The sequence below is a fragment of the Heterocephalus glaber genome, unplaced genomic scaffold, assembly GCF_053883595.1.
Source record: "Heterocephalus glaber isolate CG9 unplaced genomic scaffold, H.glaber_assembly_v1.0 deba00001553, whole genome shotgun sequence".
Lineage (NCBI taxonomy): Eukaryota > Metazoa > Chordata > Mammalia > Rodentia > Bathyergidae > Heterocephalus > Heterocephalus glaber.
Genome location: NW_028258344.1, coordinates 18547734 through 18691912, shown reverse-complemented (window position 1 = coordinate 18691912; position 144179 = coordinate 18547734). Strand labels below are relative to the sequence as shown.

At 39.4% G+C, this 144179-nt stretch overlaps 2 protein-coding genes across 9 annotated transcripts in view; one reads left to right on the top strand and one right to left on the bottom strand.

Annotated features, from left to right (window-relative positions):
* Positions 1–3509, bottom strand: part of Gdap1 (ganglioside induced differentiation associated protein 1) — an 18739-nt gene extending 15230 nt beyond the window's left edge. For 2 of the 3 annotated variants that reach the window (XM_021256011.2, XM_004842041.3), the window contains exons 1-2: positions 3305–3509; positions 2402–2594 (exon numbers count right to left, since the gene is read on the bottom strand). In XM_021256011.2, the coding sequence (XP_021111670.2) occupies positions 2402–2594; positions 3305–3421 (310 nt within the window). In that variant the 5' untranslated portion in view covers positions 3422–3509. The remainder of the gene's footprint in view (positions 1–2401; positions 2595–3304) is intronic. The other variant, XM_087190499.1, reaches the window with a different exon arrangement.
* A 38180-nt stretch (positions 3510–41689) lies between these two features.
* Jph1 (junctophilin 1) lies at positions 41690–118410 on the top strand. Of its 6 annotated transcripts, none has more exons than XM_087190497.1 (7): positions 41690–42349; positions 47455–48214; positions 54055–54081; positions 99161–99279; positions 109235–109875; positions 115838–115933; positions 116382–118410. In XM_087190497.1, the coding sequence occupies exons 1-6, from the start codon at positions 41971–41973 to the stop codon at positions 115916–115918; spliced, it is 2007 nt and encodes a 668-aa protein (XP_087046623.1). In that variant the 5' UTR covers positions 41690–41970; the 3' UTR covers positions 115919–115933; positions 116382–118410. The 6 variants fall into 6 exon arrangements, with proteins under 6 accessions (XP_087046623.1, XP_087046624.1, XP_087046622.1 ...); XM_087190498.1 differs by having other exon boundaries at positions 116379–118410; XM_087190496.1 differs by having other exon boundaries at positions 116104–118410.
* The last annotated feature ends 25769 nt before the right edge of the window (positions 118411–144179 follow it).

Below are 144179 nucleotides of genomic sequence, written 5' to 3'. Positions count from 1 at the left end.
TAATTGGGATAACATCTGCCTATCTCTTGGCTGGCTCTTTTTCCATTTCTCACGAGTTGTTAAAGTTAAAAAATGAGTATCTTAATTACAATTGTGATAACACTTACAATTTTTTAAATTTCAATACTCTGAAGTGAACTTCATCTTGACCTGTAAACAGGACTAGCCTCGACTTATATAACTATTGTTCTCTTGCTGTCTTCATGGCTACCATAAATTACACGGCCCTTAGTCTTAATCTTTTTTAATCCTTTCCAATTGGATAACTACTCTCTAGGGAAAGAAGTGAACTAAAAGTTGGTTGGGCTTGTTTTATCTCTGTGACCGATAAAAGTGCATCACCTAGTCCAAAAGCAAACAGAAAAATTAAATCACCAAAGATATTCAACAAGTTAGCAGCAGCATCAGACTAAAAGCTAGGACTCCTGGTTGCTTTCTTATTATAATAGCTCAAAGCAGAATTGAAATCTGTAGTTTCCTATTTCCTTGATATCATTTAGTCCACTGTGCCTTTTCCTCTACTTCAATAAACAATCAGGCCGGGATGTAGCTCAGCGGCTCAGCACCTGCCTGGCAAGCTTGAGGCTCTGAGTTCAATTCCCAATACCAAAAAAGAAAAAAATAAACAATCATCAAAAAAAAAAACTTTAGTATTTCCCTTAGTTATTAAAATACATGTTAGCAGACTCAGAATATATTTCAATTTTGTTATTACTAATACTAAAAGCAAAAACAAGAAAAACTTGTAATAAAACCTAATAACGAGTAATATTATTATGTTGTAAAGGCTCATTTTATATTGCTGAATTTCAATGAAAGAAGAGGAGGAGGTGGTGATGGGAGAGGAGAGGTGGAATGATGATAGACGTAGTTCAAACAATGCTACTCAAAGATTGAAATATGACTTTTTTTTAAGTTTTTGATCATTTAAAATAGAATTCTTACACAATTATTTTGTCTTATTCGTGGTATTATAATGACTCCTCCCAAGAAATACAAACTATTAACAGTCTTATCCATTTCCAAAAAGCTCAAAGTTGAGAAAAATTGTCCTAAATCAATTAGTCACCATTTTCAGTACAGTCCTCAGCATATAAGCATGTAAAGGATAGCAAGTAATGGTGAAAAGTAGTTCATTAAATCATTCGATTAGGCCAAGGCCACTTTTAATTAAAACCTCCAGTCAGAATCTAGAATCCTAGGGAGCTGACAGATCAAGAATACTGGTATCTTTCCCATTCCCGGGGTGGGGTGGGGGGGAATAGAAGTTCCTAATCTAATAATCTAATTCCCTGGGCTTCCCTATTCCCCTCCCACTTAGGTCTCATACTCATTTTTCTTCTAGATACCTCAGATATGTTTTTAGCTGGTAATTTCTTCAGCTTCCTCTACTATGGGTTACACACTGTTTTCATACTGCCCAATTAACATCAGTTTAACTGGTGAGAGATGAAAAGTAACAGGATTCATGTGGCTTCTTTTTTTTAGAAGAGAATCAGCTGAAAGACAGGGCTGGGTGGTCTGTTCTCAGCTCTGCCAGTGAGCACTGTGTAAGCTTGGACAAATAACTGAAGCTACAGTTCAGCTGAATGGGTGGTCATCAGGGACAAATGAAGCAATGTGTGAGTGGCAAAGATAACAGAAACAACTGGTGTACTATGAAGGGAGTGGACACAAAAGACCATGCCACTAAATGGCTATATTATCTTGGGCAACTCTGTTTATCTTTCCTCATGTACAAAATGGGAATAGTGTGCCATACCTGTCTCAGATGTGTTCTTTTGACAACAGACTAAAATAAAAATTGTAAAATGCCTGACATAGGCTATCAATAAATGATTACTACTTAAAAACACTATACAAATTTAAACCCTAAAATTCTGTAGAAAAGTTTTTTTAAATGCAAACTACACAGAAGGAACTAAGGCAAAGAACCCAAAGTATAATAACATTCTATTTTCCCTTGTCTAAGATTTATTCTCCTTTTCCCTCTTCTCTTTTCTTGTTTCTAATATAAAACCATAGAAGAAACTCATTCTCAGTGTACATTTAGAATCAATACTATGAATTTGACTTTAAGGCTAATAAATTACTACTACAAATAACACACCTGCAGGGTTTTGTTTTGTTTTGTTTTTGCAAGTGAATTTTAAAAGTTTCAACATTAATGTTTGTACATTAATGAAATTTTTTTAAATGTAGTTACACTGGCTTGTGTGAAACTTATGTTATTAACCTGTATTTATGTGCTTATGGAAATGGAAAACGTTTTTATCACCAAACCACATCATGAAATCAGAGAAAGTGGGCAAGACAGAGAACAAGAGAGACAGAAAGGAAAAGAGAGAAGACATTTGTGTTGAGAGTAAATCTAAGAAATCACAAATAGCCTTAACATTACCATCCAGGAAAGTCTGTTCAAGATAATCAATGATCTGAGTGGCCTCACAAATTATGTTTTCCCCGTGGATAAGGACAGGCACTTCTCCAGTTGAGTTCAAACGCATAAACCAAGGCTCATTGTGCTCACTCAGGGGCAGACTTACATCATGTTCCTCGCACTTCAGTGCCTTTTCAGCAATTACCAAGCGCACCTGGAAAAGTTCACACAAGTTACTATAGCTCCAGTAAGTTTTCAGTTCAATGACTTCCCTGGATTAACATTTTTAACATTCTTTTTAAGGATTTATGTTCCTAGAATGAACAAGTGAAATATAGTCTAGTCTTTTTCTTAAAATTAGAAAAAAAAACAGGGCCAGGGATTTAGCTCAGTGGGCCGCCTGCTGCGCAAGCTCAAGGACCCGAGTTCGATTCCCGGTACAAAAAAAAAAAAATTAGAAAAAAAAAATAGGTAATGAAGATGATTCTAGCTATATTCATTACACATCACCCTCCCGCTACCACCACTTTCTTTGGGTCCTAAACCTAACTCCGCGTCTTTCCCAGATAAGAATGTTAGACCTTGCTCAGGAGAGTGAACACGAACAAGAAAGGGTAAATAAAAGAAGGAACGTAGGTTAAGCGGTTGCACGGCCTGACTTTGCAGGGCCCAGTGAGCCAGGAAGGAGGCCAAATACTGAAAGTGATGTTTTTTTGTCGCATTACATGAGTGGCAGTGCCTGGGCCAAATCCTTTCCAGCTGAGACGGATTCTCCCCGCTCCCCAGCTAGAAGTAATCTCTGTCTTGGAAGGGGCGCTCGCCCGCCCGCCCGCCCGCCACGTTGGCATCCTGGGTCTCGTCCCGCGGGAGCTGTCCGGGTGCTGAAACTCGCTGCTCGCTGCCCTCGGCAACCGAGGGCTTTACCTTTTGAGAACTGAAGGAATGCGTCCAGTGATACAGAATGAGCTTAACCTCCGCGTCGGCCTTGCCTTCCGCCCTCAAGGGCGCGCCCGCTCGCGGCTCTTCCTGCCTCCGAGCCATTTGGGACGAATTTGGGCCGAGAGATTTTGCCAGTCTGCCCTGCGCTTTTGGCACCCACCCGCGCAGCTCCGCAGAGCGTCTTCGGGTTTTCCCCGACGCCTCTTACGGCAGCGATGAGGACGAAGAGGCCTCTGGGAAGTGTAGTTTCACTGGTGAGAAAGCTGCGCGGGGAGGAAGAGTCTGCGCCCTGGAAATGCCCGGGCGCAGGAGTCAATTGGAAAATGCTACTGGATATTTTCTTTTTAGGGGAAAAAATTTCTAAAATATGAATTCCTGGTTATTTGGGTGAGACAGTTAGAAATGGTGACAGCAAATAACTCATCTGCTTTGGAGACTGAGTATAAAGGCCGCAATTTCCCAAGATACTTATGCCTCTTCCTTTAGTGGAAAAGAAGTTCCGGTGGGCAGACAAAGCAATAGGTTAGGGACCAATTAGTTTTCATTAGACGATACTACTATGGAGTCATGAAAGAAAAAAAAAACCTCATAAACAATGACAGTATAAAATAGCCCGGTTGTAAACAGAAATTTCAGAGCAGAATGGCTTCTGGTTATCTCTCAGCTTTTCCATTTTCTCCATTTTCGAAGTAGAGATCATTTTATTTGCCTAACAAAGTTTTAATGAGAATTGAATAAGTAAATAAAATATTAAACACTAAAAACATCCTGGCATGTTGTAGGCAAACAATATTATTCACGAGTTCAGCTACCTTATAAACATTCTCTTTATAACCATGGTCAACCATAATGTCATACCAGTGTATTCTTATTTTGTACTTCTTAAAATTTGCATCATAATAAGTTGATATAACTCCTCTTTCATCAATTACATATAAATATGACCATGAAATAAGTGTCTGCATAATTCATGCAGCAAAAAAAATTTGACCATGAAATAAGTGACTGCGTAATTCATCCAGCAAAAAATATTTGAGCACTTACTATGTTCCAGGCATTTTTCTAGATCGTGGAATTTAGAAAGGTGTGCAAGATCTGACACCTACCACCAAAGATATGTCTGGTGGCAGACATTAAATAGTAAATAGACAGCCACAATAAAATAAGAACTGTCTTATGGTAAACACATGAAAAATAATATACTTAGGGCAAATACTGTGAAAGACAAAGGGATGACAGCCAGCCCATGCAGGAAGCTCCTTGAAAAGACAAAAATCTCTAAGGTTCTTCCTCCCCTTTACAGTACTTCTTTTTTGTTGGTGTTCTGTATAAATATTTATAATGTTTAAGTATTTTATAATGTCTTCTTATAGCCTTGGGTTAATGTAAATGCTACAACAAAAGTGATCTCCTTGCCAAATTTGTTATCAGCTCATTTTTTAAAATGGAGACTGAAGGTCCGGGGATTTAGCTCAGTGGTTTCGCCGCCTGCTGCGCAAGCGCAAGGACCCAAGTTCAATCCCCGGTACCAAAATAATAATAATAATAATAATAATATAAAATGGGGACTGAATACCACTTCTGAACCAGGCCAAGCAAGAGCTCTACTACTGTGCTATGCCCCCAGCCCCGTCAGTTTGCTCTTAAAAGTAGAAGAGGAAAGAGCAACACTTTTAAATCCAACAGAGTGGGCTTCAATTCTACCTCCACCCCTAGCTTGACCTCACTTCAGCCTTTACTTCATCTTTTGTAAAATATGAATCTGCAAAAAATATATGCTCACCCAGACTGCTGTGGGAATTTAATGAGAGAAAGTGTATAAAGCACCTCGGACATCGCAGAAAATCATAGATAATGAACATATGTGTGTAAAAGCCATTCCACTGAAGTCCTCTGAGTAGAGGACATCATATGACACTTAATCTTTTCTCTTTATGCCTCAAAATGTGTACAACTATAGTACTATGACAATTAATCCTGATATGCCAAATTCACTGCATTAAGAAATTCCTGGAGTAGTAAAGCACACTCCTGCTATGTCTAGGTGGCTCACGGAGGCTTGAGCACTATATATGGTCCCTCTCTCCTTCCTCTCTGGCACTGTTCCCCTGCTCTGCTTCCTGGTCACCACGAACTAAGAAGCTTTGTTCCTCTATGCCCTTCTGCCATGTTGTTTCTGCCTTGGAGCTGGCCTACCATGGTCTGAATGCCCTGAAACCACAGACCTAGTTTAACTTCTCCTCCTTTAAATTGTGGATGTCAGGCATTGTGGCCAGTGACTAAAAAGTAACTGTACCTCAATAATCCTCCTCTCCCATTCCTCTTCAGAAGAACTATGTTTTTAATTATCCAACTCTGGATTCCAACAAATGCTATATAGTTCCTTTTTCCTTAATTCACTAAATATTTGAAAAAGCTCAGCACTCTTTTTAGGCTATCTTGCAGCTGAAAGCCTGACAATAAAGCTCTGGTCCATCACTCAGAACTTTCTCCATCACATATTCTCACCAGCAAAACCAGACAGTGAATGTGGAGTGAACTGATAGATTACTATGTAAGTAGTAATACATACTATTCATACATGCCATTGCCAATGTAAACATGTACAGAGTGTCTAAAGGGTAATATCAATATGCATCAAAAAAACCCTTTAAAATGGGCTTTTAAGGCCGAGGATTTAGCGCAGTGGCACCGCATCTGCCTCGCAAGTGCAAGTTCAATCCCCGGTACCAAAAAAAGGATGCTTTCTAACCTAGAAATTTCTGTTTAACTAAGGAAGTAACCGTATCAAACTTTGACACTTGGATCCTAAAAATCTATTTTCCCCTTCTTCTGTGGTTAACAGAAATCTTAGCTGAGCACTAGGATGCTGAGAATAAAGACTACATTTCCCAGACTCCATTGCAGGTATATTCTAACATATGGAGTGTCATGGATGTACAATGGAGCAAGTTCTGAGAATTTTCCTCACAGAGACAATCCTGTACCACTTCATCCCATCCTCTATCCTGCTCCCAGAAAAGCAGATGGTGAGTTGGAAGATGAGGAAGTGGGGTCCACATTCTAGAGATGGCTGAGTCATGAGCTGGGCGAGGATTTGGGCCTCTAAAGATGGTGGAGAGCAGAACTACTGTACCATCCTCAATCTGCAAACATTCACACTTTTACTTAAAAAAGAAATAAGGCATTTTGTATAAGGCAGTGTTATTTTGTGCTTTGCAGATGCTACTATCCTATCCTAATATGTCAGCTTTCTTAAACAGAGGTGGCTTTTATGTCTTTATGCTTCTGTAAACCCTGATTTTTTCTATAGTGTATACATGTTGCATCTGCCTCTTAAAGACATAAACATTAAAAGAATATCACTAAATAGATTAGATAAGGAACTGCTGTATCCACTCTCAATGATCTATAATCCCTTTTATTTTCCATCCTGGTAAAAGCCCTCTGTGAGTAATTAAAAAGATCTTATGGAGGGGTGAAGGGCGCACAGGTAATAGGGAAAAAATAAGAACCAGGATACATCATGTACAGGTACAAGCACCCAATGATAAATGTAAACGTACTGTATACCTAAAATGAACCAATAAAAGAATTTAAGCAAAAAAAAAAAAAAAAGATCTTATTACTTGTAGGAACTAGCCTATGAGCTCAAACCTGACCAAGGGGTGACAAGGATGAAAAATAAAGAGACAAAGAAACAGGTTAAAATCTGAGGAGCCAGAGGGCTCATGTCTCCCTTCAACATAGAGCCCCAAATGACTGGTACACTTGGCTTTCATCAGACACGGGCACTAACGATTAGAGTTACACAGGATTCACCACCCTCCATGGTACTTCTCCAGGTAAACAATTAAACCTCTGGTGTTTTTCCTTTCCCTGCAGCATGTTAGCATGCTTGCATGCTCTCTTTCTTCTCAGTGCTCACTGAGGAGGTGAATTGGGCCTCATTCTTTCCATCTGGTCTCCCATAATTATTAACTCACATGTTTATTCAGAATGTCCATAAAATCGTCTGTGTATTTGGTGCCTATGTGTCTTTGTACATCATCACATTGGTAATTAATGTTTTCAATATACATTTATTGTGCCTGTACTTCTAGGCACTGAGTAGATGCAGAAGACATGGAGTTACAAGTTATAGTCACTGACCCTAGGGAACTCAAGTGTAGAGGGAGAGAAATGAAATTTCAGCACACTGTGGTAATTGTTCTGATATCTAGAAGAATGTGATAGGAATATAAATAAAGGTTCCTAACATAGATATGCTTCCCAGAAGAGGTGATAATCTTTATCATAAATCTTCCATACTAATGCAATTACCAATATACCCAGTATTGTGCTGTCACTGGCACATGATACTTAAATTTTCAGGAATTTTGCAAGCTGCATATTCAGTCCAGCCATTATTAAAAATTAAATCAAATCAAATTCCCTTTAACTAGTTTTAAAATGAAGCTAAAAGTACTCAGAGCTCATCGCTTTGTAATTATTTTGTGTATTACTATCTATACTCTTTGGAGTGTGTCTATTATACCCATCTAATGGAAATAGTATAAGGGTGTGCTTTTGTGTACCTCTTCCTAACTCCTGTTCAGTATGTTGTTAGTTTGAATGGTCATAGTATTTTTACCAAATCAGTAAATAGTATCAGTAAATTATAATATGTTTGTTTTTTCTAGAGATTTGGTTGTTAAGCATTTATCAGCATATCTCTGAATGTATTGATCTTAGTATTTAAACAATTGTTTTGATGATGATAATAATCAGGAGAAATATAGGTAATATGGTAATTATGAGTAAATGTGCATATAAATCTGCTTTTAATACCTGTTTCTGTCCCAACAAGCTTTCATTCTACTTCTTTCTCCATTTCTCAAACACCTAATACCTTTAGTGCCTTCCACTTCTTTACTGTGTTTAGAAAGAAAATGGGTGTACACACATCTCTCTGTCCACTATCAAACACTTAGCACTTTCACTAGCACATCTTTCCAGTGGGAAAATCATGAGCTAGTAAACTGCATGTGCTACATCACTGCACTTGTGTTTAATATTAATGTATAAGCTAGAATATTTGCATCGGAAGGTAACAAATCACATCCTTACAGTCTCCTTTGGTTTTCATGACAGCCTGTGAGATAGCTATCATCCCCAATTGCTAGTTGAGAAAATGAGGTTTAGTAATTGAGAAACTAGTCCAAAATCCTAGAGCTGGTGATAGAGCAATAATTTAAATATGAGTGTTCTGACTACTAGTCAAGTATTATTTTCTACTACATTATTCTAGCTCTAAACCAAGGACAGAAAGCTGTGAGTTTTCAAGCTATAGACAACCCAGAGTGGACTTTAAGGAAAACATAGCCACATCCTTAGAATTAGTCCAGATAGGTACATAAATTTCTATTTGAACTTTTTTTTGTTTGTTTGTTTGTTACTGAGGATCAAACTTGGGACCTTGTGCTTGTAAGGCAGGTACCAGAACCACTGAGCTAAATCCCCAGCCCATCTATTTGAACTCTTGTCAAACTACAACATAAAACAACTGTATATATATCTTCCATACACATTATACTAAGCCTCTTAAGGGCAAGGACCAAATATTCATTTTAGCATCCCCAGGAACCCAGAATAGTATAACTGAATTGCTTATTAATTGGTGGAGAAAAAGAGAAGATAACCACCAACAACAAACAATAATAAATTGTAGTCTGTTAGTCTCCAGAAATTCTATGATTAAAGCTAATTTAATTTAATGAAATTTGATATTTACAAATCTGGATTGTAACTCATGTCTCTGTAAATTGATGGTCCATTATGTTAACAGTTATTGTAGTTCCTTGTCATTAAAATATTTTAGCGGAGAAAAATGTCCAAAGGGATTTCATTGTTATAAAACAACAAATCATATAACTTCTCTGAGCCTGAGTCACCTCACTTACAATACTATGATGCTAGCCTTGAACTCACTATATAGCCCAGGCTGGGCTCAAACTCACAGTGATCCTCCTGCCTCAGCCTCCCAAGTGCCAGGATTACCGGCATGCGCCATACACCTCTTTTTTTTTAATTTCTTTTATTGGTACATTGTAGGTATACAACACAAATACATTTCTCACTGGGAATTGTACCTTTACATAATGCATCTTCGTTCTTATTTTTTCCCCATTCCTAGCCCTCCCTTCACCCCCTCCACCCTTCCCTATTTACAAAGACTTTATTTCCATTTTTTCCATTTCTCAGCATTTTTCCTTTCCCTTCTTTCCTTTCCCCTGCCCCTCCCACTACCCCTACCACTTTGGACCTTTTCTTCCAATTTGGCATTATCGATTATTCATTCTAATCAATGGTACATTTTAGGTACACAATATAATGACATTCATCATTGGAAATTTGCACCTTTACATACTCTGTCTGGGTTCTTATTTTTCACCCTTGCCCAGCCCTCCCTTCAACCTCTCCAGTCCTCCCTATTTACAAACATTTTGTTCCTACTTTTCCATTTTCTCATATTAATCCCATTCCCTTCTATCTTTTCCCCTAGCCCTCCCACTTCCTTCCCCTTTGCCCCTTTTCTTCCTATTTCACATTACCTATTATACATTTAGTCCTTATTTACACTTTCAGTTTCTCACACCAGAGAAACTATTCAGTATTTATTCATGTGTGTCCTATTTATTTCACTTAAGAGTATCGCCTCAATGTGCATCCACTTAGCTATAAATGTCTCTAATTTCTCATTTTTGATGGCTGAGTAGTACTCCATTTTATTTAAAAAACCACATTTTCTTGATCCAGTCTCCAGTTGATGGGCATTTGGGCTGTTTCCAAGTTTTAGCTATTACAAACTATGCTGCTATGAACATGGGTGCACATATATCACTGTGGTATGATTCTTTTAATTCTTTGGGGAAGATCCCCAGCAGTGGAATAGCAGGGTCAAATGGGACTTCCAGTCCTAGTTCTTTGAGGTATCTCCATACTGATTTCCACAGTGCTTGCACCAGTCTACACTCCCACCAGCAGTGGAGCAGGGTTCCTCTTTCCCCACAGCCCCACCAGCATTTCTTATTGGTTGATTTTATGATAGCAGCCATTCTTTCTGGAGTGAAGTGGAATCTCAGTATTGTTTTCATTTGCATCTCTCGAATGACCAGTGATGTTGAACATTTTTTCATGTATTTATTTGCTATTTCTACTTCTTTGTCTGAGAAATGTCTGTTCATTTCAGATGCCCATTTTTGCATTGGGTCTTTAAATTTGGGAGGTCTGATCTTTTTAACTTCTTTATAGATTTGAGATAGTAGACCTTTGTCTGAGGAAGAGCAGGTGAAGATTTTTTCCCACATTGTGGGTTGTCTCTTCACACTGCTGGTGGTTTCTCTTGCTGTGCAGAAGCCTTTTAATAGGAAGAGATCCCACTTGTTGATTGTTTGTGCTAGTTCATGGGCAACTGAGGTTTTGTTCATAAAATCTTTTCCTACACCGATGTCTTCAAGGGTTCTACCTAACCTCTGTTCCAACTGGTTCAGAGTTTCTATTTTAATATTTAGATCTTTAATCCATTTTGATTTCAGTTTAGTGCATGGTGAGAGATATAGGTCTAGTTTTAATCTTTGGCAAGTTGAAGACCAATTTTTCCAGCACCATTTATTAAAGAGGCTATCTTTCCTCCAGTGAGGATGTTTGCCTCCTTTATCGAAGATGAGATGGCTGAGTGTGTCTGGTGTTGTTTCTGCATTTTCTCATCTGTTCCATTGGTCCTCAAGTCTGTTTCCTTGCCAGTACCATGCTGTTTTAATCACAGTAGGTTTGTAGTAGAGTTGCAGGTTGGGGATTGTGATACCCCCTGCCATGTCTCTGTTACCTAGCAAAGCAATTGCTTTTGCTATTCTGGGTCTCTTCTTGTTCCAAATGAATTTTTGGATTGTTTTCTCAAGGTCCATGAAGTATGCTGCTGGGATCTCAATTGGAATTGCATTAAATCTATATAGCAGTTTTGGAAGTATGGCCATTTTCACTATATTAATCCTTCCTACCCAGGAGCAGGGGATGTCTGTCCATTTTCTGATATCATCTGCAATCTCTCTTTTCAGAGTGCCATAGTTTTCAGAGAAGAGGTCTTTGATTTCTTTTGTTAGGATGATTCCTAGGTATTTCAGTTTTTTGGATGCTATTGTGAATGGAATTATTTGCCCTATTTCTCTCTCAGTGAGTCTGTCATTGGTGTAGAGGAAAGCTATTGACTTTTGTGTGTTGACCTTGTAACCAGCTACTTGACTGAATTTGGTTATTAAGTCTAGAAGACTTTTGGTGGAATTCTTGGGGTCTTCTATAGAGAGTATCATGTCATATGCAAATAATGACAATTTGACTTCTTCATTTCCTATCCTTATTCGTTTTATTTCTTTTCTTAGTTGATAAGATTTTAATTACATTTTCAATTTCATTGGCTGATACTGGGTTGTTCAGAACTTTTAGGTCTTTTTCGTTCAACTTTGGTAATTCATATGTATCTAGGAATCTGTCCATTTCTTCTGTGTTGTCCATTTTATTGGTGTATAGGTTCTGGAAGTAGGTATTGATGATCCTCTGGGTTTCGGCTGGATCTGTTGGAATTTCACCCTTTTCCTTCCTTTTTCTGACAAGGTTGGCTAAAGGTTTGTCAATTTTGTTGATTCTTTCGAGGAACCAACTCTTGGCTTCATTGATTTTTTTGTATCGTTCTCTTAGTCTCCATTGCATTGATTTCTCCTCTGATCTTTATAATTTCCTCCCTTGTATGAGCTTTGGGGTTGTCCTGCTCTTCTTTTTCTAGAAGCTTGAGGTTCAGCATCAGGTTGTTTAATTGGGCTCACTCTGTTTTCCTAATATGCGTATTCACTGCTATGAATTTCCCTCCTAAGACTGCTTTCATTGTGTCCCATAGATTCCGATATGTTGTATTGTCATTGTCATTTAATTGAAGGAACAGTCTGATTTCTTCTTTAATTTCCTCTGTGACCCATTGGTTTTTCAGAAGTGTGTTGTTCAATTTCCACATGTTTATGAAATTTTTTGAGTTTCTTTTGCTATGGATCTCCAATTTCATCGCACTATGGTCTGATAATATACAGGGGATAACTTCAGTTCCTTTGCACTTACTTAAACATGTTCTATGTGTGAGTATGTGGTCTATTTTGGAGAATGACCCATGTGCAGCTGAGAAGAATGTGTATTCTGATTTTGTGGGGTGGAAGACTCTGTAAATATCTGTTAAGTTCATTTGTTCAAGAGTTTGATTGAGTTCCAGTATTTCATTACTTATTTTTTGTCTAGTTGATCTATCTATTTGTGACAGTGGGGTGTTGAGGTCCCCCACTACTACTGTATTAGTGCATATATGACTTTTCATGTCCATTAGTATTTGTTTTATATAGTTGGGTGCACTAGTGTTTGGTGCATAGATATGCATGATTGTCATCTCTTCCTCTTGTATCCTTCCCTTTACAAGGATGTAGTGTCCTTTTTCATCTCTCTTAATCAGTGTTGGTTTGAAATCTACTTGCTCTTCCAAGAGGATAGCTACTCCTGCTTTTTTTCGGGTTCCTGTCGCATGCAGTATTGTTTCCCACCCCTTAAGTTTCAGTCTGTGAGTTTCCTTTTGAGTTAAGTGTATTTCTTGTATGCAACATATTGTTGGATTTTGCTTCTTGACCCATTCTGCCAGTCTATTTCTTTTGATTGGTGAATTGAAACCATTAACATTGATGGTTATAACTGAAACGTATTGACTTGTCATTGCCATGACTTTTTCTTTTTGTTGGGTTCTCCCCCTTTCCATTTAATTTCTTGTCATGCCAGATGGGTTCATTCTGCTTTGCTTCCTGGGGTTGTGATCCTCAATGTCTGTTCCTCGGATATTGTGTAAAATTCTTTGGAGTGCTGGTTTGGTATTCACAAAGTCCCTAAGGTGCTCTTTGTCATGAAAGTATCTTATTTCTCCATCCATTTTGAAAGATAGTTTTGCAGGGTACATCAATCTGGGTTGGAGGCTGTTTTCTTTTAGGGTTTGGAATATGTCACTCCAAGCTCTTCTTGCCTTGATGGTTTGTGTTGAGAAGTCTGCTGTGATTCTGATGGGCTTTCCTTTGTATGTGATTTGTTTCTTTTCTCTGACTGCTTGGAGAACTTTGTTCTTCTGTTGTGTTTCTGGAATCTTAACAATTATATGCCTATGTGTAGATTTCTTTTGATCAAGGCTATTTGCAGTCCTATATTCCTCACTTATCTGTATGTCAAGCTCTTTTCCCCTGCTTGGGAAGTTTTCTGCCATTATTTCTGTGAAGAGATTTTTTATGTCATCTGCACTCTCTCCTGTTTCCTCATTGAGCCCAATCAGTCTTATGTTATTCTTCTTTGCATCACCTAGCAGCTGCTGGATTGATTTCTCATGTTCCTTTAGAATTCTGAAGCAATTTTTCTTTTCTTGGTCACTAATTGCAATCTTATCTTCTATATCTGAAATTCTGTCCTCACATTGGCTCATTCTGCTGTGTAGACTTTCAATGGAGTTTTTCATGTCCTGGAAATCTATTTGCATCTGTTTTATGGATTCCATTTGTTTCTTACGTTGGGATTCCATCATGTTCCTCAGCTCCTCTCTAGATTTATTAATCATGTCTTGCACTAGGGGCACAATTTCTGCTGTTATCTGAGATATTATTTCTAATTTCATTTTTTCCAAATCCCCTTTTGTTGCTAGTTCAGTGGGTCCAGGTGGTTGAGTATCAGAGTGTTCCATCTCATTTCCCTTTGGGGTTGCTGTAGGTGATCTGGAAGTCTGGTTTTGAGACTTATTTATGTGTTTTCTCATTTCGACTGGGGCGGGGGTCTGTTAGCACCTGCACGGATTACCTCCTCTGAGCTGGGAGAGGTGGGACGGGCCGGGAGCAGCGGTAGGGATGGTGACCCAAAAGCCCTTTCCTGTGGGCTGTGAGCAGCAGGAGGGATGGTGGCCGGGAAGCCCCTTCCTCTGGACCAGGAGCAGTGGGATGGCAGCTCAGAAGCCCCTACCTCTGGGCTGGGAGCAGCAGGACTCAGTACCTTGGTCTGGTGTTCTCTGCGTCTTTGTAGTGTGGAACCAAGTGGCTGCCTGTCTGCAGTGGGGTGATTCGGCGTGTTCCGCCTGACTCAGGACCTCGGTAGGGCGTGCACAGACCTGCCTGTCTGCAGCGGGCTGATTCGGCATGTTCTGCGCTACTGGGGACCTCGGTAGGGCGTGGGCAGACCTCCGCCATACACCTCTTAGCACTTGGCTGGATCATGAGTTTGACAGCTTCATAGCACAACACTGTCTCAAAAAAACTATCAGATATTCTAGTCACACATATACTCAGTTTGGGAAAGTTCCTTGTGCTAGACAGTCATGATTTGTGCACTTCCCCTCTAAACTCTATGCTTCAATAAAGTTTTAATGTATCATATAATATTGTTATAGTTGAATTATATATATGCAAGGTCCACCAAAAAAATGTATAGACATTTCAGTAGTGCACCATACTAATAAATGTCTGAAGGTAATGACCACTACTTTGAGCACCTCTTGTAACTGTAGACGCCAAAGGTAATTTGTACTAATCTCATGATGTCTCAATAAATTCAGTATTAAAATATTTATGTTTTTCTTTTCCTGATGTATACCTTACCATTATGTAAAGTCCTACTACTGATATTATATATTTTGGCAGGTATTAGGTAATTCTTGTATTTTTTAAATGAATGTCAACTAAGCCAGAGATCTTGAAACCGGACAAATTAGATAACATTTTTTAAAGCACTATTATGAATGACCACAAGAGGTCTCTATTTATTAAGAAAAACCTGTCTCCAGCTATTTTTTTTCCTTCTCGAAAAAGCAGAAATCAAAACTGGCGATATTCTCTTGAGAACATATTTAATTAAGAAAGTTCAAATGCAGATTTTCCAAAATTTAAAAAAAAAACTTTTATACATGTAGTAAAATAGAATTGTCTCCACTTTCTCTTGACGGAACCAACATTAATAACAACTAAGCACCCAACAACTAGTTTACTCTCCCTTGACTCATGCTGGTAATCTAATGAATTATATAGGGTTTATAAGTAAGATATACACTAGAAAAAAGCGGGGAGCATTCACCCATACAGACAGAGGCCTGAGGAAGCAAGCACACTGTCACAAAGACGTACCATAACCAAGAGTATGCTGTGGACAAGGTCCTCAGTGACCACGGCTTAGTGTCATGACAAAGCTATACTGTGTGCCAGGAACTCTGTAGCCAATGTGTGAGACCAAATCATGGGGACCAAAGAGCGCTGACCCCTCCCCAGAGAAAAGGGAGTTCCTTCTTTGTAAATTATTCTTTAAAATTGTTATCTTAGATGTGAACATAATTCCTATTAACTGATATTCTCAGGCATCCTTCAAAATTCTTAAGTATGATCTAATTAAATGAGAAAAAAGATGGTTCACTGACCAGAGATGGTGGCACATATGATAACCCCAGCACACTGGCAGGCAGGAGGATGACAGGTTCAAGCCCAGCCCGAGTAGCTTTAGGGACTTACAAGACCTTATCTCAAAATTAAAAAAAAATTAAAGGCTGGGGGTTATAGTTCAGTGTGAAGGTCCTGGGTTGAACCCCCAATATTGCAAAATTAAATTAATTTTTTTAATTGAGTACATTGATTTGGTAAAAGAACTGTGTTGGTTTTGACTATATGACTTCCATATTTGATTTATCACAGTGGTTCTCAAAGTGTGATCCCCTACTAAGCAGATCATCATCCGCTAAGAACATATTAGACATGCATATTCTACTGAATTATTATGCAATCTGTTTTAACAAGTCCGCCAGGTGTCTCTGATGCACATAAAGTTGAGACCCACCAACTTAGTGTCTAACTGATTAACAGTTCTTAGCTTCTTGTTTCTCCCGTAGCATTTATACAACACAACAGTATGTGAAAGTCACAAGCCTGACTTAATAGTGCTTAGAAGTTAAACAATCTGGAACAATCTCTACAAAACAGAGAGTAAAATCCCCACAGTGCCAAGCCATGAGCTAGAATTCCCAGGCTCAAGGTGCTAAGATTCCACTTTATTCTCAAAAGTGTAGATCACTCCCCTCTTAGCTTTTGAACAAAAGCCAAAGTGTCCCACGAATAGCCCATGCTTGATTTTGAGACTCTAAATTGTTTCCTCTGTTCTATCTTGCATCCCAGGGCAAATTATTATATGTAATATCAAGTACAACTTATTAATTCAAGAAGCTATAGCTGTGGTTACAATAATTTATAGTAATTTAACTTCCTAGTTTCCAAAACATGACTATTAATTCTTTACTGTTTAGTAGACAATTTCTTTTGAGTCACATTTCTGGTAGAAAAGATTTGACAAATCTACCTAGCTTCTTTCATCCATCTATATAGTCTTTATTACCTACACTGTCAGAATAAATACATGAACATGGGTCATATGCAATTCAAACAAAGGTGCATTTGCACTATTTGGTCGCTAATTTTTTGGAGTGTTTACTATGAATAAGGAACTGTTTTGAGGGCTTTTCTGTATAATGAATGTACACTGTATTTAATACTTGAAAAATCCCTTAAGGTGGGAAGTTATCATCTTCGCTTTATAGATTAAGATACAGAAAAAGAGAAGTCAAGTAAATTCCTCAAACTGATACAATTAGTAAATGTTAAAACAAGTTTAAACTCATAAGTCTGGTCTAGAGATTATATTCTTGCCACTACAAGATCTGGCCTTACTATATGATCACAACTATAGTCATCAGCTGTGATTTTCCTGGTCTCATAGATATTACCTATTACTTCTTAAGTCATTAATTGCTTTACTTTAGGAATTCCTTGTTCAAGATTATTTAGTATACACAGAAAATAAAAACTGAGGAGAGAATACACTCCTACTCATAAAACAACACACACTACAAATTTATAGGTTGCCCACCACTTGCCTCAGCCTAACTACAGCCAACTCTACAGCCCTTTCTTTATTTATATATTGGCATCACATTCTGACCTCAGTCCAGTCTCTTGTTTTCACAATGAATTTAGACATGTTGATGGGGTGCCATAGGGTCTTCCCATTGTATGAGTGCAATGGCCAAGGGTATATTTCACTATGTAACTTCTCCATTTCAACTTAGCATTACTCTCCATGCCAGAACACAGAGTAGAAGAGCTCCAACTCCAGTTAGAACTGGATTAAAATCCTCACTTCACCACTCACCAGCTATGTGGTCATGGGTGTAGCTTCCTTATCTATAGTCCAGGTAATTACAATGATACTTACCAGAGACCTCTGCAGTAGGTTCCAGTTTCCTGCCCAGTGTACAATGCAGGGTTGAAGAAAAACTGAACAACAGAATTAAAGAAAAAAGTGGGGAACCAGGATGGCCAATGCTGAGCAACCAGTCCAAGCCACTGATTTTTATTGGTAATCATATCAGGGTAAAAGGGAATGTGTGAGGACATGCAGTTGTGCAGTTGATATCTTTAACTCATGCAGGTAAAGCTTGTAAAGGAAAGGACAAAGCATTCTCAAATTAGGAACAGAACAGACAAATATAGGTTTGTAATTAGAACCTTGTCCTTTTAGTTAAGAAGGTTTTAGTCCTGGGAATGGAATTTGGGTGTGAGTTACTCTGACCTTGGCTACTACATTATCTCATATTGAGCCCCACAGCTTCCAGGCCATTTCTCTCTGCCGGGGCTGTTAGCAGGAAGGTCATGCTAACAAGCTTAGTATGTTAATGCATACCTGTAATCCGGCCCCAGGAAGCTGAAGCAGAAAGATCACAAGTTTGAGCTCCGCCTAGACAACTTAGTGATTTAGCAAGATTGTGTCTCAAAATAAAATTTAAAAAAGGTAAGGCTGGGGATGTAACTTTGTGTAAAGGCCCTGAATTCAATCCTCAATTTAATCCCCAGTAACTGAATAAATAAACAACAAATGATAAAATCATTAAAAACCATAGTTCCACACAATTTTTTTCTTTATTTTATTTCTTTACATTCTGTGCCTGTGAAGTAAATCATTAAAAGAATCCACTGATGTTAATATTCTGCAAATATCACTTATAACATGAAGATAAGAGAAATGTAGGGTTAAAAAATGAAGTCACTTCACACTATATTTTGTTATTAGAATAAACCTTATAATATCACTAACATTTCCTTCATTAGTGCAACAACAGTAAAGAAGTATATTTTTTTCCCATTAAGTTTATTGGTACATTTTAGGTATAAAATACAGTTACATCCATCATCGGGATCTTGTACCTTTACATGAGTATCTTGGTTCTTATTTTTTTCCCCTTCCCTTGCCCTCCCTTCACCCCCTCCACCCTTCCCTATTTGCAAAGACCTTGTTTCCATTTTTTTTCCTCTTCTCATATTTTTTCCTTTCCCTTTTTTCCCTTCCCTACCCCTCACAATTCCCCTACTCCTTTAGACCTTTTCTTCCTGTTACACAATATCAGTTATACATTTTTTTAATTATAATATTAAGATCTAGGAGACATTACCACAGATTTTACAAAATTTAAAAGGATATACAAAGCATATTACAAAAATCTGTTTTGAAATAAATTTGACAACTTCTAAGAAGTACCTTGGAAGACAAATTAATGAAACTAACTCTGGAGGAAATATAAAATTTGAATAGCACCTATTAAAGAAAGTATATTCCTAGCTTGAAAACCTACCTATATGACAACAGCAGGCTCATAAACATTTTAACTGATAAATTATATCAAACGATTAAAGCAGAAAAAAGAAGGAACACTTCTCCCGTCATTTTAGGAACTCAACCTTGTGCTAATTGTAAAATTGGATAAAGATAATAGAAGAAAAAAGTATGAACATAGATAGAAATTTGCTTGACAAAACAAACTATTGGAAGTCAGATCTGGCAGGATGTAGAAAGTGTTTTTGTTATAGGGATGGCAGTGTTGGTTCAGCATTGGAAGATCCACCCCCAAAAGTCATCATTTTAACAGAGGAAAGGAAAAAGCCATATGATCCTGTCACTAGTTGGAGAAAAAGTATTGCAGTAAATTCTACAGCTGTTCATGCTAAACGCTATCAGGAGACTAGAAGTAGAACAGAAACTTCTCAACAGATTAAAGACATGTACTCCATACTTCCAGTGAGAATGCCTTATATAAATGGAGAAGATACAATGCTTTCTCCTTAAGATGGGGAACAAGTGCAGATATGCTTACTCTTTATTTGTCCATTAAACTTTGAAACCTAGGCCCCACCAAAATAGTCTGGCAATGAAATGACACAACTAGGATAGGATTGGCATGGCAGAAGCAAAATCTTTATATGTAGATGAAATGATCATCTACAGAGAAAATACTAAGAAATCTCTAGGAGCCCTTAGAACTTGTACTTGAATTTAGCAGGATTAAAAAACACAAAGTATATATAAAAATTCATGTCTGTGTATACTTGCTATAAATGAAGAATTGGATATTGAAATTTAAAAGTTATGTAGGAGTACAAAGGACCTAGAAAAGTTAAAAACAAAAACAAAAACAGTGTTGGAAGACATTTAGTACCTAATTTTAAGACTAAAGAAGTATATTTATAAATGCTTACAACTATGAAAAGTCTCTTGGAAATATGTTATACACATCTTGGAAAAAAGCATGTCACAGAAAATATCTGATGTTTAGGTTTGAAACTACAGTTTTGTTTTGTTTTTTAATTCTTTTATTGGTACATTTTAGGTATACAATTCATTTACATTTATCATTGGGTGCTTGTACCTGTACATGGTGTATCTTAGTTCTTATTTTTTTACCCATTTTCTGTCCTCCCTTCACCCCCTCTACTCTTCCCTGTTTATATAAATTTCATTTCATTTTTTTTCCTTTTCTCATAATTTTTCCTTTCCCTTCTTCCCTTTCCCCTTCCCCTCCCACCACCTCTACACCTTTGGACCTTTTCCTATTTCAAATTATGAATTACTCACTTTAATCCTTATTTACACTTTCAGTTTCTCACACTACAGAAACTATTCGGTATTTACACGTGTCCTATTTATTTCACTTAAGAGTATGGCCTTAATGTGTATCCATTTAGCTATAAATGTCTCTAGTTTCTCATTCTTTATGGCTGAGTAGTACTCCATTTTATAAAAAAAAACACTTCTTTATCCAGTTTTCAGTTGATGGGCACTTGAGCTGTGAAACTAGTTTTAATTAATTGTATTTCTACAGTTAAGTGATTTCTTAAAATGTGCTTTGTCCACTCTTACTGTCCTTTTATCATAATTGCAGCATATCTTCCTCCCTGAGGAGGGTGCCTATTTCTTACTATTTCAATAAATGATTCAAGGAGTCTTCCAGGACACTTATTATTCTTTTCCTTATGATTAAAGGAACCTTTCCAGGGACTTAAGATCCTTTGATGTATATTTTTACAATTAAAATTAGAATATTTAATAATATATTGGAATTTGTTTTTCAAATGTCCTTGCTTTTGTGTTCACTTAGTAAGTAATAAGTGGAGAAGTTAATTTATATCTGTATTGTCTCTGGACACACGAGAAAAATGGCCCCAAAACTCAGACACAAGCTTTAAAGAAAGAAACTGGTAATGTTACAAGGATTGCTCTAAGTAAGATTTTGCTTTGTGAATGTAAAAATAGGACAAGATAAGATTCTGGGCAGTAACAGATTCTGGGCACCAAAAAACCATCTATGTTCCTCTGGCACCAACTTCAACACATCAGCATGATTTTTTTCTTAACTACCAAACGTCACCAGGACTGTTGAGGGAACAAACACAAGAGCTAGTGCTATAAAAACCTACTTCACTAATCTTGTTGGTCCTAATAAGACCCTAAAGAAACTAAGATAACAGTGACAATTGACTACAGTGCTGAATTTTATGTTGAGTCTACTTCTAAAGCACAATGGCTTTACTTTTTGAAAACTATGCTACTTTTTCAAATAAATGCAATAATGCGATCCATAAGGGTAAGATGAGTTTAATTCCTCAGCATGCAACTGAGACAAATGAAAGCATGGAGTTCAGACTGTACCTATTAAAGCCACCTGAGAGAAATGGGTGGCATGTGGCAAAAATGGACTTGCTTCCAGTGATTCCCAGTGGCAACAGGTTGGAGACACAAATGAACCACAAAGATCACAGAGACAAGGAGCTTGGCTTTATAAGAAGCTATTATTTCAGAGCAAACATTTAACAGAAAGGAAAAAAGGTCAGATGCAAGTAATGCTTTTTTTGGTTTCCAAAGCCCCCGGAAAGAATCAGAGACATAGGTTAGCTTAAAAACTATGCAGTCTGAGACATTCCTGCTGTGTGTAGGTTATGAAAACCTAAAAGATTGGTCCTGGCAATTCCAATGGCAAAAGAATGTAAAGATGGTAAAATTGCAACTACCTAGAGATGTAGCCCTACAGTGTATGAACCTAAAATGTGTGTGAAAATGACAGACGAAGTGAAGGGCCTGGAGAAGTGGCTAGAACCCAGGGGCTTTGTCTGGAAAGAAAGGCATGAGGAGTTTTGAAGGGAAAATGCCCCTTCCTCTTAGATCTCCCAGAGCAAAGGTGCTGATTCTGTGCAATGAAGTGGGTGAAATCTGAGGGGCCCTCTTTAAATAACTGATGACCAACAAGAGCCTTCTTTTTTACCTTCCTCATTACTCATGTGCCTTGATGGCCAGGGCAGCTGCAGAGAACAGCAATTTCTCAGGCATACACACAGGGAAGGTCTAGGCTCAGCTCTTAAGAGCCCTGAGCCAGCTGTCCTGAAAGCTGATTTAGAATGCCCTCCCCTGGGGCCAGAAGGGTGCTGAACCCCCTCTAGCTCTGAAGTTTGCTCTGTGCCCTGTACCCTCTCTCTGTGTTAAGTCACAGCTCTGGAGTCAAGCCTTTCAAGTCAGCTTCAACTTACGTGCATAATTCCTCCGAACCCCTGACCACCCCCTGTAGCCAGTGGACCTGTTGGGTGCTTTAATGTGATCCTATCTGTCGTTTCATCCTCAGCAGAAGAGCGACATGACCATATTTATTGCTGTTGCTATTCTAGGGCCTTAATGACGTTGTTCTCCCCTTGTGGCTGAGCACTGCCCGTTCATCTTTCACCACTCCCTCCAAGTCTACAAGGCTAAAACCAGTGATACAAATAGATTCCATCAGGAGGAAAGTTAAAATGAGAAGTTCTTAGGCATTTCCAAATCGATCTATGACATGTCACCAAAAGCTTTAAATTCTGCATCCTGTATTTTAAACATGTACTGTTAACATTCCTCTATTCTCATAGACAGCTGTAGGTAAGTTTGCTAAGGAATGGAAATGAATGGGGGGAGCAACCTGACAGATAAACACGGCTTAGTAATTTGGCAAATGTTGACTCTTTGTTGCTGAGGGTTGGGAGTATCCAAATGTTACCAGAACCCTTGAAGATTTTCCACTTGCTTGCACGCAACCTCAGTCCCTCCACTCTTTCTTACCAAGACAGTCCTCTTTTGTAACGTGAAAGGGAATAAATGTCAAGCCACAGACACTCCAATTAAGGATACACTCGTACAGGGCACAGGTGATGACTCCTGGGAAGTAACTATATACAGGTTTTCTAAATGAAGAACATGGACACAGAAAGAACTAATTATAACATGTATCGCACTATGCACTGAATGAGGGTGATTCTGACTTAACCACTAACCCCTCTTCATTACCAGCAGGAAAAATCTGCTAACATAGCTCTTATCCCTCCATGTTGGTACTCAAGTGGATGATCATCACAGCAAAGCTCAAACTGCCCCTTCAGATTTCTTGTGCCCATCCACAGATCTGATCTGAAATGTATATGGAAACAAAAATAGTAAAAGAGTTGCAGAGATGACATGCACAGGTTGGACTTGAGCCCGGTTCTACCACAGTCCAGCTGTGGAACCACATGGAGCTTTTCTTCTGTAAAAGTACAGTGATAATAACTATCTGACGGACTTATCAGGAGAATTAAATGAGAAAAATTTGTGTGAAAGCAATTAAAGAAATTAAGAGACAGGAAGCTTGTTTTCCCTTTTCAGCAGAAAGGTTTCACTCCAGCAAGTTTCCTTTGGGTCACTTGTAGCACAGCCTCCGCTGTCTGTTCACTCTTAAAACAAATAGTACACACTTGTACCCCAGATTCAATGTTTCTGGCTGCCTACTAAGGAAATACCTTTTCAATATCCAGGCTATTATATAAAGTGTGCTATCAGCTGGCAGCTTGACTAAGTTTTATCTGAAAAGTCCATATACTATATATTCAAAAGTACTTAGAACAGGGTTTGTCCTTAGCAGGAAAGTGACATATATATCATAAATATAGCTTACTTGCCCTGATGTCTTTCTGTCCTCTTTTCAGTTGCATATTTCTGCATAATCATACCTCATATGTGTAAAATTGGAATGTTTTATGTGTCTAGGACCAAAACTAATAGCTCTAGAGAACCATTTCCACCAATGGTAGAAAAATTCAACTCTATCCCTTTCTGGGTAACTCAATCACCCCTAGTATAGTACAAATCTCTTCTGGTAAATATTCACTCACACTTGAATGCCACACTCTGGTATGGGGCTAGGGGTTAATTTTCTGGTGGTCTTTTAGTATTTAGTAATTTTAGTATTCTCCTAGCTTCAAGGGGAGGCACCTGGCTTGAGAACCATCCTCTGGTCCTCTCCAGCCTCCCTTAAACTGCCTTGTCCAGCTAGATCTTTGGGACTTGACCTCTGGCCTTGCTGCAGCTGCTGAATGATTCATATGTAAGGTCACCCATGGTCAGTCCTCTCAACACAGTCAGGCACGGTCAGCATGTGGCCATCCACCTCTCCCTATCAAAGCTGACTCAATCTTGGCTCTAACTGATCCTCTGAAATACAACCACATCTTCCATCCAGTCTTTGCCTTTGTACTGTTCACCTACAGTTGTTACTCCCAGCATCACTGTCCACTGGCTGCCTACCAGCCAATAATTCTTACCCACATTAAATCAGGAGAACTAAGCTCCAATCTCCTGCACACTTCAGCCCCAGACCCCAAGGGGCCTAGGAGGTGTAGTTAATGCTCCCCAGGAAACAGATTTTGAGATTTGCTCATGAAAGTTTTATTGACAAGTGTTCCCCAGGACACCCATAAGGAAGCAAGGGAAGGTGGGCTGCACAGACAGAAAAGGTAGGCCTGGGAACAGATGCAAGAAGCTGACTGTAAAGTCAACTCCAGAGCTAGGTCAGCCTTGGTGAGTTGTTCCAATTGCAGCAGGGAGCCAGACTCTTGTGCCCTGCAATCACCCCATCATTGCATGTGGGCTGCCCCTACCAAGCTCAGGCACTGGCTGCCAGCACTCACTGCACCTGTGGACACCAGTGCTGGATCCAGAAGGGGCTCTGGACAGCACTTCAAGGTCCACTACAGCGCCGCCTCAGGCTGTCTGCCAATGCCCCCACGCCAGCCCCTCTCTCTTGAGGTGTCTGTCCTAGGCTGGTGCTGTTTACTTAATGAGGTTGCAGCCACCCCTCACCAAATGTCCAGGAGGGAAGTGTTGTCCAAGGCACTTCAGCCCTAAGATCCAAAATATATTTGGAAATATATCTGGAAATTTCCATCCCCCTTCAACCTGTCCCAAACCTCTCCAAACTGCTCTGATAACATATGTTTCACAGTAAAAAGCCTGCGTGCAACAGTTCAATAGATGACCTTTAGGAATTCTACCAGTTTTTTCCTCAGTAAATTGTCAATCTTACCAATATTAGCCTCCTCCATCTCTTGCATATCATTTCCTCTCAAGTTAAAATGTTTTTAAGTTGGAAGTTTCAAATTTACTCATTTTGTACATTGCCCATCTCTCTCCCTGAAGAAATGAGCACTGTTGGTGGACAGAAAGACTTCTGGTAATCTGGAACACTGAAAATCAGATTTAGTTGACACTTCAAATATATTAACCTGATCATTTCACAAATGTAGACTATATCATTTTTAGCCTTGTCACAAAGTTAACATTTCTTTTATCAGCTGCTCTTTGCATCTGATAAATTAGGCATACTTTTTTTCTTAAATTCTTTTATTGGTACATTTTAGGTATAATTTATATTTATCACTGGGAACTTGTAGCTTTACATGATGTATCTTGGTTATTTTTTTCCCCATTCCCCTGCCCTCCCCTCACCCCTCCACCCTTCCCTACTTACAAAGACTTTGTTTCCATTTTTTCCTTTTCTCATATTTTTTCCTTTCCCTTCTTTCCTTTCCCCTGCCCCTTCCACTTCCCCTACCCCTTTGGACCTTTGCTTCCTATTTCACATTATTAATTATTCATTTTAGTCCTTATTTACACTTTCAGTTTCTCACACCAGAGAAACTATTCCATATTTACACGTGTGTCCTATTTATTTCACTTAAGAGTATGGCCTCAATATGCATCCATTTAGCTATAAATGTCTCCAGTTTCTCGTTCTTTATGGCTGAGTAGTACTCCATTATGTAAAAAAAAACTACATCTTCTTTATCCAGTCTCCAGTTGAAGGGCAGCTGGGCTCTTTCCAAGTTTTAGCTATTACAAACTGTGCCACTATAAACATGGGTGTGCATATATATTGCTGTGGTATGACTCTTTTAATTCTTTTGGGAAGATACCCAGCAGAGGAATAGCTGGGTCATATTGGACTTCTAATCCTAGTTTTTTCGAGGTATCTCCATACTCATTTCCACAGTGGTTGCACCAGTTTGCACCCCCACCAACAATGGAGAAGGGTTCCTTTCTCCCCACAACCCCACCAGCATTCGTTATTGGTTGATTTCTTGATAGCAGCCATTCTTTCTGGGGTGAGGGGGAATCTCAGTATTGTTTTCATCTGCGTCTCTCAAATGACCAGTGATGTTGAACGTTTTTTCATGTTTATTTGCTGCTTTTACTTCTTTGTCTGAGAAATGTCTGTTCATTTCAGATGCCCGTTTTTGTGTTGGGTCTTTAAATTTTGGGTGGTCTGATTTTTTAAAGTTCTTCATATATTCTAGATACTAGTCCTTTGTCTGAGGTGCAGCCTCTAAAAATTTTTTCCCACATTTTAGGTTGTCTCTTAGCTCTGTTGGTGGTTTCTCTTGCAGTGCAGGAGCTTTTTAATAATAAGATGAGATCTCAGTTGTTGATTCTTTGTGTTAGTTCCTGTGCTACTGAAGTTTTGTTCATAAAGTCTTTTCCTATGCCATAAATTAGACATACTCTTGAGAGCTCTGTTTTACCTCTATGAGAGCGGCTCTTTATGTGTCTGAAGACAGAGCTCTAGTTTCCAAGGGCTCTTAATACTTTCTTTCCACTGGCCAAGGAATGGGTTTGTGTACCTGCCTTCGTGTACCTGGCCAGGGAGACAAAGATTACTTAGTCACTTCTTTCTAATCTTATCTTTCCTGGATATCATAACAAGGAACCACAGGAACTTGTGACCTCATTCAAATTGATCTCTCCTCACGCTCAGATCTTAAGGATCCCTCTTGATCCTAACAAATTGAGTTCTAATGATCCCTTTTTAGAACATTAGAAGGAAAAATGTATCCTGTCTCCATGGCTCTATGTGAAATCGTTTTTCTTTTTACCTCTAAAAGTCTTTGAAAATAATCTACTATGTAGGATTGTTTTCCAAACATAAGTCCACAAATCCAATGGAGTTGACCCATGTATTCTAAAGGGTCTGGTAAATCTCCCTGGATTTTTTCATCTCTGATTGACTATTATACTTGGTTTTGTGTTTAAGTTTAGGTTGACTTTAGCACTGAGTTCTCCCACTTCAACTGTTTCTAAGTAATGAGAACAGAAGCAGGACTAACATGTGCATCTCCACCAAGAAATAGCAAAAAGGAGTGCCACCACACTGTACAAAGACCTTCTAATACAGAGTCCTCCACGGCATCAGTCAGGATGCATATGCCCAATTCAGAAGCTGTGCCTCTGTGGGCAGCACCCTAACATTTTAAAATGCAAAACATCATCTGTCGTGTTAAAATCAGTCTGTTAATTTCAATGTTATTGTTTCAATTTAAGTTGGCTTTATGTTGTAAATAAGCATATAAAAGTATATCTTTTTATATATTGAAGTATATATAATGGCAAATTTAAATAAAAATAAGAAAATTATTTAAGCCATCATGGACGATAGGTCTAGATATATTTTTATTTTCCTTTCAAAGCTATTTGTGGATTTCTTAAGTTTGAAAGTCCATAGAAGAGGCGGACCATACCTTGCTTCAGGGTATGCATTAGAATCAATAGGGAGAGGCTGACATTTAACACTGTTTTCATATTATCTTTCTTTTTTTTTTTTGTATTAAATTCTTTTATTGGTACATTGTAGGTATACAACACAATTACATTTCTCATTGGGAATTGTACCTTTACATAATGCATCTTGGTTCTTATTTTTTCCCCATTCCTAGCCCTCCCTTCACGCCCTCCACCCTTCCCTATTTACAAAGACTTTATTTCCATTATTTCCATTTCTCATCATTTTTCCTTTCCCTTCTTTCCTTTCCCCTGCCCCTCCCACTACCCCTACCCCTTTTTATTCCTATTTTACATTATCGATTATTCATTCTAATCATTGGTACATTTTAGGTATACAATATAATGACATTCATCATTGGAAATTTGCACCTTTACATAGTCTCTCTTGGTTCTTATTTTTCACCCTTGCCCAGCCCTCCCTTCAACCCCTCCAGTCCTCCCTATTTACAAAGATTTCGTTCCTATTTTTCCATTTTCTCATATTAATCCCATTCCCTTCTATCCTTTCCCCTAGCCCTCCCACTTCCTTCCCCTTTGCCCCTTTTCTTCCTATTTCACATGACCTATTATACATTTAGTCCTTATTTACACTTTCAGTTTCTCACACCACAGAAACTATTCGGTATTTACACATGTGTGTCCTATTTATTTCACTTAAGAGTATGGCCTCAATATGCATCCACTTAGCTATAAATGTCTCTAATTTCTCATTTTTTATGGCTGAGTAGTACTCCATTTTATTAAAAAATCACATTTTCTTTATCCAGTCCCCAGTTGATGGGCATTTGGGCTGTTTCCAACTTTTAGCTATTACAAACTGCACTGTTACGAACATGGGTGCACATATATCACTGTGGTATGATTCTTTTAATTATTTGGGGAAGATCCCCAGCAGTGGAATAGCGGGATCAAATGGGATTTCCAGTCCTAGTTCTTTGAGGTATCTCCATACTGATTTCCACAGTGCTTGCACCAGTCTACACTCCCACCAGCAGTGGAGCAGGGTTCGTCTTTCCCCACAGCCCCGCCAGCATATTATCTTTCTAATATTACTTCTTCTTCCTCTTTTGTTTTCTCTGCTCCAGCTATGGGGGAGGTGAATAAGCAATCTTGTTTATTGCTGAGATCTTAGAACAAGATCACAAACAAACCTTGGTCCTTCCTTGCCTTCCTCCACAACATGTCTCACCAAGACTCTCTCCCTTCCTCAGTAAGTTGTAACAAGGGTCCTTTTCTTATTCCCTCCAAGGTGTCAAGCTCTTTTGGTTTTTGTTTTTATTTGTTTGTTTGTGGTACGGGGATCGAACTCAAGTCCTTGAGCTTGCGCAGCAAGCGGCGAAACCACTGAGCTAAATCCCCAGCCTTGTCAAGCTCTTTTTTACATCAGAGTTGTTTCCTCTCCTCCAGCTGTTCTACTTAGTTTACTACCTACTCCTACTCATCCTTCAGAGCTTAGCTTAAATACATTTCCCTGGAGAAGTATCTGAGCAATATCTATAGAAAGAAAGGGAGGGAGAGAGAGAGGGAGGGAGGGATTTCCCTGCCTTTGCAATTTCAATTAAAAAATCTTTTGCTATTCTTTTTTATAGCACTATTTTCCTTCTGTAATACACCAATTTACAATAATATTGATTTAGTGTTCATCCTTTAACTGGACTATAAGTTTCAGGAGGGCAGGGAGTTAATGACATTATACCTGCTATAGGGCATTCCACGTAGAAGTCAGTTGCTATGTACATACAGTGTCTGAACAAAGGAAAATCTGAGGATTTTATATCATATCACTGAAATAACTGCAAAGAAGGGGAAAGACTTCTAACATGTTAGAATCTTTTAATTAATGGATTACATTAATATGGAACAATCTAAAAGGATGAGTTTCTTGAAAAAGTAATATGGTCTTTGAGATAAAAGTAAATCACAAACCAAAACATCACTCGTAGACAGCCTCCTTAGACACTAATCATTGACAAAATATCCACTATAACCAGTATGAAAACAACTTCAAAGACTATAGGTTTATCAAAATTCAGCTACTTCTTGGTCAGATTAGGTCTTCAGATACACATGATAATGGTGGAAAAGATTTTTTTCCTTTAATTTTAGAAAGCACCTTGATAAAAATCTAGAAGAGATGGTCCCAAGGTCATTTGGACACATTCTCTTCCCATGTGTTCAGCCTTCAACTTTTCCTGTCTCAACAGTGCTCTAAACTTCCAGGAAGTGATGAAAGAAAACCAGCTCCTCCAGAAGCTGACACACAGGAGCAACGGCAGGTCAATGTGCTCAGCAACACAATGCCCAGCCAGAGCAGGGCCATGTGAAACTTGCCAGTCAGATCAAAGCTACAATTGTAAAGTGGCTGGAAAACCACAAGAGCTGGGTGAGGGACACTTTGTTGTGTGTTAGCTCAAGGGCAGATCTCCTCCAGGCTTAGCCCAGGTCATGGGTCCCAGCCCTTTTAATTTTGTTTTAAAATGACGAGGAAGATACTGTTTATAATTCACAAAACTCTTTGAGAGTAAACTCATGCTAAATAGATGAAGTCATATTAGGATCACTAGTACCAAGCAACTTTGAATGTATATGGTCAGTTTATAGAATCTATGGTAGTTCACACTAGGTAATGGTTCCCTGAAAAGTGGGGCTCAGTATGTATTAAAAACAGATTCTGAGCTCCAATCCAAACCAGGGAATCAGAATTCATCAAATCCCCACTGGTGATTGTCACCAAGGGAGTTTTAGAAGTTGTTCTTTAGGAATGACTTCATCAGAGAAATGTTAGGTATGATTTAAAAAAAATACGGTGAATGGCAAAAAACTTTTTTTTTTTTTTTTGGTACCAGGGATTGAACTCGGGTCCTTGCGCTTGCAGGGCAGGCGGCAGAACCACTGAGCTAAATCCCCGGCGCCCAAAAAAGCTTTTTAAATTTATTACAGTAAGACGCATTGCCATTACTCCTCCTTAAAATAATTCCCCCTCACTTCAAACACATTTATGCCATCATTCTTGCCACTTTCTGCAGCAGTTCTAGAAGTCTTCCTTTGTGAGTTAGTTAATCTACTAGGGCTGCCTTAATGTCTTAAACTTATTTAAAACCTTTACCTTTCACGGTCATTTTAACTATCAGGAAGAGCCACAAATTGCAGGATGGTAGATCCAGTAAATAAGGTAGATGAGGGCAGAGCATAATGTTTTTGACAGGAAATTGCCACAATGGAAGCAGTGTGTGACACAGAGCATTGTCATGATGAGGACAAAACTGCCCGTATCTCAGGCCATTTTCTACACATGTCTTTTCTTAAACACTGTAAAAAGCCCTTATAATATTCAGAGTTTACCACAGTGTTCCTGGGTACAAACTCAGCTCATACATTTCCATCAAGTTCAAAAAACACAACATCACCTTGGTGTTGAATTTTTTTTTTTTTTTAGTACCGGGGATCAAACTTAGGACCTTGTGCTTTGCAAGGCAGATGCCTGAACCACTTGGTGTTGAATTTTGATTAATAGTTTTTTCCCTATGGGAAATGGGTGATTTCCATTGAGAACTCTGAACCTTGGCCTCAGTATCATAACCATAGACCCAAGTTTTATCACCCATGATGGCATTTCTTTAAAAAGCTAGAATCTGAAGCACTGCAGCCACAGAACTCAAATGAAATGTGTTGTTTGTAATCCATGATTTATGGCCCATTTTAAAACACACCTTCTCTCAGCGGTAGCTCACAATCAACTAACTACACCAAACAAGTTGAAACTTGTCACACATTGTTACTAAGGTTCAATGTGCCACTTCTCTCATATTGAAGATCCCTGCCTTTTGGATGGATGGCACTCGGCAGCTACACTGACTGTGTTTTCCAACCATACTTCCCTAGAGGAAGTTCTCAGAATACTGTATGTGCGATGGGACTATACTCAGAGATTTTGCTGGGGGAGTGCTACACAACCATCTTTTTAAAATGCTCACCAAGAGATTCTTACCTTTGCCTTGATGAAGTTATCAGTCCTGAAGGAATGAATATTCAATATAGGTATGAGGTGTGAAAATCAGGTATAATTTACTGTAAGCTGTTACATGAGTGGGAATGGTAGTGAACACTCTCTTCTAGAAAGAGAACTTTTGGACCAGCAAATACAGCTGACTGTGAACACCAGCATACAGCTGGAAGTTTCTAAATGTCCATTTCTGTCACAGTCAGGCAACCACACTATGAATTATTTAATCGGCTGAGTCAGAAATCATTCATACCATCTGGATTATCCAGGCAGTCTTTTTCCATCTGGGACAGTAAGTTTTAGAGGGTCCTAAAATTCACTGGGTCCACACATTGCTTTACACATGTTACTGCATCATCTGCCAACTGACAGTTCTATTCAATTACACATACAGCATTGATTTTTAAATAACAAAAATAATAAAAATGCTAAGATACTAAAGACCATTTCAATATAATGAGCAATAAACAGTATAATTTCAAGATTCAAAATAAGAACAAATCCATTTGCTCTTCAGTGGAGCTTTCCTCTCCCACTCTTTTTCTTTGTATCTTCATGTTTTTACATACATTGCTGTATAACTTGTTTTTCCACCCACTAGATCTTGGGAATTTTTCCCCATCGGTATTTAGAAAGCTTCCTCATTCTTCTTCTCCTGTTAGGGATACTGCTATAGAGCAGTCTGCTTTAGTGTATGTACTGCATCCCAAAAGACAACACTCCATTTTTGCAGATTGGCATCAGCAACTGAACTTTATCTGTGCCTTCGGGAGATCATTCCATCATTCCATGAAGTCAGCTCCTCATAGATAATACAGGTGTGTAGCAATGTAATATGTGAAATCTGAATTTCAATTCAGTCTTAGGAAGCTCTAGATTTGACTTTCCATCTCTCTTTGATCAAGACCCATCTGTGTGTGTGTGTGTTTTAAAGTTCACAAGATCACTGCGTGTATTGGTTCAGGCTTCCAGGAAGCAGAAGCTAGGACAGAAGTAGACATACCAGAGATTTAACAGAGGGAACACATGTGAAGGATAAAGGCTACAGGAAGCAGGAGTATGTTGGGCAAAGTCTTTGGATTTTGATGCTGGTTGAAACTGATCAAAGGAAAGAGAGAAGGAAAAACAGCCCTGAGGATGTTTCAGCCCAGTCAAAAGCAGCACAGAAAATATTACCTATCAGAAATGAACCACTGGCTCTTCTGGTCTATAAGGAGCCTGACACAATCAACTTGCCACAAAGAAGGTGATTGGTATTCTTAAAAATAATCTGTTGCTGACAGATTGGACAGTCAGAGGCAGGAGTGGCTAAACAAACAGGCCTTGATAGGTGGAAGTCTTTGCTACTGGGCCCATGATAACCTCCATTTCTTCCACTGAGGCTGCTGAATTCTTGTGCACACATTCAGAACTGCAATGGCTGATAAGGCTAACATCAACTGGCCCAGTTTACTTGGGTTTCCAATGCCTCTTCCATGGAGGGCATTAGCATATAGCATAAAACTCTTCACACTGTGCCCACTCCCATACATTCATCCACATGTCTCCTCCCTAGAATTCCATGTTTCCAGCCTCCAATTCTTTTCCTTCTAGGCCCTTGACCAGATGGCCAGGCTGTTGACCACTGTTCGGAAATATACATACATTCAGATGTTAGGACATTTTTCTTTTCACATAAAATAAATGACCCATTCACTGTTTATAGCTCTGCCTACTGGCTACAGAGTCCAAGTTCTTAACCACTGTGCCACACACATGCTCTGCACCTCTGCCCACTGGAAAGATATTCTGTCTACAAATTTTCAAGGGTAATTCTGAGTGTGGCGGTAATGCAGCCTCCATTCATTTTCCATCTTCCAAGCAGGTCTATCCATAAACCAAATGCAGTCTTTCTTCCTTCCTTTCTCAGCTGGTTGTATAGAGCCCCAATCTGCCCACAGGTGACAACTTGGGAAGGGATATTAGTGCAACCCTGGTGGGGGACAGGAGAGATCAGACAACATGTTCTTTCAGATTCATGTGCCCTTTTGTCCTATTCAGCTTGGACCTGGATATACCATGTCCAACTTATAATAGGCTGCTGCATGTCTACCTGATTTGTCGCGGTTGATTCAAGTGAACCCAGCTCATACTGGGAAATTCAGGATGAATGACACTTGGTCCCATGGTCAAATGTTCCTTCTCAGCAAAGGTAAAGTAACTTACAAAGAATTGTTTCTCAAAAGATTCATAATTTTCTGTTGCAGATGATAGGGCCTTGCTTAAAATCCCCATAGACTGACATTATGGTTCTTCCACTCTTGATTGCCACAATCTTCACATATCTTTTCTTACCACTGACGCTTCCAATACCATAGGATCTGCCTGATCACACTCAGGGCTGCTTGCATTACAGCTTGCACCTCTGGCAAAAACCCTGTCCTGCCCTCAGCCCTCTCAAAGCTGGCAGCCTTCCTTCCACATTTCCCAGCATAAAGGCTAGAGAGGTTTCTAAGTGTAGTATGTGTTGCTTTCAGAACCCAAGAGGTTTACTATGTGCTCTGATTCCTTTTTTGCATTAAGGGACACAAGATACAATAATCTGCCTTTTACTTTGGAGGATGCATCCTGGGCAGAGCCTGGTGTTGATGTGAACACTACAGCAGATTTGAAATCACGGTAGCTGGAAGCTGGAAGCTGGTGCCCTCCTTGCTGCAAGTACTCTTGGAAGGAGATCTGAGAATCTCCATGGCCACCCCACAGAGTTGTATGTCTCAGTAAGCTTCAAAAAAGTGCTTGTCATGTGAAAGTAATAAGTGAAATGCATGAGATGACAAAAATGCTAGAGCATGATAAAAGAAACAAGAGGGCTTCAGGCTTTGGAATGCAACCAGTATCTGAAGAATCCTATAAGGGCTTTGAAGAGTGCGTGCTGAGGCAATATGCAGATAGGGGGAGGGGGTTGCAACACTTGGCAAAAATAAAACATCCCCTTGTCATTCAGTTAAAAGAAAGCCTGCGCTTTTAGTCGCTATTGTTTCAAATCCCATTTCCAAGCTCTTGGAACCAGTCATTCCTCAATTATAATTTACATTTCTTTTACTGCCTAATAATTGATTTTTTTCTTTCCTTCAGCTATGAGTCAGTTAGCTGACTTACGCCTTAGTTGTGCTTTCAACAATATTGAGTGCCTCCTTTTTTTTTATTCAAACACTTTATGAAAAGGTTATCACTCGGTGTTCACAACTTTTAATATCTGAATATTGACACTATCAAATATTCTTTTCTATTCCCTTGGCATGCCCCTATTTGAGCTATTTCAAATACCGAGTTGTCTTTCAGTTATATCTTCAGAACAAAGCATTGCAATTTTAAATGCAGCTATACAGAGATGAATCCCTTGTCTCATCTCCTCATATTCAGGTTCTCCTCTTCTAGCAGGTCTCTTCTGTTCTCACAATCAGACATGGATTCCCCTTGTTCCTTCTCCCTATAGAGTATCTCAGCTCAAAAGTATTCCATCATGCCTGGAAGGTCACTATATCCAACAGCTAAACAAGATGCCTATGATTCCCAAGAAGATTTTCAACCACAGAAGTCTATAAAATCACTCTATCCTCTGAACTCTTAGGAACTTTGGCTGTTATTGGCTACTTGTAGTTGTTTTCTTTGTATTTCTATCATTTTTCTTTTTCATCTCAAGTCTCTAGAGTTATTTTAGAGACCCTAAAAGCAAGGTCTGAGTCTTGTCTCAAAACCTGACAGTTATATATACATATATTTATGCATGTACACATACTTACATAAACATTTTATGTTTTGACTCAAGTACTTCAATATGGACCTACAAATCACTCTGCATCTTCAGATTTACTACTCTTTTATCAAATCTCCCTCTAATCTGTCATTACCTTTTTCACTGTTAGAACTTTACTGAAACCCTCTAAACACTTTGTCTAGATCTATGTGGAGCTTTCCCCAGTAGGAAAACCAGGAAGAGACCTGAAAAATGACAAGTCATGACATAAACCAAAGTATTGCCCTTGAGATTTAAATAAGGCTCAGCTGGTGTTTTTATATAGGAATTAGTCCATTTCTGAATTAGATTCTTAGCCTCTGGGGCAGGTTCGCCTAATTGTCCAGCCAACAAGTACCTAGCAGTTATACAAAATTCTGGTATCTTGAAGCTAATGGTTGTAACACAATAGCTACCCTAAAACTAAGGAAATAAGAGGATGAAAATGCTGAAGTGGTGGGTGAGAAAGATGGAAAGGAGAAGCAAAAGATATAGGTTCCACAGATGCACAAAAGAGGGGTGCTCATATGTATCAAATTTGCAGCTGCCACTAGCAGGATGGGAACTGAAGAGAAGCCATTCCATCTGTCAAATAGGAAGTCTCCAGTGGTCAGGGGAGCTTCACTAGACTAGTGAGAACCAAATCCAAATCAAATGGTATGAGAATCAGATGTGGCTAAAGACTGAACTATAATAGGTTCTGTTAAAAAAAGTCCGCAGCTTTAAGAACACACATCAAGGACTTGAGAAAGGAGGACTGTTATGGTTTATATCTAGATGTCCCCCCAAAGCCTCGTGTGCTCAAAGGTGGGGCTTTGAGGAAGTAACTATATCACAGCTATGTGATACTCATCACTGGTTTAGTCCACTGATGGGTTTACTGCAGGGTGTGATGTTGGGAAGTGAAGCTTCTAAGGAAGAAGTGGGTCACTGTGGGCATGGCCTGGAATGGTATATATCCCTCCTCCCTCCTTGATCCCTTGCTGCTTCCTGCCTACCAAGCCATGAGCTCTTTCTTCTCTGCCATTCCCCTCTGAAATGCCTGCCTGCCTTAGAGCCAGCCAAATATGGACTGAAACCTCTACAAAATGTGAGCCAAAATAACCTTTCCTCCCTTAACTTGTAGGTGTCAGGTATTTTTTTGTCCAAGCAATGAGAAAATAACTAAGACAAGGACCTAGACATTAGGCCTGTTTTAATATGGAGGACACCAGGGCATATATGTCACCTAGAAGGAAAAAAATTTAAGCAGATTTAAAAGAGAAAAAAAAATCAAACCCGACTTTGGAGAAGAAAAAGACTATTTTTTCCTGGGGGGGGGGGGGGCGGGGTTGTGAGGAGAATAAGGAATAGAATAAGACAACAAGAACAATGTTGTTATGGTTTGGATCTTAAATGTCCCCCAATGGCCCATATGCTAAACTTGGTTCCCTGCCTATGGCACTTTTAGGAGATGATGGAACCTTCAGTAGATTGGGCCTACAGAAAGGAAGTTAGGTTGATGAGAATAATGGAACCCTTGCCCATTTCTCTCTCTTTACACCAGTCCACCCGAAGGCAAGTAATTTTTCCACCACACACTCCTCACCATGATGTTCTGCAGGCCCAAGAGCAACAGGGACAAATAACCATGGACTGAAATTTCTGAAACCAAAAGGCAAAATAAATCTTTTCTCCTTATAAGTTGATTTTCTCAGCCATTTGTTACACAATGACAGAAAGCTGACACAAAACTAAGTTTTTAAGAATAAAAAGAAGGTGTTCCCATATGTTGCTTCTTTCCTCTGTGAGGGAGAAGTCAAGGTACTCTGCAGTAGCAACTGGTAAATAATGTGAATGTCTCCAAAAAGGAGTTCATAGGGCCAAGAATGAGAAGTGATGGTTTAGGATTAGAGACTGGCAGACAGATGCACCATCAGGCCACTATGAAAAGGAGATTGAGTACCACAGACAGTGTAATGGAAATGACTCACAAAGGCCTCCAAACAGGGTAGGAAAGAGCCAAAAGAATAGAGACGGCAACAAAAGAGTGCTGACTTTGATAAGAGTACATGGTTTGTTCAGGGATAATAGGAAAGATGAGAAAATGCTGTTGATGTGTGGAATTGTAAAGTTCCAGTTTTCAGAAGTTACCTACACCTGGTTCAAAGCAAGCTCCAGACTGTGTTTGAGGAAGTGAATTTTAAGATCATGAAGTAGGGAAAGGCAAGATGAAGCTTTCTAGGACAATGTGCAGGGGACACTGTACAAAGGAGTAGATGAGCCACCAGTCTGGGAACAAGGTGGAATAGGGACCTAGAGAAGATGCCAATGAAAGCAGGCCACCAATGGCACAATTGAGGAGTTCAGGTCTCCAAGAGTCATTATTAAGAAGAGAAAAATGAGTTATTTTCTTATTGGCTTACTTATGTTTCATTTTTTGCTTCTATTACCTAACTGCCTACTGATTGTCTCTGCTTCTGGCTATTTCTGGGGTTTATGTTTATGTTGTTGCTTTTGTTATGTGGTACTGGGGACTGAACCAAGGGCCTCACACGTGCTAGGCAAATGCCTAGCAACATCCCAGCCCTGGTATACATTTCAGGATCATCCTCTTCTAATTGAATATATCTTCCCCAACCCTGTAATTTACTCTTCTTCCCCTCATTTTGTTTTTAAAATTGTAGGCAGTAGCATTACTATTCACCAAGGCAGCTATTCTAAAAGCATAAGAAACAAAATCATCTTTACCACCTCTTATTGCCCTCTCCTGGACTGCTTTTTACTCCTGTTTGCAAGTGCTCAAGATGCTCTCATCCTCAATTCAAAAAAGAACAGTAATTAGGGTCATGCAAACATGGGTTTGAATGGGTTCAACCATTTCTACTTTGAGTGATCCTGGGCACAAATACATCCTGATCCTTATTTTCTTCTTCTTTAATGGTTATAATGCTAGTACTAATCACAGATAGTTCTTATGAAATTTATATGAACACATACAAAGAATTTAGCACCCTGTAGTTGCCTTGAAAGATAGAAAGAACATTAATTCTAGAACTTCCTTCTGATTTCATGTGGTGAAGCATAAAATCACATTTCTTAGTTTCTGTATTTTTATGGGCAAATTTCTTAAATTTTTATAAATGCCTGAATTATTACAAATACTCAAATTATTTTGATCATTTGATTTTATAAGCCAAGTAGTAATCATTTTGAATTATAAACAAGTGGCTTTAATTATATGTGTCTTTAAATTCAAATAATAAACACATAATTAGCATTTTGGTCATTTGTAAGTTTTTCACTATAAATTCTCAACAATTAATTCTAATACATAAATAAAATGAAGTCACCAATAAGTTTTTAAATGCACCTTAATTTAGAAAATATAGTATCATTAAGTCTAAGTAAAACATTCTTATAAACACATTGTTAATGACTTTACATTGAAAGTGGCTTACTGTTTGCTTCAGAATGGAAACATATAATAACTGGTTTTGAGCATGGAAGAAAACAAACTGCTAGAGTGGTGCCGGCCCCTGGGCTCCTCTTACCTCCCCCATTCCACCTGTCAAACCAACATTCACATTCTCTTCTTACTAATCTCTTCTTAAAGCTAAATTCAACTCCCCCTTATCCAGGCCAAAGGTTCAGAGTAAGAGGGAAAATAAGGACATTACTAACCCTGACTATTAAACTGCAACATTATTCCACTGCCTACTAACTGCTATGCCATCATTGTCAACACCTCTACCTCATCCTAGTTCTCCTCCCTGGTCCGGCCATGGCCACTGCAACTGAACACATATATTAAGGAATACAGCTATGTGACAGGGGAACACTCCATCAAGATGGCAGCTGGTAAAAGGAAGCATGGCTTGTATGGTTACTTAGACAAAAATTTCTCAGTAAGACACCAAAACTTCAGTACTTTCTCCCATGAAAAGTCAATAGCAGAGTCAGGTTCGGATTAAATTTTGTTAAAATTTAGAGCACATACCTGATTGAAGGTTCTCCCTTTTAATTATGGTTCTTTCTAAAGAAGAAATCTATTAGGGCTAGCCAGAGGAAAAGATTAGGAAATAAATGGCCATGTCTGTTATCCCACCCAACTCTCCACACTCTACCAAATGCGTGTGCAATACTACTCTTCACCTTTCCACCACAAATGGACTAGACACCCAACACCAAAGCCAGAAACATGCTCAGTGCTGCACCAGAAAAACCCTCATTTGCATGAAAATTAATTAGGAAAAATAAATAGATTCTTCAAGACCTTAGTTCTCACAGAAACTCGGTCCCATATGAGTCCTATGTTTTGGATGGGCCCAAAACCAAGAAAACAAAGAGATAAACACTACTCTGTGACAAAAGCCATTTTTAAAAGAGGGGAAAAAGAAATGTTAGTTTGAGCAACTACACTGTTTCTCCTATTACACAGAACCTCAGAATAGAGGGAAGGTAACTATCTGCACAGCTCCTGATTCTGATGTATCCCATAAAAGAGAAAAGGCATTATGGCTCAGCTGCAAAGCCCTAGGCTCTGCTTTTCCCAGTGGCCTAAATCAATCCCCAGCCCAGGACAAGATGCTGAGATGCCTAATTATTTCAGGCCACTAGGGTAAGCACTATTCCTGGCAACTCTGCGGGCAGTGCCATGGATGAGGGTTTCTAATTCTCTTTGGTGATTTGGCTCAGTGTAAACTGAGATTTTTCTTTCAGTCTTTCAGACAGATAAGTAGGAAAGACAAGCTCCAGTCCTGAGAGAGACACAATCGAGGTTAATTTCAGTTCCTTTTCTGTACAGTAAAATCCATTTTTCCTCTGCTGCCTTTCTGACACCTGTCCTTACATTTTTATCTGCTTATTAAATACCTAGTGAGACATTTTTGGCTGTCTCTGATGTTCACCCAGTCAATCAAGGCCTCTCAGTCTAAGAAATAACAGTACTGCCCTGCAAGGCAGTTTCCTTCAGTGGCTATGAACCTGGGAGAAGGTTCATGGGTATTTTGAGGGTGTGGCTGGGACCAAATCTTCCTCTCCAGAGAGGCAAAACTGAGTGATTCAACTTGTCTATTACCAAGTCTCTATCTGTTGGCTGAGCACTGCACTCATAACATCCCCAGTTATTACTTAACAAACAAAGGGAAAGGCAAAGCTAGTTATTTCCATCCAAAAATGGTGAAATCAAAGTTTAAAATTTTAGGGGCTAAAGGGATCTCTCACTAGAAGAGTGGCAAGCATCTCATACATATTAGGCCCTGTTCAATCCCCAGCTCAGGGATCAGGGGAGGAAAAAAGTTTAGACGATGTGTTTAAAGTGAATTCAACAAAGCCGTGCTGTCTCTGGAAAGTGGATCAGCTGACACCTGTCCGTGGTTTTATAGGTCACAGCCTCTTTGTAAGTTTAGCGCCATGTTTTATTTACCATATTCCCCTTTGAAAAGTTCTATTTACTTCCTTATACCATGGATACCAGTGAAGAAGCACCAGGTGTACATTCCAGGCACTTCTACGACATACACAGGCTGAGCCTGTTGGGTACACAGCGTCAGGCTGGAGAATTTCTAAGGTTGTGAAGACAACAAATGAAGCATTAGGGGGAGCAAGCTCTAATGAAATATTCTATCCCTCCAAAGACAGACTTAACACCTCTTCCATATCACAAATAAAACACTAGCCAATTTATCCTGAGCTTTTCCAAACTGCACTGCTCTCCCTCAGTATCTTTAAAGAAACGCAAACACATGTGCTTTGAGATGGGTAGGTGTAAAAGAACATTCTGCACAATTATATCTAGGCTGCCACAGATTTATATCACACGCATACATATATTTGGAGGACATTATGGTGACAGCTGAGCATGACAAATGCAACAGGACACAAGTTGGAAACGCGGGGCGGAGGGGTGGGGGGATGCAACTACAAACCCCATGCAAACACATACAACGAGTTTTCCCTCATCACACACGTGGCCGCACTTACAGGAGCTTAACCACAACTGAAAAACCCCAAACACAGGAGGCTCCGGCGCCCGCAAGCTGCCCCCGCACACAGGAGCCGCGCCTTCATCTACAGGCGTGCCGGTCGCGCGTCCCCGGGTACACTCGCTCTCCCACCCGCACCCTGCTGCGCGAACACACGCGCGCCCTCCGGGGACGCAGCGGCGCCCGGGGCTGGGGGCAGGGCCGGCGGGCTGGGAGCGCCGCCCGGGGAGGGGACGAGGGGACTAGGGGCGGGCGCGGGGCGGCGCCCGGCTCACGTGGGCGGACCAGAGCAGCTGAAGGTCCGCTCGGGAGCCCGGGCTGTCCTCTCGCGCGCGGCGCTGGCCGGGGCGGCGGCGGCGAAGGAGGAGGAGAAAGGCGGCGGTGGCGGCGGCGAAAGAGGAGGGGAGGACGGGGGCGGCGTCGGACTGGAGCCGAGCGGCGGCGCGAGCTGCCCGAGGCGCAGTCGTGAGCTCGCCCGCCGGACCCCGACCCCCGAGCTACACCCTGCCGTGCCCAGCTCTGCCCGCGTCCGTGCCCCCGCGGGGAGCGCGCCGGGGCTGCCCCCCGAATGACGGGCGGAAGGTTCGACTTCGACGATGGCGGCACCTACTGCGGCGGCTGGGAGGAGGGCAAGGCGCACGGGCATGGCATCTGCACGGGGCCCAAGGGCCAGGGCGAGTACTCTGGCTCCTGGTCGCACGGCTTCGAGGTGGTCGGAGGCTACACCTGGCCCAGCGGCAACACCTACCAGGGCTACTGGGCGCAGGGCAAGAGGCACGGGCTGGGGGTGGAGACGAAGGGCAAGTGGATGTACCGGGGGGAGTGGTCCCATGGTTTTAAGGGGCGCTACGGGGTCCGGCAGAGCCTGTGCACCCCCGCCCGCTACGAGGGTACCTGGAGTAACGGGCTGCAGGACGGGTACGGCGTGGAGACCTACGGGGACGGAGGTGAGCGGCGTCGCGGGCGGCTCCGCCAGCGGTGCCCTGGGCTCTGCCGGGGCTGCGGGGAAGCGGGAGGACGCGAGGCGCACGTGTCCGGAAACCCGCCAAAACACCTGGGGGCCTCCCGCGCCCTCCCGCCAGCGGAGGGGGCTGTGGGACGAGACTGGTGCGCAAGGGTTTGCTCTGACCCGGCTCTCGGAGCGGGCAGTGTCCACGCCCGGGGAGGGGGAGCGAGGCATGAATACACCTGGCCAGCGCTGCGCTGCCACCCGGAGGGAGCACCGCCAGGGAGGGTTGGGCTAGAGAGAGGACGCTGTCACTTGAGCCCGTCACATTACGTTCCTGATCCCTCCCTCTCCCGGCCGGGTTTGAAATCGCCACTCCTGTGGAGTTAGAGCGAGCGATCTGGGCTTGTGAGGCTGCGGGTCTGTGCTGACCGTTCCCCGGGTTAGTTTCACGTGGAGTCTCGGATTTCGCTTCTGGTCCTCTAGTAGCCTAAAGATAGAAGCAAGAACCCCATAACTAGGATGTTGGGGAACTGAACCTTATTTAGTGTGCATTTGGAAACATCCTAGTTAGTTTTGGGCACGGAGGGACCACCTGATGCAGGTGGAATTCAGGGAATTGGCTTTTACTTCCCAGTTTGCAACCGGTTCCTTAAAGTACTGGTTTTCGATTAAAAGAACAGCAGTCTTAACTGATCTGGAATCTTTGGACAAATTACTGGGAAAACATTTTAGAAATGGGCAACTATTTTTAAAAATACAGTTGAAAAGTATGTTGTTTCTGTAGCTGCTAAGTTAGCAGCTTCAGTACTTTGCTGCTGAGAATAGTAGTACTAAATCACTGATTTGCATTGAGGTGTATGTCCCAAACAGTAAGCCTGGCTATGAACAAAAATCGCCTTATTTTAATAGTTAACAAAATTTGTAAAAAGAAATTGTGTTTATAATAGTTCCTTTTTCTAGTTAGGAAAATATACATTATTGAAACAGGTGTCAAAACTTGATGAATTTTTGTTGTATACAAAGCTGAGAAATGAAAGGCTTATGCTTTGGCAAGTTACATTTTCTGATCATCATATTTAATTGAAAATGATTGTAGGAGGCGATGTCACCTTTTGGAATTAAGCTGTTCAGAGTTGGAGGGTATTAAAGGGATCCAATTAAGAGTTTCTCCAGCCCACTGCAACCTCAGTTATTCTATTGCTTATAGAAAAGCTTATACAATTTGTACACTTCACTTAGAACACTTGAGCTGTGTTTCAAATGCAAAACAGCAGAATGGTAGGATTTTCTAAAAAGGACTTTTCATCCTACAATATAAATAAAGGATATGGTTCTCGTGGATTAAAAAGAAAAAAACTTTAATACTTTTCTATAGGCTGTTTTGAGTCCTGAGTTCAATATTAGTTAGACAGGGCCCTTAAATGTTCTGAATGGGCCTAAAGTGCTTTCATTGACAGCACTATAAATGTTTGTTTGTGATTTTATTGGGAGCCTCAGCTTCTAAAAAATTCCATGCTCAAGAGAGGAATGCAAAAAATTTTTTTAATGCAGGCATTTTACAATATTTTAAGAACATGGATAGTTCAGTTTTGGAAGGTTAAAAGTACTCTTTTAAAAGTAAAGTTAAAAGTAACTTTTTAAAAGTTATTACTCATTAAATAAAATCTCTTGGTTCAGAGTACTCATTATACCTGGTAATCCAAATATATATAGCATAGTAAAAGCTGGCTATGTGTACAAGTAAATCCTCAGAATGACTTTATGAATAATCTGTCTTCTGTTTTCAAGTTTTTCTTAAAAATCTTAAATTTGGCAATGCCATGGTACTGTGGTTTTCTTTTTCTACCCAAAAAAACCCCTACTAGTGTGCTATAATGAGGAAGAAAAATTTAAAATCACTTTTGAATGTCCACTCTCTGCTAGTCAACTTTTTTTTTCTCATGTCACTTCATTAGAATCTCCTTACTCATTAAATGGAAGTACATTGCTATGACTTATTTCATAACAAGATTTTTGGCCCTATTCTTACTAAAGAGCGAGCTTGTTTTTGCTTGCATTTTCCACACCACTACATGTCCATTCCTGTACAATCAGATTTAGGGACAGTCTCATTCCATGTCTTTTGTGGTGACAGGCTAAAGGAAGAGGAAGGAAAAGTATCACAGTTCATTTTATTAGTGGTTTGTGAGTGAAGTGTTGCTGAAATAGAACCCCCCTGAATATTAAGAATAAATTAGTACTATGCTCATGAAATACAAGCGTAGGTGCCCAAAATTTTGGTGCAAACTCTGATCTGCTGCACTTTGTTTTTTCAGTTGTCATAAAACGATTGAAATAGACCTACTGTTTTGTTAACCTTATATTTGCACATAGCAGATTTATAGCATATAAATTTAAATTTGACACAGAGTAGTCCCAAATTTGAAACTCCTTCTAAATTGGATCCCTTCCACCACAGGATTGTGCAGTTAAGAGGGCTAGATATAAAAAATAAGCTTCCAGATGAACACAATTTAAAACAAAACCTCCAAAAATAATTTTTACACCTGTGAAATATGGATCTCTATTTTAGGAATCAAGAAGAACTAATTACAACTTTATCTGAGCAGCAGAAAGAAGTTGGAACCCACCTGCTTCATAAAGAAATACAACTTTTTTCCTTATGTTCATTGACTGAATGAAACCTATTTTAAATTTCAGATGAACTACTTACAATTTGACTATAAATTAATTTCTAGAAATATCATAAAAGAATTATTTTATCCACTATAATTTAACAAAATAGGAAGAGAATGTCGCCAGTGTTGCTGCTCTCCATCCGCCTCCCTATCTGAAAGTTAAGCAGAGACTTCAACTTTCTAATTATTGCTGTTACTTTAAACAGCCTGGATTTTCAAACAGTACTTTGAAAATTCTAAATACTGCCCTTACTTCTGGAGATAGCAGTTTAAGGAAACTAGCTATGAATTTTCCATCAGTGATAAACACTTATAAGGAAGATGGTATGATCATGTTTAAAAAGCGTAAATACTTTTATCTAGCAGCATCTTTACAAATTGTTCTAACAAAATAAACTTGTTACGTAGAAAAGTTTTAAGGATGATTATAGCACTTTTAAACTAAGCAAAGTATTAAAAATAAGGTTGTTTTACTATGTGTAAGTTGGGCTGTATATCTTTTACTCTAGCATTTAGATTTTATATAGGCAAAAGAAATTTCACAGTTGAAATTTCCTAATAATTCACCTTCCTTTCCTGTTGAGGTGACAGTGTTTAGAGATAGCTAATATTCAGTAGACAGCTTCTTACCCTGAAATGTTTTATATAACTATCTTAGCCTTTTAGTTTTATCCTCTTGAGAAAGCTGTGGCTCACCTAACCCTTCAGAAGTTCATAGACATCAAGTTAAGACTTCACATCTACTCAGTATGACATTCATAGTACCAGACCCAGATTGTGACAATTTCATTCACTGTCACTCTAGTTTTGGCTGTTTATAATGGCATAAATATTTCAGAATGAACAGAAAGAGTTGTCTTCGAATTTCTCAAAACATGATTTGAGAGCCATTAAATTTTATCTTTAAGTGCAGGTGAAATAAATCAGCCTTTGTTTACACAATGCCATAAACTAGCACTATTCAGTATATTTAAAATGATATATTCTGTGCCCTGGAAATCTGTGTATAATTGCACAATGTATTGAATGTAATGCATTCCATGCATTGGAGATGTGCTTGTGGTCATATAAAATGGAAAGTGCAAAGTAAACCTAGATAATCAGAAAGGAACAAGGTTAAGATAGACCATAATCAAAAAAAGATCATAATCATAATTTATTTTCAATGACATTGTTGAGTTATGAATAACACCCAAATTATTACATTTTAAAGTTTCTAGATAGTTGCTTTTGGGGAATACTACAATGTAAAATTTGCCTTTAGTTAAAAAAATGGCCTCAACTTTGAAAATTCTAAAATCCCTATTTAACCTTCATTTCTTCTGAAGATTATTTAAAAATCTGTACCACGTTATTTTTGAAACATCTTTGGTTGCTTATTTAGTAGAACTTACTGAAAATAAAAATAAAATCAAAGATACCCTATTCCTGAAACTGTCAAATACCTCTTTGCTCAGACCTAAAGTCCATATAGAAACAGGAAAGATTTCCTCTGGCTCTGTTTTTTCAAGGCTGAGAGCTTGAGAATTTTGTGTTTGTTTATAAAGTAATTCCAGGCCTGGGATTTAGCTCAGTGGTTCCACCACCTTCCTGGAAAGGGCAACGTCCTGAGTTTGATTCCCGGTACCAAAAAATAATAATAATAATAAAATAAAGTAATTCCTGCCTTCAGGGTGCTTCCAGTCAGTAATATGATTCTTAATGCAGTAGTAGATGCTGAGTAATTCCATAAAGAGAGTGGCCCGGAGAAAGAAACTTAGCAAGTAATATATAAAACTTGACCTTTTCCTTTGGAAGCACAGCAATGTTAAATTGCCCTTTTTTTTTTCCATTATGGTTTACTAGAGTCAGGATAGATATTGTATTTATCAGGTCACTCTTATCATTCAAATCCAAATGTTAATCCTTTAAATGTTTTTTCCTACCCTAAAAAGCACATAGTGAACTATTCAGATCTGTCAATATTTTTAAGCCTTTGTGCTTGTTGGAATGTTATACTGACGTGGCCCCCTAAAAGACATTTTTACAGGTTTTTAAAAAAGCTAAATTAATAAAATTAGAATGAAATAGAATTCATTTCATCTTTTTTGCACTGCCTTCTTTAGAAGCAATTTCGATGGGCTCATTTCAGGGGGAAAGCTGTTTCCTAATGATGACTCCTTTTGTATTGGGAATGTGTGATTGCCATCCGAAAATATGCATGAAGTTTTAAATGAAAAGCAAAAATTAGACTACTGGGAAATCCTACATAATTACAGTATAGCCACAAGGCCATAATCACCAGATGGGGATTCACAAGTGGGTAAAAAGTAAGCCTTGCGGATGATGTGGAAGTGGGCCTGCGCCTTCCCAGCGCACCCAGGTTGCAGGCCTCTGTGTCTCTCGCGCCTCCGCTCACGCTGTGCTTTCTCGTGGTCTCCCGAAGGTACCTACCAGGGCCAGTGGGCCGGAGGCATGCGGCACGGCTACGGCGTGCGCCAGAGCGTGCCCTACGGCATGGCCACCGTGATCCGCTCGCCCCTGCGCACTTCCCTGGCTTCGCTGCGCAGTGAGCAGAGCAACGGCAGCGTCCTGCACGACGCCGCGGCCGCCGCCGACAGCCCGGCCGGCACCCGCGGAGGCTTCGTGCTCAATTTCCACGCAGACGCCGAGCTCTCGGGCAAGAAGAAGGGCGGCCTCTTCCGCAGGGGCTCCCTCCTGGGAAGCATGAAACTCCGCAAGTCCGAATCCAAGTCTTCCATCTCCAGCAAGCGCAGCTCGGTCCGCAGCGACGCGGCCATGAGTAGAATTAGCTCCAGCGATGCCAACTCCACCATCAGCTTCGGCGACGTCGACTGTGATTTTTGCCCCGTGGAAGACCACGTGGACGCCACCACCACGGAGACCTACATGGGCGAGTGGAAGAACGACAAACGCAATGGTTTCGGCATCAGCGAGCGCTCCAACGGCATGAAGTACGAAGGCGAGTGGGCAAATAACAAGAGGCACGGATATGGCTGCACTGTGTTTCCTGATGGCTCCAAAGAAGAAGGAAAATACAAAAATAATGTTCTGGTCCGTGGAATAAGGAAGCAGCTTATACCAATAAGAAATACAAAAACTAGGGAGAAGGTGGACAGAGCAATTGAAGGCGCGCAAAGGGCAGCCGCCATGGCGAGAACCAAAGTGGAAATAGCCAACTCAAGGTATGTAAATGCAGGGTGGGTGGTTTTGCCAGGTCGGGTCCTACAAAAGATTGGAATGCTATGTCTGTTGTTCTGGTGACATCACCAAGTAGATTTTTACATTTGCCCCCCCAACCCCCCCCAAAAAAAATCAAAGGTGGAAAATGAGCGATCCCAGCAGAAAGTCAGAAGTGTGCCTGCATTGTTCTGAAATTTTCTTGACAAAAAATATTGAAGGTGCGATGAACCCCCCTTATTATTCTAAATGACTTTACTAATATTTAACAATGTGACGGACGTCATTCAGACCCTATGGCCCGGCTTTCTGAGTCTAGAAAGTTAAGTTTTTCAAAGAAAGACCTTTGAAATACTATCACAGAAAACTCTGTGTTTTGGGTGGCAAAAAGAAAATATCCCTCCACACAGAAATATATCTAGTATTGATATGTATTTTTATTTGTAGAGTTGGGCATATGTAGAACTCTTCCCATAAAATAATCCCCATTTATAAAATTCGGCATCTGTTTATTGAAGCCTCACAGGTGAAAGTGGTTTTGAGAAAGCCACCAAGATCTGGCTGTGGCAAGAGTAGAAAGTTATGTTACAAAATGTATCATGTATTGTTTAATACAACAGAGCCGCTCTCACTGGGAAAGCAGAGGCTAAGGCTCGTAAAAGTAGCTGCATTCTGCTTAGGAAAGATTAGATCACTGGAGTATTAAAAGGAAAGGGGTTGGGGGAACCTGACATGGACAGATGAAACTCTCACCGTGCCAAGACTGGAAGAAAGTAGAGCAATAGAGAGGACTATGAATATTAGAATGACAAGGGGGTGCACGTCGGCATGGAAGGACTTTGTGCTTGAAGTTTTACCTCTAATAGCGGGGTTCAGGGACCCAGCAAAAGAGATGGTAAAATCTGTTGGGAATAGAATTTTATCAGGGATTATGTCCTGTGTTAGACAAAAAAGAAAATGAATAGTTATACGTGGAAATTTTAATTTTAGGCTTATTTAAGTGGATACTGACTGTAGTTTTGTGTGACTTGAGGCCCAAGTTCGGCATAGACTATTAAAAGCCTTTTTCCTGCTTCGGTAATGCTCTTCTGACATATTGGCCTCTCTTTGAAACCGTAAAATATTAAAATGTCTTGAGATTTTTATTCTTAGCATTGAATGAACAAGCAGCTCCTTTTTTGGTTGAACCATATGAAATCTCTGCTATTTGAACTTTCTGACATACCGATAAATGGCAGTTTTATGTAGTTCAGCTTAACGCTTGCAGACTTCTGGAGTTCCTTTGTTTTTTTCAGTGCTCCTATTTTAGAGCTACTACTGTATTTACTTCTGAGTGTCTCCAACACTGATTTTAAAGTAGAAAAGGCCATAGTTTACATTATTTTTAGATATTATGTTAAAAGTCCTCAGCTTTTCTTCTTCATCCCAAACGAATCCTATTTTAAAATGAAAGTTTCTTAGTAATCAGTATAAATTTCATGAAGAATTTCTCCTGTCTTCTCTGCTGTGCATCTTTTATTTGAGATCATAGGTTTCTGTGTTCACTAAGCATTTGATCTATTTGCTTTTCGGTTTGCTTATTATGTAGGCCACTTGGCCTATCTAATCTTGCTGGTTTCCCTAGCCCTTAGCAAACTTAGAGAGCTAACACTCGACCTTTTGCTAGTCTCTAGCCTCTATTTTAAATGCATTCCTGGATTCTTCCATTTTATTTTCACCTTACAACTCAGTGATATATTAGAGGCAAGTTCAATCTTGAAAGTTTAGCAGATGGAAAATAAATCTGTGAAGGACTCTCTAGCAATGACTTATTTTAATTACTGACTTTCATGACTAGTTTTAGTTGAAAGAAACTAGATAACAAGAGGAGACTGCTTGTGATGAAAAGATGATCCCGATTATACTAGTATCATAAAATTCTTAGCCACATTCTCTCTGTTGAAGGACTTTTAGGGGTAATGTCATGTGGTTGGGGAGTACTGTGTTGTATAGTTGTAATCAGGAAATCTTTAGCCTAAGATCTGTACTGTCAGCCAGCTAACTGCTTCATAAAGATTTCACTTTGCTATTTAACAAACAATTTACTATGCTCAATACAATAAACCAGTCATAGAAGGACAAATACTGCATGATCCCATTTACATGAAATATCAAAAATGGTCAAACTCATACAGAGTAAAATGGTAGTTAAGAGCTGAAGGGTCAGGGAATAGGGAGTTGATGTCAAGGGGTGTAAAGTTACAGTTACATAAGATGAGTAAGTTCTAGAGATCTTCTGTACAGCACCATGCATGTGGTTAATAACATCGGATTGTGCATTTAAAATTTTGTTAAGAGGACAGGTCACATTAAATGTTCTTACCAAAATAAAAAACTATTCAGACAATAATAGACAAAAAGATTAAAAATAAAAACATTTGATCAAACGTTTATATTTTACTAATTTTCATCTTTTTAGTCCTCTTTCCCTTTTCCTTGCCATTAGCATACCATAGGTATAATTTTGCAATTGTTTGTGGAGAACGTAGCTAGAGTACTGATATCTCCTGTATAATAGCTGTAAGTTTAGATTTCCACAGTCTTTCAAAAAAAAATTTTTAAATAAATTCTTCTAAGGTTTTAAAGATCGCTGCCTGGGAAGAATGACTTCTAGCTATGTTGCTGTAATAAACCATGGCTCTTTATAATGCTAGAGCATTTACACAGTCTTTCTGGACCCCTCTACAGTTGCTGCTGTTTTTACAGTATTTTTGCAATGTTAGGAGTAGAACCTTGGACCTTGTGCATCCTAGGCAAGAGTTCTACACTGAGCTACACCCCTAGACCAATATTTTTTATTTTAAATACAGTATAATGAAAAATTAAGATCATAAAGTGCTACTCCCTCAAATCCCCAGCCTGGCCCAATAATGGCAGAGTGAGATCTAGAGACTGAGGCTCCTGGTACTTGCTGCTATGGAAATCAGTAGTTCATCAACAGTAAAGGGAGATGATCAGTTAATAGTTATCACCATTCAGTTTATCCACCCAGAAAGTATTAATCACTACACTACTGTCTTGTGCTTCAGAGACTTGTTTCTTACATTCCAGAGAAATGAGTCTGCCCTTGTACCTAGGCCCAAATGGGTGTACCTTCGCCCTATTTTGTCTTAAAGGCTCAAGTTGACTCTGGAGGATAATAATTGTATCCATCAAAAATGTCTCCTCAGGGAAATCAGGAGACACAGAACTAGCCAAGTTTGGTGCAAAGATTCAAGAAAACATGATGGATTTGTAGACCTTTGCTGTGCCTCTTTGAAAAGAGAGTAAGAGGTGTGTTTCCACAGTCACTATATGAGAGGCTTGTTTCTGCAGGCTTATGATGCACCCCTGCTTAATTCTTACAGGTCACGGAGTATGGATAGATAGTAGACACTACATGGTAGAAGTAGAATATGTATATAGTTTACTATCAGGTTAGCACTTGAAGAGTCAAAACTATAGAAGACGCTAATAATTTGGTAACTCCTAGAATTTTACTTTGGGTTTCTACTCTGATCTGCAAAGTACAATAAGATTTAACAAAACTTCACCCTCTTATCTTGGTTGAGGGTAAGGATCATCACCTGTAACTGAGAAAGTGTCTAACCTTGTTTTTTAATAAATGTTCAAGAGGTAGAGCAGCTCTAAATATTTTAAGAAATAAGCATGCCAGGTCATTACTGAGGCCGCCCTAGCCAGCAGCTGAAATATGGACACTTCTTCTGTGATTCCAGCAGCCCTGGGGGACTTTGGGGACTTCAGAGAAATAAGCCAGCTCCCAAGGCCAGGCCCTTTAGTCAGCCTTTCATTCATCCACATTACCTTTTGGTATAACCTAGCCAGTCAGGTTCTTTTGGGTCACAGAATGCTGTTTAAAGCATTACAACTAAAAAATGGGTCCCAAATATGCTAAACTTACTTTCTAGAAAGATACAACAGGCAGCGTCTATTTTGGTAGAGAATAATGAAGGCCTCCACTCTCAGATCTTGAGGGACTGTGGAGTTTTGTGTGGGCTGAGCACCTCACATTCAGAGGGCCAAGGTCACCCCACTATCCCTGTGGTTTTCCCTTCCTTCTCAGGTCCTCAGGCTCTTCCCCCCTGTGATTCCTTCAGTCATCCCTGTGGCTTCAATTCTGTTTCTCATTTGCTCACTGTTGATTCTATCAACTCTTATCTCTAGGGATTCTTTAAGTGAGATGTTCGAAAAAGTTACTGCTTCCTGAGAATGATACTGTAAGGAAAAATCTTAAAGGGAGGCATTTAGTTGAGAGAGCAAATGAGAAGAGACCTTCAGGGAATCACACTTATGTGGAAATGAGTAGATAATTCAGGAAGGGGTGGAGTCAAATGCAGAACAGTGTGCCAGGTTGGTTCAATACAGCTTCTCAGGAAGCTGAGGCAGGAGGATTGCAAGTTCAAGTCCAGCCTGGCAGTTTAGTGTGATAAAAAGGCCTGTGAATGTACCTCAGTGGTAGGGTACTTGCATGTGCAAAGGCCTGGGCTTTCTTCTCCCTAACTTTAAAAAAACAAACAAAACACTTAAACCAGAGTTCTTTAGAGCTGATCTTTAGAGGAAATAGTTATCGCGTTAGAGGATGGCACCTGTGGTGAGAGCAGTGAGACTGGCCTAAAGCAACTGAGGACCACAAGTGTTTACTAGACTCATGTCATCCTGTCAGACCTGTGAGAAGACAGACTAGAAAGTGGGAGAGGTAGTCATCACTTTTCTGTTGTGCATACCTTGCCTGGTTCTGCCAGCCTCACTAGTGAAGCTCACTGATGTGGGGCTGACCCAGCTTCTTCTTAGAACTACCCTGAGGTGCCACTGACCAGACAGGCCAGCCAGTCCCATGGGGCTGTGCTGCTGCCAGTAGCCTCCCCCGACTGACCGTCAGTGCCACTCGTGGTGACAACAGCAGCACCAAGACAGGTAGAGTCAGGAGGGAGCCCTCTTCTGCCCCTGTCTATCCCCAGCACCAGCTTTAGACTATTTATCACAGCCAGAGTGTAGAAGAGTGCTCCAGTGGGCACAGGTGTGCTTACTGCATCTCTCTCTCTAACTAGAAGTCAGATTCCACATTTACCAACTTTAGACGTGAGTATAAAAATGGTGCAGACTTTTCCTACAGGACTCTGAAAAACTGCTCATACTTTTCTTTAGAAACCGTATATTTCATACCACTCTCCTCAGAATGACTCAGCAGAGCCAGCTTTCTTTCAGTGGCTACCCACAGCCTTTCCCTCTACCTGCCAGTCTTCCTTGGCTCCCCCTGGCCAGTTCTTCAGTCTTGACGCAGGTTTAGGTATAAGGTCTCTTCGTGGACATTTTCCCTGGTCCTGCTTCCTCCCACCTCACTTCATCCTCCTCAGTCTAGACTGAGTCCCTCCATTAATCCAAATTGCCATCCTGTGTCAGTGTATTTTGTTGAATATATCTCACTGTGGCTGAATAGGGAAAGACAGGCCAGCCCTGAAGACTTTGTTCCTTTTTATGTCCCCAGCATCTTAGATCAGGGGACATTGGTAAGGCCTCTAGTAAATATTTGATGAATGCTGAATTACATTCTCACCACTGAGGGTAAGAACTCCTCCAGAGCTTCTAATTTGGTTTTGCTGGGCATTTATAAACTACAGTTTGAAGGAAAGAAATTTAGTTGTCATAATTAAGCGTACTTCAGTCTGATAATAGTCAAGGAAGTGCAGAAAATGCACAAGCACATGTAACAGGTAGTCTTCTCCTTCATTAAGTTGACATTATGACAAGGTATGGCTAGGCAGTAGAGCTCCAAGTTAAGTCAAACTGTTACCTCTGTTTTTCCTAGGTATGGAGCTGGTCCAGTGATAAACATGTGAGTGATTCCCTTGCACCTAAGGCCACTCCTGAAAGTCAACTATTCTATGATAATATTGGCTCATCCTAAACACTTGACATCACCAAAGTTTATAACAAATCAACATAACACCTTACTGTTTTCTAAAAAGAAAAAAATTAGTTTGCTGAATATTTAGGTATCTTTATTTCCTTTTGAAAGGTTTTTTTGTCCTGCCACTTTTCGGAGATCATTTTTCTTAAGCTCAAATGTGATTCAGTTTAACACATAAAGTTGCCTGAGAGAGAGAGGACAGACCTTTCCAAGATTGCTTGTCTTGATTCACACTTCACTTGTTAGTAATTACAAAGTTAATCATGAGCCTGTGCACATTATGGATCCAAAGTAAACTCACTATTCCTGATTTTAGGAAAAAAAACTTATTCTCTGCCAAGTTTTCCAAAAAGTCAAGATTTTGAAATTCTTAAATTATGTTACATAAAAGGGTACCTTTCTCTTTTGCAAATCAAACTTAATAGTTTATATAGTATATCTCTTTTCTATAATGTTAGTGATCAATCTTTTTAATAAACATGTATAGGTTGCCTTTTCTATGATTTTTTTATTCGACTGGGGCTGGTTCATTTTCAATTACTAGCTCAATGATTTTTGCAGGAAAATAAATTTCTTCTAATGCTTGGTAGGTTAATTTAATGAGAAAGCTGTTACATAGGCAAAGAGGGGAGAATTTACAGCTATGAAGATCATTAATTGTTTTCTATAGTTATGCCATCTCTGTTCTTCATGCCTGTCCCTTGGCTGTTGGTCCTTCTTCCCACATGTTTTAACCAGCCTGACTGAATACATTCCAGAGGCATGGCTGAAACACTGAGTCTGAGGCTCAGGAAAGTTACTGAGAACAGAGGCTAACATTCGCCTCAGCCTTCATGGCACAGTGGATAGTACCATTTCCTAAGTGAAAGTTGATAGAAGACCAAGAAGCCAGACCAAAATGGAGGTAAAGATGGAATGAAGGAGAAGGGAAGAGAGGGAAGGTTTGAGAATCAAAAATAGGGATAAGCGAAAGAAGAGAGTGAGATCCACCAACCTGGGCCACCTGTGCCCAGACATTTGTATCAAGAGTCACCCCATTTCCAGCCTCAGAGCTGTGTGAAGCCGATGTACTATCAACTGGCAATTATATTTTTAAGATTAAAAAGAAAATGAGTAGAGAAATTGGATATGTATTTGTATCAAACTATGCTGGAATATTCTGAAGAAAATATAGGATGATAAAAGTTTTACCTTCATATTGTTTAGGTACCTTAGTGTAGAATACCATCTCTTATGCCTCCTGTCATTTTTTATTGCACATAAAAATTTTAAATACATTTTTTTTTCCTCAAGACCAAAGAGTGCCTTTTTCCCATGGAAAAAATTAAGGCACTTGGACTTCCTTGTATTTGTTTCTGGGATGTTTACAGAAAGACATGCTTCTGCATGTCCAGAACCCCCAGAACAGTTCCTGAGGATTCTATGTGGGTATTCAAAGGGAGCAGCTGGCACCAGAAAGATGACCTCCCAAGGGGCAGCTCCGTCTTACCCGCAGGGGAAGGGTTACTAGGAGGTGTGACTGGGAAACAGAGAAACTCTGACGGCAGGCACCTCTTGTCCTTCAGCTCTGATGTTACATCACTCCTCCTATAACAGGTTATTACACACAGCATGGGAATATGTAGTGTTAATTAAGAACCTTGTAAAACCTTCTTAGGATATCTAATTTCTAAAGAGCTTTCGTTCCAAACTTTTTCCCCTAGTCCTCCCAAGTCCAGGCCCATCCAGAAACTCTTGAGGCTTTAAAGTGGGCATGTGTTTTGATGACTAACAAATAGGTTCAAGCAAATAAAAACTTAATGCAAATTAGTCTTAAGCCATAATGAATGAGAGGGCCACACAGTTACCCAGACTTTTAATCTGTAAAAAGCATACTTTTTAAAATTTGAGTCACACAGGTATGGCTGACCACTTTGATTAAACAAGGAGGGCAAGAAGATTCTCTGTGCTACAAGAATGGGATAGGAAACAATACTTAAAGCGGCAGAGATCTACTTAGTTAAAACTGGCTCTGAAGGCTGGAGAAAGTAAGTCAGAAAACCCAGAATGATAAGCATTAACTGTAAAAGTTGGAGTTTGCTTAGATAGTACAAACTTCAACAGATTCTATTCCCTTTAGCTCTGACATGTAACACTTTCCCAAAAGTATAAATATGAAGAATTAAAGCAGCAGTTTCTTTTTAGTATAGCTTCACTTGTAATGAAAACCACCATATTATCATGTTTCCTGGAAATCCCCCCAAAGTGTGATTGTGTTTATATTCTATGCCCTATGCTCTGTGTGAATGTCAGCATTGATCTGGGGGGAACGGTTCTGGGGGAAAGCAGCGTCCCGTGTACAAGCTTGCTTAGCCAGTAGACTCCCCCTAGCAGCAGCTGCCAGGTAGCCAAAGCAGCCCAATCACAACTTTCCATTATGGATTAAGCTGACTCTGCCAGTCTCACTTTACTCAAGACACCAAGCTGGACGCTTGCAAGACTAGTGCCTTGCAAATCTTTGAGATGCTTTTCTTATTATAGATGAAATATGAACATTGTGTTTAGGAACAGGATCCAACACATGCCAACGGTATTTATGTAAGTCATTCAGCTTTAGTACAACAGTCTCTTGAGAATAAAGTCAAATCAGCTTTTCGTAATTTTGCCTTTCTGTTTCAGTTGTTTCACATTTATTTGTTTAATATGCTAAGTTCAAAATAAGCTTCTTTGTCAAAAATTTAATTAATATTTAAGGACTCAAGATTGCCTTCAAAATAGTGTAACACTTTGAAGTCAATCTTCTTAGGATTTCTGTGTGAGCCAAAGAAACTTATTTAAGCCAACTAAAATATATTTATTCACTTTCAAGCACTTTTAAAACCATAGATCATGCTAAAGAGTAACAATTTTTGTTTCATTTTTGCTAATTTTTTAATCTTTTAAATAAAGTAAAAACTTCGGCAAATTTTACTACATCAAGTCAACCACATTTTGATCTCCGTTGCTTGGCCTAGAGTTCTCCCTGTCCAAGGTTTTATTGTTTTTGTTTTTTTTAGCTTGATATTTTTGAGTTTGATTTTGAATTTCAAAATTTCATACATTTTCTTCTGGCAATAGGGGGAGAATTTAAGAGATATGTGGGGAGCTTGCTAGTTAGAAACATTGTGAGGAGGTAACCATAGAAGCCAGCAGTTTAGGGCTTAAGGGTAGAAATGAAGACACATCAACCTGATCACTTGCTCCCTACTCTAGCCTTTCTCGGCCAGTGATGTGAAAATCAGTTGCAATGCATAGATGACCTTGTAAAGACACAAATGTCCCCAAAGATTGATACTTTTCTTGTCTGGCGTCAGTACATTTGTTAACACTTTGGCATGGATTCACAGAAAAGATCCATGGTAGGTAACCCATTTTCTAAGGTTTGATTCTTAGTGAAGTAATCATTTTAATCACTTTGTTATATTAGTCAATTATTATCCAATATAAGACCCAGTCCTTTCCTTTCCATATGTGGTTGGGCCTATGAAAAATAGCAGTCACCTATCATATTGTCAGCACGTTATTGTGAGCTTAGGTGGCACACAGGAAGGCCTTAATCATAGTGTGCAGCTAAAGGCAACATTCTGCAAGTGCATCCAGCCCAAGAACCACAGGATGGGTAGATATTTTCAGAAGATAGCAGAGGATCCAAAGGGCAATGGCCCGTGTGTATGTGAAGGTTAACATAATGTTGAATGTGGCTGGAAAAGAGATTTCTATGTGGGAGGTGTTGAGAAATGAGAAGTGACATATCCCAAGCATGAGAGAGAACTTTGATGGGCGTTTGGCAGAAGAATTCATATTTAGAAACACACCTCTGGCTGCAGGTGGTATAGGAATTGTGGAAAGTAAAGAGCAATAAAACTGGAGACAGATTGTCATCTGCGAGCTTGTAACCTAGGTAAGGGCCCATGGGTTGAGCTAAGTAGAGCAACGTGGATGGAAAGAAGCAAATGTATGGGTGAGAAGGCCTCATGCAGACCCACTGAGGCTTACCCATGGTTAAACAGGTGTAGGAAGAGTCAGTGACTCAAGTTCCTAGCTTGGCCAGCTTGATGGATGGTGACGCGCTTTAGCCGGGGCACCTTTCGTGTAGGGAGGAAGGTGAATTTGGAATTTCAACTTCTTGAATTTCAGGATGTTGGCCCCAAAGATAATGAGGAAGATGGGCTTTGAATTCAGAGAAATTTGCACTGTACTTAGAAAGCTTAGATCCCAAACCAAAGGAACAAAGACATTTATAGGGCATGCAGAGAAAATGGAATCCTGTGCGTGTGATACTAGACATAGCTCTTCTAAAGACACAGAGTCAAGCAATTCTCATGTTAAATGACTGGGCATCTGTTGCCTATGACAATGCAATTCAGATATCAGAATTTCTATTCTTGAATTTGTGAAAATATGCTTTCTAAGATTTGTGCTCATGTTCCCTAGTCAGTGCACAAAGATCTGTTGGACTATTTATTTTTTCGGCAACATCCTGGAACAAAATATCACTCTCACAAATTATGCTAAAGAAACGTCATTCAGCAAACATTTATTTAGTGCCAGCTCTGTCCAAACATGGCACTAGGCCCTGGGAATACAGAAACGAATGAGAAACAAAACCTGTTGTTAAAAGCAAATACTTAGCCCAGTACCCAGCACTCTAGTGTAGCTGGCAGGTACTATAGGCCTATAGGATGATGGGACCCCACCCCTGAGCGGCAGTTTTCCCGGGGCTCCTTGCCCAACCAGCTCTCTGTCTGCCAAGCCCTCGCTCCAAATCCTCTTTTTTTTTTTTTTTTTGAAAAACAAACTGCAGTATTTATTGCCACCAGACCTGTCTTACAAGAAACGCTAGAGGAAGTTCTTCAAGCTGAAAGAAAAGGATGCTAATTAGTAGCACATAAAGTATAAAACTCACTAGTATAAGTATGTCCACAGTCTAATTCAGAATATTCAAATACTGAAATGGTGGCGTTTAAATCACTTCTATCTTTAGTAAGAAAGTTTATAGACATAAGAATTAAAATAATAGATGCCATTTTTAAGGGTATGCAAAGATTAAATTGTGACACTGAACACATACAGGTTAGAGTAAAAATTTTACTGTTATTTTATACATACAACTTTAAGATGTCACCCTAGAATAGCCTGTTATAACAATAAGATGTTTTGGGTTTTTTAAATTAATTTTATTGGTACATTTTAGGTATACATTATCATGACGTTCATCATTGGGAATTTGCACCTTTACATAATCTCTCTTGGTTCTTATTTTTACCCCTTCCCCTGCCCTCCCATCAATCCCTCCATTCCTCCCTGTTTACAAAGACTTTGTTTCCATTTTTTCATTTTCTCGTATTAATTACATTCCCTTCTTTCCTTTCCCCTACCCCCCCCACTTCCCCTTCCCCTTTGTCCCTTTTCTTCCTATTTCACATTATCTATTATACCTGTTCGTCCTTATTTACACTTTCAGTTTCTCACACTACAGAAACTTCGGTATTTACACGTGTGTGCTATTTATTTCACTTAAAAGTATGGCCTCAATGTGCATCCTTTTAGCTATAAATGTCTCTAATTTCTCATTTTATATGTCTGAGTAGTACTCTACTTTATAAAAAAAAAACAAAAAAACCCCAAAAAACCCCCACATTTTCCTTATCCAGTCTCCAGTTGATGGGCAATTGGGCTGCTTCTAAGTTTTAGCTATTACAGATTGTGCTACTATGAACATGGGTGCACATATATCACTGTGGTATGATTCTTTCAAATCATCTTTCTTTGCCTAACCTCTCTTAGTTGTTTGTGATGGTCCACAAAATGCTAAATGTAGAGACTTAACAAAAATACAGCTCTAAGTATCTTATCCCTGATAATAGGAATGCTTTCAACAAAACTACATAAAATGTGTAAGAATTGTATAATGCAAAAGGGAAAATGACTAAAGGTTTCTATAAGAGTTTAGGGAATTAAATTATTTCTAGATAGAATCCATAAGATACAATATTAGATGGTAACGGGATCTTTTGAACAGTATTTGGGTACTGTTCAAACAACAAAGTTAGCTATTTTGCAGTAACTTAATTTTTTGGCAGTGTTTCCAGATAAAGAAGCAGTGTAAACAGTGCTAAACATTTCCCTCAAGTGCATTTGCATTTTACACCAGTTCAAATGCCTTTCCCCTGATAGGGAAAAGGTAGTAACTTGGGTGATACCTTTTGGCCACATGATAACCTTGTGAGTTGGTAGGAAATAGAGGCATAGAAAAATCACCAAGTGACTATGTGACAGATCTAGGCTGGGTCCCAGGCAGAATAACATCAGAACCCAAACTCTTTACCTATTCTGGGTTTTAAGAATTGGGGTAGGAATTTTTTTCTTGAACCCATGTACCATTTTTAGGTTCATAAGAGTCAACTTGTCTTTAGCAATATCGTTTTGTCGTAGACTTTGTTGTAGCACAGAACAAACATTATTTCAACAACCACAAATCTAACAAACTAAACATAAACAGATACTGTCAGTATAATCTGATTCATTCTTTTAAAAAAAAAAACCCTGAACATGCAAAAGAGGAAGGGGCACTGAGGGCACGTGGGCCCTAAGGGAATGGGGCTGAGCCTGAGCTTTCAAGAATGAGGGAAGACTGGGCAGTAAACCAGTGGTGGCAAGGATGTTGCAGCCAAATGGAAGGAAGATCCCAAGCAAAGATAAAGTGGAACTTGCTACGGCCTAGGATCCTGCAAGCAGTTAAGTACTAGAACAGAGTGCTCCCACATAAATCACAAGGCCTGCTCACAAATACATGCTGTTCTACCCAGTACTGAATTAACGTTTCTTTGAATGAAGCCCAGAAACTTGGACTTTACAAGCTTCCCAAGTTATCTTAGGCACACTAAAGTTTGGTAATCAGAGGTTGGTGTATGACAGGAAACAAGCTCTAGAAGGTTTGGAAGTTGCATTTTCTATTATTGGCTTTGGGAAGTCTTCAAAAGATTTGAACAGGGAACCGTCTGCCTTTGAGGTGAATAGTCTGACCACTTAGTGGAGGAGGGATTCAAGTGGGGCCAAGATTGGTCTGTAGAGGAGATTTTGAAAGACTCTAGTCAAGGGCAGTGGTGGTAGAGGCATGGGATAAAATTAGAAGGACTTGGTGGACTGGATGTGGATGAGGAACAGAAGCGAGTCTAAGATGTTGTGTGTCCAACATTCTGATAGCCCTATTAGGGTAGCAAAAAGGTTAATTCATTCCTAGAATATGGGTGATTTATTTCAGACACAATGAAACAAGTGATGGGGGTAAGAAGTAAGAAACTTATCAGATTGTTACCAACAGTAACAATCATTTAGTAAATGAGATGTACTTTTCCAGTTTAAGATTTGTGTGCAGTCAGAAGGTGGTAGATTGAAAAGGAAAAAGCCCTACTGTGTATTGTTAGGAGCAAGATTATAGTTAGGGACATGAAAATTAAAAACGGTTTTGAAGTACCAAGGAGCATGACTTGAATATTGATCATTCTTGCTCACCTCAGAAGTACTATTAAAGACTTAACATACTTCGAACTGCCCAAGACCTGAAGGAGTAAGGGAAGCTTAGAGTGGTGGAGATGGCGCATACAAATAAGAAAGAGGTTAAAAAAATAATAGGGCAAAGCAGTTCAGCCAGCCTGGTGCCTGCCTTATTCCATAATGTTTCAAGACAATTTATGTAATATCAAATGGCTGGTCTTATAGGAATTAAAAATGAATCGATAGGCTTGTTCATAAAGCAGCTCCAACAACTCCTATTTAGTTGGTCACACATCCTAGCAATATTTTTTGGCTTTTCAAAGTACAGTGTGAAGTTGACAGTAAAAACATTTTTAAAAGTTACTCTTCTTATCCTTCAGTAGATCAGAATAACTTCCCAGCCCATTGTTGGAATTACTGAAATCTGATTGTAGACTAAGCAATCGCTAATGTTTAATTCCACAAATGAAAACAAGGATAAGACAAGGGAGGGAAGGAAGGGAAAAGGAAAAAAATGGAAACAAAGCTTATATAAATAAGGAAGGAAAGAAAGGTTGAAGGGAGCGGAGGGAAACGGGAAAAAAGAATCAAGGGTAAGAAAAGCATGTTTAAGGTTTTTCTCCTTTCTGCTTCAAAATCATCAGTAATACATTAATTTTGTAGTTAAAGTACAGTTATTAAACTTTATTCTTCAAAAGTTTTCTTTAAAGTGCAGTTGCTATATTTGTCAGAGTTACAGAGCCTGCACTGCATCCAATAATAAGATCTTAAGGAGATTTCAAGGGAAAAAGAAGGCAAAAGCCAACCAAGGAAGTACAACAATCATCCTCCTCCCCCAGAACAGTGTCTGTGTAAGAGTGAGTAAGTATGTGTTGTGTGTGTGTGTGTATTGGCCCTTAAGAAATGATGAGTAATGGCAAAAAGGAAAATTAGAGAAATGACATAAACACAGGGGCCCTGGTGTAGCTGGTGCATCTTTGCCAGGTGTAGTTGGTCTGGAATGACTTCATAAGGAATTTGATCAGTGAGCCACATTTTGAAGGGAAGCTGAGGGATGATTTGCCAGAGAGGGGGGTAGAGGTGTTGCCAGGTGGGGGAGGAACAGCATATCTGATAACTCACAGCCTGAAGAGAGGGAAATATACAGAAAGGCAGTGAAGATCCCCCCCCTGCTCCGTGTCTGTGGGTGATACTGTCCCGTGATCTGCTTGAGCCTCATAGTCAGATTAATCTCTTGATGTCCTGAATGACTCTTGTGGCCATTAGAACCAGAAAACATGAATCTCTCCCATGCAAACATCTCCCTCTTGCTTTCTTCCTACCACCAGCAAAAACATGATCCAGAAGGTTTATAAATGCATAGAGAGCAGTAGTGGTATTATTCCCAAAATATCTAAAAATTAATGCTGTGGTGTGTAGCAAAAAAAAAAAAATTGCAAAGGAAGTGGGAGGCTAAAGACATTAGATACAGCCTTATTGTCAGATTTAGACTCTGGAGCTTCATCTTCGTTTGAAAAGCCTCAGTCAAATATGTGTGTAAAAATGTACTCACAACCCTTCTGGATTTCATGTGCTACCCTGCCAGTGTGTATGATCCAAGACTCTCAGTGTTTTGCTTTGTCATGGTGGAGAGCACAGCTGAGACATGGCAAGAAAAGAGGACAGATACAAGGTGCCTAGCTACTAAAGGATCTCTTAAAAGCACTAATCAGGTGTTAATACAACACACAAGTGGAAACCATTTCAGAGTTCCGGGGAAGTTAGTAACATGGGCAAAACAACATAGGAGGAGAATGGTTTTATCTTCCATGTGCAAGGTGGATTGCAAGCAGCAGAACCTGGGAACAGGAAGAGGGCATCAAGGATAGGAATAAATCAATGCAGGCAGAGACTTATACCCTTGAAATTTATAAAGGAAAACCTCATCTTATACACCTGGTTGTATGCAAAAGAGTTGAAGCTCTAAGGATAGATATACGGTTAGCCAAGAGTACCTGTGGTATTGTGAATAATGATGGGACCTTTTGGGGAGGAAAATAATGAATCTTGAAATGCTTGGACGTTTAAGGTGGAACAAGACAGATAACATGAGATTCCTATAATAATGGAGCTGTGAAGCCTTGAGCATTTAAGAGCTTCCTAAGGAAATAAAAAAAAATCAGATTCACATTGACATTTATAATAAACAGTTATGAGGAAAGTGAGTAGAGGGGCGGGGAAGAGGAATCACTAAGGAAGAAGCAAAGATAATGAAGCAGGAAATTATTTTATACGAAAATGAGATGCCCGAAAAGGTTTGATTGTGGTTTAAGTGTAATTCAGTTAATAATTCCACCTAAAGTTAATCAAATTAGCAAATCTGTTTTATTTAAGGTGTAGTGAATAGAATAGCCGTCACTATCCAGTCTGCTCTATAGCAGTCAGTTTTAATTAACTCTTCATGCTGCCTGTTCTCTTTGACTTAAGTATATAAAAAAAAGAAACACGTGTGACTTTGCCTTGCAAAGAGCATTTTTTCATTTTTTATTCTTCCTTTGCAAAGTGGAACAAAACAGTGAGCACATGGCCTACATGAAGACACTCATCTTGCCAGTTCAAGAGTGAAAACTTTGCAGTCACTAATTCAGATGCCAAACACTTTCAGGGCTGTGCGTGAGGGTATTTTAGCTACATGACACTGGTAGGATGAACAGTGAGTGAGTGAGGAGTTCTGCCAAAAGCACTTTAGTTTAGCAATAAAACTAAGGGGAGCTGAGGATCTCATTGTGTTTATGTTCTGCAGCGCCATCTACACCTTTTCTTCCCCTGGTCCCTAGGATTTCCTAATGGGTTTGCTCTGTTTGACCTTCTGTGGCTTGTAATAGAGAATTCAAGTAGCCACCCAGAGCTGTCCTGGAGCGCTGTTAGCCTTCCTGCAGCTCCTTGTTGGTTCCAGGTCCCTGCTTGAGGGGACTCCAGACTTTCCAGATCTGATCAGCCACCCACCCCTCTGTTAGGAAACAGGTCGATGTGGGTGCTTGCTGAGGTGCAGGGGTTTCTGTTGTGCAGACTAATTTTTCAATTGAGAAGATACTAGTTGTGTCATATTATGCTCAGGTTCACCAACCATGCTACTTAAGACTCCTAAAACAGCTATCTAAGAAAAGAAGAACAGATATTTTTCACTAAATCATGAAAAAAGGATTGAAATTATAATTGTTTATATCATACCAGTAGCCTGTTCAGATATGAGTTGCTCTTGAAAAATTATGGATTACATTGAGTCATACTTTATACTTTTGAACTATATGAGGACTTTCAATTAGCTAGAGATAAAAAGTTTGTTTTCAATCTATGGAAGTTAGTTAAGGGATTTCTTGGCTACATTCATTAGCTTGATTTAATCATTCCACAAGTTATACATACATGAAAACACATTGTACACCATAAGTATATATAGCTTTTATTTGCTCATTATTCTTTAATAAGCTGGTAAAGGTGGGGAAGAAAAGGCAATTCTTGGTAGGAAAAATGAAATTTTTAGGCAAGTTGTTATACTTTTAGGCCATGCACCAGACAGATAATAAAGAACTTTAGAAACTTAAAACAAGCTTTGTTTTCCTAAATCATCTCATGACATTTTCAAGACTTTTTCCTTTACCCCGTCCATTATGAAATTCTGCTCACTTAAATTCTAAATAATTTTCTGAATACTAAAGTAATGAGCTATAAAGTAGTTACTAAAAGATTTTTTTAAAAATTAAGCACAGGAGCCAGGGATTTAGCTCAGTGGTTTTGCTGCCTGCTGCACAAGCGCAAGGACCCAAGTTTGATCCCAGGTACCAAAAAAAAATTAAGCACAAATCTAAAGCAAGTTAGAGTCATTTTTTGAAAGAACTTACTCTTGACGGCCAGGGATTTAGCTCAGTGGTTTCGCCACCTGCTATGAAAGTGCAAAGACCCTAGTTTGATCCCCGGTACAAAAAAAAAAAGAACTAACTCTGAGGATTCCACCCAGAATAAAATGTTTACTTCTACAATAGTAGGAAAGTGATTATCATGAATAGATCATTTTTAGACTTCCAGTGGCCTACTTTATGCTTATTAATGCATACTATGTAGCTAATAAAAAAGATCAGTGTTTTATACTTTGCATGGAATCTTGCACAGAAGTCAAGACCTTGTAGGCCGTTTGTAAATACCTGGCTTTGACTGATTTAGCTTCTTTGAGCTAGTGTTCTTCCTTAGAGATTTAGAATATGCAGTGTAAGACTAAGATTTAATCAGGTTCTTGACAGTTCATCAATTCAGTGCTACGTGTATATATATATATATATATGTTTTAATTTCCTTAAAAATAACTCTGTTTGGTGTGATTGTTCATTACTGAAAGTCCTTTACGGTGAGCAGTACTGATTTCCTTGGGCCACCTCAAGTTCCTGTGGCGCCTGAGTGGGGTGAGATGAGAAGATGAGAGAGGGCACTTTTAGTTGACCTGCTGTCCCGTGACCTAAAACTGTACCTACTCCCTTCACAGGTCTCAGGCTGGGCCCAGATCAAGAAGAACCCCAGAGACCCACCAAGGGCAAACCGCAGGAGAGTCCATATCCTACTCGGGCCCAGGTCATTGGACCTGCCCTGTGTTTGGGAACAGGGATGCTAGAAAGACTGGGATCTTTACTAGACTGAGCTGAGGCAAGAAATTGTATTCACATGTAGTCTGAGACCTTCTAAGACTTCATTTCTCATCCAAAAAATAAGGCGGTTGGCACCTATCTTGTAGGAGATTGGGAGAATTAAAATCAAGTTCATGTACATACCCCTAACACAATAGGAGCACTTAATAAAGGCGTAATAAACTGTTATTACCAACAATGGTTAAATACTTCCACACCGCATACTGTGAAGAGAAGAAACAGCTCTTGCCCTTAGGGACTCGTATTCTGGAGCAAGAGATTGAGGACGAAACCAGCAGGTAATACATGGAAAGAGGTGTGATACAGCCGAAGGCTCCATACAGTATACAGGAGCCCAAAAGAGGCTCCTTAACCACCTGGAGGAACTAAGAGACACTTTCAGGAGAACACGTGAAGCAGAGCCTGGAGGGGACAAGGAGTTTCCAGAAGTAGAGAGAATTTCCAGTTAGAGGGACCCATATGGTGAAAATGTAGAGAATTAAGAGATTCATGTCTTCCCTGTAAAAATGGAGATGCTGTCCCCATTCCTCCTCATGTAGTGTCAGGGCGTAGAGAAGCAGTGTGTCCAGTTGCTGGTGAAGCACATACGCCACATAGCCAGATAGTCAGCACAACTGCCACATGGCTTGACCTTTGCATTTGTCATACTCCATCTGCGAAACAGGGCAAGGACTGAGATAGCTTCTCAGCAGACCACTGTGAGGGTCAAAAAAAGTTAGTAAAAATGAAGTAGAAATAAGTGTTAAATTTTGTAACCATTTCAACCGGCATTTCCCAAATGCCTGCTCCATGTAAGTCAAGCTCAATAGCTGCCCTAGGAGAAACCAAAATGAGAAAGATACAGCCCCTATCCTCCAGTAAATGTGTGACCAAGTGATAGAGATGAATATGGAAACAAGTAGGAATGCTGCTTAAGGTTAAGAACTACATGGAAGTCAGGCAACACATGAAACAGATTTATTTAGGAAGTTCCTGGGGGAAGAAAGTTGGGTGTAGAGCTTTTGTCCAGTGCTCACTTTGGCTTCCTGGAGTGTGAATCAGGGCAGGTGCATCCAGGCTCACCGTTTTGGCCCTGTTCCATTTGCTGTGGCCGACTTTGCCTTGGCTCCTCTCCCGTCCACCTGGACAGGGTTCGGATACCTCCTCCTATTAGAACTGAGGCTGGAGGGGTGGCTAAGGTAGGTTTGTGTGATCTGTTTAATCATTCAGCAGCCCAAGAGGTACAGAGGGAGCAGGAGCTGGGGAGCTTTATCTTCACTGGGGAGAAGTCAGGTTACAGAGACGTCCCCAGGCCCTGAGCTTGGGAGCTCACTCACAGGATTCCCCTTCCAGCCACTTGTGCTGCTTCTGTGTAGTTGCTGTGGGTTCCAGAGGCTGCATCAACGCCTACCTTCAAATGTACTCCTTCAGTTTTTCAGGGTTGTCGCCCCCCCGCAATCCCCAGGACAGACCAGAGTGAGCCTTGTGCTATGTTTTGGTAGCCAGGTGTGAGTTCCCTGAGATGGAGGGGTGCCCTGGTATGTGTGTCACAAGGGTGTCCCCACTTCTCCAGGGGCTGCTTCCAGTGAGAGAAAGGTGGGTGTCCCCAGAATTTTCTAATGATGGGTTCCAGACAATTATATCTAGCAGAAATATCTCACAGGTGGTGGCACTTGCCTGGCACTGTTCCATAGTCTCACCTCTGATACAGTGCCCTGTCTTATGGTCAGTCTGGTCCTGGGAGGAGAGATGAAGAGCCAACTGTAATTCAATTGTGGTTGCCAAAATTAGGGAAGAATGAAAGCGAGCTATATCACCAAGAAATTCAGAAGGAAGAAAGGAGAAGCCATTCATTTTTAACATAACAGCCAGATTTTTGCCCAGAAAGATTTAGGAAATTATTTTGAAATCTTTCTGCCATATGGGCTGGTGGTGAAGTGCACAGACTTGAGAGCCAGAGCAGCTTCAAATTGTGCCTTTGTCACTTTTTAGCTGAGTGGCTTCAAGCAATTGACTTTACCTCTCAAAGTCTTAGCTTCCTCAGGGTGTGTTAAAAATGTACAATGCAGGTGATAGACCCTCACGAGGTTAGAAAGTTTGCTGGATGTATTGATGTGTCTTATGTGTTTGGACCGGTGCTGGACACTTAGGAGCTCCTGTTCCTGTTATGGGGCACATTAAGAGATTTGTGGTGAAGTTGTTGTGTTGCTGCACTAGGTACATATAAGGACAGGAAGATGCCTCTGAGGCATTATCAAAGGCTTGTGTGTTTCAGCTAGTATGTGTGTCCAGGTAGGGAGCTATGAAACTAGGCTGGCACACATACGTTCTCAGAAGTAGAGATTCCCAGCCAAATTGTGATACAGTGTGATTTTCTCCTAATACATTGCATACAAAAAAATTTATTATTTTTTTTTTTTTTGGTACCGGGGATCGAACTCGGGTCCTTGCGCTTGCAAGGCAAACTGCAGAACCACTGAGCTAAATCCCCGGCCCTGCATATAAATTTTTAAAACAATCCCAGCCTGCAATTTATGTGACCACACCTCTATTTGAAGTTTCTGAAGGCTGCTCCAGGGTGTGTGCAGACTATGGCTATATAGATTTTTATAATGGAGGTTTCCTTTTTAAAACTCAGGCCAGTCTGGTTCACCTCTGCATGCCATCTGCTATGGATGTTTAAACAGCTTTGAGCTGTGCACCAGTGCCTTTGCCTTCGGTTTGCCTTCCTCAACAGGATTTGATTGGACTTCCCTTCTCCACATGGTTGCCTACTTACACATCTGCATTTCTTCCTGTATTGTTGCAATCAACCTGTTCAGAAGAAATAGCCAGATTTTAAAGTATGAGGAAATTTTCTTATACTTTTTCTCTATTTGAGCTTTAAAAAGCAAACAGTGAAATGTCTGCCTTAGGATTATTAAAACATCTTTAGTTTTATCCTTTCTTAAGTGTGTCCATTTATGCCTCAGGGTAATGACTGAACCAGATTCTTCCTCCCTGTGCAGTTGGGTAAATTTGTAATCTGCACAATGACACCAGAAGAATTAATTTAAAAATGAGGACCTGGATGTTAATAGGCACAGCCCCCTTCTGGGTAGTATGGCAAGTCATGGGAGACCAAGGCCATTTCCCTTTATTAATGCACACTGAAAGCTTCTGAGAGTAAACACTCCTGGGTGGTCAGAGGGTTCCCAAATGAGCAAAAGATACTCCCAGCTGGGAAATTACCATGACTGTGAAACAAGGTGAGGAGTAAGTGACAGGATAGAATCCATTGTGTTTTTCAGGATCTTTTAAGCACTGGAAGGCCCGGGGATTTAGCTCAGTGGTTCCTGCACCTGCCTAGCAAGTGCAAGGACCCTAGTTCCATCCCCGGTACTAAAAAAAAATCTCAAAGTAAGTACTGGATAAAGTTTAAAATGGGAAAGGGATTTATCCATGTGGGAGCATCAGAAAAGGCTTCATCTGGGAAGAGGATTAGACTCATGAGAAGGATTTGGGCAGGCAGAAATGGAGGACAGCTTATTCTAAGCAAAGCAGAGAGTATGAGGAAATAGCAGCACATTGAGGGACTTGGAACTGTCTTGGAATATACCCTGGTGTACCAGAGAAGGTTTGTGGTTATTATGCATTTTTAAAATAAATATCTTTGGTGTCATCTCCTTTTTTAAATTATAGTTTTAATTACTATTACTAATCTGTTAGACTATCCTGCCATTCTTGCTAGGCAGCTTTGCATTATCACTTCCCTCTGAAGAGGACCGGATTGCAGCCAGTGGTGTGTCTGTGATGGATACAGTCATTGCTGTGACTGCAGACAGGTTGAGCCACCATAGTTGATTCCTTTTAATCCTGTGCAGAAATTAAAATAGGGCTTCACTGAATAGTCGCTCCATTTGCTCAGACATTCTTTCCCTGACCCAAGAGACGTTGAATTGCTTGTGTGAGCCCTGAGGTCTTAGTGTGGCTGTCTCTCTTTGGACTAGTCAGCTGACATTGCCCAGAGTTGATACAGCAGGTCCCTCACCTCACCCACGCCTGTGCTGCCGCTCATCCAGTCCCTTCACATCATAGGTGAGTGCGTCCATGCTTGCCCAGCAGTAAACTTCAGTAAAATCTTGTTTCCATCCACAAAAGAAGTACACGGTTTGAGAGTTACTTTTATACCATGTCAGCTCTACACATTAAAATATGTATTAGCTAAGATGGCTAAACAAAGATATTCATGTCATTATCACTAAAATTAGGATTTTAGTGATTAAAATCATTAGGCTTATCATTAAAATTGTGAAAGTCTGGCTTCATGCCCTCTCTTTAGTATTTACTAAGGAGGATGCACATGTTCTGCAGAGATTGTCCAAGGGCTTAACTTGGTTTTTGTTTCACCTTGTAAATAAAGCATTTTCTTAGCTGTTAGTTCCTCTGTGCCTGTCTTCTTGCTTTTTCTTGGCCTCTACACCCATTTGCCTCCCTCTCTTAGCTGCCTTTTCGTAGCTTTCTCACTTCCTCCCCTTCCAGACCACCCATCTCTATCCTTCGCCATGTGGTTGTCCCACTCTACAGTGACCATTTTTACCTTAAAGTCATTTATTGACTGGGCTCATATAATGGATGTTGAGAGCCTCCATGTGTGTGTTCAAGAAACGGGTTTTTTAAGTCAGCCCTTGAGTGAGGCATTTATATGTAAACAGCCAACTGCAGGGCGTAAGTACTTGTACAGCTGAAATTCTGCTGGAGAGGGCAGCTAGAGGCTTAACGACCCACGGAGGGGGAGGGGGGATGAAACCTGACCCTGCCGAGCTCCTCCTGGGGCTGCCTCCTCCACCTACCCCCATCCCCCTCTTCTCTAGACTTTGGCACAGACCTTGGCTTGGGTACTTATTAGGTGATACTGCTTTGTTTTATAAGTTCATCCAGTTATTTTTAATAATTGTTCACCTCACCGAAAGAACACATACAATAAACTGTGACTTTCCTGTTCTTAGTTTGCTCATCTGAGAAGTGAGAACAGCAATTTAAAATTTTTGCCAACGTTTTACTGGTTTAAAAAATAATCTATATGATTATCAGCAACAATAAGAACATATCTATATTGAAAACTATGCAGATGTTTGTCTTTAGTTTGTGTAAATATAGGCATCATTTAAAAGTGTACGTCTTTCGTAAGGTTAATTTCCAAGAGAAAATGTACTTTGTTTTTGTTAAGATTGCGATGATTTTAAATACAAAGGTGGTTGCTCAGAAGATCATGGGTTTAAGCCCAGCCTAGGCAATTTAGCAAGATCCTGTTCCAAAATAAATAAGAAATGGAAGGAAAGTACTGGGGGTGTAGCTCAGTAGCTACCCCCCCTTTTAATTTTCACTACCTCACAAAAAGACTGAAAAATTTGTTATTGTATATGTTCACTAATGCAAAAATTAGTAACTGATTGTTAAGTTGCTTATGCATACCAATCCAGTTAAATTAACTAATCGCTAAATTGCATATGGATACTAATAGAATTTAATCACCTATTTAAAAATCATTTTGAAGTGATTTCAGAGATTTTAAGATAAGGATTTGTGTTACTTCTAAATTTAGAAGCCCATAATTTTTAAAGATTTTTGACTCAGTTTATGTTCATTAGGACTTCTGAACAATTAATAGATAATATTTTTGTTAACATTACAGGAAACAAACACAGTTTTTAACTCAGAGTAACTCTTCTTGGGCTATTTTATATTCATGCAAGAGCTCCAGAATCTAACTGGGTTTTCTTCACCATAAATACACATAGGAGTGCTTGGGAATTGTAAATTGAAAGCAGCTTCCTGTCAGCTCAGGGCTTTCTTTTGTACATACCCACCTGTCAGTACAGGTGATATTTGAGTCTTCAGAAGCCTGGCTTGATTTTTTTTATTATAAAGCCTTTGTAGGAAATGATTATATTTTATAAGCTTAATTCAGTTTAGCAAATATCACTTACTATTTGGCCAGGCCCTGGAAGGCTCATTAAGAAGACCAAATACACACACGTTATAATTGGCCATCAATGTAAGAAAAACTGTGCCAAGTAAAAATTTTAAAGGCAGATCATTTTATCCTTCCATGAATTTCTAGTGTAATGAAGATAGGACAAGAACATTACACAAGTATCTGGCAGTGAATTATGTGTGTTTTATAGAGTTATAGAAGTAGCTGACCTAACAGTAGGTAAGGTTAGGGAGAAGAAAGCCTTTCTTTTAAGAAATGGACTGTATAGAGTATTTTAAGGGAAGGGAGGGCTGCCTTGAAAAAACTTGAGTATGCTTAAAATGAGAGTGGAAAGAAATGGATTTATGGTGACTAGGAAGGACTGGTCAAAGGTATCCACTGACTTGTTAGAGTACATTTCTTACTGAAAATGGTTAAATGGATGTATTTTAAATAGATCATGCTCTTGCCACATGTTTACAAGTGGTGATTTTTTAAAATGTTTAGATTTTGTTTAAGATGATTCATGTTCATGGTTCAAAATCTGATGGTTACAAGATGGTGTAGGCTGAGCATACATCTCCCTCACATTCGAGCTTACCAGCTGCCCTCCTTGAAGATAGCAAATGTTATTAGTATTTTCATATATGTATGCACACAGCTACACATTTTATCCTCTTTGATGTAGGTGGTCAAATTCCACAAGTCCACAATCACTAGCCAAAATCTTTGGGTCCAGTTATGTTTTAAAATTCAGAACTTACTAAGCCGGGGATGTAGCTCAGTGGCGCTGCGCCTGCCTTGCAAGCACAAGGTCCTGAGTTAGAGCTCCAGTACTAGAAAAAAAAAGTGAATCTTAGGAAAACGATATGGTACACATAGTATAAATTACATAACATCTCCAGGGGGTCTGAGCAGCACCAAGTAATCAAACACATTAATTCTCCAGGGAAACTGAATATTTATACTGAGTGGGATTTTTTAAAACTATAAATAGCCCCATTTCAGTTGCATTCAGGTGTTACTATCAAGATTTACCATTAAATTTATAAAAAGGAAATTTTGGTTTTTAAAAAGCTGTTCAGATCTTGCAATCACAGATAAAGGATTGTAACTTGGAATACATACTTCCTACATCCCTTTTTTTTTGTTGTTATTAAGAATGTATATTAGAAGTTAATTCCTATTGGTACATAATGTCTGCATTCTATAAGCAATTAATACTGGCTCACACGCTGGACTTTTAGAGAGTAAGTTAAGTACAATGGGGTTTATATATCTCTACCTGTGAGTGTGTTTGTGAGAAAGTCATGTATTAGTGGTGTTAATAGTATAATCAGATCTAAATCAAGTCACTAGTTTCTAAGATATATTTTAAAAATACAGTTACAAATAGTCATCATAGTAGTCAGTGGAGAAAATGTGCATTTTACCTGAGCCAATAGGGTAATAATAATTTATTATTATAATTTGTTCAGTATTGGTTCTTAAGAACTAGAACTTAATTTGTTATTCCTTATGAGAATTCCTTTGCCAAGGAAACCTTGTGTTTGATTTGAAATAGCATTATTTATAAGAAAATTGCTAGTAGGAAGGGCAACTGGTTGTTTCAATAGTGGAGACAATTTTTTTAATTGGTGTGTCAGCAGATGACTGAAAGGAGAAAGACTTGTAATAGCATGCGCAGTTGTCACCATTCACCGGTGCTAGGGCAGAGAAGCCTGACTAAATAAGGCAATGCCCAAGTGAGCCTTATCAGCGTTTAACCGGAATCTGGGCTTGCAGCTGATATACAGTGCCTGTCCACTCGCTCTGCAGTTCCTTTACTTCTTGGCAGATGTGCATTTATCACATCAAAAGTTACTACCAGCAGGGCTCAGAGTTGTTGCACCTGTGTTTTATTTTATATAAAGTTGAGTAAGAAATGACACATAAGTCTCTAGAGAGGATAAAGGAGAGAGTTCGGTTTACTGTTCCAAAAATGTGTTATGCATGTAAGCATACTTATTTTTAGTGATGTGTCAGTGGAGAGTTTGTTTAGGAGTTCATTCACCAGCCCTGGCTCCTGAAGGCTTTTTCCCCAACCACCACAGTGCCTCCCTAACTGGTCTGACTGAGGTTAAGGGACAGGAGAATTCTTGAGGTGGGTTCTAAAGGAAGGAAGTTTGCAATAATTCCCAACCCTTGAATTCAGTGGGTGGGAGGGCAGAGAGGGGGAGAGGAAGAGTCACATTATAAATGCCTTCCCGCTACTAGCTCTACACTCTTCTTTTCATTTCCTTCATTTCTGCATTGTTTATATTTTGCCGGTCTATATATTTGTGAAAAGAAAATGGAGTATTTTTGATAGGACTAAATTCAAGGCTTCAGTTCTACTGCCAACAAGCACTATTTTCAGTGCATGTTTTCAGAATACAACCTGGGCTTCTAATCAAGGCACACTGTTAAAGAAGTTTCTGAAACTGGTGATTATATGATGCCTCTATGAAGTAAAAATAGAACTAAGATAAAAATGAATGTGTGGAGTCAAAGCTCTAAGCTGGATTCCTAACTTGCCTTCATCCTTTGTTGATCTGCTTATCTATTCATCTTTCCTCCCTCTCCTCCCTTGCCCCTTCCTCTCCTTTTTCTTAACCCTTCAATATAGGTTAAAGTAGTCACAACCCTCATTTCCTGGCCTTTTGTATACAACCACCAAATGTAAAACTTCCCTTGTTTTCTCTTCTTCCCGGGCCCATTCCCTTCCTCTCTGTAAGCAATCAGTAATTAATGTTCGTTATATGTCACTGATGATATATACATTGAAAAAAATGTAGTGATGTTCTCTGTATTTTCAATTTGCATAAATGGTACCATGCTACACACCTCATTTGCTTTTATCTATATGTCTTAAATATTTTAATAACATTTTATATTTTCTAATTTAATATATATCATGTATATTTTTTCTACCATGTGTTTTAAGATTTACCCATATGCCGTGTGTACATCTGATTCATTGATCCAGCCTATCACGTAGTATTATTCTAACATCTGGATGCACATTTTGCTTACCCCTCCCCTTGTCATGGACACTAAGGTTGCCCCTAACACCCGCTATCACAAGTAGTACTATAATAATCAGTTCATTTGACTATCTTTTAAAAACCAAGATGCTGTTCCTTAAATGCCTCTACTAAAATACTGTGGTACCTGTTTAAATTCAAATACATACTTTCTAAAGTTCTTAATTTAAAATATATCCCTATAGTACACTGTTAGTACCTGCCATAGCATGCATATTCTTAACATCTCTGTCCTAATAGCACTGAAGATTTAAACTTTCTGGTAGAATATGGAATGCATTCTGTGGTTAGGCAGATCACTCCTGGGTGTTCTGTTTTAGAATAAAATATTCACATGTCTTTCCTCATAATAATTTGGTTCTTTGACCCAGAAAACATGGTGGAAGCTTCTAGGCTAGTAGACCTGCAAGGGGGACTGATTTGATTTACACCCTGAGGATTTAAGGTAATGGAATGTGGGCAGAACACGTCCTTTGAAGTCAGGCATAGTCTTGACTCCACCTTAGGTGAGTTACTTTTCAAGACCCTTGGTGTCTTCATCAATAACATCAGGATACTGGCAGAGTCCTCCTCAGAGGGAAATCAAGATTGAGGTTTTGGATGAGGTAGATCTTGTGTAATGCCTGATAGGCAATGCATCTTCAGTAACAGGTAACTGTGGAACATCAGGAAAGCCTCCTAACCTCAGGTTGGATTAGACAGCCTCACAAGTATGTTTCACAGAGCCAGCTTGGTCACTCCATGTAGCATCTCTCTGTCCTCCCATTTGTTAAATGTCAAAGGTAGCTGCTCTTCAGCTCTCCTGGGAAGGAGGAGGCTGGCAGTGGGTGGTACCAATGGTTATAAGAAAAGGACAGGATGTAGGAGGGGGAAATCCAGGAAGATTTAGCCCATGACCTAAGATCATACAAGCACAGTTGTGAGGGGGTGAGCGTGGAATGAGTTGGGTCAGGGTTGGAGTACCTCCCACTAACCACAGTGCCAAAGAGAATGAATCTGAACATATTGCTGTGATCCCAGGGCTTGGTATCTGGATTCCCAGCAGTCAGAACTTTCAGCATTTTTACAGACTCTCAAAAACAGGGTGTTCTTATCATACTTCAGAACATTGTCCATAGACACTTGCTTCTAAAGAAGTATGGGTTATTTTAGTGTGTTGGATACTAAGGCTGGGTCTGTTTGACTGAAATAATTGGGTAAACGCATCAGCCCACTTAGTATTTTCAGCTCTCTTAACCAAACTGGCGCACTGAGGGATCAGTAGGATTCTTGTTCCTACTATATTAAGGCAAGTTTTACATGCCCAAGTGACCACTAGTGACATTCTGATCCAGGGATGATCGTGGTAGGCAGAGTTGGTTTAGTAATGCTAGTTAATTTCCGGCTGGTGATTAATTTTATCTGTAGCTTGCAGAATTGATACAAATCATTTTTGTCTGAATGATCAACCTATGAAACTCCATTTATAAGGATTAAATATGCAACTTTAGGATGTTTAAGACTTAAATACCAAAACCAGTGCAATAACAAATGAGTATCCCCAGTTGGCAGATTTCTTCCATTACATTTTAATTCTTCCTGGCTGATAGGCAAAATAATGGAGAAGAAAGAGCCCAGGCTGTATCATTAAACGTGCCTGAGCTCAGTCCTGGTTCTGCTGTATCCTGATGTGTAGTTTACATATATTACTACTTACTAGAACATGTTTCCTTCTGTATGAAATAGGATGATAACTTTGCAGGGTTATTGTATCCAACACAATAATTTTGTTCATAAAGTGTTTAGCCAAGATTTGGAATTACAAAGGCTCAGTGATTGTGGGGCAGCATTATATTTTATAATTATTAGAGAAGATGTGTTTATATGCATGTTGTATTATATAAATATTAAATTCTTAATTTTTACATTTCTCTCTGGGTCTGGTAATTTTTCAGTGTTATATTTAATTCTAGAATGCTTACTGGTTAAGTACCCTTGGCCATGTTGAGCCCCCAGGAGACAGTGTTGTTCTCTCCTGGATTTCCCTGTCATCAACCTTCTCCTAAGCTGATCTTTCCTTCTTTTCCTCCCTCTTATCTCCATACATTTCATCACTAATAAGAAAAGTATCCGTATAATTAAAAATATAGATATTTGAGGAACACCTATCTGCTTTGCTGAAGAATAGCCTATTTCTGAGATTTACAGTGACATCCCTATATAAGAGCTCACCATCCAGGGAGATGGCGAGTTCTCCCAGGTTTTCACCACTGTTAGTGAGGAGGTGATCCCTTTTGCCTAGCCCATTAGCAGTCTTTGTATTTTGCATCCTGGGTGACTGTGTTATGATGCCTCCTAGCCTGCTGTCACTGTGGAGTCTAGAACTAAGCAGTCTGTGTGCCTTGCAAACACTTGTGAACACTTGCGCATGGGAGTGTAGAGGGGGACCTGTTAGCCTTAAGTATTCTAAACCTCAGCTTCCTGGTCTGCATAAGTGAATTGAAACTAAAGCATCTCTGAGGACTTTTCTCGGTTTCCAGACTTTGTAAATACATTTATGTAATGGTTAATAATTTGGGGTTGAATTAGGTTACAAGATAAAGACTTTGGCCTCCATCAGATATTCACTTACAAAAATAAACAGCTATGAATCTTCAAGTATTATGTTCATATATGTAAATAATCATTGATTGCTGGACTTTTTGATCTATAGTTTAAAATACATATAACTTTATTTTTTACTTACTGTTATTTGATTGTTGTGTACAGACCCATTATTTAGTATTCTTTATCATTCACATAATAGAAAGTTTTTGTCAGAAGATATATTTGCCTCTCCCTGGCTAAATCTAATACCTATAACTTTGTTTATGAAAGCAAAATAATTCATCTGATTTAAAAGGACGACTGTCATTTGTTTTCTTTTAAAAAAGAGGTCTAGTTTTTATTTATATATAATACATTTTCCTAGAAATCAAAGTGTAGCCTCTTGAATGTTCAAGTTGAAAAGAATTTTAGAGCTCTTTAGTTTTCTAATAGTTTTCAAAGTGTTCTTGGAGTTCTCAGGTTATTAAAAGACTGTCGATAGCAGACAGGAAAGTTGAGAAGGTAGAGGTACCTGTAAGCTACAACATACAACTTTAATCTGCTTTTTGTTGGGGAGGAGAGAATGTATGAAAGTTCTTAGAAGAAAACAATTCAAATTTTGAAAATTTCTAACAGTTTAACTATTTGTATGAAAAAACTAATACATTACAGGTAGATAAGAGGTCTCTGGTCACAAGTAGGACACCCTGAGCAATAGAAAGAACCCAAATCTAAATCTCTTGAGCACCGGGCAGAACTTCCCCTTGATGGGTTCCAGTCTTCTAACAAAGCTCTCAGCCAAGCCAGCATCCAGCACCTGGAGGGGAGCCTGCCAGCCATGTAGCCACACAACTGGACTCATTTGGTTGCTTCTGAGGGAATGAAAGCCTTTGCTACAACTTTTTGCTCTCCTTCTAGTTTATCTCTAGCTTATTTTCAAGCCTTACACCTAATATCAGGTAAAAATTATTGACACAATTTTTGTACACAACAAAGAAACTAAATCTACATTAAAACATTGAATGGAGTCAACCTAAGCCAAATAACACACCTTGTACCAGGTCTTTGTTGCTTAAAGAAAAATAAAGCCTGTGACCCTAGGCAAGGAGTGTCCTCTGACTGGCCAGTTCCTGAATCAGAAAAGGGACTGTGTGTTCTCTAAATCAGCTAGAGTTTTCAGTGTGGGAAGAGTTGTTTTGCAGGTGGTAGCAACTTCAGACTAGTAATATTGCAGGGTAGGGGTGTGTGTGCATGTGTATGTGTGCATATGTGCATCTGTGTATCTTGCTTCACAATTTGCAAAATTCTTCAACACACAGCACTTCATTATACCCCACAGCAAACATGTTAACAATAGCAATTCCTCACCTCCAGGACTTGAGTAATCCACCCTCTGTCACACAGCTTGCAAAAGGTAGGACAGGACCCAAATCCAGATTTGCTATCCAGCACCCCGTCACCTCTCTATTGCCCTGCTTGACCCAGGTAGTTACATTCACTGTTCTCCCTCACAGAGGGAAATGGATAGATTAGTGTGGCGTGTTGTATTGCCTTACACTTTGCTTAGTCACTATTTACTGGTTAAATTTTAGAAAGATACACAAGTGCTGTATGTATTGCTTTCTTTTATTGAGAAAAGGTAGAATCAAGCTGGACATAGTACCACACCTGAAATTCAAGCTACTTGGTAAGTTGAGGCTGGAGAATCACAAGTTTAAAATGACTCCTGGCAATTTAGTGAGACCAAAATGTCTCAAAATAAAGGATAAAAACGGCTGGGACGGTAGCCTTGGTTTCAATCCCAAGTACCACCCCAAAAAAGTGAGGTGGGGTAGAATCTTATATTCGTATCTTCTTGTGTACATTCAAACTCTGGGAAAATCCATTTTTAAGAAACTGCAGCACTGGTTAGCTGTGGCTGGCTTAGTATCAGGGTGAACGGCAGACTCATCTCCCTCTTTTTTGCAGTACAGGGGATTGAACCTAGGGTCTTTGCACTGAGGTGGTGTACTCCTCAGCTCAGACACACGCACACACACTTATTTTTTATTTTGAGGCAAGATCACACTAATTCATCTAGGCTGGGCTCAAATTTGCCCTCCTCCTGCTTCCACCTCTCATAGTGCTGGAGTTACAGGCGTGTGCCACCTTGCCTGGCATCATCCCTTATTTTTTAATATATTCTTGAAGCATGTGAATGCATTACTTACCTAGAAACTTACTTTACTTTTAAGTTGTTTAGTTACTTAAACATTCAGTATATGCCTTTGAGTGCTGGATTCTGTACCCAGCTGTGTGCAGGATCTGTGCTAGGGTTTACATATTAGCCATCTATGAGCCTCGAACACTGAAAGTTGGGTTCACCTGTGCACATTGCCAGATGGAGACTGAGGCATAGTGATGCTGGATGGATGATCCTGTGTTACAGGGCTGTGAGTGGTGAGAACTCACATCTAGGCAGAATGATTCGAGAACTCCTGCTCTTAACCCCTGTAGTAATGGATTAGACAAACAGCAAGAAACTCGACTTTGAGTATGTTCCAATAGGATGCAAGAGGTATTTTTAGTTTGCCACCTTTGAAGGCTGTGAAACCTAAATAATATGTTTATGTCTGTAGAGCAAATCTAGGGAGACTTTGAGATTTCCATTATGCTCAGCTGATCCAAGGATTACATTTATGTTTTGACTGTAACAATATGCTGTAAACTGAGGTATAGCCTGGTTCTCAGTGCCACATATTTCAAATGCAAAGATGCCTGAGGACATGCCCAGGGCAGGAGGTGGGGAGGGGACAGTCAGAGCCTCCAGATGGCAGGAGCACAGCAGGGACCAGGATGGGATGCAAGTGTGGCCTCGGGGTAGCCTGGCAGGCAGAAGGCTTCATATGTCACCCCAAGGGCGTGAAATGCGCCCTGTAGAGGGCTTGACAGGTGTCACCTGCTGAATGTCAGGGAGAGATCCACATGTAGCACTTCAGCATCTGACAGGGTTAAAAGGAGATGTTACAGCTTAGTAAATTTCTTATCCTGGGGTAAAATCATTTGAAGAGTTAAGTGCAACTAACATCACTGGTTTGATATAGCCTATTATACTTTTATGCAGACTATAAATTGTTTTATCTCTGAAAGGTTAGTTCATACAGTAAAGAGAAAGGGATATGTGAATTTAAGAAAAATTTTAAAAATTATACCCAGAACAGAATGTTCATCTTGTTGTAATTCAGATGATGAGGAAACCAAGTTCAGTACTGATGGGTGAAAGAAAGACCACCCTAAGAGAAACCCACAGCTTGACTAGGGTAGTGCAAATGGGGCTGTTGGGGGATGTTTCCTGTCTTCAGCTGAAACCAGCTCCCATACCCACTAGCTGGAAATCCAAGGTGGATGGCAGGAGATAGTACACATAGATTTTTAGAAAATGCAAGTTAAATCTGGCATGAAATAATCACTCAGTGAATATTAAGCATAATTATCATCATTGGTACCTACTTAGTTGCTTCACTTAGTGCAACCGTAATACCATGTGTTTATATCTTTCCAGTGGTGACACTGCATAGAGTCCAAGTCATTGACCAAGAAGAGTCTCTCCCATTACTGCCTAGTCATGACCAGCGGCAGGTTCTGATGTCCTTGTCAGAGGGCAGAGTTCCCAGGCCCTCTCCCTGCCCTTGCAGCTGTGGATTGGCCTGTTAATTTAGGGAGTATGCAGCAAGGTCCCATAGCTAGTTTAGACACGGGGAACCTGTCTCATTCATTCACCATTCTTTTCCCTAAAAATGCAAAAATTTGGCCTGGCCTCCTGTTTTCCTCTTACCATTTGCAGCTTTGTCTGTTTAATGGTAGTTCCTTTCCTGGCCACCTCAAGAAATGCGGTAAAGGGCCAGGGATATAACTCAGTGGTTCCAGCACCTGCCTCGCAAGCACAGGGTCCAGGGCTTGAGCCTCAGTAACATAAATAAATACATGAAAATTTAAAAAAAGAAATGTGGTATAATTTCTCCTTTAGCCTGTCATTCCTACAAATAATAACCCATAAAACCTTTGCATATGTGTAATCTGTATATGTGTGTTAGTTGATATTACAGGGAATCACATAAGATAGTAAAAGTTGAATAATTAGAAGTTATTAGGGCTATATCTTTAGAATTTCTAATTGTTCCGGTTTTGGTAGGATTTTTTGGTGGTTTGGGTTGGTTTGGCTTTGACCAGAATTGGCCGGTTTCCTGCCTTGGTTCTGTCATAAGAAAGAAAACTCACAGTGATCTTTCTTTCCTCGAAATGGGATGGGAAAGAGCCCTTGCTTTTTGAGGAAAGCCTGATGTTAGTGAGAGCAGTTACATTAAAGGATTGGAAGTGACTGGGAATATGATGCTCCCACCGTCGGTGGAGATGTGGCCATCATTATTCTCCAGCGGAAAGCATCTCCAATGGCACGTTCTTAATACAGGTGATAACCCCATGACTTACTGCTGCGCATAGTTACGTGGAAGAGTCTCACATTTTTCATTACGCCTTTAAGAACAAGCCTGGGGCTGGGAATGTAGCCTTGTTAGGCACAAGGCCCTGGATTCAATCTTCGGCACTGGAGAGAAAAAAGAAAGAATGGGGATATGGGGCCTGGCCGGGGATTTAGCTCAGTGGTTCCGCCGCCTGCCTTGCAAGCGCAAGGACCGGAGTTTGATCCCTGGTACCAAAAAAAAAAAAAAGAGAAAGAGAAAGAATGATCCTGGACAGTATTTTAGAAAAAGGAAACAAAAATTAGAAAGATTTAGGTAATTTTCTTACTTTAAAGAATATCAGGGGGCCGGGGATTTAGCTCAGTGGTTCCGCCGCCTGCCTTGCAAGCGGAAGGATCCAAGTTCGATCCCCGGTACCAAAAAAAAAAGACTTATCAGGGAGCCTGAAATGGCATCTTATTAAAATTTGGAATTAGCTGTCTGAAACCTCAGAGTACTAAGGGGAGTATGGGTTTTATTTGGAATTGTGCTTTGATGATATTCAAAGCATAATTATATTCGGTGCCATTTGTGTGCCTTCCAGTAAAAACAGACACCTCTGTTTCGATCCATTTTCTCCATCTCTGTTTTGCCACTATGTAGATAAGTTTGAAAGTCTATCCCTGACTACATGTAACCAAATAGTCTGCTAATGGCTCCTCTTTTGTTAGGGACGTTTAAAAGTGGTTTTGTGTTAATTGACTAGTCTATGTGGGTGAATTCTATTTTAACATAACATTTCTGAGATGGTTTTCCTGCTTATTCTAGAAAACAAAAGTTGGGTCTTTTATTTATTACCTGCTTAAATAGTAAAGTTTATTCACTAGAAAAATAAAACAATAATTTGGCTAACAGCAACAAAATTCTCATACCCCCAAGCCATCCAAGTAAATATCTCCACAGTAAAGGGGAAGAAATGTGGGTTTCTATACTTAAAATCCTCTGGATCTACTAGAGGAATAAATCATATTAGTAGGTTGGATTTTCACTCTGCTGCCAGCACAATAGGCACATAAATATCAATGTCACATACATTAAATCCTTAGACAAAAATCCTAGACTTGTGAAATATTTCCTGAAACATTAACTCTCCTCTTACCTATGACACAGTGATAAGCTAAGTCTGGCTTTAGGCTAGCTTTGAACTATGGATGTTTATAGGACCTCAACACCTGTTCTGTAGAAAGGTATTTTTTACATTTTCTTTAACTTTTAATGATTTGAGGGCATTTCCAACCTGATTTTCTTTTATTAACTCACACCTTGACTAGCACAGAAATGCGTAAGCTCGTGGCATAGAAGAGACAGGTCGGGAAGGGAGGAGTAGAATCAAGCATCTCTTAGCACGTGCCCTTCTAAAGCTTAGGAACTCCATGAAGCTAGCTTTTGGGGTACATGTGACTTCCTTTAAGGCTCTCTTCAATAGATAAATTTTGTTTTATAAAATTTCTATCTGGAAATTGGTCACTGGAAAATTATTCTACAAATATCCCAGTAGTATTCAGCCTGGAGTCAGTGGCATTTTTGCTTCTCCTTTCCTTATTCCCCTCATTTGGTAATTTACTTGACAGTTTCAGTGACTGTCCCATGAGGCCCTCTCCTGCCTCTTCCTTCCCAAAAGACCCCGCTCTGCACTCCATTAGGTGGTAAACTCCTGGGGAGTGGGATTCGGTCCATGTGTGTGGTAATGTGCATGACGCAGGACTGCACACAGCTTGATTCAGAGCCAAGGCACAATTGGGTTCTGTCAAAATGGGAAAAGGTGCCACGTGCATTCACTGTGTTTCTTCACAGTGCAGGCCAATTTAAATATAGCTACTACCACAACTTGTCCAGAATCAAAATAGCTCAGAACAAGTGGCAAATGGCAGGGAGTAGGGCCCTTTGCCAGGAGATGGCTAGGGGAGGGGAAAATGGGCTTTTGAGCTAGATTATAGGGCTGGATTAACCACAGAAGATAGATGCCCTGTGACCCTGTGGCATGGCTTCCATTTTAAGCCAGCATGGGTTCCCCAAGCATGAAAAAGCAGACAGTTCAGATGTTCAGGCTCTTAGGATGTTATTTTCAAAACTGTTTAAAATGAGCTTTCTCATTTTAAAAATAAGATCTGGTGACTGAATTTTCGTTAATGATTTCTCATCAGGAGTCAAGGACAGTGCCATTGCAATTGGGTTAAAAATGTCTCCTCTGCCTGGAAAACCTATGAATTGAGTTACATAATGGCCCCTGTAATAAAGCCTGGTATTGTACATAATGAAATTATAATTTAAAAATATGAGCAGCCCTGACTTAACTAGTTGCCAAGACAGTGCTAGTAGTCAGTGTAAGAGTTCTAGCTAGTGTTTGGTTGTTTGGAGTTTATTTTTTACTGGTGATGATTCTAGGGATTGAACTCAGGGCCCTTACATTAAGCTAAAACCCCAGCCCTTTCTTTTTATTTTTAATTTTGTAACAGGGTCTTGCTAAGTCATTAAATTGCCCAGCCTGGGTTCATACTTGCAGTCTTCCTGTCTCAGCTTCTCATTGTGCTAGAATTACAGGCATGTATCACCACACCCAGCTGGCTTGCAACTTTTTTTTTTTTTTTTATGGTACTGGTGATCAAACTCGGGACCTTACACTTGCGAGGCAGGCGGCGGCACCACTGAGCTAAATCCCCAGCCCTGGTTTGTAACTTTTTAATATTTCTTCATTCCAATGCTGTCATATTCCCTAGGAGTCAATAAAACCAAAAAAAATTTTACTACAGGACAGTAAGTAGAGCCCCAAATGAAAACAAAAACCTTAAAATACTCATAAACAGTGGTTAATATTTATTGGTACAGATATATATATATTTCAATCAAATGTAAATATTAAAAATTATTCTTTTCACCAGATTCTTTAAAAGATTCATGAACCAAACAATACAAAAGTATCATATGTTCTCCCTTCATAGTTTTATCCACTCTGGACATTTCAAAAACAACTAAATGTTAATGATTGAAAACCTGTATTCCTAGCTTACATTCCTGAGTTTTATTCTTATACACAAAAATGTTTTTTCAGCCACTTTTGCTTTTTTGTAGCAATAACGTAATTCCATGATTAAATTCATGAACTTTCCTTCTATAAATATTTAAAATGAGTATATTATATATATTTACATATATTTATGTATTCTTCTCTCAGAATTCGCTGTCAGAGTAAATCCATCAAGCAAACACTTGGTACTTCTTTAGAGATTTTTCATGATACCATGGATTCATCATCTTATAACATTGAAATTGATGGTTACCATTGATGTATTTAAATTGAGAGGATTACAAAACAGATTTAAAAAATAGTAAACTTAGGTCTTTCTGTTATGTTTACAGTGGAAAAGGTTTTCTTTTGGTTTCTTTCTTTTCTTTTTTCTTTTTTTGTTTACTTTCCAAAAAGTTAATTTTGGACTAAAAGCAAGTAGACACACTGTTTTCTAGAGTTAGGCCAGCACCCTAGATATGGTACTGGAACAAGTAACGACAAGAGACTGTGTATCATATTAAAATATGTCACTTGTAGTGTCTGAGCTCCATGACAGCAGCATCCCTCTCAGACCAGAATCAGAACCTTGTTTCTTTCATTGTGCCATACAGGATCCCTCCTTGAGCTGCTGTTAACTTCCTGCAACTGTTGCCAGCAGAGGTCATCTGCCAGAGAGGAGGTTCAGGGAAAAGCTTCCTTTCACTCCTTGAATAGCAGAGGGGGTGGAGCAGGATGATGACACATGGCAATACCTTCACCGCCCTTGTCCATGGTTTCACTCTCTGGAGGTCCAGTCACCCGCAGTCACCTTTAGTCTGAAAATATTAACTGGAAAATCTCAGAAGTCAATAATCCTAAATTTGATTATAAGATATTGTTGTAATTGTTGTGTTTAATACTAGCTGTTGTTAGTAATCTGTTACAGTTCCTCATTTTTAACTTCCCCATAAGTATGTTCATAGAGGTAAAAACAGCATACACAGTCAGGCATCCCCTGATATATTCTCACAGAAGAACTGTTGTATGTATAGTGAGTAGGGAAAGGGAAATGAGCATGGATTTAGAATTAGGAGAAGTACCTATGTGCCAGAGCAAATAATGTAAGCATTTCTAATCATTGGTAGATCATTCAGTATAGGTTTTGTATCAAGCAAAAAAATAGTAGTTGATTGTGAAATGAAGATTTGGACAGTAAAGAAGAGACAGGCCAGGGTCGATTATTCTAGGAACACAAATGGAAACATGATCAGAATCCCTAGACAGGTCAATAGAAAGACAGGAAACGGCATACTGGAAAGGGCAGTGAGTGCCCACCAAGAGCCTAGACCCTGCAGTAAATGGTGAAAAAGCAAGACAACTATTTTCAGTATACATTGCTGGCTAAAATTTAACATTGAATAATTCTAACTTGAAAGTGTAGCTGAATGCCCTGGGGCTGTCTGGAGAACCCTTTATGAGAGCTGTCAGATACCAGCCAGGAAGCAGATGGACTAATACTAACGGGGGCACCTCTCATGGGCGTGGGGGCCGAGCAGGCTTTGCAATTTAGAGGTAGCTCCTGCTTTTTCAGTTCATTCTGGTGTCCTACAATGACATGGTATCATGACTTCTTGGACCTGACAGTAAATCCTTACCTCAGTGGAAATGACATCCTCAGTTTCCCCCTGTTCTTGGGATGTATAATGTCCCCCTTGTGCCTGGCTTTGTTCTTGGGCTTCATTGGACTCAAACCGATTCTCAGATTGGTGAAGAGTAGTTTCTTTCATGTTCACATTTCTTCAGTAAGGTGTGGAGTCCAGGAAGGCAGGCAGCAGAGGTTCATCCAGCCCTCTGACAGGCCTCAGAATCAATCTCACTATGAAGCTAAATAAAGATTAAAGATTCATCAGAAGGTATTTAGAGTTGATGCCCAGGTAGACACAAACCTCCTGGTCAAGAATATTCTAAGTGTTACAAGCAATGCAAGGATGTAAAAATTGAAGAAGTTCACTAACAATCTATTGGGAACACAAGGAAAAGATACCTGTTATTTGAGCTGGAGTTAACAACATTCTTTTGCTTACTTGATTTGAATCCTGCTTTGCATTCTTACCATATCTCTGAGAAATAGTGTACATTTTTAGCTCAAACATTTTAGCTCATACATTGATTTTCAAGCCTGCCTTTGTCCCCAGATTATACCAAATATCACTTTCTAATTTAAAGATACCAAACAGGAATCCATTAGCCCTGGTTTATATATTTGTTTCTCCCTCTGTTTTTCTCACTGTCCTTGGGTAAGCTATTTATCTATTGAATATCAGGATGTAAACTTTCTCTTCTCAGTTTAACATAGCAAATGCTGAAAACAGGTAAACACAACAGAAAATTTTTGAGATTTTCATGAGGAGAAAGAAAAACTTTTTAAGTATTCAAGAGGGACTGGATGATCTGATATATCCTTTTAAACTTGGAGGCGTTAATTACTAATTTGGTGGTTTAGGAAGGCAACTCTGAGTTGGATGAATTTGTAGTATTTTTAACACCACCTAAAAATGTTCCTGCTAAAGAATAACCTTGATGAAAACCAAATCTGTCCTGTAGTCTTTAGTAAAATGTTTTCTGAGCTGTGCTATTTCATTTGAAAGTCAGCCAAAACTGGTTAAGAAAATGTGTAGGAAAAGAGAACTCAAAATTTGCATTTTTCAATAGGAGCCATAAATCTATTAAAAATAAAGATTGATTAGAGAAATAAAGAGCAGTAACTGACACTAAGAGAAAGCATGAATATAAATTATGGAAATGCGTGAATTTTACAATAGAAAGAGAAAAGTAAACCTGGAAGATAAAATAATTAACAGTGTTTGCCAAAGTAAAACAAATCTGTTTTCACAACCAGCTCTCCCTTTGTTGTCCTGAACATTAAGGGATCTGGATTCTACCCATTCTTTTCACTGGATAGCTGTGTAACTTTGAGTATGTTTTGTAGTTTCTCTGAGTCTCAGATCTCTATAGAATAATAATTTCCTGGCTACAGAAGAGGGAACACAGGATTCTCTGTCTTATAAAGCAGAAGCTTCAAGAGTCACTTCTGCAAAACTGGAGGATTAACATCTCTCAAAGCAATGCCTTTGTGCTTGTTATATTATTTTCCATAATATCTCTTGCAGCAAAAGGTAGGACATTTAAAGTAAAAATAGTCAAGGACTTCTTGATTGAATTATTTAGTGATTCCTTGTTTCAGACCCAAGTGTGAAACAGAACCCCATTCCTACCAGGAAATTGAAGTGAATAAAACTAGTTTGCTAAGAAAATAACCACACCCTTACTGTTTTACCACTCCTCACAAAAAGTCCTTTCATAAACTCTACAACTTCAAAATGTGTCCCTTGAAAATGTTAAGTGTTTAAGATCCAGAACAGTTTTGCATAACCCCAAGCAAGTTCATGTTCATATTGGTTAGCATTAAAAAACCTAATAGAGTAATAGCCCTCTTCATTGTTCACTGATTAGGCACATCTAGACACAACAAAGTAAAGTGGCAGCTTTGGGATTTTTAAACAACCATTTCAGCAGTATAGGATAGAAAATGGATGTCTAATTACCTAAGGGTCTATCATGTCTGTCATGGATGAGTTCAAGAGGACATTCTAGAGGGTTTATGTCATTTTTAAGACATGAATGGTGCTTGTATAATTTTTTAATGTGTAAGTGTTTATTAAATGGAATTGTTCGAGCACCAGAGTATGCATTTAAGGGGCATTTCTAGCGCTAAGTGAGAAATGGCCAGTAATGATCCCATTGTCACTTGGTCAGTTTATCATTCAGCTGAATACCTCTAACTGCCATTGTGTGTTCTGACCAATAGTCTTAAATTACCTTAATTCTAGCCTCGCTTTAATTTGTACCCATAATGGACTCTCAGCAAAGGACAAGAAATGTAACACTGATGTGAAAATAAACACAGCATTGACATTTTAATTTTCATCATTACCCAGGCCTTCTCAGGCTATGAAGGTTGCAGAATTCGTATCCCGCACATCCAGGTGTTTCTGTGACAGTGCCAAAGAAAAAATACAGTCAGGATTACATCTAGTTGGGTCTTACAGAATATGCATCCATTTAAAAATAATTAGGTCCCCCTTTTGTTACAAAATGGCTTCTAGCCAATAATTTGAAGAAAAGATACGTTTTTTAGAGCAGAAAACAAAATTTAGTCAAAATAAGACAGCTCCTACAGAATTTGCCACAGGAAATACAGAGACCTTCTTTTAATCAATCAAAAAAAGCACCCAAACCCATAAAAGTCTACATATTTATGACTTTACGTTCATTGCCTTTCCATTTTTCAGTCTACCTTGACTTGGCCATCTCTTTCATCTGATCCAAAGGCCATGGCTGCCAGTGTACACTTCCTCTCTACAGGACTTGGGGTGAATTATATGATGCTGCCCATCTTCCTTGCTCCGAGTCTTTGGTTTTGTATCAAGACCACTTTTTACCTTCTCAGCTTCTCCCAGCAAATAAAGCCCTACTAGAGAACGACAGAGTCACAATGACTTTAAGTCAGGTTCTTCTGGTCCTGTTCAACAACTTTGATATTCCTGTCTTCCATTCCTTAGAATTTTTGTACAGATGATTTCAGATCTTCACTTCTTTCCTTTAAATCCCCGGATTCTCCCCTACTAACTCCTGATTTGTGCAGAAGACCAGTAATGGGCACTTACCTACTAAATACCCTGATAATACTAAGTACTTCATATAAGTTTTTCCTGATTCCAGACCAACTCTACAAGGTTGCATTGTCTCCATGTTACAGGTAAGGAATTGAAGTACAGCTAATGTGATAAACCTGGGTGAGAGCCCAAAATGAGTTCCAAAGTCCAAGACACTCTGGGTCTCTTTCAAGCTTAGGGTCCTTCAGATAACCTTAAAACACTGAACCAATTTATCACTGTTTTTATTTTGTTTCCTGTGTTCTTCCTTTCATCCAGGATGTGACTCCAACAGTTGCCATCTTCTCAAAACTTCATTTCCTCCTGTTCTCTGAGCATATTTCTTCCCATCTTCCAGGATCAGCTCTCATTTGCTTAAAATACAAGTAAAACAACTTTTCCCTTGACCCAGCTAATTCTTCTGGTTTCTGCCCAACTTTCCTCCTTCCTTTCTGGGTCAGAAGTCTCCAGCATGTGGCCCACACCTGCTTCCTCTACTTCCTCTGCCTGTTCCTCACAGACTCGCTTCCCTCTGGCTTCAGCAGTGGCTTCCTTATTCACAGGGCCTCTCATACAGGTCTCCTTGGCTTCACCCTTTCGTCAACCCTCACTTTGCCCAGTACATGGCAGGCTTGATAAACCATTCCTCCCTCAATTTGTCACTGCATTTGTTCCAGCAACTGCACATAAGTCAGACACTTAGCTTCCTTGAAGAAAAGACAGTTTCAGATCTGACCCCTTTAACTCCTGAGAAGAGCACAGGACTTATCCAAGATTCTGAGGGGTTCTAGTGGAAGTTCACCAGCTAAGTGTGTTTACAGCTCTCAGGTTACATTGCTATTTCTTTTCAGGCCCCTGGGATACTTTGGTCCTGATCCTCAGTTCTTTGGGTTTTTTTTTTTACTCACTTTTTTGATGGGTTTATCCGCATTTTCTTAAACTTACCATGATGCCTACACAGCTATAATCTAGATCTTTAAATTTTAACATAGCCCTGTATTTCCAACAATAAATAATGCCTATCTTATGTAAAATCCTCCTTATCTAAACTTGAACTTGTCATCATCTTCAAATTGTTGGTGGGCCTACACAACTTCTATCTGTAGTTAGGCCATGCATCTGGATGCCACGTTGGAAATCTTGGGGTTACCTCTGGTGTTTCTGTCCTCCTTACCCATTATCCATTCCACTAATTTTTTTTTGTCAGTACCGGGGATCAAACTCAGGACCTTGCACTTGCCAGGCAAGCCCAGCACCACTGAGCTACATCCCTGGCCTCCACTAATATTTTTGAAGACCACTCTCTGCTAGGTTTTATGTTAACACCTAGCAAAAACAGACACAAAGCCTGCCCTGTTGCAGAGTTCTGACATTCTTTGCTAAAATGTCCAACAGTTATCCTTTTATAGCTGTTTCCCTCATTAGACTCTTAGCATACCTGACTGGGATTACCACAGCAACTTCTCAACTGAGAGCCCAGTCTTTGGGGTTTTTTTACCTACTTTCCTCTGGACACATCAGATGCTCTATAAATACCTGTCCGCCAAGCGACTTTCTTATTATAAAATGTACATAAAATTTACCAGCTTACTCATTATTAAAGGTACAGTTCAGTAATAATACAGTCATACTGTCATGTAGCTGGTCTTTAGAAATTTTTCATCTTGCAAGACCAAATGCTTCCCCATTCTCCCTCTCTCTAGTCCCTGGCAACCCCCATTCTTCTTTTTGTCTTTATGAATTTGATTACTCCAAGTATCTCATTCAGTATATGTCTCTTTGAAACTGGCTTATTCTTATATCCATATTGTCGTATGTATTAGAATCTCTTTTTTAAGGCTGAATAGTATTTATATATTGTACCATTTTTTGTTCATTTATCTATTGATATTTGTGTTGCTTCTACCTTTTGGCTCTTCTGCTTTGAACATAGGTGTACAAATATTTCTTTGAAACCCTGCTTTCAGTTTTGTTTTGGTTTTTGGTTTTGGTTTTTGGCATATACCCAAAAGTAAAATTGGTAGATCATATAATTCTACTTTTTTTTTTTTTTTTAGTAACCATCATACTGGTTTCCAACATAGTTGTACCATTTTACATTCCCAGTAGCTGTGTACAAGACTTCTAATTTCTCCACATCCTCTCCAATATTTGTTATTTTCCGGTTTATTTGAATGTTGTCAGTCATCTTACTGGGTATTATGTGGGCTCTTGTTCTGGTGATTTTGTTGTTTTTGTTTATGGCCCTGAGAATTGGAACTTAGGGCTTTTACACTAAGCTACATCCCCAGCCCTTTTTATTTTATTTTATTTTATTTATTTATTTATTTATTTATTTATTTATTTATTTATTTTTGGTACTGAGGATCAAACTTGAGACCTTGCTCTTGCAAACCAGGCGGCAGAACCACTGAGCTAAATCCTCAGCCCCCTTTTTTATTTTATGAGACAGGGTCTTGCTAAGTTGCTGAGTTTATGCTCAAACTTGCTGCACCACCCTACTACCTCTCATTGGCCACTTGTATGTCTTTTGAAAAAATTTATATGCAAGCTTGTTGCCTATTTTTAAATAAGGTTTTTTTGTTGATGGTGATAAATGGTAGGAGTGCCTTATATATTTTGGTTGCTAATTTTTTATCAGATATATGATTTGCAAGTGTTTTACCCAATTCAGTGGGTTACAGGTGGTTATGTTTTAAAGAGATGCTTTAATCTTATTTAATAGTAACGTAGAACCTTAAAATGACCCTAATTAAAAGGACTTTTCTCTAAAATTTATTTTAAAAATAAAATGTGCCTTAACATTTTTATGAGATTTTTGTCAATGCATAAACAACATGGGAAAGTAAATCTTAGATAAATTTTGTAAAATTAAATTTAGGGGCTAAAAGAGTAGCTCAGTGGTAGAGTGCTTGTTTACCTTACATGACATTCTAAGTTTAATCCAGAGCACCCTCCCCCCAAAATTAAAGTAAAATAATCAATTATTGGACATTTCAATAAAGGATTAGAAATGTGCCTTTGACCTGGCTATCAAGAGAATATAGCCTGTTAGTTTAAGGTTTTGATCAAATATTAAGGAGTAAAGTCTATAAAGTACTTAAGAATGAGAACTTATTTTCAAAGTTTTAAAATATTGTGGTATAGAAATATAGAAGAGAAAAATCTTATAAAAGGAGATTGAATAGTAGTCTCTGATATTACCAGATCATTACATGTGTCCCTGAAGTATTAACACACTGAGAGGGTCTAGTGTTCAGCAAACTTAGTATAACAAGAGGTTATTAATCCAGGAATTGGCTTTTTGTTTTGTTCACATATCCTGCAGGTTTCCAGAAAATATTGCAGGGTTCCGTGATGAGTCCCATACATGATAGCATTCCTGACATTGGGAATGTAGAGTTAGAGCCTGAAAGATAAACTTGAGTCATTTGTAGGAAAATGGATGCACCTTGAGATCATAATGTTAAGTGAAATACATCAGACACACAAGTTTAAGTATCATAGATAAAGAGCAAAATAGAAAACAGATAACAGGAAGTAGGGAGATAAAATCTTTCTCATAGGGAAGGGGGAGGGTGAGGAGAGGATGAAAAAAAGAATGAAGATGTGTTATGTACAGGCACCAACTCCACACAAGGGATGTAAACATTATGTATTACAAATATACTAATAAATTAAAACTTTAAAATAACTACGTACATACAATAAGGATAATTTTATTCTGTGTTTCCTAGTATCCTTAAAAAAAGAGAGAAACAATAGATTATGTAGTTCACATGTATAATACAAGAAAGCAAACCAGTTTATCATCAGAGACCAGACTTTTCCTGACATTAAACACTTAGAGGATCATATCACCTGAATCTTTATAAACATACAATGATGCACATAATGGACAGGATTTTATAAAAGGCATGCAAACATTCTTCATATGAGTCTTGGCTCTTCCTTGCTCCCCTTGATAAAAAGCCAAGGATATGATACTTATTACTGTTCTATGAAGGCATTTCTGTAATAAAGTAATACGGTTTAGCTTTCTTTGTGACTCAGATGGACTTTGGACTAATCCCTGGCTTTCAAAGCCTGTTTTCTAATACATGTGCAAAAGTTCAGGCCCTTGAAGTATCAAATACCAAACTTCAAAAGCAATATTAGGCCTCTTAGTGTACATTTTATATCTAGTAAATAACCTACTGTTGCTTTTAGAGGAAAGAACAACATGAACTTCTGCATTGGCAAATAGGATTAACTGTTCACTGGTGCTGTAACTTGTTTTAAACTAAATCCTAAGAATTCAGTCTTGAAGTTACTATTCCAGTTCACGTCTTTAAAAACAAACCAAAAAAAAAGGAAATTTATAGAGAAAATTATCATTCAAGAAAACCCAAATCTACCAAGGGAGAAAGGTGTAGCAGATCACTGTTCATTCTACTTTTAAAATCTTCATTGTCTGTCAGTGATAAATGTATAAACGAGTGCAAGTCATTGGTTGGGAGGACATCTATGGTCCCTGCATTATCCTTAGCAGGAGGAACACATTTTGAGCTTTGCCAGGCTGGTCTTAGCAGAGAATCAAATCAAAATGAAAGACCAGTTTTCTCCCAGGTACTGGTGATTGAGAAATCATGCCTCTGGGCTTTTTGTTTTTAATTTGTTTGCTTTTTATGATACTTGGGATTGAACCCAGGGCCTTTGCACTGAGCTATATCCCCAGTTCTTTTTTAATTTTTTATTTTGAGATAGGTTTTCCTAAATTCCTAAATTTCCCAGGGTGGGCCTAAACTTGTCATCCTCCTGCCTCAGCTTCTTAGAATGCTAGGATTATAGGTGTATGCCAGCATGCCCAGCATTCCTTTAACTGAGGTTTGTGAGGCCAGTCACTTCCTGGTTCTGTCAGGAGTATTCCTTGCCCAACAGACTAATATCTTCTAAAAAGGGCTGCAGCTCTCTATGTCTGCATGAGATAATTGGTTTTCTCAAATCTAGGTCTCACATAAATGAATAATGTCGCAGTCCAGAAGAAAGGCTAACACATATTTTTTGCATTTTATTCCCCATGATGCCATAACCCAGGCAAGAATTTCTGGTTATTGTCAGGCATGTCCAAGAGAACCAGAAGGGAAGTAGAAGGCTGTGCAGAGGGTGGAAGCAGGGAGGCCTGCTCTGCCACAGCACCAATTGCAGTGAGATGGAGATGACATCACCAGGGCTGGAGCAGCGAGGAGAGAGAGGGCTGGGTATGTAGGGTGCAGGCCAAGTGGATTCGCAGACAGTGGATGGGGCATTTGAGAGAAAGGGGGTGTCAGGGATGGCTCAGAGGGGTTTGGCTTGAGTGCCTGGAAGATTCTTATTGCTGTCCACTGAGATTTGAGTTATCATGGGCCAATGGCTGTTATTATTCAGTTTTCTTAATAAGAGTTTTCTTTAAATGCTTGAACAATCAAAGAATATCACAAGGACAGATAACTGAACCAATTAGATGATAGCTTCTGCCATCAACTTTTTAAGAGTTGGATCAGTAAATGAAGTTGACTTAATGTGTAACACGTTTAAAAAAAAATCAGTGTCCTTTTAAAACAGCTTACTGCTAGGAAGAGGAATGTATAAAACGTTGAAATAGCAAACTTTGTAAATATCAAATGCAGTTTCACCTTTACCAGAATCATGGTGCAGTCTAAATGAAGATCTCATCAACTGTGTCAGTCTATAGATACGTGACAGCTAGAAGCTGGGGTGGACCTGAGAGTGGTTTGAGAGCTCACAAACCACTATTTAAGTTCTTAAAAAAGAAAAAAGAAGCTTAGACACTCAAGTTACTAATTAGAAAAATAATTTGTAATAGAGGTCTCAACTGTAAGCAATGCCTAACGTTCAGGAGACCCAGTGCTGGTGCAGCTGTGCACCACTGACCTTTGCGGGGCTGTGTCCAGGTGGGGCCACGGCACTGATCAGTGAACCCAGCAGCTCCATGAGTCTCCACATCCCTGCATCATCAACCTGTCTTCACCCCTATGTCGTAACTCTCCATGAGGTAAAACTTTGGCTTGTTAAAAACAGAGCCCTAAAAGGTCGCAATGATGCCTCACTGAAAGGAGGTGCTGCTCAGTTACTCTTTCCTACACTCAGTGAGGAAAGTGTATGTGGTAATCGTATATGATTGAGGGCCAAAGACTTGTAAATGTCAGGGGTCCTTTAAATAAATGAAATGCTCCTTTGGTGCATGTACATTTTCCATGTGAGCAGCTGCAGATGGTTTCAGCTGGTCTCCCCAGACTGATGAGTTCAAATGCCTGACCTCAGGAACAATGGCATTTCTTACCAGCTGGCTGCATCAAGGAGCTGTCAGTAGCTCTAGAACTGAGCCTGGGATTTAAGCACACGGATTCACAAACACAAGCAGAGGTGACCCCAGATTTTTCCTGGGCAAGATCTAGACATGCCAGTGGCCTTGGCCACATGAGACCAGTGGAAACAGGACAGTCAGAGTGGCTCTCTGTTCTCTCACACTTCTCATGATCAAGTCCCCCAGAAGCTCTTGAGCAGACCTCTGGATTCAGTTTTCGATACGGTTTGACTCATCAGGCCAGCTGTGCAGCAGCACTGACACATGGAGGGTAAGGCCCTCTATATACATTGGTTTTACAGGAAAGAGCAAGTAAAAAAGTAAAGAGTTAAGTGCAAAAGTGGGACATGAGGTTTCCCTGATGCTGTGCTTCCAAAATACATTTGTGGGAAGGATAAGCTGTATTTGTCTGTTCTCCAGAGTAGCACATTGTTTTAAAAAGTGGTGGAGAAAATACCACCATTTTATTTGACTATAGGGTGGTATATCATTATTGTACCAGAATAAATTATTATACTTGAGTTTTGTAGATTTTTCATTGAAGGGCTAGCAGATTACAAGGCAGAATAGCATACTCTGATGGCTTCATTAGTTATGATACCGAGACATAATTAGGCTCTAGCTAAGAATAGCAGCCAAAATGGAAAATCATTCTGGGGAAAAAAAAGTTGAGATTCAGAGGAAAGTAAAACTAAAAGAACATTTACAAAGGGCATCCACTAATTCTCAAACACAACACAGGGAAATAGAGCATCTCGCCCAGCACCAGGGGTGATACCACGTAAACAGTCACTACACCTGGCTGCTTCAGAATTTGTTCTCTCGGCCTCTTGATTTCGTTTCTGTTTCATAGTTTGTGATAGATACCCTGTAGACAGAAATAATTGGAAAATATCCAAGATTCAGAAATAACTATTTCAATGCTTAGAAGTTGATCCAATCACTTTTAATTAGTAGACTATATGTGTAGAGTAGTTTTAAGTTAACCAGAAAAATGGATCACAAAGTACAGAGGTTCCCATGTATCTCTTTTCCCCACTCTGGCCCCACACACAGCTTCCTGTCTAGTGTTACTGGGTGCATTTGGTACAGCTGATGAACTGATATTGATAGTATTAAAGTCCACCTCTCTGTGTTGGACAGTCTGGGTTTTGACAAACGCATAATGTCACGTATCCTCCAATACAGTGTCACAGAGTTGTTTTACTCCCTCTGCTCCACTTTTCCCTACCTCATTTGCACTCCGAATTCTTAGCAGCTTCTGTTCTTGTTACTGCTCTATAGTTTTGTCATTCCGTTTATTCTTAACTGCCCAGCTGTTCCTAAGGAAGCATCACTTTTTAAATTCATAAAGTGGGTCCTCAGTAAATACTCTGTGCCAAAGAGTGTTCTGTGCATTGAGATTTATAGCCAAGGACCAAAACCAAAAACTCCAGTCTTCGTAAGGCTTATGTTCTAGTACCTCAAGCCTCCAGGCTCAGCTAGGTCCTAAGTAGGAGTGAGATGGGCCTTGTGATTCCCCAGCATGAGAGCAGGTAGTTGGAGGAAGTAAGCTGACAGTAGGGACTCCTACCAGCTGGCCCCATGGTCTTCCATCAGACCCTTCTTCCTGTTTTTCTTTCCTGCAGTCTAGCCTCCCAGAGGTGGATCTGCTGGCCTCTTCCCCAGGACCAGCTGGAAAGAAGAAGACTTCTTTCATTAATATTTTACTACCAGTTATCTATAGCCCTGCCTGGTGCTGAGAATATATGGTAGAAAGTTTACAAAGTTATAAGAAACAGGTGCCTGTGATCACCATTTAACCACTAACTGGACAAGGTCTCCCAGCTTTGGAAGTGGATGCCCGACAGTTATCTCTCTGACTTCCAGATCCTCTCTGGCTGGTGAGCACCCATTCCCATCTTGTTATTAGAAGCCCACTTTTGCCCTCTGTCTTCTCCCTCTCCCTAAGCCCCTTGGAAAGATGAGAGCTTTATCCTGAGTCAGGATGGGCCAGGGATTAGATTGAAGACCAAAAGACCCATTCTGCTTTCCCCAACTCTGCCTCACTGACTCAGTGTTTCACACAAGAAAAGTACTTAAAAACCAACTATATGGAAAGCTCAGTCACCCTCCTGAGCAGTCAGGTGTGAAGCAACAGTGAACATCTCCTCCCAGCTGCAAACCTAGTTGCAGCATTCTGGGAGCCTAAAATTGGCCATGGTGGTCGTAAATACACTATGGAAATCAGTAAATACTACCACTAACAACTGTGCTTATATTTCCTCCTGAAGAGCCACTCTACTAGCATACCACTGGGCAGATTTTCCTTAATCAAATTCTAACATGAATTCTTCTGTGGGAATTAAATCCATAGACACTTTTATACATTCATATGCTCACATTTTACTCTTCATACTTCTGAGGGACAATGCCAACCAAAGTCAACAGGAGATCTGATCCGGTAAGTTTTACGAACCAAATAAGCATCAGGCCACACAGGTTTTGCTCGTATTTTTTATTTCCGCTGAAAGGAGAACTGAAATGATTTCCAGGAATAGTTTCACCTCAGTTACTGTCACTGAAATCTCACAACAGTGTAACACTAAAACTTGCTTTTGCAGGAGGTGTCAGGCCATGATCACAGTTAACATTTCCTGGATGGAGATTTGTTTGTCCGAGTGTAATTAGTAAGATGCTGACTGGCCCTTTTGTGCCCTGCATAGGACTGCACATGCAAGAGCGAAGGCTGACGCTGCTGACCAGGCTGCTTTGGCTGCCCGCCAGGAGTGCGACATTGCGAGGGCTGTAGCTAGGGAGCTGTCACCCGATTTCTACCAGCCAGGTAAGACAGTTCTCCTTTGATAGGAGACGGTGGAGCACTGGTTTTCACTGTATTTCCTTTTCCACTTACAGGTCTGTATATCATGACTCTCAGCAATTCTACAAAATAAGTGGGCACAAATAGTAACAAATAGCACCTGAAGACTGAGGGTCAGCACTGGAGATTTGAGTTATGCCAGGGTGTCTCCCTCCCTCCCCCTCACCTCTGGCCACATGTGACCAGCAAACTTTGAGCCAAGAGCTTAAACAAAACAGAAATATAAAAGAAGTGCCTGATTCTGAAAAGTTATATGAGTGATGATTGCAGATTCTGAGACAAATATCCCCAAATTCAGAGGCACTTATATAAAGCACTTAGGAGTAAGAGAAGAACCATTAAGTACTATGAGCTTGCTCCTTCCTTCCTTTCCTTTCTTTCCTTCTTTCTTTCTTGTACTAGGGATTGAACCCAGGGAGCACTAAGCTACATCTCCATCCATTTTTACTTTTTAAAATTTTGAGACAGGGTATTGCTAAATTCCCCAGGCCGACCTAGAAGTTCCAATCTTCCTGCCTCACCCTACCCACTAGATGGGATTACAGGCGGGTACCACCCTGCCCAGCTAGATTTGTTTTGTTTTGTTTTGTTGGTGTGCCTAAAGTTGAAAGGAGTGTGATTAGGAGGTACCGATTTAAAGCCAAATTCATCTGCACAGGAGGAAAATAAGTGTCATGATGGAAGCAATGAAAATGACAACTTCCCAAAAAATCCGTGTTGATCATCTGCTTCTCAAATGTTATAATCAGCAACTATTTATCATAATTTTAAACATTTAACTCACTTTCTAGTAGTGTCCTAGTAGACTGTTTCTATGTCTTTCTATAATAAACTGGTTTTTTTGAAATTTTGAAACAGTTGTACTCATCTTTTTATATATGCTTCTCCATGGTTTTATAAACATCTTTATAGTGATTGCTTCCAGGGATTTCTAGAAGAAGAAACCAAGATGATTGTTCCAAATTTCTATTTAAATTTATATTCTTGGTAAAGAATTTTCTCGTGTTGATTTTTATTAATTCAACCAAGCTGTATAATTAGCACCCTGTGCCTACCCAGCACCCTCAGCAACATATGTGTTTGGTTCCACTGAGGTGATACAATATTGGAACCATAGAGCCTCTCTGAATCCTAATGTACAAGGTGAGTCAAAGTGAACAGAAGCCAAGAACCATAGAAGAATATAGAAACTTGGCTGGAGAAATGCAAAAGTATGACCTGCATGTTTTGGGGGTCAGGGTGGGGTTTTTTTTTAACTGTTTCCTACAAAGAAAAACATAGTAAAAGACTAGGTTAAGAAGACTATTTTTACGTAAAAAAGGCTGCAGTGGGGCACACAGTGAGACAGGTACTGAGACAGGCACTGTTGTCAGAGAGTGAGCTCCAGGAGTTCAAGGCCAAGGGAAACAACCAGAGATAGAGTGGGTGTTTTCTTTCATGTGCATCTGTTTTAAACCTTTGGGTGGGACCGATACCATTTAAACATATGTATATTTTGTTAGGAAATGGATCCTCTGCATTTCCCACAGTGACCTCTGATACAATAAACTTTTTTTTTGTTACGAAATGAAGTCACACTTCCCTGGTGGCTAAGTAACATGGTAAATTAGCCATTGCAAGGTTCAGCAAGCCCAGGGGAGTTGTCCTGTGCTTACCAGTGGTGCTGCCCCTGGGAGAAGCTGGACAGTCAGGAGACACTGAGCTTGAGCTGCTTCAAAAGCAGACAAAGTTTCGATTGTTGCCTGCAAATGCTAATTCTTGGTTCTCTTAATTCTCTTGGGGAATGGGGTCCCTCTAGACTTCTATTAGGTGTTACCAAGAGGTAAATGATATGGAAGGTCATCTTAGTTTCCAGACTGAATGGTTTTTAAAGCCTTTTAGGGTGTAAAAGCATTTGAGAGGAAAAAAATATTGTAGGAAAATCGAATTCCACCCTTTCTTAGCTCAAACAGCTTTATATCAGTGAGCTGTCCATCAGTAATGAATACAGCCCAGTAGCAGGAGATGACAGTGGGTCTGTTGGAGAGCAGGCCTCAGGGGAAAGCTGCAGTCCCCTTTGACCCACAGCCACCACTTCCTTCAGCAGCGGTGTAGAAGACCTTTTCTCGTCCTATTAGGGGTCTTCTCGAGGGACCACAACTCATGCTTTCCACTCTGCATTTATAGGGTGATCAACTCGGATAGGCATTTGCTAAAAGGGCTTTCAGGCACTCTGTGAGTTGGGCTGCTCATTTAACTTACATACCTCAGATATAAAGGTTCCCATTGTTTGGAATGCATGCACCATTCCTAGCAGTCATTAACCATGGGAAAAAGAATGCCTGTCATCGCTTACATTTTGAACACTTTTATGCTAAGTTCCCTATTTTCAGGAGCCTTATTTTCAGATATTTACTATCTTAGTTAAGTCTTATGTGTTTATTTCAAAAATATATTTTAACATGTAAGAATAAACATAGCCATGTAGGATGTTCTCAGAAGGTTAAGTTCTAATAATAAAATGCATGCCAGTGGATGTATGTGTATGTGTGTGTAGATAATTCCACACACATATAAAAACCTAAGTCACCATCAGTGAGTGACACAGTGAGTCACTCCCTAGGAATTCAGAAGGAACTTTGCTCTCTAGAGTTAAACTTGAAAATGGGGCCACGATACCAAACAAAGTTAGATCAAATGATCCTGATAGTACGGCTTTAAAAACTGCAAGAGTTCCTTGTAACATGGCTGGGTGTAGGAAAACATCTAAAGGAAGAGTTGGTCATCCATGAGTGTATAGAAAAGTGAGTCACAGAAGCAAAAATTGGCAGTGTCCATTCAAACCCTGTCCAAAGGAGGCACAGCCTAAGCCAAAACCTTGGAGTATTGCAGTCGCATTGGCAAGGACTTTTCTATTATGGGGCAGGATGCTGGGAACTGCTGCCAGCGCCATGTGTCTCTCTTGGCAAGGTCATCCTCACTAAGGAAGTGTACACATCGGACTAGCTCAGCCATTAGGTAGGTGATTGATCTTGGGCTCTTTGTTCTAACTCCATGTTCACTACTAATTAATTTTGGTCCAGCTTTTCATGGAGGCCTGTCAATAAGGAAAGCACATACTGGTAGTGTAGTATCAGCATGAGTCCTGTGGCTCATGGCACATTTACACTGCTCACTATAAACTAATGAATTGGCCTTCCAGTAATATGCATCAATCTTGCAAGCTTTGGCAATAGCAGTCTGCCCCAAGTGATGGCTCTACTTCAAACTGCTTATAAGGTCAAGTTTCTAAACCGGAAAAGTGGAGATAAAGCTTTGAAGGATGACCACCAAAAAGTAGAAGGGATTGAAGAATGAGGAGAGGACGCTTAGAAACTATATGTATGGCTCTTTGTCTCACTGTCTTGGTTGCCTTTCTTTTTATTTTTCGGTTGAGACTGCATCTCACTGTGTAGCCCAGGCTGGCCTCAGACCTCAGCGTCAGCCTCCCAAGTGCTGGGATTACAGGTGTATACCACCACTCTGGGCTCCGTGGCTTTTCTATCAAGATTCTTATTTTGTGGGCCGGGGATTTAGCTCAGTGGTTTGGCCGCCTGCTGTGCAAGTGCAGGGACCCGAGTTCAATCGCCAGGACCAAAAAAAAAAAGATTCTTATTTTGTTAATTTCAAGTGATATTGAGGTATAATTTTTTAATATTTATTAGTAGAACTAAGCATGCGTTAAGGAAATTTATATACTGCCCTGGAATGTGGTGAATATATTACTTTGAGCCCTCTTGGTTGATAGCCAGCTTCCTAGGCAACATCAGCAAGCTTTGTCTGTGTTTAAGCATGGATGTCCTCACACACACAGAAAGTTGATCATTTAAGGGGAAAGTGGACTCACTAGTACATGTTATTATGGATTAGTGTTAACTAAGCTTTCTGTTAATGAATTAAAAGTCTTTGAAAATCAGAGTATTATCTTCATTAAATAATTGTCTATGCCTGTCATTAATACATACTATTTTTGGTTAAGAAAAGGGAAGCAACCAGGAATAGAAGATTTCGAAGCACACCTTCCAAACCTGAAATTCATCAAGACGGGAAACTGAGTTATCCAGTAGTAGACATGAAATTAGTGATTCATGAGTTTTTGTTGTTCTTATCCCTTCCTCATTCCTGTGTACTCTAATTCACAAACATGTACCGAGTGGCAGCTGAGCGCAGGATGCTGGAGTGGTTGTCCCATAGCTCGAAGACAGGCACTGTGGCTGTGGTCATGGAGGCAGTGGGGTTTTTACAGATGGAACTGTCAGATCCTATAGAAAAGTAGCATTCTTTCCCTATGGAACAAAACAATGGTTCTGCTGCTCATTGTGTCATCCTTTCAGAGTCTTAACAATCTGCTCTGCTTTCGCTGACTGGCAGTCTCTAGAGAAAATGTCTAATTTCTATTTAATGACTCCTGCTGTTGCTACAAGGCATTTGATATGGTCACTGCCCTTGTCAACATTTGTGCTGGGAAATCTTCATGGTGCTTCTTCTGCCCATAGCCCATGGAGGTTCACCTCTGAAGTTCAAACTGCATTCCTTGCTGCACCATCTGCTGTTCAGAGCCTTTGTGCCAACTGTGACAGCTTACCTTTCAGTGTCATTGGACAGCATGCATGCTGACCATTGTTTCATATTTGTGGCATGTCACTGAGCAGGTGACTTGGATCTAACCTCTTCCCATATGAATGGGGTGGGGATACAGCCCTTAGGATTTATAGAGGCTGTCTATAAAGATATGGCTGTAGGGCTGTCTATGAAAATGCTGACTGCAATAGCTATCAACACTTGTCATAATTTCCCTCCCTGACAGTATTCTAGCCAGTCCTTTTAATGAATTGCTGCACCTCATCAGCTTTATGTCACTGGCGCTGTATTGCTAACACACATTACTACACAGAACAAGTAGCAGGCACAGCATGTGCCTTCCAAGAGAAAACAGTTCCAGAAAAACCTCTGTCCTCTGCATTACATTAAATGTCTTATTTAAAATGCACTCTGGAAAACTCTAGCTGTATAGCCACCTTATTTGGCCATTGTCACATGACTGTACCATGCAGCAACCATTTCCAGCTGGCTGGAGTTAGGACCGTGTCTAGTCAACATATGTGCTTTCTGCATGCTGCTTTCAAACATTTGTAAATGGATGTGTTAGAATCACCCAAAGCATTTGGTAAACATTAAAGATTTCTAGACTTTGATTTGTACTTATTTACTCAAAATTTCTAGTCACAGCCCCCCAGGCGCTTCTAATAGGCAACAAGTATAGGAGCCCCCACTTGGGAGTGCATTAAAATTCCTTAGCCAGTTTTTAAATGCATCACAAAGCTAGGATTTTTTTCAAAATCTAGAAGTTGATCTAAAAGATATTTCCACCACTCTAGTAAATTATTTGAACTCAATAGATTTTGAGTTATCTTTAGGCCTGTGGATGGAATGAAAAAAGTCAGAAGAGTGGGAATAAGTAGTCACAAAAGACATGCCTTTCCTAATATATCTAGGACAAGAAAACTATTCAGAGGCAATATGTAAGATTTCTAAAGGTTACAGAAGTGATTAAGCTAGTGTTTGAAAGTTAATAAGCATATTAAGAAATCAACAAATGGGATCTCTTCTTATTAAAAAGCTTCTGCACAGCAAGAGAAACCACCAGCAGTGTGAAGAGACAACCCACAATGGGGGAAAAAATCTTCACCTGCTCTTCCTCAGACAAAGGTCTACCATCTCGAATCTATAAAGAACTTAAAAAGATCAGACCTCCCAAATTTAAAGACCCAATCCAAAAATGCGCATCTGAAATGAACAGACATTTCTCACACAAAGAAGTAGAAATAGCAAATAAATACATGAAAAAATGTTCAACATCACTGGTCATTTGAAAGATGCAAATGAAAACAACGCTGAGATTCTACTTCACTCCAGAAAGAATGGCTGCTATCATAAAATCAACCAATAAGAAATGCTGGTGGGGCTGTGGGGAAAGAGGAACCCTGCTCCACTGCTGGTGGGAGTGTAGACTGGTGCAACCACTGTGGAAATCAGTATGGAGATACCTCAAAGAACTAGGACTGGAAGTCCCATTTGACCCCACTATTCCCCTGCTGGGGATCTTCCCCAAAGAATTAAAAGCATCATACCACAGTGATATATGTGCACCCATGTTCATAGCAGCACAGTTTGTAATAGCTAAAACTTGGAAACAGCCCAAATGCCCATCAACTGGAGACTGGATAAAGAAAATGTTGTTTTTTAAAATAAAATGGAGTACTACTCAGCCATAAAAAATGAGAAATTAGAGACATATATAGCTAAGTGGATGCACATTGAGGCGATACTCTTAAGTGAAATAAATAGGACACACATGTGTAAACACCAAATAGTTTCTCTGGTGTGAGAAACTGAAAGTGTAAATAAGGACTAAATGTATAATAGGTCATGTGAAATAGGAAGAAAAGGGGCAAAGGGGAAGGAAGTGGGAGGGCTAGGGGAAAGGATAGAAGGGAATGGGATTAATATGAGAAAATGGAAAAATAGGAACGAAATCTTTGTAAATAGGGAGGACTGGAGGGGTTGAAGGGAGGGCTGGGCAAGGGTGAAAAATAAGAACCAAGAGAGACTATGTAAAGGTGCAAATTTCCAATGATGAATGTCATTATATTGTATACCTAAAATGTACCAATGATTAGAATGAATAATCGATAATGTAAAATAGGAAGAAAAGGTCCAAAGGGGTAGGGGTAGTGGGAGGGGCAGGGGAAAGGAAAGAAGGGAAAGGAAAAAATGATGAGAAATGGAAAAAATGGAAATAAAGTCTTTGTAAATAGGGAAGGGTGGAGGGGGTGAAGGGAGGGCTAGGAATGGGGAAAACATAAGAACCAAGATGCATTATGTAAAGGTACAATTCCCAATGAGAAATGTAATTGTGTTGTATACCTACAATGTACCAATAAAAGAATTTAATACAAAAAAAAAAGAAATACATTCGGTAGAGTCCCAAGATTTAGCTTCATAAATCCATTAATACAAATTCCTCTAATGGCCAGATCATTCTTAAGTTGGCCTACTAATAAGGGTAGAGTATAAGTGAAGAGGTAGAGACAGTTCTTTTAGTGTTTATGAAAAGCATTTAAAAACTTATTACATTCAAATATGATAAGTTTTCTTGTTTGAGATAACTAAAACATATCCCTTGAAGCATAGTCTAAAACTTAACTTTTCTTGAACTAGTATTACTGAATCGCCAAAGCCTCTTCTACTTTCTCATGTTTCAACAGTCTCATCCTCTGCTGGCAACTGTCACTTTTGTCTATCAAAGCAGCTCCTATTTCTGCTTGTAATCTGCTTTTTGTAGTAAATCCAGGTGGGGCTGCAGGTCTCTGGGTTAAATCCTAAATTTGTAAGCTGCACTATCTCTGTCTCACATCTTTAGGGTGAGGCACATGGGCTTTCTGACGGCTGTATTTCTCACAATTCAGCAGCTCTTTACCTTTTCCTTGCAACTTTAAGAATATATAACTAATAAAGTTTGCCAGCATCTATTATTTTTTACTCTTTCTGTATGTGTACTTAAGCATTAGCTTTTAATGTGCCTCAATTTTAAAATAGAAAGATTTTGGCAGTTTTTTGCAAAAACAACTTGTGCTTATCAGTTATACTGAAGACTTTATAAATCCTTAGTCATTTAATTGTTTCAGTGTTATGTGCCTTGAATTAATACTCCATTGGCTCCAAGAGTCTTGACTATTTTAATTATCTTTGCACAGTACATTCACTACCATACCTAGGCGGGTATATTCAGTAATGCTATAAAAATGAATAACAGGCACAAATAAAAACAACTTGGATGACATTTTGGATGGAGGGATAAAGGAAAAGTATGTAAGCAACACAATACATCAGGCTATCTCAGAATATACTTCATCACAGGAGAGGTGGAAGGGGTTTGTAAAAATAAATCTCCAGTAGAATCACCAGGGGCTTCTCCAGTATGAATAACCTTAGGGACTTTTTTAAAGTTGGGTCAAGCACTGAGGGTGTGATTTGAGACCCCACCGCCACCCCCCAAGCACCAAAAATAAATGTGAAAAGTAGGAGCAAGTCTGCTAATGAGAAACACAATTCTGATGTCCATGGTGCTTCCTCAGTCCCTCAGGGCTGTGTCCAAACAGCACAAGAAAGAGTTCAGAAACAAAGATGCCACCTTTAGCACAAGTGCAGTCACCCCTTTTCTTCATTGAGTGAATTGCATCACACTGGGCCAGGAATTCATGCTGCCATTTCTGACAGTTAAAAGAAAATTGCCAATTGTTAAAAAGAGATGCTTACCGTATTCAGAAAGGAAATCTCAGTTGCTGACAAGTGATCTTGACAGATTTGGGAAGTTTGAATCCCAAGGCGTAGGTTTATCTTCTGGAAGATGGAAATGGTTATAATCCTGTTGTGTTTGCAGCCCTGAGTACAACCTGCAGCAGTGTGCTCTCAGGAAGTCTTATTTCTGACTGTAAAATGTTATATGTTGCAGTATGCTTTTTCTTAAAGGAGACATAGGAGGTATGTGACTTTTGGTTTTTCAGCTACTGTAGCTGCTTCCATATCAAAAAATGGGGTAGAGGGCCAGGGATTTAGCTCAGTGGTTTTGCCACCTGCTGCGCAAGCGCAAGGACCCGAGTTCGATCCCTGGTACCCCCCCCCAAAAAATGGGGTAGAATCAAGATATATCATGTACAGGTACAAATTCTTTATGGTGAATGTGATCATTATATATACCTAAAATGTACCAATAAACTTAATAAAAAATGGGGATAATATCTACTTCCTAAGATTTCGATGAAGCTTTAAATTTCATAAAATACCTGAAGTAACCATTTCATTACAGTAGCTTATTACTCAGGGATGCAATTAAAAGTGTATTTTTGAGAAATAAGGATAATTGTTCTTCATTTCTTCTGTATGTCTTTTGCTAATTTGGGATGGGATATGGGGTTAGAAGCAGGAAAGAAAATAACTGAGATAGAGTGCTGTAGAGTTGACAAGAGCTGATCAACTCTGAGCCAGTTGGTGGGATGGTTTTCCCCCTTGTACATTTGAGAGATAACACTCACTACATCAAAATGATGAGGGGGTAACTAGGGGTTGAATGCAGGGCCTTCCCACTGAACTACATGCTCAGCCCTTTTCTTAATTTTTTTTTTCTTTTGGTACCGGGGATCAAACTCGGGACCTTGCGCTTGCGAGCCAGGTGGCAGAACCACTGAGCTAAATCCCCGCCTCCCTCTTTTCTTAATTTTTTATTTGGAGACAGGATCTTGCTAAGTCACTGAGTTGCCCAGGCCAGGCATGAATTTGAGATCCTTCTGCTTCAAGCTCCCAGAGTGCTGGGATTCCAGGTGTGCACCACCACACCCAACTTCAAAGGGCTTTGTATAGTACAACCTAAACTATGAAAATTGTTCCTAACTGGAAAGTTTTACTGATCCATACAAATTTGTTGTCTGCAGGGCTTCTTACTCTTAGTACAGATATTTTCATAAGTTTTCAGACAGGAGTCTTTCATTTCTTTATACAAATGTGTACCTTCTGTGTTTTAATTATATCACATAATTTGGATAAACAGATTATGTTTCTGTACCAATATGTGGTCTGCAAGTGCAAAGGAATGTTACAATTATTAGGAATGTCAGAATTATCACCATCAAAATAATATAAATAATGATATTATCTTTAAAGTACCTTTTTAGTAATAAATAATCTCTTCCTTGGAGAATGAATGTGCTTGTACTTAATCAACACATTGTAAATATATTTAAAAGAAAACATTAATGCCATTTAGCAAAAAAAGTATTATCCTAATGTATAAGACTTTATACCTATTTTTATCACCTTCTTTCCTTTTGTCTTTTTTTTTCAGGCCCTGATTACATCAAACAGAGATTTCAAGAAGGTGTAGATGCTAAAGAAAATCCAGAAGAAAAGGTACAGGAAAAGCTACCTACACCAAAGGAATCTCCTCATTTTTATCGAAAAGGCACAACCCCCCCTGCGTCTCCTGAGGCGAGTCCCAAACAGAGCCACTCTCCCAAGCCTTCCTCTCCAAAGCCCCTGAGGAAGCAAAACCCCAGCTCGGGGGCAAGACTCAATCAAGACAGAAGGAGTGTGCCCGAAGAGCAAGTCACAGCTGTTGTCAATAAGCCCTTGATGTCGAAGGCCCCCTCAAAGGAAACAGTACCCCAGTCCAAGTACTCTGGCCGCCACCATGTCCCCAGTCCCAGTAATGGGGAGCTACATTCTCAGTATCACGGCTACTATGTGAAACTGAACGCCCCCCAGCATCCTCCGGAAGACGCAGAGGACAATGATGGATCAAGCCAGGCTTCCTCAGCACTGGTGCACAAGCCATCGCCTAACAAGTGGAGTTCCCCTAAATCTGTGACAAAACCAGTTGCCAAAGAAAGCAAAGCTGAGCCAAAAGCTAAGAAGTCTGAACTTGCTATACCAAAGAATCCAGCAAGCAACGATTCGTGCCCTTCTTCAGAAAAAGAAGCCAATTCAGTAAGTCTTACAAAAAATGTTTTCTCTTCCCTTTTTCTTTTTGGTTCTTTCAGGGGGCAGCATGGGATGACAACATCTCAACACCAGCCAAGCTAACAAAGGTCCTAGGAGCACAAGTTGTTTAGAGTAGAGGATAACATGTTTGTAGCTTGAGACAACACAGAGCTCTCCAGGCAAGAGTTCTTGAGTCCACTTAGCCACTCACCTTTGACATAATCTAAGTAGGTAAGACCTGAGCCGCCTAGGACAGCCTCAGTTTCAGCAAGCCTTTGTCAGAGTTTTTTGGTGAGCTTCATGGCAGCTTGCTGTCTGACTGCTGGAAGGGAAACATGGCTGCTATCATGCCCAGACCTCTCCCAGCGCCAGCAAGGAGTTCTGAGCCCTCTTTCAGCTCCACAACCCACAAAGACTATCTCTTCTAGCTGTTGTGAATTCTTTTCAGCTATTTAGCTTAGCTTTTACTTGATTAGCCAGGCTTTGAAGCAAGACCATTTTTCTCCCCCAGTGGGAAAATCTGTAGCAATTTAAGAGAATTATTTTGATCTTCTAACATCTCAGACTGTAAATGTTCTCGCGTGTTCAGTTTCCTAGGTACTAGTTATTACCAATGAGACTTGAGTATGTAAGATATTGACTTGGGCAGAAAGCTCAGCGTTAATGATAAATGTCTAAATGCTCATTCACATGAGATTTATTTGTTGAATAATGTGTGGCATTAACATTTCATCAGATTCTTTAAAATTTATATAACCTAAAACTAATTACTGATTTTTAAAAAATTGACTAACTGACCTGTTGACCTGCTCACATGCCTTTGGGGTTGAATATTAAGTGTAACTCAGAAGAAGCCATAGTTTAGAGACACATTTTGGGCCAGGGATTTAGCTCAGTGCCCTGAGCAAGCACAAAGTTCTGAGTTCAATCCCCAGCCCCAAAAAGAGAGAGAGAGAGAGAGAGAGAGAGAGAGAGAGAGAGAGAGAAAAGAAAGAAGAGAGAAAGAAAGAAAGAAGAGAAAGAGAAAAAGAAAGAAAAGGAAGGAAGGAGAGAGAGAGAAAGAAAGAAAGAAAAAGAAGGAAAGAGAAAGAAAAAGAAGGAAAGAAAAGAAAAGGGGAAGGAAGGAAGGGAGGAAAGGGAGAGAGAAAGAAAGAAAGAGAAGATCCGTTTTACTTAGGTAAAGAATCTACTGATTTTTGGAATTAGCCAAGCATCCTCCATCTAGGGAGGTCAGTCCCAGGGTTCCTCTTCCCACGCCAAGGGTAACAGGGGCCCAGCAGCTCTGCAGCCTCCCTGAGCTTCGGGCTGCCTGTATGGGTAAGAGGAACTGGCATCTTCACGTGACAGTGTATCTTCCTGGTGGTAACAGATTACACCTTTCACATTCCTGAGGGATGGTAGGAAGTGGCACCATTACATATGGGTGGTCAGTGAATGACCTTTAAAATGATGACGCACTGGCAAGATTGTGAGATAAATGGACCTTGTAAATTAGAAGTTTATAAATAACAATTTAAAATGCATAGAAACATTCACACTAAAGCAAATGTGTGAGGAAAACCCAAGATGAATCAGTGCTCTTTCCTAGTGGGCTGCTGAGAGACTGAGTTTGAGGCAGAATCTCTGTTTGTAGGGTGTGGAACCAACTGGAATCTGGATTATTGATTTATAGTCAATCAGCTCATGTGACTCAGGCAGTCCTGGATATTGCCTAAGAGCCTGGATTCTGGCACCAGGCCTCCTGGATTCAAATCACAGCTCTGTTGCTTTCTAGCTGTGTGGCTCTGGACAAGTTTCCTAACTGCTCTGTGCCTTGGGTTCCTTGTCTGTCCCTATCTGAAGGACATGGAATTGTTAAGATTATTGTTAAGATTAAATGAGTTAATGCTTATAAAGTGCATTGCACAGTGCTGAGCACAGAGTAAGTGCCCCAAAACACTGCCTGTTTTTTGTTTCAGCACTGTGCGAGTTAAAGCGTACGTAGTTCATAAATATTCTGATAGATTTGTTACCCCTTCGAGATTAGCCTGGACATTGAGCTCTTAAAAATATGGAAAATCTTCTGGGACACAAACTAATACTTTAAGCGAATTACTTGCTTGAGCATGAGAAGTGGGAGAAGGCCACTGTGAAGGTTACTTCACAGGTTTCTCTAAGAAATGTATGGGCCCTGCAGGCAGTGCTTGCCTATGGACTCATGTCCCAGGGACATACATTGTACTGAAATTTTTGTAGGGTTTTGCAACATGGCAACTCTGGTAAAAGCCACACAACCATCCTTAGAGCCTTATTACTGAGGCTACAAATTATTCCTCCAATTAGGAATTTCACCCGTTCTGAAGATTAGCTAAACGTTTTTTTCAGCCTTACTCTGATCAGCTTCCAAGTTTATTTTGAGACATACCTGATCTTTCTTTTGAATCTGTATAAAATTTACAGTGTCCCTGTTGAATCAAGTTTGAACCTCACCAAAAAAGAAAAAAGGAAAAACACATATCAAACTTTGCTATTAATATTAAATTAAACTTGCTCTTTACCTACACTTTTAGTTAGAAAAGTGTTAGGTTAGACATAAACAATAATCCTAATAACCGAGCAGGAAATTCCTCTCCGTTTTAAATATGAATGATCATCTCTTGAAGAAGAGGATTCATTTCTTGAGCTACAATCTCTTTCCACATTTTGGCCTCCTCTATTTTATTCCCCTAACTGCCTGAAAGTTTCATCTGTCTGGACTTAAACTTTGCCCTGCTGCGTCTCCTTCCATTACACCTGTCCCAGTCAGTCTGGAAAAGCAAGACTGAGTTGTTGTTTTGTTTGGTTTGGTTTTGTTTTTTTCATTTTGCTATTTTAAGCTACAACTGGCCACCACAGTCATATTTATGGGATTTCACCTTAAAGCTTTTCACCCGGTATCTTGTCTCAGTATCTGAAGAACACAGAGGTCACAGCTTCATATCTGCCCTTTAAACATAACATCCCAGATTCTTATTTCTTACCTGGTTGCTGTTTGAACCTCTTATGCAGGCTTACTCTTGTTCTTACTGAGTCATCTTTAAAAATAGCTTTATAAATGGAGCTATGCTAGTAGGATAAATGTGTGTGTCGGGGGGGATATACAGGATAAATACATATGTGTGTGTTCAGTAGGAAAAATACATATGTATGTATTTTTTATTCTGGATAAACCTCCCATGCATTATTCATTGAATCCAGATTATCGGTACAACGAGATGTGAGCCAAAATAGAAGAAAGATAGTAAGCCAAATTTAACCCAAGACAATATACAAACCCAAAATACTAAATAATTTATAAGGTTTTATGACATGGGAATCAAAGATTCAGGCATGCTTTAAGCTCTCTTTTTCCTGGTACTAGGGATCAAACCCAGGGCCTTGTACGTGCTAGGCAGTTGTTCTACCACAAAGCTACATCCCCAGCCTCCACCCCAAGCTTTTAGGGTTGGCCTCACCAAAGGTGCTTTCTCTGTGATTGTACTTTTCCTGAGTCAACTATGTGACACTGAATTGTGCATTTCATATTGTTCTTACAGAGTATACCTTCGTTTATCTTTCAAATTAAATCCACTGGCCCAAAAGAGTTGAGATAATCCCAAAGTCTTAACATTCATGAACAAATCTGGTCAAAAATAGAGTAGTATAGCATTTTCTTAAAAGAGCTGTGCTGAGTTTGATGTTGAAAAATCATTTCCATTATATTCAGTTAAAGTTTTCTACATTATTTCTGTCCTCTAAGCCCTAATTAAAGAATTGCATAGGTTAGTACTCTTTTCCTACTAATTTCGAACACAAGTCTTCTGAAAGAGGAGTTAGTCATTATCAAGATTTGATATTTCCCTAATATTAGGGAAATTAAATAGATGAAACCAATCCTAAAGAACTTAATGGGAAATTGTTTTTAAATTAAGACCTGAAGTAAGGTCCATTGGTGCATGCCTGTAATCCCAGTACTTGGGAAGCTGAGGCAGGAGGATTGCCAAGAATTTGAGGCTAGTCTGGGTAGCAATAAAATACAAGATAAAATAAGGTTTGGGGCTTTAATAGGGATGTGAAGGGCCTGGAGCTCTCAAGTGGACAGACTGAGGTTTAATTCTAGATCTTAATTTGTCCGATCAGGCTAAGGAATCTTGGGTAAGACACTAACTTTCTTGAAGTTCTGGAAAATGGAACTATTTATTGCATGTGAAAAATAAACAAAAAATAATCTAATTAGAAACACTTAGCTCCCTTTCTGGCATTATAAAAACCTGGTTTTTTCCCATTTACTCAGGGTTTAACATGTTTATAACGGGGCCCTAAATTATATATCTCTCTGCCAAGCAGCTTGAACCACCATTGGTACATACATGACTGCCCATCGAGCAGCTTTTTTAAATTTTGTTAGTAAAAGGACCACTAAAAGTGATTAGACCTATTTGTACCACCAGTGGCATGGGCCACCCAATGGGACAGTCATGCAGGTACCACTGTAGTTCAAACCAGTAAAAAAGGATTGAGAACTGGAGAGTTTGTTCTTCCTCGTAGTGCTTCTCTCAAGGGCTCTCCCCTACCCTCTATTTTATTAATCACTCATTCGTTCAGTAACTAATCTGCTTTGTTCAAAAACACCTATAGCACCTAGGAAAGATTTGGAAGGTGGTAGATTCTCCCTATATATTGGTTGCCAGAATGAATCAGGCACCCCCATAGGTCAGGCACTGAGTGCATAGTGATAGCGGTGGACAAGACAAGGCCCTTGTCTCTCACTGTGGAGATCAGAGTCCACGTGGAAAAGTGACACTTCAACAATAGATAACACTAAAATGTGAAAAGTAATATGACAGAGAAAGAACAGGTCACCCTGACCTCTACCAAGGAGATGCCAGGAAGAGATCTCCTTCAGTAAGTGACAAATGTGACCCCAGCCCTAGCTCCAGGGAGATGACCACTTGATAAATGGCAGTTCCAGTCTTCCTTATTACTCATCCCAGCCACCAAAGAAAGTGCAGTTAAGATCTCTATAGCATTGTCTCAGCATAGTCGCATTTGATATCCAACTACAATACAACTGATTCCTCAGCTATAAAATAGGAACAACAGAATTACTTATCCTGCCTACCTCATGAGGCCAATTTAGAATACTTCTAATACTATTTATGAATTAGACACTATTTGAATAGTAAATGCCAAGATCATGTCTTTCTAATAAAGGAGAATGCTCCATGGGCCAGATCTGAACACATGGGTCATACAAGGTTTATTTAAACAAGTAAAGTTCAGGGACCTTGGGCTTTTTGGTATTTGTTATAGTGATATTTATCGAAATAGAATCCTGAAGTTTGTTAAAAGTAACTTGATTTCTGAAAGGGTGTGGCTATGATTTGAGAAGCAAAAAGTTAGAACCCTAAGAGTAACTTCTGAAAGTCTTCACCTTCCCCCTTGCAATTTTTATTTAAAGGAGAGGGTCAAAGCCAAAAAGGACTAGGAAAAAGCAAGTTAGAGAACCTTGTTTTGAGTTTTTCCTGAAGTTTTCCTTGGAAGCTTCTTTGTCCCAGATTTTACTCTCATTTGCTAACTGCTTTGACAAGGAGCCCACTCTTGTCTGAATTGAGTCCCAATGACAGACAGTGGTGAGATTCCCAGTAGTTCCCAGCCCTCTTACGGGAACTCTGTCTCAACCCATACTGTTGTCCATTATGCAGAGTGAACAGAGTAGGTTCTTAGTAAAAGCATTTTTAACAGAATTCAAGACTGGATTCATTTTTGAAGTAAAATTCAGCAATCCCCCATCTAAACATAATGTTGCTACTTTTAGTTTATACCTTTTGGAACTGCTGTTCATGCCTTAGGCACTGCAGCCATGTTTGTTATATTTTTGATAATTGTTTCTGGAGATACATTTTGGTGATGCAGTAATGTCAACATGGAAACATCATGCTTGTTGGTTTTTTTTCTGTTTCACTTCCAGGGCCCCAATTCAGTCATGATTGTCCTTGTCATGTTGTTGAATATCGGGTTGGCCATTCTTTTTGTCCACTTCCTAACTTGATTGGAATTAGGAAAGGTAAGAAGAGCCTTAATTTCTATACAAAATTACAATTAAAAACATTCTGTTCTCATAATCAAATTTGTAATTTTTTTGAACAATGACATATTGTCCTTCACTTTAATTTTGGCTGTGCCTGAATGTGATTCAACCAGTTACCTAATGCTATAACTGTTTTGACCCTTCAGTGAAGTCAATGACAACTAGTGGTGTTAGCCCACAGTTCTCTGCTGTGCTGTCGTCAGCCCTTTAAATGGCACACCCCAGTCAGACTCAGACACAGGCAAGGAGGCTTGGAATTAGGATGGGATCGCGAGAGAGATGAAACTTGGAAAATTCAGCCTGAGGACCCGTTCAGATCCCTGGGGAATGCTTGTGGCTTTGGGGTTCTCTGGGAGCTGAAGCACGCAGCCATGTTGGAGAGCAAAACTTAATAACAATTCTTTTTTAAAATCTGCTGAAGCAGCCCTATCCGGCGAAGTTCTTGGCATTGGCTACTCCATCTGTCCTAGCAGAGTGTGACTAAACTGGAAATGTATGGAGCTGCATTTTTTTTTTCTTGATGGAAGTCAACAGCTGTCTTACTATTTTACCATCTGACGTTTTTAGTAGGGAGCCGGGGAAACGACTGCCCAAGGAATGCAGTCGGAGGATTGTGTTGCTGTGGACGTGGTTCCAACATTCACTCCTATCTTATTAGAAGAAATAGGTAGCAGCATCACTCACCAGTCTTACGCCATGACCTGCTGCTTTAACATCTCCTGGAATGTTCTGGGAGAGAATGTTTCATTTGCTTGTGCACGACTCTGCTAATTTTTGCTCTTTATTTAAATATGATGTATAGTCATCTACCACGTGCAATCTTGGCTGGACAAAACATACATGTTGTATCTCAAGGAAAGGAAACAACAAAATGCTAGTGAAGATGTGTTTATTTTGATAGCAATACATCATTTTTCATGTCATTTATTCTTCCTAACCCGAGAAAAGGCTATTTATCTTTAAATTTTAGCAGTCTAAAGGCATTATGCCTTCCTAAGAAATAATTTATTTTAAATATTTTAACATTACTGAGATGAATTATTTATGCACTTTTAAGAGGTGCTAAATTTTAAAAACTGAAAGACAACAGAATACTAAGAAGTATAGTCAAAATGTTGCATGGATTGTGGTAATCAGTGTTTAAAGGATTCAGTTTCATTGCTGACGTACTTTACAACCAAATAAAATCTTGTCAGTGGCTATGTTAATTCCCATGAAAGTTAAGCAAGATGCTATTAATAACTGCTCTTCTCTTTTTTTCCCAAGTTAAATTTTTGTTGAATACATTCAGGTAGAGCATAACGCTTTGCTAAATCACTGCCTCTCAATTTTCTGCCTTTTATGTTTTTCAGAGTCCTTTTGTAATTTCATTTCAAATTTTAAAGGCTTAAAAATTTTTTATTTTAAATATTTGTCTTTTTATTTTAAATATTTGTCCTTTGTCATTCTGACATTTTCTGATTTTTTGCTGTTTTATAATTTATCCTTTATTACTCAGAAGCATGCTTAGAAAAACTATATGGTCTTTATAAAAGTAATTATTTAAAAAGAAATCAAGGGAGGAAAGGTATGTGCTAAATCTCTTTAAAACACTACCTGTGGAAGAGGAGCTCTTCCTAAATATTTTCATGATTTCATGATTTGCATGGGTTTAATCAGATTCTTTTTTACCTTATTAGCTATCTTTTCAATCCAGAAGGGGACAGTTCTCATAATTCCAACATTAGTACAGGTATGGACCGCATGCTTTATCACCTGCAGGGTAGTAACCCAGTGGTGTCTTGCAGAAGCACAATATGTTGAGAATTCTAGGTGTGACCAATGTGGAATAAAGAAGAAGGCAGAAAGAGAGCAAATGAAAAATTATAACCTGTATATTTAATTTTTTACATTTTGCTTTGACTTTTAAATTTAGGAAGTACATTTTTACCCAAGAATAAACATTTAAGTTCCTGTGAAAGTCTCAGAACTCTCACTGCTCCTTCCTAACCCTGTAGCTCCTTAATTATGGAAAGCTGATTTTTTAAGAAAATAAAATATTTAGTCTTATTGTTTATTTAAAATGTGTAATGTTTTGGAAATAATGGGTAACAGATAATTAAAGGATATGTTTATAAAGTGAGCATGTTGGTTCCATTTATAAATATATGTATGATTTATAAGCTTTTTTAAAACAAAGCTCAAATTGTTGGTATTTTTCTAAAATGTGCACAGCTGTATTTTACATGAGGCTCTTTCTAATGAGTTGTTATACTGTACTCTACATTTTGGACAGCACATGAAGTCTGCCAATGTACTTAATAAAATATGACTTTGTTTATTTAAAGTTTCTTGCTGTGAAAAAGAACTCCCTACCTGTGAGTTCCTTTATTTATAATCCTTGAAACCAAAATGTATAATGTACAGTTTTCACAACTGTATCTGCTCTAATAAAAATGTTGGTTATTAATAAAGTTGGAAGTGTGTTTCCTTTGTGAGTAAATTACTGTCTTGAGTTATGTGGAAATTTTTGGCAATGATAGTGTTACAAGAAAGATCTGCTGAAAAACTAACAATAGAAATGGAGGGGGTGTCCCCAAATAAGCCACATGGCAGAAGGTAGATTTAGTGTTTCTTTATTTCTTTCTGCATTTCTTTTATCATGGGCCTTGCAAATAATTTTGCAAAATAACATTCATTACTCTGCTTAATGCTTTCATTAATTGGATTAAGGCATTTATACAGAGTTTTAATATTACTCCTATTTTTAAGAAAAACTCCTTCCCGCATGGGTACTTTTCAGTTAAAGTTTTCACCATTGTGCCCCAGATAATTTAACATGTTGCTATGGTCCCTACTACTTCAGCACACTCCCAAAAGGTCAGACACAACAGGAAGTTAAATCACCCTCACTGCCACCAGCCCTTCTAGCCATGCTGCTCCTTTTGAAGCCATTTGGGTGCCCACTTAGGCTGGCTTAATATGTAGGCAAGTTGCCTGTGTGGTAATAATATAAGAATCTTCACCAAAACAGCCATGCCTTTCACATTCCCAAGTTCATCACTCTCATATAAGGCTAAGATACTGGAGACCCTCATATAAATATTTATGCACGAAGTTACCACCTCTAGGTGTTACCAGATTTATCAGTGTAAACAGTCTCAGCACAGAAGAGATTTTTGAAGCAAGTGGGGAAAGCACAGGGCACTAGAAAGATTATTGATTCCAGATTCATGTCCAAACCACATATTGTAAGGGTTGCAGCCAAAGCTAGGATAAAATCCGTGTGGTTGGGAAATCTGTAAAGTATTTTACCTGCCCTTTTAATGCAATAACTATTTCTCAAGAGTTGTGGCAAGTAGGCTCCTTAGCTAGACACACAGGGCCATTTGCAGCTCTCCCCCATGCTTTGGAAAGTTGGATAGCTTCATCTTTCTAATTTAATAGGTGGTGTAGATGTGGCTTATTCTTCCGGTAAGTGTAATGGTTCCTCAGTCTGTGTTTGATTGTTCCAGGTTTGAGAATTACCCATATCTTACATTTCCCTCCAGCCAAAAGTACTGAAAAGTAATTTAGTATTCTCAAATAGCCTGATTATATGAGAAAAAAGCAAACAGAGAACACAGTGAATACTGATCACAGTAAATATGGGTGAAATTCTGGCTGTGGGCAGGACTGATTGTGGGTCTTTCTCTAATTTGTGCCCCTGGTTTCCTCATCTATAAAATGGATGTAGCTATAGCACTAACCTCCCAGGGTGACTATAAAAGTGAAATGACCTTATTTGTTTTAAGTATTCAGTACAATGCCTGGCACATAGTAACTACTTTTTACAAGTTTTAAACAGGAAAAGATAACATTCCTTTTAGTTTCTCAAACACATTGAAAAATGGAGCAAGAGCCCAATTTAAAGGCACCTCTGCAACAGTTAATTGTGCCATTGGGTATGATGTTTTTTCTTCATTGATTTCCTTGTACATCTTTCTCACTGTGAAATATCAAAGGCCACACCTGGGGCTCCTCTTTTTTTTTTTTTTTTTAGTTCTTTTATTGGTACATTTTAGGTATACAATTCGTTTACATTTATCATTGGGTGTTTGTACCTGTACGTGATATATCTTGGTTTTTATTTATTTTCCCCCATTACCTGTGCACCCTTCACCCCCTCCGCCCTTCCATATTTACATAAATTTCATTTCCATTTTTTTTCTTTTCTCATAGTTTTTCCTTTCCCTCTTTTCCTTTCCCATTCCCCTCCCTTCACTCCTTTGTCTTTGGACCTTTTTTCTATTTCAAATTATCAGTTACTCATTTTAATCATTTTAACCCTTGTTTACACTATCAGTTTCTCACACTAGTGAAACTATTTGGTATTTACACGTGTGTCCTATTTATTTCACTCAAGAGTATGGCCTCGATATGCATCCATTTAGCTATAAATGACTCTAGTTTTTTGATCTTTATGGCTGAGTAATACCCCATTTTATTAAAAAACCACATTTTCTTTATCCAGTTTCCAGTTGATGGGCACTTGGGCTGCTTCCAAGCTTTAGCTATTACAAACTGTGCCGCTATGAACATGGGTGCGCATATATCACTGTGGTATGATTCTATTAATTCTTTTGGGAAGATACCCAGCAGGGGAATAGCTGGGTCAAATGGGACCTCTAGTCCTAGTTCTTTCAGGTATCTCCATACTGACTTCCACAGTGGTTGAACCAGTCTGCACTCCCACCAACAATGGAGAAGGGTTCCTTTCTCCCCACAACCCCACAGCATTTGTTATTTGTTGATTTCTTTTTTTTTTTTTTGGCACCGGGGATCGAACTTGGGACCTTGCACTTTCGAGGCAGGTGCCGGAACCACTGAGCTAAATCCCCAGCCCAGCTAAATCCCCACCCCTGTTGATGTCTTGATAGCAGCCATTCTTTCTGGGGTGAGGTGGAATCTCACTGTTGTTTTCATCTGCATCTCTCAAATGACCAGTGATGTTGAACATTTTTTCATATATTTGCTGCTTTTTCTTCCTTGTCTGAGAAATGTGTGTTCATTTCAGTTGCCCATTTTTGAATTGGGTCTTTGAATTTGGGGGATCTGATTTTTTTCAATTCTTTATATATTCTAGATAGTAGACCTTTGTCTGAGGTACAGCTGCTAAAATTTTTTTCCCATATTGTAGGTTGTTTGTTAGCTCTGTTGGTTTCTTTTGCAGTGGAGAAGCTTTTTAATAAGATGAGATCCGAGTTGTTGATTCTTTGTGTTAGCTCCCGTGCTACTGAAGTTTTGTTCATAAAGTCTTTTCCTATGCTAATGTCATTGAGAGTTCTACCTAACTTATCTTCCAGCAAGTTTACTGTTTCTGTCTTGATATTTAGCTCTTTAATCCACTTCGATCTTAGTTTAGTGCATGATGATAGGTATGGGTCTAGTTTCAATCTTTGGCAGGTTGAAATCCAGTTTTTCCAACACCATTTATTAAATAGGCTATCTTTCCTCCAATGATGGTAGTTGGCTCCTTTGTCAAAGATGAGGTGGCTGAGCATGTCTGGAGTTGTTTCTGCATCTTCTAATCTATTCCACTGATCCTCAGGTCTGTTCCTTTGTCAGTACCATGCTGTTTTTATCATAGTAGCTTTGTAGTATAGTTTCAAGTTGGGGATTGTGATACCCCCAGCCATGTCTCTGTTGCCCAGAATTGCTTTAGCTATTCTAGGTCTGTTATGGTTCCAAATGAATTTTTGGATTATTTTCTCTAGTTCTGTGAAGTATATTGGAATTTCAATTAGCATTGCATTGAATCTATGTAGTAGTTTTGGAAGTATGGCCATTTTCACTATATTGGTTCTTCCTACCCAGGAGCAAGGGATGTCTTTCCATTTTCTTGTATCCTCTTCGATCTCTTTTTTCAGAGTGCTGCAGTTTTCACTGTAGAGGTCTTTTGCTTCCTTTGTTAGATTGATTCCTAGATATTTCATGTTTTTGGATGCTATTGTAAAAGGAATTGTTTCCCTAATATCTCAGTGTCTGTTATTTGTGTACAAGAAGGCTATTATTTTTTCAGTGTTGACCTTGTATCCAGCTACTCTACTGAATCTGTCAATTAAGTCTAGAAGTCTTTTGGTGGAGTTTTTTGGGCCTTCTATGTAAAGTACCATATCATCAGCAAATAATGACAGTTTCACTTCTTCCTTTCCTATCTTTATTCCTTTTGTTTCTTTCTCTTTTCTAATTGCTGTGGCTAATGTTTCCAGAACTATGTTGAACAGGAGTGGTGATAGTGGGCATCCTTTTCTTGTTCTTGATTTTAGCGTGAAAGTTTTCAGTTTTTGACCATTTAGTACGATGTTGGCTATTGGTTTTTCATAGATAGCCTTAATCAGGTTAAGATAAAGACCTTCTATTCCAATTATCTGTAGGGTTTTTATCATAAATGGGTGCTGGATTTTGTCAAATGCTTTTTCTGCATCTATTGAGATGAGCATATGGTTTTTGTCCTTGACTCTGTTAATATGGTGTATTACATTTATTGATTTACGAATGTTGAACCATCCTTGCATTCCTGGGATAAATCCAACTTGGTCAGGGTGTATGATCTTCTTGATGACCCTCTGTATTCTGTTTGCCAGTACCTTGTTAAGGATTTTTGCATCTATGTTCATTAGGGAGATTGGCCTGTAGTTCTCTTTTTGGGTTGGGTCTTTCTCTGGTTTTGGAATTAAAATAACACTTGCTTCCAGGAATGAATTTGAAAGTATTGCTTCCCTTTCAATTTCCTTGATGAGTTTAAAGAGTAATGGTGTTAGTTCTTCTTTAAATGTCTGGTAAAATTCAGCAGTGAAGCCATCCGGACCTGGGCTTTTCTTGTTGGTAAATATTTTATTACATTTTCAATTTCACTCATTGTAATTGGGGTGTTTAGAATTTCTATATCTTCTTCATTTAACTTTGGCAATTCGTATGTATTTAGGAATCTGCCCATTTCTTCTGTGTTTTCCATTTTATTGGAGTAGAGGTTCTCAAAGTAGGTATTGATGATCCTATGGACTTCTGTTGGATCTGTTATGACTTCACCTTTTTCATTCTTAATTGCATGTATTTGTGCCTTTTCTTTCCTTTTTTTGATAAGGTTGGCCAAAGCTTTATTGATTTTATTTATTCTTTCAAAAAACCAACTCTTTGATTCATTGATTTTTTGTATCATTCTCTTAGTCTCCATTGCATTGATTTCTGCCCTAATCTTTATAATTTCCTCTCTTGTACAAGCTTTGGATTCGTTATGCTCTTCTTTTTCTAGGAGCTTGAGGTTCTGCATTAGGTTATTTATCTGAGTTTTCTGTTTTCCTAATATGGGCATTCACTGCTATGAATTTCCCATGTAGAACTGCTTTCATTGTGTCCCATAGATTCCTGTATGTTGTACTGGCATTTTCATTTTCTTGTAGAATCTGTTCAATTTCTTCTTTAATTACTTCTGTGACCCATTGGTTGTTCAAGAGGGTGTTATTCAGTTTCCATGTGTTTGTTGGGGTTTTGCAGTTTCTTATGTTATTGATCTCCAATTTTATTGCACTATGGTCTGATAATATACAGGGGTTAACTTCACTTCTTTTACATTTACTTAGATATGTCCTATGAGCTAGCATGTGGTCTATCCTGGAGAATGACACATGTGCAGCTGAAAAAAATGTATATTCCGATTTTGTGGGGTGGAACACTCTGTAAACATCTATTAAGTCCATTTGTGCAATAGCTTGGTTCAGTTGTAGAATTTTCTTGTTAACTTTTTGTCTAGATGATCTGTCTATGTGTGATAGTGGGGTATTGAGGTCCCCCACTGCAATTGTGTTAGTGTTTATTTGTTTTTTCATGTCTATTAATATTTGTTTTGTATAGTTGGGGGCATTTGTATTTGGTGCATATATATTTAGGATTGTCATCTCTTCCTCATGGATTGTTCCCTTCACAAGGATGTAGTGACCATCTTTGTCTCTCTTAATTAGTTTTGGTTTGAAATCTACTTTGTCTGCCAATAAGATTGCTACCCCTGCTTTCTTCAGGGTTCCTGTGGCATGGGGAACTGTTTTCCATCCTTTTACTTTCAGTCTATGAGTTTCTTTTTGAGTTAGGTGTGTTTCTTGTATACAGCATATTGTTGCATTTTCCTTTTTAATCCATTCTGCCACTCTATTTCTTTTGATTGCTGAATTGAGGCCATTAATATTGATGGTTATAATTGATAGATATTGATTTATCCTTGTCGTGATGTTTTAATTTGTTGGCTCTTTTATTTCTTATTTTTTTCCCCCTTTCCCTTTAGTGTCTTACCTTGCCTGGTGGCTTCCCTCTGTTGGGCCTCATGGAGTTGTGACCTTCATTTCTTTTTTCTAGGATATTTTTTAGAATTGCTTGTAGTGCTGGTTTGGTGTTCATGAAATTTCTCAGGTGTTCTTTGTCGTGGAAGTATCTAATTTCCCCATCGATTTTGAAAGATAATTTGGCAGGATACAACAGTCTAAGTTGGAAGTTATTTTCTTTTAGGGCTTGAAATACTTCACTCCAGGTTCTCCTTGATTTGAGGGTTTGTGTTGAGAATTCTGCTGTGATTCTGATGGGCTTTCCTTTGTAGGTGATTTGTTTCTTTTGTCTAACTGCCTGTAGGATTTTGTTTTTCTGTTGGGTTTCTGAGATCTTGAATATTATATGTCTAGATGTAGTATTTTTTGATCATGGCTAGTAGGAGTTCTATATGTCTCACTTATCTGTATGTCCAGTTCTCTACCTCTGTCTCGGAAGTTTTCCACTATTACATCTGTGAACACTTTTTTTATGTCAATTGTGTTTTCTCCTGTTTTTTCATGGACTCCTATCAGTCTATTATTCTTCTTTGCATCATCTAGCAGTTGTTGTTGGATTGATTTCTCATGGTCCCTTACTATTTTTTTTTTATTAAATTCTTTTACTGGTACATTGTAGGTATACAACACAATTACATTTCTCATTGGGAATTGTACCTTTACATAATCCATCTTGGTTCTTATTTTTTCCCCATTCCTAGCCCTCCCTTCACCCCCTCCACCCTTCCCTGTTTACAAAGACTTTATTTCCATTTTTTCCATTTCTCAGCATTTTTCCTTTCCCTTCTTTCCTTTCCCCTGCCCCTCCCACTACCCCTACTCTTTGGACCTTTTCTTCCGATTTTGCATTATCGATTATTCATTCTAATCATTGGTACATTTTAGGTATACAATATAATGACATTCATCACTGGAAATTTGCACCTTTACATAGTCTCTCTTGGTTCTTATTTTTCACACTTGCCCAGCCCTCCCTTCAACACCTCCAGTCCTCCCTATTTACAAAGATTTTGTTCCTATTTTTCCATTTCTCATATTAATCCCATTCCCTTCTATCCTTTCCCCTAGCCCTCCCACTTCCTTCCCCTTTGCCCCTTTTCTTCCTATTTCACATTACCTATTATACATTTAGTCCTTATTTACACTTTCAGTTTCTCACACCAGAGAAACTATTTGGTATTTACACATGTGTGTCCTATTTATTTCACTTAAGAGTATTACCTCAATGTGCATCCACTTAGCTATAAATGTCTCTAATTTCTCATTTTTGATGGCTGAGTCGTACTCCATTTTATTAAAAAACCACATTTTTTTAATCCAGTCTCCAGTTGATGGGCATTTGGGCTGTTTCCAAGTTTTAGCTATTACAAACTGTGCTGCTATGAACATGGGTGCACATATATCACTGTGGTATGATTCTTTTAATTCTTTGGGGAAGATCCCCAGCAGTGGAATAGCAGGGTCAAATGGGACTTCCAGTCCTAGTTCTTTGAGGTATCTCCATACTGATTTCCACAGTGGTTGCACCAGTCTACACTCCCACCAGCAGTGGAGCAGGGTTCCTCTTTCCCCACAGCCCCGCCAGCATTTGTTATTGGTTGATTTCATGATAGCAGCCATTCTTTCTGGAGTGAAGTGGAATCTCAGCATTGTTTTCATTTGCATCTCTCGAATGACCAGTGATGTTGAACATTTTTTCATGTATTTATTTGCTATTTCTACTTCTTTGTCTGAGAAATGTCTGTTCATTTCAGATGCCCATTTTTGGGTTGGGTCTTTAAATTTGGGAGGTCTGATCTTTTTAAGTTCTTTATAGATTCAAGATAGTAGACCTTTGTCTGAGGAAGAGCAGCTGAAGATTTTTTTTCCCACATTGTGGGTTGTCTCTTCACACTGCTGGTGGTTTCTCTTGCTGTGCAGAAGCCTTTTAATAAGAAGAGATCCCACTTGTTGATTTTTTTATGCTAGTTCACAGGCAACTGAGGTTTTGTTCATAAAATCTTTTCCTACACCGATGTCTTCAAGGGTCCTACCTAGTCTCTGTTCCAACTAGTTCAGAGTTTCTATTTTAATATTTAGATCTTTAATCCATTTTGATTTTAGTTTAGTGCATGGTGAGAGATACAGGTCTAGTTTTAATCTTTGGCAAGTTGAAGACCAATTTTTCCAGCACCATTTATTAAAGAGGCTATCTTTCCTCCAGTGAGGATGTTTGGCTCCTTTATGAAAGACAAGATGGCTGAGTGTATCTGGCATTGTTTCTGCATCTTCTGCATGTTCCACTGGTCCTCAGGTCTGTTTCTTTGCCAGTACCATGCTGTTTTTATCACAGTAGCTTTGTAGTAGAGTTGCAGGTTGGGGATTGTGATACCCCCTGCCATGTCTGTGTTACCTAGAATTGCTTTTGCTATTCTGGGTCTCTTCTTGTTCCAAATGAATTTCTGGATTGTTTTCTCAAGGTCTATGAAGTATGCTGCTGGGATCTCAATTGGAATGGCATTAAATCTATATAGCAGTTTTGGAAGTATGGCCATTTTCACTATATTAATCCTTCCTACCCAGGAGCAGGGGATGTCTGTCCCTTTTCTGATATCATCTGCAATCTCTCTTTTCAGAGTGTGATAGTTTTCAGAGAAGAGGTCTTTGATTTCTTTTGTTAGGATGATTCCTAGGTATTTCAGTTTTTTGAATGCTGTTGTGAAAGGAATTATTTGCCCTATTTCTCTCTCAGTGAGTCTGTCATTCGTGTAGAGGAATGCTATTGATTTTTGTGTGTTAAGCTTGTAACCAGCTACTTGACTGAATTTGGTTATTAAGTCTAGAAGACTTTTGGTGGAGTTCTTGGGGTCTTCTATATAGAGTATCATGTCATCTGCAAATAATGACAGTTGACTTCTTCATTACCTATCTTTATTCCTTTTATTTCTTTCTCTTGTCTAATTGCCATGGCTAATGTTTCGAGAACTATATTGAACAAGAGTGGTGATAGTGGACATCCTTGTCTTGTTCCTGATTTTAGTGTGAAGGATTTCAGTTTTTGACCATTTAGTATGATATTGGCTGTTGGTTTTTCATAGATGGCTTCTATCAGTTTGAGGTAGAGACCATCTATTCTAATTTTTTTGTAGGGTTTTTATCATAAATGCATGTTGGATTTTGTCAAATGCTTTTTCTGCATCTATGGAGATAATCATATGGTTTTTGTCCTTGGTTCTATTGATATAGTGTATTACATTGATTGATTTGCGTATATTGAACCATCCCTGCATCCATGGGATGAATCCCACTTGATCAGGGTGTATGATCTTCTTGATGATCTTCTGCATTCTGTTTGCCATTATCTTATTAAGGATTTTTGCATCTATGTTTATTAGTGAGATTGGCCTATAGTTCTCTTTTTCAGTTGATTCTTTCTCTGCTTTGGGGATCAAGGTGATGCTTGCTTCCAGGAATGAATTTGGGAGTATTGCTTCCCTTTCAATTTCATTGAAGAGTTTAAACAGTAGTGGCAGCAGTTCCTCTCTGAATGTCTTGTAGAATTCAGCCATGAAGCCATCAGGTTCTGGGCTTTTCTTAGTTGATAAGTTTTTAATTACATTTTCAATTTCATTGGTTGATATTGGGTTGTTCAGAACTTTTAGGTCTTCTTCGTTCAACTTTGGTAATTCATATGTATCTAGGAATCTGTCCATTTCTTCTGTGTTGTCCATCTTATTGGTGTATAGGTTCTGGAAGTATCTATTGATGATCCTCTGGATTTCTGCTGGGTCTGTTGTAATTTCACCCTTTTCATTCCTAATTGCATGGATTTGGGCCTTTTCTTTCCTTTTTCTGACAAGGTTGGCTAAAGGTTTATCAATTTTGTTGATTCTTTCAAAGAAACAACTCTTGGCTTCATTGATTTTTTTGTATCATTCTCTTAGTCTCCATTGCAGTGATTTCTCCTCTGATCTTTATAATTTCCTCCCTTGTATGAGCTTTGGGGTTGTCCTGCTCTTCTTTTTCTAGAAGCTTGAGGTTCAGCATCAGGTTGTTTAATTGGGCTCACTCTGTTTTCCTAATATGCATATTCACTGCTATGAATTTCCCTCCTAAGACTGCTTTCATTGTGTCCCATAGATTCCGATATGTTGTATTGTCATTGTCATTTAATTGAAGGAACTGTCTGATTTCTTCTTTAATTTCCTCTGTGACCCATTGATTATCCAGAAGTGTGTTGTTCAATTTCCACATGTTTATGAAATTTTTTGAGTTTCTTTTGCTATGAATCTCCAATTTCATCACACTGTGGCCTGATAATGTACAGGAGATAACTTCAATTCCTTTGCACTTACTTAAACATGTTCTGTTTGTGAGTATGTGGTCTATTTTGGAGAATGACCCATGTGCAGCTGAGAAGAATGTGTATTCTGATTTTGTGGGGTGGAAGACTCTATAAACATCTGTTAAGTTCATTTGTTCAAGAGTTCGATTGAGTTCTTGTGTTTCATTATTTATTTTTAGTCTAGTTGATCTATCTATTTGTGACAGTGGTGCGTTGAGGTCCCCCACTACAACTGTATTAGTGCATATATGACTTTTCATGTCTGTTAGTATTTGTTTTATCTAGTTGGGTGCACTAGTGTTTGGTGCATAGATATTTATGATTGTCATCTCTTCCTCTTGGATTCTTCCCTTTACAAGGATGTAGTGTCCTTCTTCATCTCTCTTAATCAGTGTTGGTTTGAAATCTACTTGATCTGCCAAGAGGATAGCTACTACTGCTTTTTTTCAGGTTCCTGTCACATGGAGTATTGCTTTCCACCCTTTAAGTTTCAGTCTATGAGTTTCCTTTTGAATGAAGTGTGTTTCTTGTATGCAGCATATTGTTGGATTTTGCTTCTTGACCCATTCTGCCAGTCTATTTCTTTTGTTCGGTGAATTGAGACCATTAACACTGATGGTTATAACTGAAACGTATTGACTTGTCATTGCCATGAGTTTTTCTTTTTGTTGGGTTCTCCCCCTTTCCATTTAATTTCTTGTCATGCCAGATGAGTTCATTCTGCTTTGCTTCCTGGTGTTGTGATCCTCAATGTCTGTTCCTAGGATATTGTATAAAATTCTTTGGAGTGCTGGTTTGGTATTCACGAAGTTTCTAAGGTGGTCTTTGTCATGAAAGTATCTTATTTCTCCATCCATTTTGAAAGATAGTTTTGCAGGGTACATCAATCTGGGTTGGAGGCTGTTTTCTTTTAGGGCTTGGAATATGTCACTCCAAGCTCTTCTTGCCTTGATGGTTTGTGTTGAGAAGTCTGCTGTGATTCTGATGGGCTTTCCTTCATATGTGATTTGTTTCTTTTCTCTGACTGCTTGGAGAACTTTGTTCTTCTGTTGTGTTTCTGGAATCTTAACAATTATATGCCTATGTGTAGATTTTTTTTGATCAAGGCTATTTGGAGTCCTATATGCCTCACTTATCTGTATGTCAAGTTCTTTTCCCCTGCTTGGGAAGTTTTCTGCCATTTTTTCTGTGAAGAGATTTTTTATGCCATCTCCACTCTCTCCTGTTTCTTCATTGAGCCCAATCAGTCTTATGTTATTCTTCTTTGCATCATCTAGCAGCTGCTGGATTGATTTCTCATGTTCCCTTATAATTTTGAAGCAATTTTTCTTTTCCTGGTCACTAATTGCAATCTTATCTTCTATACCTGAAATTCTGTCCTCACATTGGCTCATTCTGCTGTGTAGACTTTCAGTGGAGTTTTTCATGTCCTGCAAACCTATTTGCATCTGTTTTATGGATTCCATTTTTTTCTTATGTTGGGATTCCATCATGTTCCTCAGCTCCTCTCTAGATTTTTTAATCATGTCTTGCACTAGGGGCAAGATTTCTCCTGTTATCTGAGAAATTATTTCTGATTTCATTTTTTCCAGATCCCCTTTTGTTGCCAGTTCAGTGTGTCCAGGTGGTTGAGTATCAGAGTGTTCCATCTCATTTCCCTTTGGGGTTGCTGTAGGTGATCTGAAAGTCTGGTTTTGAGACTTATTTACATGTTTTCTCATTTCGACTTGGCCAGGGGGCTGTTAGCACCTGCACGGATTACCTCCTCTGAGCTGGGTGAGGTGGGCCAGGGGCCGGGAGCAGCAGTAGGGATGGTGACCCAAAAGCCCTTTCCTGTGGGCTGAGAGCAGTGGGAGGGATGGTGGCCTGGAAGCCCCTTCCTCTGGGCCAGGAGCAGCGGGACAGAAGGTGGCCCAAAAGCCCTTTCCTCTGGGCTGGGGGCAGCGGTTGGGATGGTGACTGGGAAGCCCCGTGCTCTGGACCAGGAGCAGTGGGACGACGGCTCAGAAGCCCCTACCTCTGGGCCAGGAACAGCGGGACTCAGTACCTTGGTCTGGTGGTCTGGTGTCCTCTGCGTCTTTGTAGTGTGGAACCAGGTCGCTGCCTGTCTCCAGCGGGGTGATTCGGTGTCTTCCACGTGACTGTTTCATGGATTCCATTTCTTTCTTATGTTGGGCGATCATGGTTTCCATTTCTTTCTTATGCTGGGTTTTCATGGCTTCCAGCATGTTTCTGAGCTCATCTATTTTTTTGTCTGTTTCTGTTCTAGATCCTCTAATCATGTCTTTCACTCTGCTCACCATCTCTGTGGATATCTGAGAGATTATTTCTGCTTTGAATTTTTCTAGAGCCTCATTCATCTGTTTTGTTACTTCCTGTGCTATCAGTTCAGGGTATCCAGGTAGTTGGTTATGGGACTTTTCCATCTCATTTCCCCAGGATTTACCCTTGGTGGGGTGGAAGTCTGAGTCTGTGCCTTGCTTAAATGTCTTTTCATTTTTGTTTTTGGTGCTGTCCTTGGTTTAACTCCTGGGTTGATAGTTTGAAATTGCTTATTGTAGGCATCTTTGTTGCTTGTAGTTAGAACCCTTATGGAATGATTGCTTCTCAGAGGTGTCTTCCAGATATAGCTGGTCTTTAAATTTTGAGTCTCTAATGACTCTAAGGCTATCTAATTTTCTTTATACTAGGAAGGTTCATTGGCTAGATCAATTCCAACACCCTAGCCCAAGTGATACAATCAGCAACACCATTACATCAAGTACATCTTTGAAAATGACATTTTGTGTCATTTAGCTGTGTGAATTAAATCAAGATCGAGGACCAACCCAACATACAGTGAATACACTCTTCAATATAACAACTTTACCCTTTGGGATGGGGAGTTAAAAGGGGTTGGGGAGGGAGGGTTATGTGGGAAGAAGGATAGGGAAGGTTAGCAGTGTGGCCAGAGGACACAGGTGAGAAGGAAAAAGAGAATAATAGTAAAATAAAGAAGAACTCTGAATGAGGACCAAAACAGGGACAAAAAGGGAAGATGAACAATGTGGGAGAGCAAGAGAGTGAGTGTAAGAGAGAGAAAGGAAAGAGAAAAGAAGAAAAGATAAAAAGCAGAAAAACAAATATTTGCAAAGAGTAGGGGAAAAAAATTAAAGATAAGAGGAGCAAAAGAAAAGAAAAGAGAAAAAAAACTAATTTGGGGAATAAAAAATAACCATGAAGATGAAGGGCCTCTTTCAGGGTATGTCTCTGCTGTCACAATAGACAACGTGGGTTGCAGTGTGCAGATATAAGTCAATGAGTCTCAGTAAGCTAGCGGCAGACCCATGAGATTCAGGCAGATTTCTGTCTGCAAGTCCCAAGTTGAGCTCCCTGTCCTCCTGTAGGGTTGAACTCTGCAGAGTTGTATTGCAGGTTCCAGCTGCCCTTCCCCTGAAGATAGTCCCGGTCCTCATGGGAGGTGAAGATGACTCCAACTTACCCAGTAAGTGGTCTGGTGGTCCGGTGTCCTCTGAGTTTTTGTAGTGTGCAACCAGGTGGCTGTACAGAGGAGCGGGGCGGGGGCGTGTCCAGTGGATCGCTGCTGGGGCCCGGGCTGATTCAGCACATTCCACGCGACTCTCGATGTTGCTACAGCGTCCACAGACCTGCCTGTCTGCAGCGGGCTGATTCGGCGCGTTTCTGGGGCTCCTTTTCTAAAACTAACATTCAATTCCATATAGTAATCATTTGCTTTACAAAGATCTTTTACATCAGTGCCTCATTGGATTCTTAGAACATCCTGGTACAAGTTTCTTAGTTAAATGATTTGCCCAAGATCACATAGCCAAAAAGTTGAAAAAATCTGTATTGTAGTCTCAGATGTGAGTAAATCCTGTGCCTTTTCACTTCCTATAACAGCTACCATTATTCTCCTTTGTCACCCACTGGCTACAAAAATGTGATAAACATCCTGAAATCCAAAGATTGTGGTGTGGGTCTAATGAAGCTATTTCCATAACTCTATTTTGAAGCTCTGCAATGCTGAGTTGATACAACCATAGCAGAGTCTAATAAAGTCCTGCATACTTTGTATTTACAATCTTGTTTTATTTCACTCAAAGTGTGTCATTTAGATGGTATCTTGGTGTTCTGGAGCAAGAAACAGTATCAGTCAACTTGGTATGTGTGAACTTGATCTCAGAATTAACACAGAAATTGTACGTTAGAGGGTCTGAGGATATAGCTCAGTAGTAGAGTGCTCGCCTAGTGAGCCCTGAGTACAATCCACAGCATCATGAAAGAAAGGGGAGGGAGAGGAAAGAAATTGCACATTAGTGCCTAAATATTTAGATTGATTCTGTGGTGTTCTTCTGGTACTGTATCTCAATATTCCATATAACTTTCTGGGCTTTCTTTTGGATCACAAGTGTGATATAGATAAACTGTTAGTAGAGTTAACAAAGTGAAAGCCTGAGATCTGTTCAGTTGATGATTGATAAAGATGTTCACTAAGTAAAGAGTGTATCAGTCCTTTAAAAGATTGGATGGTGAGATGAATTTGGTGAGAAAAGATTACAGTGCAGATATACAGATCTTTCCTTGCTCCCTTCCTCACCCCAGGAAAATGATGTCAACATATTGAACATTCAGTGGAATTCATGATGCCATTTGCTCAAGGGAAAGCAATGGGGGTCGTCTGCTTCAGAACCGCATATGTCACATCCTTGTCATTTATGGCACAGATTAAGAAGAAAAGAATCTGATAGATAAGCATCACCACCCTGTGCAGTAAAAGCAGAAGCCAAAGAACCCAAAGGCCATCTGATTTTCTCATATGCTGGGCACATTTGACAACAGCATTCAACCAGAACAAGCATCTAAACGTCACGTAGCTATTTGTAAAGTTGATAAAGGCTCAGACCTATCTACCATTGTTGTAGAGCTAATAAGTGGTGGCATCTATAACCTAAGAACTGGAGATGACTTTACAGCAGATCACTGGACCAAATAAAGTAAAAAGAAGTTAGGAAGATTCAAATTCATACATTATTCAAAAGGATAAACAAATATCACGTGTATTGCTCTTCACTGAAACTAGGCAAGAATTTGCAAAGTAATCTCACACAAGAAAGCCCTAAACAATGAATATGCTCAAAATGAGACTTGTTATCCATATACAATTTGGAAGCTATAATGTGAAGGATTCAGTGTAATTTTTCATTTCTCAGTGTCAACTTGGCTATTCCCTACTATTTCCTTACTTTATGGTTTGGTTTTCTTCCATTAGAATTTCTGTGCAGAGAAATATCTTTCCATGTTTTCTAATAATCATGTCTAATTTTTTCTTCACAAGATGTATTATTAATCTTTTTAAAATCTTACCAGACTATATTTTGGGGGTTTACATTAGTTCATTCAAACTATTAACAATTCACCTATTTTTGTTCTGACATTCTAAGAAGTATCTAGGTTATAAAGGAAGCACTCCGAACCTTTTGGCTATCCTGCCCAAACATTGAGGGATGTTAACACTGCCTTTGTCCTCAGTACACCACTTCATGCCTTAGTCCCCTGCAAAACTGGCTCTGCATTACACCTAACCCACAGTTCCCTTATCTGTCTCCCCAGACCTGTAATATGCTTCCACATGCAATTTACTGGTGTAGTTTGGTAAACAGGTCAGATTGACAATATTCGTTTGAATGAAGTAGAAAAAATCCTTGATTCAGACATACCACTATTCACTTTCTCAGATACCATTTTTTATAAAACCAGCCATGCACTTCAAGTCTCACCCTATTTTCATTGGGTTGTCCAGCACCAGCCATCTGTGTCCATTTTGGAACACTAAGGATTATTTTGATGTCTAAAGTGGGAATAATAATAATCTGTCTCATAGTGCTTTTATAAAAATCAAAACCAATAACTATAGTAAACTGACATATGACTCAACATATGACAATGAAAAGTGTTACCTTCTTTAACAGTTGTTACTTATTCTGTCATCAAACATTTATTACATATTTAATTGATGCTTCTTTGAATTCATGAAAATGCAACTCTACAAGCATGGTTATTAAGCAGCAGGTCTTGCCTTAAAGAATGTACTCTGCATATAGAATAATTTGTAGTTTATTCAAGTAAATGGGTTTCTTCTTAAAAACTAATGGCAGACAATTAAAATTTGAAGCTCCTAATAGTCACTAAAAGAGACACTGGCAATTATTGATGCATCCCATAAGAAGTTTAGGAATATTCAATAATAATAGAACACTCATCATATTCGCTAAGTACAGCTATTCATTAATGTCTATTACAAGACCACATCATGAAAAGATACAATTAAGGTATATGAGAAACAAACTTGGCAAGGGATTACCATAATTATTATACTCTTGCTTGTAGGAATAAACTACCTGATGTAAGGGCCTCAGTATTGTCACTGATACAAAGAAATGTGTTAATGGATCTAGCTATTACATTTAATTACTGTGGTCATGAATACAGACAAACGGCTCTGGCTTTAAATAAAAATGCATTTAATCAGAAATAATAACTTGGCAAAATATCATATTGCTAGATCTTCCAAGGCTGAGTAGTCAGCAAAAGAACCATAAGTTTTAAGTTATATGATTCAGATTCGTACAGAACAGAAAAGAGGATAAACCTTATCTCCTTCCAGTTCAGTGTAGACATTCAGACAGCTTATCTCAAATCCTGTTTAAGTTAAACTAACCTCTTATGCCCTTCTTCCATAAGTAATATGATACAATACAGCTTGAAACATGTTTCCTTCATTATTTTAAGGAAAACCTAACAGATGACAATCACCTCCTGAGACCCTGAATAGCTTTTATATCACTAAAATACACTCTTTTCACCAAATCTCATTCTATATTGATTACAATGCAAAGAAAACGGCTTTGGTGGTTCTCAAAATTTAATAAGCATTAGAGTCACCTGGATGTGAAAACAGCTTGCTGAGCCCCTATCAGGAGTTGCTGATTGGGTAGGTCTGGGACTTAGATCCTAACCTGCTCTCAGGTGACACCCATGGTCAAGAATTAAAGTGGTCCTTACAGTGGTTCTCCAAGGAAGCACTGCTCTATTTAATCAAACATGAATAAATATTAATCACCAGCTGCATTCAAGGCCCTTTGCTTAGGTGTGTGTGAGGCGTAGTAAAAAGGACAAAATTTAAAATGAATGCTAAAAAGGAAAAAATTTAAAATGCGTGCCTGAAATCTACATAGCACCTATTTAATGTTTGTAATAACTATGAGGTAGGAAATATTTTCCCAGTTTGGCATATGAGAAAGTTCCTAGCCCCATACTTCTGGTTTCAAGTCCTGGTTGTCCTTCCCCTTACATCTCAGGCTGCTTCATCGGTCCTCTTACACAAGTGGTTAAAACACAAGGCCCAGTCAGAATCCTGACTGCCATGAGGTCAGCTAGCAGGAAAGTGGGGTCTTCAGTGTTGCTTAGAACAACACATTGATATCTGAGATTGAATGCTCTGCATTTTCTATTTCATGAATGAGAGTCATTCTCAAATCAACAGAGTAGTTTATAGTTTCTCTCAAACTAGGTATGATATTGGACCTCATTCTTTAAAATATGCACACTCAAATATTTTACTTGTATCACACAGTTCTCACATCTGCAAGCCCACACATAACGCCCTCTGTCCATCTGTGTAGCCTTTTTGCCTTATTTTTGAAAAAAAAAAAAGTTAACGACAGTGCACATACAGACTCCATCACATCCTGTTGATCTCCCTTGGTGACCACCAGGGTAGAGGAAGAAGCCACATTATCAGAGAGAAGGCAGTGATTGGCAGGAAGCAAGGAAGCCTTTAGGAAAACATCCTGATTCTTATTTCTTGTCTACAGATGTGTGTAGCATTTAGGAAATCAGTCATCTAAGAGCAATGGCAAGTTCTCTGTCTACCTCAAAGAGATGACTCTCAATGCTGAGATTTTCCACAAATAGATGATGTGAAGAGAAAATGCACAGGGTCAGTGAACACAAAAAGAGCTCAGCCTGTCTGGTAGCCAGGGAAATGCAAATTAAAATTAAAGTGAGATTATTGAAATCTACAGTGCTTTCCACATTGATTACACTCCTAGCTAAAATTCAGAGCTTTACTTTCCAGCTCTGGGAAAGTTTCCATGATCAGTCCAGGCTAAGTAAAGCTCCTGCTCAGCGACTCTTGACCATCTTGCCCTGTTCTTAACATGCTGACCTGTAATGCAATCATCTTTTAGTCCTGTTTCCACCCAAAGACTGTGGGATCCTTGCAAACTGAGATGTAAACCCTCCCTACGCCTAAAAGTATCCCACATAAGGTTGTAAATCAATGTTAATTAGCTGAAGACTATATTAATAAGACAATCTTGCCCTTGGACATCTCATCCTAATGTAAGATTCCCATTTCCCACAAAATCCTGAGGACGTAATCCCCCAATTCATTTGTCTTTGATTCTCAATGCCACAATGCTACATGGGGAGAATGTTGACTATTTTGTGAAAGAGCAAGACATTTTTAACATATGCAGGAACACTGTTGAGATACTACTCATTTCTATTTTTCAAAACTTATGGCTTAGAGCTTTGTGATATTGGTTTGCCAAGCAACTTGATCATATATCCAAGAGGCCAGATCATTGACCTTTGCTAATGATTTCTTTGTACCTTGATAAGACTGGCCATATTTAAGATTGGCGGATGGCAGAATGGATGCTATAGGTTTATTTCAGATGTTTGAGAACATAATTCTTGTTTAACTCAGAGTAGTAAATGGTAAGTGAAGAGAAATGGACAAAATAAAGCAACACTGAGGAGAAAGAAGCCAGAGGGATCACTAATGTGATGTAGAGCAAGAGAAAAGAAGGGCTCAACAATGACATCCAGGTTTCCAGCTGGTACACTGAACTAAAATGTGGAAGGTAGCGGGAGAAGCAAGAGTCCACAAATGAACTGAAGACATTGAGTTCAGCTCCAGACATGGTGGATCTGAGAGTTTGTGAAATGTGCCAAGGAGATGAAACACCATTGGATACACAGATCCACCACTCAGGAGAACACTCTGGGATCAGGATGTATACGGAGTGTATCATGAAAACACCCACTCATATGCTATTATTTGATCTTCTCTTTACAAATTATTATGTCATTTAAACAGGTACCACACCAAGGCTATGTTCAGAGTTTTTATTGTGGCAAAATAGACATAGCACAAAATTTACCATCTTAACCATTTTTATAGTTCAGTGTCATTAAGTACTTTCATGCTATTGTGCAACGATCACCACCATCCATTTTCAGATTTTTGACATTTTTTGAATGCTTCTCTTCAAAAAAATAACTATGTGTGGTTAACTGCACTAATTCAGGCCCTTTTGTGTTATTCAGAGGTATTTATAATCTGTTTCATTACTAACTCTGAAGTCAGTGAACATTACATATTCTAATTTTTCTAACTCACTTTATATCAAGAAATTGATACTTGAGCTATGTGACTATCTGTGAATATTTGTTACCTGCCACCAAATCATGAGGGTCAAGAAAGTTTTTCATGGAAAGAAGGAGCTAGACCCTTGTGTGCCATCAGGCCTGTGGGAACAGAGGGGCTGTTGCTAATCACTCCTGCCCAGCCCTTTCCTGCACCAGCCAGGTGCAGCAGGCTTCTTTGCCTGCTGCCTGTAGCCACAGCTTCCTATGCAACCAAACCTTCTATCAAACTCAGAGGCAGATTTAAACAACAACAAAGTTCAATCTTGAAGTCTACCAATATTTGTAGTTATTATCCAATTGGAGAGATCTACTTATTTACTGTGGTGGGGGGACAAAAAGAAAAGGAATTTAAGTTTCTGTAGGCCATGGGAAACCAAAAGGTAAAACCATCCCTTCTCAAATAGCCTTTCAGTTCTCTTATCTCCCAGGAAACAGAGTGACTACCTACCTACTCATCCATGAAGGTGTTCATTGATCTACAGCAGCTAAATGATAAATCTACCAAAATTCTGTAAGATGCCAAAATCTCAGGAACTTAAAAGTCTCCCAAGGGCCAGGGATTTAGCTCAGTGGTTTTGCTGCCTGCTGTGCAAGCGCAAGGACCAGAGTTCGATCCCTGGTACCAAAAAAAAAATTGTTTGGGGCCGGGGATTTAGTTCAGTGGTTCTGGTGCCTGCCTTGCAAGTGCAAAGTCCCGAGTTCGATCCCTGGTACCAAAGGAAAAAAAAAAAATCTCTCACTAGACTACAGAACAATTATCAGGCAAGCCTGTTCTTCTTAGCCAGAGTAACTGGTTTCTTACATAATCCAAACTAGAGAAAGTAAATCCCAGTGGACTCAACTGTCCTGTGGGGATTGACAGAAGTTGGGGTCTCCACTGTGCACATCCACAATCCTCTCAGACATACTTTTTTCCTTATAATGGCCTATTTGTTTAAGTCTGAAGGATATGTGCATTGGTTTCACCATTGTAACCATTTTACTATATTAAATGAATTTCATATCATCACATCATATACTTTATGAGATTTATTTTTAAGAAGCATACCTTAGGAGAAAAAAATCACTTCACTGAAACATTCTCATATTTATAACTAAGCACAATATTTTTATATCCCTCGAAAGTGGGAACAGGTTTTATAAAGACTGAAACTACTGAAGTGTCCTTCTCTGACTTGGAATCTCCTTCCTGCCTAACCCTAAGCCTAGTCCTAGCCAGCCTACCCTTGACCTCCCCTCAATGGGGCAGCTTCAAAGACAGCTTACCTCCACCACACACACACACTCAGCTGTGGCACACCTAGACGTTAAGAGAGTTGAAGGCAAGTTCAGGGACTCCTTGATCACAGCCCTCTGGCCAAGCTGCAGGGTATTATCTGGATGGCGACAGTTGGGCTCTTGGAAGGGTACTGAGACAGACTGACATCAGACACCCATAAGGAAGTGTGCTAAGGAAGCCCCAAGAGGGGGGGGGGTTGGATGTGGGAGTGGGAGAGGCTGACCCAAGGGAGCTTGAGCACCCAGAGAGCCTTCAGTGTCAGCTCAAGGGGAGAGACGAGCCCAGGCCCAGGCCTGTCACTCTTGGGGTGGGGGGCAGTGGGGCACCTCTGCAGCAGGTAGGCCTTCTGCTTTCTCTATAGTAGGTCTGTCCTGGAGGTGGCTAGCTGGCCCCTCTGTTACGGTTTGTGGCTAGATGTACCCCAAAGCCTCATGCAATCACAGATGGGGCTTTTTCAGAGGTGGTTGAATTTGGTGTGATTGATTCATGGTACAATGCTAGGATTAAGGGTGGGTGATTACTAAACCAGTCCGCTGGTTGGTTTGGCACCACTCTAATCCCAGTAGCCTGGATATAAGGAACAGAAAGAGGCTTGTCTTGTCCTTCATTTGCTTGCTTTGCTACCTTTGACCCACCATGAACCGTTTCTCCTCTGCAATCCCTGTCTGCCATGCCACCTTGCCTTAGAGCCATCCAATTATGGATTGAAACCTCTATAAACAGTAAGCTAAATTAACCTTTTCCCCTTTAACTTCGGGTGTCAGGTATTTTGTCTCAGCAATGAGAGAAAATTAGCTAAGATATCCTCCTATGTGCAATGACACTTTCTTCCTACTTCACATAAGCCCTTTTGTTATCCTTTGTACCATGTCTACTTATCCATACCTCTCCTTTTTAATAAACTGCATACTCCTTTAAAAAAAGGTTATCATTGTCTTCATAGCACCCAGTGTAAGAGTTTTTTTTAAAATAGTAATAAGTACTCAAAATGCATCTGTTGAATTTCTTCACAAACCATAGTTCTTAGGTTTCAGAAAGCCTTTTTACCCTTTTTACTTCTGAAATAATTAATGTGTTCTTCTTTATGGCCAGCTTTAATTCCAATTAAAGAATAGTAGCAGGGCTGGGAATTTAGCTCAGTGGTGCTGCCACCTGCCTCTCAAGCACAAGGTACCAAGTTTGATCCCCGGTACAAAAAAAAAAAAGAGTAGCAACCCTAGAGACTAGCATGAAAGAGCACTGAAACACACTGAACAAAAATGCCTAATCGCATCTACCCAGTTTAAGGTTAGACTGATTTCTAGAAAATAAATTTATTGTTTTAAATGCTAAGGATGCTCAACTACTTAACTCTAAAAACTGTGTCTGAAGTTTCAGAAGTTTCACTTTTGGAAGATACTCCTAAAAAGGCATTTTGAATATGGGTAGGAAAGTATAAAGTATTTTGGACATAGTTATTCAGTATTATTCAACATTGAATTTCAAATTTGTTACTGTACCACAAGTATGGTATCATTGTTGGATTCAGATGTTTCATGCTTTTGTTAATATACTTAAAACTGTAACCAGTGAATAACACCCATAGTATTTTTTATTATAGATTATATTTTATTTCAATAAACTTTGATATTTAGACCCCCCACCCCCACTCCCCAAAAAAGAAAGCCTTTTTAAAGCTCTAATTCCATTTCCTTAAGAATTCTCATGATTAATTTGTGGAGAGTCACCTGGGCCAGATGTCCTGCTTGGTTTTCATATCCAATAACTATGGTTCTTTGCCTGTTGTTGATTTATGCCCACCCCAGTGTGGTGAGTGGACAGTTCAAGCTGTTGGAGGTTCTGGCACCTGAGCAGATGGCTTGAAGATGAACCCTTGTAAGCAAGCAGAGCCAATAAAGCAACCAGCAAATCAGTACCACTTGACAGAGGCTTGGGAGGGAGCCTGCCCTCTAAGGTCACCAGGTGAAAGTAATCTAGCCAATAGCTCTTCAGCCTCAGCTCCTCCTCCAAGGAGGAGGTGGAAAGGTTAGTGTCTGCCCCAGGCCTCAAGGAGAGGCAGGCTGTCTCCTTTTCAGCTGGATTCTTCTCCTTCCCCAGATGCCACAGAGAAGAGCCTATGCTTGTTCCTCCTAGAAATCCTAGGAAGTCATGGCCTAATGCACCCTCAAAGCCCCACTAGCTCAGCTGAGAATGAGCTCAGAAAGAGTCAGGGATGGGGCCAAACTGCAGCTTCCTCCGAAGAAGGTAAGTTAGGTGAAACAATTTGAATTTACTTTTTTCCTAGAAAAACACTATGCTAAGTGCTAGGAAACACGAAATAAATTTGACTGCCTGACCTCAAACAACTTGCACTCTAGCGGAAAACAAACAAACAAACAAACCCCAGCCACTCATTAAATCTCTGGCTCCCCTTGGTTTCCTGGACTTGTGTGAAGATAAGGTACCTCTGTCCATTATCTTCCTGTTGAGATGCTAGGTAAAACAGCAAAGGAAAAGCAACAGCAAAAAGCTGGCTGGCTCACCACCCTGACAAACCCTCTGGCCAAACAGCGCATTAGAGCCTCTTGGATGACATATGCAATTGCCCTGTCTTCAGCCACCAGCTTTTACAGCTCATATCAGTGTATTCCTGATTTCCAAAGGACAGACTCTTGCTGCTAGGAGCCACAGCTGCACTAAGGAAAAGCTGCACTCAATGGTGACTTGTTTTCAGGCCCTCACTGGCAGATGAAAGGAAGCAGGCCAATTATCTGTATTTCCTATTCTAACAAGCAGTATTTTCTCCTTGCAAGGCATCTGCTGGTTCCATGCAACATTCTTACTAAGGGAACCAATACGAAAGCAAATTCTTTTGCACTCACAGGATCTGGCAATTCCTCAATGTCAAGAGGAACCTCCATACATAGTCAGTGGAAAAAGCAGTGTTGGGAATCAGGACTCCTAGGTTCCTCCCCAGCAGCAATGGACAAGTTCAACACAAACGTACAAAAGAATATGGGGTGGTGGGCCAGGAGTGATGAAGTGGAGAGGGGAAAAATGCAGTTTGATTCACTAATATTTTAGTTATAATAAAGAAAACTCTCTTATTTAACAATTCAAATGGAATTGAATTGGACTCGGGGGAAAGAATATTTAACCCTATTTAAAACCTTTTGAAAGCTTTGAACTTGATCCTAGGTGACTTAAATTGTGATAGATGCTTACAAACTATATTTAAGTCCCTAATGAATTCACTGTCTTTGTGAACCACACTCCTAATAACCCCAGTTTCCCTAAGCTGTTGTTGTAGGCATCTTTTTGTTGTTGTTGTTGTTGTTGTTGTTGCTTAAATCTAATCAGCCACCAACTCCTATTGATTCCATTTTCCCAAATATTCCTTTTTTTTTCAATAATGGGGATCAACTCCAGGACCTAAGGTCCACAATATTCTCTGACTCATTTCCATGGCCTCAGATGGAGTTGAGCCTGCCATAACTTCTCATCTGTGCTATAGCGGAAGCCTTTGTGACAAGGTCTGCCACTTTGGCTTTTCACTACCAGAATTGAATTACAATTCCCCAGCATGGTGCTTCTCAGGACAGCAACTGCACATTGAGGAATACCAATCTATCAGGCTTCCCCGTGGGCTCCGTGACTTTCTTTTTACATGGCCTTGCACCCACCTGTAATGCCACCCTTTCCCCACCACATTTGTCCACCGGACAAACTATACCTCCCACTTCAATGCTTGAGTTAATCATTATTTTCCCAGAGAAACATTCTCTTGGTGTCCTCAAGCTGAATTAAGCAACCCTCCTATTGCTGTAGCGCACAGTAATTATTGGTTTTCTTTTTGTCTTCTTTCTGCTCCACTGCCAGCTTATTGGAAATAAAAACCGCCTTTGCATTCTATGCTGGAGCTGGGCACAATGCACTTGCTCAGCTAACACTCTGCGTGAATGAACAAACGGACAAACGGACAAATCTCTGTTGGAGGAAAATGAGTTAAAACTAAGGGAGGAAGTATTCTATACAGATATAACTTCTTAAAGTTCTTGTTTATAAAAATTGTTTTTAAAAATTCCATTCAACATCATACTATATATTAAAATTAACTCAAAATGAATCATACAGCTAAATTTAAGAGATAGGAATGTAAAATTGTTAGAAGAAAACATAGAAATACATTTTTATGATCTCAATTAGGCAGATTAGGCAGTGGTTTCTCAGATTCCAAACACACGGGCAACAAAACAAAATAACTTGGACTTCATCAAAATTAAAAACCTGTTGTGTTTCAGAGGACACCATTAGGAAAATGAAAAGACAACTCATAGAATAGAAGAAAATTCTCCAAGTCATATACGTTATAAGGGAGTTATATTCAGAATATATAAAGAACACTTACAGATAAATAATAAAAAGACAAATATTCCAATTTTTTAAATGGGCAACATTTGAAAGGACACTTTTCCCAAAAGATACAAATAAGCACATGAAAAGATGTTTGACATCATCAGTTACTAGAGAAATGCAAATCGAAACTATACTGAGATACTACTTCACATCTATAGGATAATATAATTTTTAAATGCTAATAATTTTTCCAATGGTCATTCATTTGGATTCTATCTCCCTTTAGCCAACACACAAAGGAGAAAAAGACAAGAAAATGAAAAAACAGGACCATGTAAGTAAATCCTAGATGCATCAGGTTGACTATAAATTTAACAACAAAGGCTTATACTGATTCAGAATTGTTTTACATAAAAATAAGCCCTGATGTTAAAAACGTTTAAAAAATTGAAT

Excerpts from the sequence above, each read along its gene's own strand:
- Jph1 (XM_087190497.1), top strand. The coding sequence starts at position 41,971 with ATGACGGGCGGAAGGTTCGACTTCGACGATGGCGGCACCTACTGCGGC. Across the intron at positions 42,350-47,454 it reads GGAGACCTACGGGGACGGAG|GTACCTACCAGGGCCAGTGG; the intron begins GTGAGCGGCGTC and ends GGTCTCCCGAAG. Across the intron at positions 54,082-99,160 it reads GCTGGTCCAGTGATAAACAT|GACTGCACATGCAAGAGCGA; the intron begins GTGAGTGATTCC and ends TGCCCTGCATAG.